Source organism: Parus major, chromosome 10, assembly GCF_001522545.3.
Source record: "Parus major isolate Abel chromosome 10, Parus_major1.1, whole genome shotgun sequence".
NCBI classification, from domain to species: domain Eukaryota; kingdom Metazoa; phylum Chordata; class Aves; order Passeriformes; family Paridae; genus Parus; species Parus major.
The window spans coordinates 10,173,400-10,308,521 of NC_031779.1; the positions used below are offsets into that span (position 1 = coordinate 10,173,400).

The following is a 135,122-nucleotide window of genomic DNA, read 5'->3' on the forward strand; positions in this document are numbered from 1 at the left end:
TTTGATTTTTTTTTTTCCATTTGGAATAATTTACTTATACTAAACTGTCAGATTGAAATATATTTAAAAGTTGTCTTTGGATTTCTAATGCTTTCAGAAGCTAAAGCCCTGATTTATTTTCAAGTAGCCCATACAGCACATTTTCTGGGTGAATGCTTTATCTCTACAGTTTTTGAGGAAAGAAGGGCAACTCAGACTGTTATCCTTTTTGTCAGTGGTGAGCAATCAAAGTTCAAGGTTTTGTGTTCTTGAGAGAGGTTGATGGTGGAGGCTCAGGTATCTCTGGAATTCCTCTTATTGATAAGGAATGTGCAAGATCCTGTTTCCCTGAATACTGAGGACATCAAATAGCTGAGAATAGGTTTTTGCTTGCAGCTCAAAGACCTTTTAACCAAGAAGGTGCTTAGATGAAGGAGCTTTCAGCTTTTTGTTAGGGGTGTGCTCCTGGGTATTCTGCTGTCTGGTTTCTGCTCTCTCTCCTTCCTCATGACCTCCTTTCTTTCCTCCTCTTTTCTGTTGGGAGCATTACCAGCATGATTTGAAGTGTCTTTGCACATTTCTTTATCTTGCACAATATGTTCCTCTGTTCCAGTATGGAGACCATTAATGATGAGGTTCAATCTTTTGGACTCCGTGAAATAAACAAACATGACCATCGTGCCCACCAGCTCAAGCCACCAGTAACAGGAGCTGAAAACAAGCCGATCTTCTGCATGTCCTTGTCTGTGTTACGGTCCCACTGACTTTCTGGGGTTGCATTAATGGTGGTGAACCTGCCAGGCTTAGATTTGGAAACATAAAAAGTAAGGGTTTTTGCAGTTTCATCAGAGGCTGAAATGTTCTCATGCTGGTTCTCTCCATATTTTGCAGAAAGGCATGAACTCGGGTATTGTACACACTTTGGAATATAAGGAAGTTCGACAGGATTGGTACATTTAAAAGTTCAACATTAGTTCAGTTAATTTAATTTCCACTTTGTTGTGACATGTACCTTCAGCTGCTGTCGCTTTCCCTGCTGGTTCAAGAAGCACAGTCCTGGAAGGATCCAGGTGCAACCTCTGTTGCTTGCACCTGGATCATCTCTGTGCTAAGGCCAACTCATCTGCCTGACCATCTGCTTAGCTGCCAACACACGAAAACACAAGAATTTGTGGGCTCAAAGATTGCAGCAGAAACAATTTTCATAGGGAAGCTTTAGAAATTCTACAAAGTTAACGGGAGTCGAAAGTTCAGGAGGAACGAAACTGAGATAAAGTCATTTTAGTTATATTTTTAAAGACAGGCACTGATAAAATCTTGCAAAGGGTCACCATTATGTTGTAAATGCACCCATACAGTTCCTGGCAGCTAGTGATTTTACACATCTAAATAGAGATGTGTGGAGGCACACCCTTGGCAGTTTTGTGCAAGACTGTGGCCTATGTTGGTTAAGCTCTCAAACTTCTTTTCTGAGCAGGAAGTAACATATCATATTCTCAAATACAGGATATGCTTACATTCTACTTTAGATGATGGGTTGGGTAGTGTATCTCTTTTTTTGTGCACTCATGGAGCATATTAAAGAACATTCTGAATTTCATGTGCTCAATTACCTCATTAACTTTAAATCCCTTCCTATTACTGTGGAATAACTTTAATGCAGATTTTAGAACTGGAAAACCCACACTGTTGCCTAATTTGGATGTGACAAGTCCTAGCACAAAGCTGAACTGGAGTTACTGGTTTTGCACTCTGAGCTTGCTGTGTTTGGTCATAGGGCCCTTTGTGCTGCCATCAGAAAGTCACCCTCCAGTCCTTTCCCGGTGTTAGCAGGGATTTGCCATTCCCACCAAAGCACCCAACCACTGAAAAGCCGAGCCGCCTCACCGAGAAAGGTGTGAACGGCACCAGGAATGCCGTTCCTCCCATCTGTTGCAAAATTCAGTGGCTGACTTTGCCTTAGGTTCTGACCCTTAGCTAACACCTAAATGCAGTTGTTAGAGAGGAGCAGAACAGCACTGGTGGCCTTCAGTTAATAGCAGATCAGTTCTCTTACCTCCAAAGCCAGTGCTACCTCCATCTTCCCTCTCTTGGGCTCTGTGGCACACTGAGAGCCAATGTTACTTCATCGATTTTAATACCTGAGCAGTTTTGCTCTTTGAATTTAAAAACATCCAATGTCTATGAGATTGGAGTCTAAATCAGTCACAGGATAATTTATTTAATGGCTGTTAAATATGCAGAATTAACCTTTTGTATGTTATTCTTCTCTTGGTGTATTCTTGAATTTACTTTGGATTTTATGACCTATTTATTTATGCTTGTTTCTTTTTGAGGGAATACATCTCAGCTGTTAAAGCTAACACATTGCTTAGCCTAACTACTTTTTGCCTTTAAGAAACCTTGATATAATACAAAAGGATTACTAAAACTTTGGGACCTCTTCAGAAGGTGTGTGACTCTGGGGTGTACCACAAACCAGTACCAAAAAGTAACCAAATTACTAAACAATTAATTAAAAGTAACCAAAATTACTAAACAATTCAAAAACTGCAAAGTTACACATTTTCTAAGTTTTAATTCCCCTAGTTTCAATGGCCTGTTTCTACTTCATCCCATTACAAAACAGTATATTTTGAATTTTTGCCAGTTACGTGATTGTAACGTTATTTAGTATATTATAGGAAAGGTATTGGACAAATGTTGTCACAAAAAATCAGCAACATCAGCACTAGAAAATCTTCCACAAATAATGGAGGGGACTTACAGATTCCATTAACCTGTGTCATTGCATGTTTTTTGCCTTACCTGACAAATTTTAAACTTCCATGTGGCTAAAAAAAAGCTATCTTTAGTTTTTAGGAGTAGCAGTCCGAATGTAAACTGCTGAGTTGCCACTACAGCTGTAGCTGGAGAAATTATTTACCTGGGCAAATCAGAAAAGAAGAAACCTGTGGCCAAAGAAAAAATAAGGCATTTGGGAGAATTCACCCTGTTACAAAAATATGAAAAGTGAACAAATAATAACTCTTTTCTGCTACAGATTACTTCACTGTGGAACAAAAAATGTTTTCTACACAGAATCTGTTTGGCCTTGAGTGGGACATTAACTAGATCTCTTTATCAGTTAGCATTTGCAACTTACTTAACTACTTGAACTCTAGCACTTATTTTGAGCAACTGCAGAACAACAGCACATATCTGGTAAAACTTTTTATAGTGTCAAACAAAGCCAAAACCAGGTCACTTTCATTTAATGGTAACTCATTTAGTTTCTCAAAAGGAATGCTGTGGGATTTTTTTCTATGCATGAGTCAGTGTTTAATCCATGTGAGGATGAGCAATCAAACAGCAGCATCTTGGCTACTGGATATTGCAATAATGAGGTAAGAGCTTCCTAAGAGACGTTTCTTATCCTTTAGCACCTACACTGACATCCTGTTAAAGTTGGATTAATGGAATGTAAAACCTATTGGGGTTGACATCACAAACTTTACTAGTTCTAGTGATGATTACATAATAAACTCAGCGTGTCAAGGGCAAACTGATAGCTTGATTTGAGATATAAAAATGAGATACGAGAACCACGTAACAAAAGGAGTTATGTTTAAACCAGTTATATTCAATTTGAGATAGCAGAAGCTTGCTTCAGGTTAGAGGTCCTTAAATGCTGCAACTATAAAATAATGCTTCATTATTTCCTTGTCATTCACAGCTGACAGATGTTGATTTGGAAGGAGATAGCAGAGGAATTTTGAGTTGACTTTGCTGTGAATGAAAGGTAACACTTAGCATGACAAATAGCAAATATTTATCCTACTGTGCACTGATTTACAAGATTTAACATCTGAATGTACAAGAATTCACCTTTTGGATGACTAGCTCTGCTAGTTTAGGGTCAAATCATGCCATGTTTTGTAAGGCTGATCGGCTGATGAAGGTAGTAAGAGAATATAAGGTGACTTCCTTAGGCCATGTGCTATCACTGCATGGTCACAGGGTTGCATTTCAATGTGGTGCTGTGTCCTGCCTCCACAATACTGAAGGCTCATGCTCTCTCAGACAGTACAAGGCAGAGAGGATGTTGATGACTCATTTTCCTTTCATTTTCATCCCAAGCTCCAATCCAAGTTCCTGAAACAATGTGTTCTCTCCAACTAAGCTTATCACAGCTGGACTTTCAAATAGTTTGATGTTGATCTCTACAGTTTTGCAGGATCAACAGGAAAACAAGGCATTGTGAGATTCCTCACCTTACACATGTTCTCCTAAACTAATAGCTTGTACCAGAGAAGACTCATGCCCAGGATGGCCTTCAGCTACTTCTTCCTAATTTCCTTGCTTCTTCTAGCTCTTCAATTTATAAATATGCTATCCATAAGGAAGTGTATTTACACTTAGAGGCCAGTATGATAATCATGAAAATCAAGTCACTATAGCCCAACTATTGCTGTGAGATGAGGTGAAGGATCTAGTCATAGAAGAACTGACTCATTAGCTTAATGTGGGATGTGAGCTTTATTTCAATTAATTAGAAAGGGAAGAAGAGGGAGAGAGGAAGAAGGAATGAGGTGATTTCTCAGAAATTCTTTATGGTGTCAACCATAAAGAATTCAAAAATCCCCCATTTTCTCTACTTGGGAAGATTCTTGAACCATTTCCCAAAAAATCTATTGGGCTTCCACTGCTCCTTCTGTTTCTGTTCCCTAAGCCAAGAACTAGCACATGGGAATCTGGGCAGGAACAAATAGTGGCAGATCTGCAGGCTTGGGACCTCTACACAGTAAGAGTGTGAATGGAGTCTCTTTGTTGTGTGATCTTGTACTCAGAACTCATTTAAGTTTTTCCTGCAAAAGCCTTATTTTCCCTTTCTATGGAAGTTGAGAGTCCTGACAGCCTAATTTTAATATCTATGTAAGATAACATGAATTCTTCTGAAGTTAACTTAAAACAAGCATTAGGAGCTCCCCTGCAGCTGAGGAACTCTCTGCTACACCCTAATTCCAGCTGGCCCCAGTTTCTGGGTCTTCCCAAATTTGCACCTATTGTCTGCAGCAAAGGTGTTCTGACACCAGAATTTACAACCGGGCTTACCAGTTTAGCCTTGCTAAACGGCTGATAATGCAAAAACGTTTTTGTTTTTTGTTATCTAATGCTGGCATTTTGCAGCAAGGGGAGACAGATGATAACTCAGGATAGCTGACAAATGATCAGGACTGACAATGAAAAATTAAAAGTTTTTAATTACTTTGAATGTTTGGATTCAGTTTATATGTAATTACTGTTCTTGTATGGCCATGGTATTTTAGAAAGAGATGAGAGATTTTTCTAGAATGTCTTTAATTTTTTTTTTTAAGGAGCACAAATAATTTAAGCTAAACCAAATCTGTCTTCCCTTACAAGTGCTGTTTACTCTAGCACAGAGGTTGTTGCAAAAGCTATATAATGACATATATAGTAGAAATTATTGTATAAGGCTTTTCATTTGTGGTGCCAATTCTCCAAGTTTGCAGATTGCATACAGGGAAAAAAGAAGACAAGGTTCCACCCCATGGCAGTTCCTAATCTAAACTGGACACCGAGTTGACTGAAGTGGAACAAATGCATCCTCCTTTTTCCCTCCAAAACGGAATTTCCTCCAGTTTGGCTCAGGCCTGTTAGAAGATGCCTCCAACGCGGTGCTAATGGCGGCACGACCACGTGCGAGCAGGGCTGGCAAGAACAGCGTGAACTAATGTGAACTAGCGCTGTTCCCTGCGCTGCGGCTCTAACAAAGAGCAAGGCCGGCTTCCTCTCCGCGGCAGGAGCCGGCTCGGAGGGCCCGGGCTGAGGCGACCCCTCGCTGCCGGGTCCGTGCCCTCGGGACGCCGTGCAGCCCGATGCGAAGCCGCTGCCTTTGCGGAGCTGCGGGGCCGCTCTCTGAACCTCGCCTTCCCAGCCAGGCGGGTTTCTCTCCCGGGAAGCTCCATTTTTAACATCTCTGCCTTCACCTCACCAGCTGCACACGGCGGCACGGCCGCCTGCCCACCACTGACACCTCCTCAGGGTATCTCGGCGCCCGCCGCTCGTGTGGAGAGACTGGGACCCCCTCAGGTCTCCGGCCAGCCCACCCCGAGGGCACCCTGCCGGCAGCACCGCCCCGACAGCCCCCACCTCCTCCCGGGGGCGGTGCGCTGACGCGGCAGCGCCGCGGCTCCTCCGCCGGCCGAGTCGCACAATTATGAGAAAGAGGCGCCGGGCCGAGACCGCTGCCAGCTCTGGGTCCCGGTGCGGAGCCGAACCAGCGCCGTCCTCCGCGTCCCACGCCTCCCTTCGTCCCCGGAGCGTCGTCTTCGCCCGGCCTCTCCCCACCCAGCCCTCCGCTACCGCCGAGCCCAGCCCCGATAGATGGAGACAGGCCCCGCCACCGCCGACGCCGAACCACGAGCAGGAGCTGCCCGGCGAGAGGAGAACCAGAGTCGGCGCCGAGACCCAGCCCGGCCCTGAGGAGAATGGTGAGAGCCGCGGGGATGCCGCGGCGGCGGGGCCGGGCGCGCCCTGCGGGGAGGGGGCAGGGACGGGGCCGCCGGATCAGACCTGTCCCCGCCGGCTGCCGCGGCTCCCGGCCGCTCCGAGCCGCCCCGGGGCCGGAGGGGCCGCTGGGGCTCCGCGCTGCCGGCTCCCGCTCATCTCCCGTCCGCGGGCCCGGCCCTCCCGGAGCTGCCGGCCGGGAATGCCGCGCGGGGCCCGGGGCACCGCCGGGTCCCGAGCACCCGCCGGGTCCCGAGCACCCGCCGGGTCCCGCCGCGGAGGCAGCGCACCGCTTAGAAACGCGAGCTCCCCGTTAGCGCTCCCGGTGCTGCCTCCGACCGTCATGGTGGTTTGGTCTAAAACCAGAATTCGCACGGTGCGGTTCTCCGGGCTGCAGCAGTCCTTCCCTTCTGATCTTTACACCTATTTGATTTTTGCAGTTTCAACATGTTATGCATAAGGGAGCGTATATACACTTAGAGATGTATGAGTGCAAAGAAAACACAGTTTAAAATCTAGCTCTATATTCTGGCTGCTAAACGGTTCTTTATACCTATAAGTTTATTCCTTAATAGTGAAAGAATTTAGAGTGACTTATCGCATCAAGTGTTTTCAAGTAATTTTGAAAATACAAAATGTGAAGTCTAAATATATGGATTTCTATAGTCTGCTTAAACTTCTAGTAAGATGCTTGGTTTCATTTTAAATAAAGGTATTTCATTTCACGATGTTTTCTTAAAAACCATGGGGATTCGTGCTCATGAATCTTCTATTTCTGAGTATATCTGTGAACTGTGTGGAAATGTGGGCTGTGTTTTTCTAGAAACTGCTAATCCAGCATTCTTCTAGGAAGAAGCTGAAAATGCAACCTTCTGTTCTGACTTAAATCTGCCACTTGCATGGTACTTCTTTTCTCAGCTGAAGTGGTTTGATGTTGGGTTTAGTTTTGAGGAGTGGGACATTTGATTTTTGGGTTTATTTCATTTTTATTTAGTTTAGCTCTGGTGTGTTTTTTTGGTGCTGACATAGCCTAGAAATGGACAGATTGATTTTTACCATCATAGTTTTGTAAATTCGAGACTCTGCAGCCTTTCTGGCACTGTAGTGTGCTTGCAGTATTTTATATTTGCTGTGTGTTTACCAAATGTTTTAAAACCTCTGTTAAACAGGTGTTTTGGTTGAGTTGAATGTAGGATATTTTATGCAAGCTCATTTTGCTAAAAATTTCCCTGCTGCTCCATGACTATTTAGCAACTTTGAATAATTGCTGGATGGTGTCCAGCATTAAATCAGGAATTATTCTAAGGAGTGAGTTGTTCACTGTGGCAATTCTGGCTGTTCAGTGTTTTTTTTAAATGTGTCTGTGTGGGTGAGATAAGTGTCTGCTAGATCATCCTTCATACCTTCTGGTATGAGGCCATTCTTGACTTTGCTATTTCAAGGCAGGAGGGGGAAAAACCTTTGTGCATGTGGAACTGTTTAGGCTGAGTTTGGACTGTACTTTGGTTTCCTGATGTACTGTGATACTGGTTTTGCTTACTTGAGCTCAGCAGTGGAAGGGTCATATTCACTTGTCATACAAAGGCACCTTGAAACATCCCCTTGAATTTGACAGTTATCTCACACTTTTAAAGGTACTGTATCAGATCATCTATCTCCCCACGTGGATTATCTTGGAGAGAGTGACTCCATTGTGTTTTAAACTTTCATTTATTTTCTTGTCCCTTGAGGCTCTGCCTAACTAGTCCTGCTGCATTACCATTTTGTCTTACCACATCAGCTCAGCTTTCTCTGCTCTGCTGGTGATAGACTGCAGCATCCAAAGTCCTCTCTTTTTCTCATTGTTATCTTTGCCACTTGCTGTGCTTCCCTTTCCTGGAAGCTTTGGACCAACACCCAAAATTTTCATGCTTCTCTTTCATGGCCCGTTCATGAGGTGCATTCCTGTTAACTGTTCAATACTCATGGATGGTCGTGGCAGATGAGCGTTTTCTAAACAGAACAATTTTATTTCGAACTTAAATAGCTGACACAATAAGGTTTGGCTATATTGGTTTGCGCTTTGACTCCAGTAATGTTGCAAATAAATATCCAAGAGGACTTGTCAGAAATTGTGTGTGAAGAAAGGTGCTTGGTAGAATTTTGAAGTCTTTAAAGACTTTGAGAATGGATTTCTATATTGTAAAGCTTTGAAATACCAAGACAATATGAAATTATACTTCTCATGCCAAAGTATTTAACCTGAAAAAGTGTTTTTGTAATTTTCTTTTTTTTAGCTGATGTTTATTTCTTTTGGAATTCCAAATTTCTTTCATCACTGTCTACGTGTGCTGTGATATTTACATGCCCTGTTTATTTTCTGAAACAAGCAACATGAGTTCTGAGTGGTTTTTTCCCACTTTTTTAAGGGCAGACCGATAGTAAAATCAATGTGTGTGTTTTTCAGAATTGAAGTTTTGGTTTTGAGGTGACATTTCTTGTATATGAGTAATTCTGTCTTAGTGCATTTTACCTTTGGTAGTTGAAATTTCAGCAGCTGACTTTTCATCAGATAAATTACTGAATAATCTCAATCTCTGTGTGTATTTGGATAAAATACTTATATAATTATTAGAGCTATGTCACTTTTTTACCTCTGATACTGAGAAACGAGTCTGTGTGCTTCATTGGTTCTACAAGAAATAGTCCACTTCGCCTGTGGTAGAACTTGAACTTTTGTTGCACACTTTCTTTGTATTCTCTGGCCTGAAGCCCTCTTTTTCCTCTGCAGTTTTATTATTGTCTTTTTTTTTTAATTTAAGCCCTTTGCTTTTGGTCACATAATGATAATGTAGAGGTGATGGTGTCATATATCTTGATACAGCCAGTATCACTGAAAGTGATCTACTTAATCCTTGGTTTCTGTTATTTTTATTATAAGAAGCTTTTCTTATGCTTAAATTATAGGTGTTTTTGTTTTTAACAGAAGTACAGAAAAAGTAAAGCCCCAAAACCTTAGTGTTGGCTGGCTTTGCTCCCTGTCCTGGCTCAGCACAGGATTAGCTGGGCATCCGTGAGGATGTGCAGGAGGGGACTTGGTTTTTTCGGTAGCATCCAGTCATTAATCAGCCAACCAGCTGCATCTCAGCTGGGTAGGACCACAGTCCTGAGCAGCAGTGGGGATCCCAAAAACAGTGTTCATCACAGCTGTTCCACTGATGGAAGGAACATTAGTTTTCTTGAAGAGCGGTGAGGTTTTTTTTTCAGCCTTTACTCCTATATTTTGCTTAGTATGTAGAATGTGAGCCACTTTCTTTAACTGCTGGGTGTGCTGGACCCACAGAACAACACAAGTTTTTCTCCTCAGCCATTATGATTTTTGCACAGAAGAAGGGATGCTGTTAGGTGAGCAGAGGACAGTTCTTACTCCTGTGTTCTTTCCAATAAGAAAAGGCCAGTGAACTTCTGATGGGATAATGAAATGTAAAAAAACAGGAGAGAAACTGTATATGACTCTTTCCTTCCCAAAAGTTGGCTGAAAAGTGTCCTGAACATATGTGGAATACAGGAAGGAAAATAACTGTAATGCTAATAGTGGTTCTGGTAGTTCTGAAAAGCTGCTATATGGAAGGACAGAATATTTAACTGTAGCAAGTGGTTTAACAGCACATGGTATAAGGAGGTTGCAGGATTAGTCTGTAAGGTAAATGTGGTTGATTGCCAAGGAGATCTTAAAGTATGGTACCAAACTGACAGCACATTAAAGCTTGGTTTACAAGTTATGCATTTTGTGCCCCTTAGCTAAAGCAAAATTCAGATGCTACTGAAATGGTAGGCTTAGATTGAACCTTAATTATGGGAATCCTGAGTTGCATCTCAGTTACAGTTTATTTAATCTTTATATTAACAAGAGCAGTACAAGTTTTTTTTCCTGAAGATTTGTACAGACTCATTCTAGCTTGAGCTGGTTCATGCATTTTGTTGCCACATTTTCTGAAATGTTTGAATACTCTGTGTGTGTGTCAAATGTGCAATTGCTGACTTAATGTATGTCAACCCATCTTTGTTTCATTTGTTCTCAGCTCAAGGAGGCTGGAATAAGATTTGTGTGAATAGCATATCTCGTGATTTTTTTACAGCTGCAAAATGAGAATTTTAGAGGCTGATTCAGTCAGTAATTAAGTTAGTACGCTGCTGTATGTAGCTGGACAACTGATGTTTTTAGATCATCCAGCTTCAGAAAACAGTGATGGTAAACCCTCTGTGAAGCTTTAATGGGACTTCATTTATAGCCTGTCCTAATTTACATCATATACAGTTCAACACCAAATGCTTGTTTTGTTTAAATACACATCGTGTTTTGCAATGAGCATGCACCAGACCAATACACAGTTTCAATGAGTGTAGTTGTGTGCTTATAGTTTGTGAAAATTATGCACATATGAGTCTTACCAATGTCTAGACTTACTTGTGATAATTTAATAGCAAGAATTTGAGGCCTCCTTTTGATTTGGAGAGCACTGGACCTCTTTTTCAAGATTTGTAATAGCCTGGTCAAGCTTCTTGTTTCCTTGTTCCCAAAGCCTGCTCTGAATGACTCCCAGTGCTATTGGATTCTGCCTTTAGATTGTTTACTGCTAAACTGAGCAGATGTAAAAAGAAAAAAGGAAAGAAGTTGTAGTTTTGAGAATTGGCATATTGCGATTAAGTTCTGGTTTGCTGATTTTATTTTTTTTGTTTGATTTTTTACTGGCAACCTTTTGGGTGATTAATGAAGTATATTTTTGCTGTGTTACACTAAATCATTCTTGTTTGAGAATGCTTTCTCAGTTACATCTCTAAATGAGTTTAATCGAAGTATTCAACCTTTCACCATAACTGTAATCCTCAAAGCTTGGGAAAGTGTCTGTTACAGCTCAGCCTGTGGTAGCACAATGGATTTTGTAATTGAATCTCAGTTTTTGTTCCATGCTTTGTTCACACTTAGCTCTACCCAAAGTGCTACTTACTTTCTTTATCTACTTGATTCTTGTCACCTCTGCTAAGAATTTTCACTTTGTAGTCCCCTGATTTATGCTGGGTCAGATTTTGCAAGATGTTCCTGGCTGATGGTTCTTATCCAAATATCTGCTAATTTTTTCTCTAATGCTGCAGTTTTTGTGAGATGTGGTCTTGAAAAACTTGGCTCAAAAAGTTTAAGTTTAATAAATAAATCTACATTTATGCCTTCTGCAAATGAATTTCCAGATGCTTTGTTAGGAAAACTTAATTTCACAAGAACTTATGACTTAAAAATTTCTGGAGTTGGGGCTCTCCTAGAGTTAGTATTATTTAGCAGCATAGTCCTTCCCACTCTTACTCATATTATTGACAATATCTTTTCTGACTGATCTGGAGTGCTTGAGATGTGTTGCAGGAAAATAACCTCAGGTTAACGGTTGTTGCTCAAGCCCTTTGCTAGCTGTTCCCATGTGTGCCAAAGCTCTTCTTAAAGGTGTGTTGTAATCCAGTCAAAACTCCTCTAAACACTGCCTGTCTCCCTTTCACCTGTCCCTTTGTGCTTCCTTGTGTGCTCAGTCACTGGGGATCTAAATTGAATAAACTTCTTGTCACCTCCTTTCCTTTTTTTTTTGTGGATTATTTTGCTGGTCATTTCCCTGAACCAGCTTCCATGTGACTGCATAAATGCTGGTGCTGGTATGAGATAGGTTGGGATCATGTGCAGAGGCTTAGGAAAATGGGATTGTGGCTCCCCAGACTTGACAGGAGCTGTGAAGCTGGATTGGAAGTGTGAAGTTGGATTGCTCTAAGGGGCCTGAGATTTGGTTTGTGCTATTGCATTAGGAAGTGTTCAGTTACTCTGTGCATCACCCATGGCACATGAATGTTTTCTGGGTCTTGCAGCCGTGTGCACAGGCAGGGATGGAGCTGTGCCAACACAAGTCAGGTTCCATGGCCTCCTCAAAGTGTAAACCAAATTGCTTTGTAGCCTTGTCTAATTGTACTGCAAGCACATGGGTGGCTATTCTTCAATACTCCTGTATCTAAATTCTTGTTCACGGAGGATGTTTTTCTTGACCTGCTTTTCTGAATGTGTGCTAACAGATTCAAGATCACTTGTTATTGCCAGATGTGCTGTGCTCCAGTCTGTCTCTGAACTGAGCTGCACCAAGATGAGTTTGATCCCTCCCATCAGGTTATTTCTGTTGGCAAATGATTCACTGCTGGTGACTTGTCCTCGTGTAACAGAATATTTCTGGATTTGTCTCAGTGTTCTTAGCATGCAGCTTTTCAGTGCTGTTCCCATTCTTGTTTAACTTTCTCAGGGAGCTGAACCTGTTTCTTTGAGTTAGGAGAAACCAAAGCTGCATTCTGATAATGTATCTGCCAGAGCTTAGCACAGCAGCCATGTGGACAGGTTCAAAGACAGTCATGTTGCTCTACAACATTGTTAAAATTGCATGTAGATTGGCTTTGTGTTGTGAGTGTAATGCAGTATTCTAATTTGTGGCTAGAGCCAGTCTGAAAAAGCTGTTTCCTTTCAAAGCCTGTCCCTGGTGCTGCTGCAGGTCATGCAAGTCTCCAGGCATAACTTCAGTCACCTGGATAGGTTAAATTATGCATGTGCTTAAGTGACACATGATTAGAGCCTAAAAATACCAGTTGTGTAATTACAGAACTGTTAATCAACTTTCTCTTCAATTATAAAAATCAGTTAATCTACACGAATAGGTGCAGTTAATGATGTTTTAAATGTCAAAGTCTTACCAGTTTCTCCTGTGCTCGCTGGCTGCATTATTGTCTGTACTTTGCAGAATCCTGTTAAACAGCAAGTTTAATAAAACTTCAGCTGAAGGCATTAGAAGAGTACATAGCCAAGGGTGATCTGGACAAAGAGTTTGAGAGAGATTCATCTTGAAGGAACTCCTGCTCGTGGTAGTAACCTTGCACTAGTAAAGGATAATAAATCACTGGTACCTTAGCTGATAAATATCCTAGAGAACTGTCCAGGAACGTAGCTTTGTCTGGTGTGGCAATGCTTCTGGCTGCAAAACTGGTTAGAAGAGGCTCGGTCCTCCTGATTTCACAGGCTCTTCTTTGCTGACCTCGTTAATGCTGCTGAAGGCATTCATGATATTGCTGCTGGCTGGCCTTGGGGACAGACAGCCCTGTGAGCACTCACTGGCCTCAGCCAGGGGCACGAAGCACCGATGTGGAGGTTGGGATGGACTTTTACCTCTTAAACTGGCATCAACTGGCTTTGCAGCCAGAGGCATTGAAAAACAGAAATATCTACTTAAATAACCTTTGCCCTTCTAATTTGTGCAACTTCAAAAATGCTCTTGATGAGGATTTATACTTTTGCCTCATTAAGTAATTGGTCTGTCTTAGTCTTGGTTTCTTTTATGCAGAAAAAGAATTTTTAAATTTTTAGCTGTAGAAAACCCACGTTTTGTGTGCATGCAGTTTTCAATATAAATCTTACTGCTCCATGTGCAACACCAGGACTCCTTGTTGTTAAATTCTCTGCAATTGTTTCAAGTGCTTTAGTGAAACAATGTGGCCTTTTTATGTTGCTTATATAGGGAAAGAGGGCAGAAACCACTCATCACCCTTGTCCTGGTTCGGGCTGCCAGCTTGTGTTACAGGTGAACATTCTGCGTGCTGAAGGCTGCTAACAAACGAGTCATTGTGTGAATGTGTCCTCTGGTTGTGCTCGGTGTTTCCTGGCCCACAGGAGAAATATTTGGTACTGGGATAATCCCTCTGTGGGACAGCACAATGCAGCAAACCTTGGGCTGTGCTTTCCAAACAAAGCTTTTCTCCCTTCAGAAAAATCCTGTTTCCAGGTTGTAGAAGGATGTTTTCTTGTCACCTGCAATATGCAGAATACAGGTAGACTTTGCAGGGAGAGGGAGGATTGTTCATAAGAGCTAATTAGGCAGTGAGTCCCCAGGCTTGCTCAGTGGAGACCAAGGGGGATTCAGAGCAGCTTTTTTTCTCTCTGCAAAGAGGATGTAGAAAAATTAGCACAACTGAGATAAGATTAGTCATTTTGACTATCCTCTTGGGCATCTTTACTGGGTTTTGGGGGGTTTTCTGACAAATATAAAGATCTTACATGTAGGACAAGAAAAATCTTTAGTAATTAAGTATTAGGAGTTGAATGTTAATTATACCATGAATTAGAACAAATCTTCAGTACCAGATGAAAATGGTATTCTTAAACACAGGGTATGTGCCCCTCCAAAATGTGACCTTAGGCAATATGTTCTTGCTTCATTGGCAGCTCTCTGAGAAATAAAGCAATACAGTCTTAACTTCATTTCCTTCCTGAGTATCAGGACGCATGTGCATTAAAAAAAATAAACCTTTTTGTGTGATAGATCTGTAGTCTTTCCCTGGGTGGCTGGAGCCTGTGTGCTTTTGGGGATTATTTGGATGTACCTTAGCAATATGGTTAGATCAGCTCAGCTCTTCTGCCATCCCAGTATCTTTCTCCTACCAAAGGGGATGTCCTCCTTCCCTTGTTCCCACCCTGGCCTTGTGATTCTTTCTTGTGTCTTAGTAGTTTTCTGTCCAGTTTGCATCTGAATGTGTTTATTCTGACATTAAAGCTACCTATCTGCTTTTTTTTTTCTTTTTTCCCCCTGAGAGTAGGGATCTCAATCAGTTCCCCAAAGGGCAAGTGCACAACTGCAGGAGGGGGAGAAGTAGCAGAGGGATGGGTGGGAGAGCAGAGTAGAAACTTCCTCAGCTTGCCTTCTCTGACTGCACCCTCACTTTATAATTTGAAGAATTGCATCTGTAAAAGCAAATATTTCTCCTGTGTTTCTTGGCTTTGCCAGGATCTCCACCTCCCTACTGGTGTCTTTTGTTTCTCTAGAATGACTGTCTTCACTCTTCTTCCATCTGGCAGGAAGGAGCCTGTCCCAGGTATTAGTTCAGTACAGCTTAGACAGGTCTTTGTGCCACACACCACTCAGCATTGGTGAGTTTTACTGGAATTTAGCATGCTGGAAGAAATAGAAAACATTTTCCATGTGAAGTTGTGTCGTGGTCTCTCAATATCATTTAATTAGTTGTTTCCCCTATCCTGGGGGAAAAAAAATCCCAAATAAAAAAAACTTAACATACCAAACAAAAAAAAGCCCCCCCCAAAAAAGAGGGTACCGTATTTCTAAAAATAATATATTTAGTTTCTGAGTAATTATTTAGATTTGTGGTATTTAACAAAGAAAAGCCTCTGAAAGCATCAAAAGTTCAAATAACCCTCAAAAAGAGAGGGTGGAAATTTTTAAAAGTGCCTCAATGAACATTGTATATTATTTCAGACAGTAATTAGCTGCTTTCACATTTCCTTAACAAACCTGCTTACGTTTCTTCTTTGCACTTTCTAGAGTAGAAAACAGAAACTACTTGAATAGTTTTAGTGGGGAACTTTATCTTCTGATAAGAGTTTAGGTACATGGATGTCTCTCCAAAGCTGTCAGAGTTCTTGTGCCCTGAGGTGGGGCTGTAGTCAGTGCTCACTGAGCAGCTGCAGGCTGAGCTGGCTGTGAGAGGAGAGCTGCTGCTTTACCTTGACTGGAAGTGTAACTGAATCCAGTAGCTCTTTGTTATAAGCTGTATTTAAAAATGCTAAAGTCTTTGTAATTCGACAGTAGGTGATCTATAGCAAATTCTTGTTTTGCCTTGCTTTTATGCAGGTCATCCTACTTTCTCCAGCCTGTTCTAATCTCCCAAGAAGTCTGATGACTTTAAAGAGTTGACCAAAACATTTGCTTCCCCTACTGTGCCTAACAAGTACTGGCACATTGGTATGCACGTATATACAGGCAGGGAGAACCCAAAATTCCAGATCTGTTTCAGGTGGGTCTTTGGTTGGTTGTTTGCAGATGGGGCTCTTCCCTAGTTTCAGCAGTTTTGATTATAACAATAAAGTTGTTTTCCCAGATACTGTGTCTAAACAAGTTCTGTGAAATGTCATCATCCTTAGCAGTGGTCTGGTGCTGTCTCCTATTTCATGTGCCCACTCGTATGTTCTGTTGCTCTTCCTTCTCACTCATGCTATTCAGAGAAATATTATTGATCTGCCATAATTAATATGGGTATAGGCTTCCTTTTTAAAAAAATATATATTCAAAGAGTTGTCTGAGGCCAGCTATGTTAAAAATCTCTTAGTGATAACAAGTTTCCATTGCTTAGTGAGTTAATAATAGCCTACTTAAGTCAGGAGGCACCAGAATCTTTGCTGTGATGATAGAGAAGTGTCTTTCTTTGTATGACATGAAAAATAAGTCAGATCTGTAAATTGAACAGGCTAAGAAAGTGGTAGAGCAGGACAAACAGCATCCACCCTGCCAGTTTGCTTTTGTAGTTGTAATGTGCTTCAGCACATTCTGAATTAATCAGATGTTCATGCACTTCATGAACTAGAAGGGGAGGACTTTCCTTAAATCTGCAGCTCAGATATTGCTGGAGTACATCCTTTGCATGAGGTGAGGGGGTTTGCAGCCTGTAAAGCTGTCTAGGAACAGCGGCTGCCAGAGCTGAGGTTTCTCATCAGGGAACAAAGCGGAAGCAAATTGAGGGCAGGATTAATTATTTGGCTGGTCACACAAGCCCTTTCCCACTGCTTTATTTCCAGAGGTGGCCACCACTGCCTCCTTTCTTGCATCTGTGACTAGTGTTCCCTGTGTGAATGAGGGAGGTTGCTTCAGGAGACAGCCACCAGATCCAGACAATGTGAGCTGCTTTACTGCTGAAACCATGCCGCAAGCCTCGTTCCTTCCAAAAATAAATCCAGAGTTTATAGGATTGTCTGTTGGTACATCCTCTGTGGCATGTGCAAGGTAAGCCCAGCACTTGCCAGAAATGTGAGGTATGAACCAAACTAATACTTCCATGCAGAGTAGATCTGGTGAGGCAGGAAGCGCAGGGCTCTCAGCAGCCAGCACAGCGTGTCCCATCCGTCCCTGCGGAAGGGACCAGGGAGAGGCACCAGCCTTCATACCCACAGAAATGTTTTGACCGACTGAAAAAGACTTGGCATCGTTCTCTGTGTGTGTTGGTGAGTAGGAATGCTGACTCTATCTTCCTGCTGCTCCTATTTAAGAGAGTGTGTAGGCTTGCAGTCTGCATCTGGTAGGGCGAGAATGATCACAGACTGCAGCTGAATCTTTGGAGCTGCGAGAGGTGAGGAGGATGCAGACTGTACAGTTGGATCATTGTGGATAAGGAAGGGAAAGGAGGCTGGATGTTTCAAAATGTGAGAGATTTGAGGTTGGTTTATATGGGTTGTTCAACATAATTAAAAGTGGATTTTAAGTGAGGGACCCTATCAAGAAGAAGCAGGCACCGTATGACAGGCTTGAAGACATTCCTATGTACTTTGCCATGACTTTTTTTGTTTGGCTTTTGTTTTAATATCATTTGAACAAAGTGAATATTGAGAGTGAAAATATTGGCTGAAAAGCTGTAGCTCTTGTAGTTACAACCACACACACAACTTTCTCTATCCTATTCTTTCATCCGTGGTGTTAAGTTTTAGGGAGTGAAGAATTATTTTCATCTCCTTTGAAAACTCAGTTGTTTGTTGCTTTTAGTTCATAACTTCAGTATATGCTTTGAAATACATTATGGAATGCATCAAAATGCAATTGGTCTGTGAACTCAGAAAAAATAATTTATAGATTCTTTAGCAGGGCTAAAAATTTTAAGCTTTGTATTTCATTAGTTAGGAAGACTGCAAATGTAAACTATTTAGAAATCAATTTACTTCAGCTCACAGTAATGAAACTGGTTTACCTTCTGCTGTATTTTCTTTTTCCTACCAAATTCTGTCAATGAAAGTTGTTGGAAAATAAAATTTAAAATGCATTTCTCTCCTTGCTTCCCCTCGGGTTTTCTGAAGGCGTGTTCAGGAACAGTTTGCCATCTGCTGTGCTGACACAGTCTCAGGGAGCCTCTGGTTTTGGCAAGTTTAGTTACTGTATCTGGTATAATTGGGCACTTAACTCTGAAGGTGTTTATTGTTATATCAGCTGAGAAAAAGCCAGTTTGAAATTACACCAGTGGGTGATCGTCTTCTGAAATCAACGGATGGTCCATTCCATAGTGACCTGAGCTATCTGTAGAATCAGTCGAGAAATATTTTCTAGGTGTATATTAATATTTATTTAATGCCTTGTCTGGATGGTGTATGCATTTTTTAATTTAATACTTTCTGAAAAACAGGAGTAATTTTATGGCTGGTCTAACTGCAGAACAGCACAGACCTTAACATGTTAAGCAAATAATTTATTTTAAAATATGCTGGATTTACTCTGAATTTTCCACTGAAAAACCTGTATTGCAGTTAGAAGATAACTTTCCCAACAATATGAGTAAAGTGGATTGAGTTTGAATGTAATAAAAATATACCAAAATATACCAAAAATATTCTAGATCATCAGGGTTAAAAGTCACCACTTAATAATGCTAAATTCTGTATATGAATTTGGAGTATTCTTAGTTAATCTGCAGAAAAAAAAATCCATAAACAACTGAATTATGTGCTTTGTAATCATACAGTGAAATAATTATCTCAAAACCAGACTTCAGATGGGAATAATTTTCATCGAGATTGAGAGAGCTGTAAAAATCCCTTTTGACAAATCCCGATTACCGTTTGCATCCAAAACTTCACGTGGATTCAGGGAGTTCTGTGGTGGCTTCATTACGTCAGAGAAGAACTTGATGAAACAATAGCTACTCTGTTAGAGACCTGGATTGCTGTGAAATCTGTTCAGAGCAAATCTCCTGAACTGTTTAATAAAAAATAGGATTGCTGAAGGTTTGTTTTCAGCACTAAGGGAGCCATTGAGATGAAGATTCTTATCTTTACTCTCTGGCTCACTTGAGATCTGCTTCCCATGTGCAGAATTGACAGAAGGCTTTCTCTGACTGCCCTCTTTCCTTGCTTGCTTCAACAGTTTTTATTTATCATAAACTCAGTAGTTTTTTTGCTGTCAAACAATCTATTTTCAGGACTGTAGCAATATTTTCACTAGAGAAGTTTTTCAATCCAGAAAACTGGAGCTGTTTGTTTTTTTAGGAGTGCAGTGAAGCCTGGTGAGCTGTCCTGTTCAGAACAGGATCTTCAGCATAGCAGAGACACCTTTGGTGCATGATGGGTCTGTCTGAGCTGGTCACATTCTGTGACAAGAGATGCCCCAATGCATTTGGGGAAAAACAAAAACCAAACAACTTCTTGTAGATGAAGCTGGTAGTTGTTTTAGAGTAAGAAGTAATCCTGATGCAGCAGGTAAAATATCCTTGCAAAAATTTTCATTTGTAGTGAATTAAACAACAATTAAGGTTAAAGCACGGTTCTTGTCATTTAGAGTGACATTCTTCACAGGGATACATTAAAGCACTGCATAAATATCTTTTGGCATTGGGATGATGTCTGACCCTCTGTCTTTTGAGTATTGCACATATACATATTTCTATGGAATTGAGTACAAAAAATTGAGGTTGACTGATATTGTAGATACTGATTTAGGAAAAAGTTTTGTAGGTGCTGTGTGTGTGTTGTGCATTTTCTGGACAGACAGCACTGTTATTCTGTGTCAAAGAGTTTTAAATGTAGCTCATAATACTAGCTGGCCTAAATGCTTTGTTTTCTTCCCCCTCTTTTAAAAAAGCAAACAAGAACCCTCAAACTAAGATTATAGAAGTATGTAACTTTAAATTGAAGGGGAAGCTAGTAAATTAAATGCCTGGGGTTTGACGGAGCCAAGAGTTTAAAACAAATGGTAGCAAATATATGGCATTAAACTATCTAACTTCGTTTTTTTTCCCTTCCATCTGCTTATTTGCTTAGTTAGCTGAAGTTTTGAAGTTTTCTCAAATGATAAGTGTTTCATTAAGAAACTCAGATGTGCTCTGACAGTATTTTTAATACAAAATTTTAACTATTTTCTTTGGTAGATAGACATAAGTGTCTTTCAACTAGCTCTCCACCCCATACACAATGGTTTAGTTACTCAGCTCATCCTGGGGTGAACATTTGCAGTATCGTTCAGTTGACTTGTCCTAAAAGCAAGTCCAGGTGCTTTGCCTGGAGTGTGCTTCTTACCACCTTAAGGATTTGAAGCAACTACAAGAAATCTTTTCAGTGAGCTAATGATGTAGAGGAGGCTCTGTAAGATTATTAAAACCTACCTGAAATCTTTCATTTGGAGCATTTTATTTATGGCTCCTTTTCCCACTAGGAGCTTGGTGAATTCTAAACTACTTGATATGCATTAACCTAATTGGATATTGTATTTATCACAGTTGTTTGGCTTTGTTTGGCTTTATTCAATGTATCTAGCATAAAAGCAGTAAGAAGGAGGTTTGTCTGGAATTTCTGCCTTTCAGCTATAGCTGCAGAAGCATGGTTCATGGCTAGGGTTGGTTGTCTGGGCAGGGATCACAGGTCAGTCCCATGGTGTAACACGTGTTTGGATAATGGAGTGGATTTCTGAGATAAGAGATCCTCTGGTAAGTCACAAAGAGTGTGTGTGGTATGCATAGTTATATAAGAAGCAGTAACTTCAAGTTGGAACATTGTCAGTGGACAATTCCTTGAATAGACAAGCTAAAGGACATTCTTAGTACAGTATGTCTCTTAGAAATGTTTTGAAATTTATCTTGTTGGCTGTAAGTGACCTAGACAGATAGGACTCCTCTGTGGCAGTGCTAGCACGACTGGTCCTGCTGCACATAGTTTCCACTGTGTCTTCTTGTTTTCAGGCTTGCTGAAACTTTCCTGTATTTTCTTCTGTCCAGATGGAAAATAAATGCTTTGGAAAATTTGAGGCAGTGGAGAAAGAATATAGAGTCTATACTAATTTTTAAATAAAGGACAAATAGAATTGGCAGATCTTTTCCTTGAGAAAGTATTGCATGTATTGAACTGCCTTATGGTGTAAGCAGAGATTTGAAAGATGAAATATGAGATGGTGTAGAAAGTGATATGATTTCTAAATTCAAAGCTCAGTCTATGCAATCAGTAACTCAAGTCCCCGTTACTGGCCGTCCACAAAGGTCACAGTTTGGCAAATTATTTATTAGTTCAGGTCAGTTTCCTGATTCAGTGGGGAGCTTTATTGAAAAGTTGTCAGGATTACTGCTGAGTTGGTGTGCACTGTTGCAGGCTCCAGGGCAATGTAGTTGGGAAAAGTTAAATTTTAGTTTTGTAACAAATATTGTTACAATATTGTAACTTATGATCTTACAACAGTATACAGTATCACAAAAGAGTAGAAAAAAATAAACTGGGACCTCTTTGTGCATGGAGTTCAGAATTGCCAGCTACAAATATTATTTATACCTGCCATGTTTGTGTTACTTGAAAATCATGCAAGTCATTTTGAGATTTTGCCAAGCAGGCAGGCTTACTTTCTGTAGAGAGAATAATTCAGACCAAGTCTGTTGAATAAACTTTGAGAATTTCACAATAGCTTGATAAGGCTTTGCCATATTGCCATGCATCAATTGCTAGAAATTAATTGTCTTCTTATTTTAATATACTGAATCAGAGGCTCTTAAAAACACGTGAGCCAAAGTGGGGGAGAGTGGTAGGTGGTTGATTTTTATTTCCGAGACCTGATCTCATCTCTTTGGTGATGTCTTTGTTTTTTGGGGTTTTTTTTAAAATTTAATTTTTTCACCTGCTATATGCAAAACCTGAAATTATAGTTTGTGGTAAAAAAATTCATTCTACAAAGAGGCTTGCTAAAGTTATCCAGTGGGAATTTCAATAAAGATAACAAATTTTGAGCAGGTACATTTAAATAATCTCTGTTATTGGAGCTTTGGAGTGCTAATGCTATTGCTGAATCGAACATAGCTAATATTAAAATGGCCATGGTAAAACTTCCATCTGTTATAAAAGGCCATGGATTATCTTGGCATTTAGATACTTCCAGAAGTGGAAACAATTGGGCACATTCTCTTGAATTTGTAATTCAGCAAGTACTTGTGTAAGTTTTGTTTTGAATAGCAATTAAAATTATTTCAGCATTGGTGAAACTGTTGGGAGAAGATGTATTAATTTAAAATGGTGTGAAGTATTTCTTTAAATCATGATCCCAGAGTGAGTATATCTCTTCTAGATGATTGAATCAAATTGTGTGCTTTCTGCTTCTTGATTTTCATTCAGAAGTACTGAAAGACACAGTGAACTTTGCTCAGAAATCAGTACAACCAGGATGATGAGGTATCTTGTGAAAGAAACCTACAGCTTAAATTCTGTGCAAAAGCCTTGTCCCTCTGTTGGCAGCTTTGGGATGAGGAGTTAGTAGTTACTGTAGTACCTCTTCCAAAAATGTAAAAATGAAGAATTTTTATGTGTATAGACAAGGTCCTGCCAGCATTGTTTGCTGAGAGGTCTTATTGTGGTGAAATTTTCATTGACTCACCTGAAAAGTGAAGATAGCTCTGGAACACTATAAACTGTATTAAAATTTTTCTTGTAAGTCTTAAATTTTATTTAGCCTGAGAGATTGAGAATGCACAGGAAAGAATATGGGAAGTTAAGTTTTTTTTCCCACAAGAGGCAATTTTGAAAGGAAAGAAAGTAAATAGTTGAAAAATAGCTCTCTATATGTTGATGCTTGTGCTTTTTGCTAAAAGGCTCCTGACCCATGTTACCCATAACCATGGTGTAAAGTGCATATTCTAAAAATACACTGGGAAAACAGAGCACTTGGAGCAGCAGGAGCTGTTACTGGAAACAGAGTTTGGGGGTGGGGGGTGGAGCTGTGTGTCCTGTTCAGATGATGAAAAAGCTTTAATAAGAGTACACAAATTTTCTTAAACAGTCTGAGAACTTGCATATTGATTTTTGACTTCTGACTTGATCTCCTATTTAACTTAATCTTTAGCTGATGAGGAAATATTTCTTAGAGGTAACTGCTGCAACTAATTTATACTTAACAGTGTCCTCATATCATCTTCCTTTTTCTGGTCATTGCAGGAACATTATGTAATAACAGTTCTTATTTACATGGAAGGCAATACTTCCTACATTTTTAATGTGATTTTTACTCATTTATGGGAAGTGTCCTTTCCCCCCCCCCAAAGAAAACAAGGCTCTGGAATTAAGCAAATTCTGTATAAAATCTTCTTCAATAAAGATTAATGACTATACAGGCATGCCTCTAGAGAGAGTCTTAATTTTACCAAAAAGTTCAAAGTATGTTTTAACAACATTACAGAGCTACTTCTACATAAATAACTGACTTGAGATGACTGATAGATGTAGTGATGCTGTGCTGAAAATGTTTGCACTGCAGAAGAATTTGAGAGAAATCCTTGAAGAGTGGTTAGAACTACATTCATTAAGAGAAAAATTGATGAATGGTTAGTTGTTTTGTTTTGGGGGCTTTTTTTTTTTTTCCTCCTTTTTTGGGGAAGTGTTTATTTTGAAAGGTGGTGTTGGACATTGTGAGCCAGCATTCCTTGTCCCCAGCTTTGATCACCTCTTAATAATAAAACAATATTACGTGGAGCAATTGACGCAATTTCTTGTGGTTTATATTCTTTGGATTTTAACATCTAGTGTGTTATTCCTGTGATCTCTTGCTTCAAGGTGTGGTTTTAGCCAGCTGGCTGAAACATCTAAGTATTAAATTACTCTTCTGTATCTTTTTATATTCTAGAGGATCTGCAGAATAAAGCTTAAATTACTGCAGTGCTAAAGTAATGCTCAATTTAAAAAAATTAAATACAAAAATTCCCATGTAAATAATGGGGACTCAGGCAGGAGAAAGTAGCTTCCAGAACAGCAACAAATTATGACCTTGGCTATTTAATTTATTCCTGGTGTTTAAAGGATTAGTTTAAGTGTAAAATGCACTGTGTGAGTGCTCATTCTGTTCTCTTGCTTTTCCTTCCACGATTCTTTGCTGTGGATTGTGCATCTTTCTGTCAGGAGAAGTGCCTTTACTCTTCAACTTTTCCTACTCTTTGGAAGAGGCTGCTGGCCTTCTTAATGTGAAGACAGGATCTGGAGCAGCAGTTTGTTGCTGTCTTGATAAATCCATCATCAAAGTTCACTGAAGCAAAATATTGGAAGGTGATCATGATGAATAATGTAGGAAAGATCTGCTGAGTCTGGGAAATATTTTGAAAGAGGGTGGGCAGTTCAGGAGCAGTTTTCTGGGGGTCCTTATAAAAATTAACTGGTACATTCTTACTTGTAATAATGTCTCTGTATTATCTTCAACTGATGCTGAAGTTGCAGTGAGTGAAAAATGCATCCATCTTTGCTTAAACTTCTCTTATAATCTTAAATAAAAAAATAAATCTTAATTTCTTCATCACTTCTGCAGATCTCTGATTAGATACCTGTAATATCCATCAGTCTTTTTCCCCTTCTTGTAAAATAAAGCAGTGTGAAATTTATCAAATCTTTCAAAAGGTAAAATGTAAATGTAGTACATTGCTCTTAGCAATTAATACAATTAATGAAGTAATTTTGATGTCATCTCAGTAAGGATTTAAAGTAATATTGCATAAAATGCAAATTAGCCTTCCAAGGTTTTTTCATGGTTTTAATTTCCCAAAGTCCTGTGTGAAGCTTTTCCCCAGTGTATTGCTGAAACATGACATAGACATTATGCATTATGAAGTTGTTTAGCAACTAACTTAAGATTATTATGTAAGATAATGTTGATGTGGTTATTTAAAGCAACTGAAATTAAATTATGTCCAGTGATTAGAATTGTAAGCAACCTTAATTTCATGTTTCAGAACATGTTTCAAGTTTAACCTTAGAACACAGTTCAGAGGTATCAATTAATTTTATTTACTGAAATGAAAAGTTTTTTGATGAAGAACAAAGGTTATGACCTATTTATTGCTAGTTGAAAAGATTGCCAGTGCTGTTAGAATGTTTCCTTACCCACAATTTCAAGATGAAAATTTCTAGATGAAACTTCACTAAGGAGGAAAATAGATGAAATTAGTATTATCTCAATTTAGTGCAGGTAATTTTTAAAAATTTTACCTGTTTATTTTTCTTAGCAAGATAGGATAACAGTGTATCTTAAAATTGTCTGGTGGTTTGTTTTTTTTTTTGTTATACGTTTATTTGCATATTAAAATTTTTGCTATTTGTATGTTAGCTTTAAAAAATATTACTTCTGATTTTAAGTGATTTGTATATACATACAATAGAAATTACATAATTAATGATTCTGGTTATCTCAACTTTTGGAGAGATGTGTGAGATGCTTTTATCAGGTCATACATGGTTTTGTTGGTTTTTGAGAGAGCAAACCTCATATTCTAACTCTTGTTTCCTCAAAAAGCATTTTTCATTGCAAAGATATGTGATTTGTATTTTATAATACTGTCAAATTTTTTGTTTTTCAGTCCCAGAAATCCTGGATAGAAAATACTTTCACAAAGAGGGAGTGTGTGTATATTATACCAAGTTCGAAAGACCCCCACAGGTAAATGAGAAATGGTGCAAGAATTCATTGCTGCTCTTTAATATTAAAAAAGTCAGTATTCTTATGAGTGTTGGACTGTTTTTTCTGTATGAAATACTGTCTTGGGTTTGTGCTTTCATGACTGGACATTGTTGCTCTGTGAATTGGATTTTCTGTTTCTGAAAGTACTTTGGCATTGCAGAAATTTCCAAAAAATGTTCCCCTGTTCCCTTTGCTGCTTCTTTCCCTCCTCCTACTGATGTCTGTGATCTGTTTACAGTGAGGGGGTGTGAAAAAGGAATTTCTGAAGTCAGAAAGTCTCATAGAGATATGTTCTACTGGAATTTAAAAGACATCATTGTAAGTGTAGGGTGAAGTGTGAAAACCAACCTGACAGTGTAGGAAAAAGGGTGAAGAACTCGTAGAAGAATAAAGAAAATCAAGAATTGAGGAGGGGAAAAGATTTACAAAAAAAAAAAAAGGCTGAAGAAATACTTGCTTGTAGGGAAAATATAAGTAAGAACTTTTCAGATTTCATATGATATGTAATAATTTTTCATCCTTAAGTTCTTAAAGGGAAAAAAAAAAAACCCTAGGCTGAAAAATGGGGAAAGATGTTTCTAGAGGGGAGGTTGAGGCTAAGAAATTTTGCATATCTCACATGCTGTTTTTATCTTATCTTAAATTAGAGGTGTGAAATCAAGCAAGTTAGTGATAACTGTAATGTATATCTAGCTGACTTTCACCATGTGTTACAGGTATAATTTAAGAGCTCCTATGATGATTGAGTTTGACGTGCATAGTCATGACATTTGTGTCACAGATAAAGTCAAATTGAAAATAGATTTAAGGCTGTTTTGTCTCCCCATATAGTTTACTATTGTAATTACTAATTTCACATCACCTTTTTTTTTCCATAAGCTTCATATATATGAGAGCAGCTGAGAAACTTTTTCTTCTGAGGTTGAGAAAACTTCTATTTCACTCTTGTTAAGAAACACTTACTAATCTCTTTTGTTATAGCGGGGCAGGTTACTATTTTTCATTTAAGTACTTTGTTTTTAAACAGAAAAACAACTAAATGCTGTAGAATTTTCAAATTATTGTAAATAATTCACCACATTCCTTGAAATCATGTGACATGAGAAGCTTTTAGAATTTATAGCCACAATTGCAGCACATGGAAAATTTGCAAATGCAAACAAAGTAATTAGGAAGCTGTTAAAATTTCCAGAGCATTTAACAAGGAACAAATTTCCAGAGCATTTAACAAGGTCTTCAACACTTGCCCTTTCAGTTGAACCTATTTGTAGCTTACAGTGGACTTTACAACTTTCCCACCACATTTTGTCCTTCAGTTTCTAAGAATGGCCTATGGTTGTTGAATTGCTTACTGTTGTGTGTGAATTATGTGAGAAGCGTAGTCATATCTTTAAATATTCCTTACAGATGCCTTCCAGGATGTCAGATTTGTCAGCAACTTGTCAGGTAAAAAAAGTCTGTATAATTACAATATTTATGAATGTTTTCTCATTAAATAAGTGCTTTCATAATAGGGTTTTCAAAAGTTTTGATCAATATTATGAGTGACAAGTTGGTGAAAGGTTACATATGAAAAAAAATATGAATAATGTTTAAAGCACTGTCTGCAATAAGTAGGTCATGGATTTATAAATGTTATATAAATTTCTTTGCTTCAAAGAAGCAATTTCTCCTGGCCTCCAGCTTGCTACTTTAGTGAGCTTAGTGAGCTTTTGCATAGTAATATGTATTGTAATTGACTTGCTGTAAATATTTACGGCAACAAGGCTCACTCTGGAAATGAGGTTTATCTAATATCTAGAATCTTTGCTTTCTAAATCTGTTCTATTCCTGTTATTGATAAAGGAAGTTCTTTTGTCTTACAATGGTAATATTTACCAAAGCATTCTCGATGTCTGGCTGGGGGCAGGTGCTGCTGTGGCCGCTTGGTCAGACAACACGCTTGTTTCACTGCCAGTCTGGCTATGAAATACTCCGATGTGAAGCTGGGTGAAAACTGCAACCAGGAAATAGAAGAATGGTCAGTGGAAAAACACACAGAACAGACCTCTACTGATGCTTATGGTGTCATCAACTTTCAAGGTGGCTCTCATTCTTACAGGGCTAAGGCATGTATGATGTTCTGTTGTTTCTCTTTTTTCTTTCTCTAACCATGTTGTGCTGAATGCTTCATTTAAATTCTGAAATTGAAGGCTGAAAATATTAACACCTCTGTTGTAACAAACCAGTGCCCTCTTCTATTCTAGCATTTTTGTTGTGATTTGAATTCTTTCTGATTTCTATTTGTAAAAGATTTTTAGTTGTGGTAGAAGTTATTTAAAGCTTGTGCAGTTACAGGCTACAGGGCGTTCTTGTACAGTGTGACTCCTGTGGTCAAACCAAAGTGCTTGAGTGAGGGAGCTGTGTTCTGTGTGCAGCTGGCAGAAGCCCCAAGGACAGTCCAGTGCTCCAGGTCAGATCATCTCTGTGAGAGAAGGGCCCATGGCATGGTTCTTTCATGTTCTTAAAGGCAGTGTATGGGTTCTTTTGTACTTAGTGTAGCTTAAAATTGCTGTAAAACCTTTTCTAGGAGCACAGAAACAGCAGGCAGCCCACACTAATTTCTGCTTCCTTCTGCAGAGTGCAAGTGGGGTTGCTCAAACCAGTTTAATGGAGTGGTGTTGTTTTTTTGCTTAGAACTTTATTCAGGAAAGGTTCAATTTCTGCCTGCTGTCCCCTCCTCTGTTCAATAGCTTATACTGAAGATGTGGCAGCATTGTAGTTGATCAACCATCTACTTAATCTTATGCTGTTAAACACAGAGTGTTAAAAAGCTGCCAGTTTTGAAATTTTCTGTTGAAAAATGTAGGTTTCCTTCCCACCAGGAGCAGGGAGGGAAAACCAAGCAATTGTAAAACTCTTTGCAGGGGACATAAAAGCCTCTCCCAGCAGATGGCAGAGCTTTTATAGCTACTCCTGAATTTCATCTTATTTATAGATCATCCAGGGCTTTCTTAGAGTCATTTTCTAGGTCACTGTGCCAGTAGGATGGAATACCATGATCTTTCAATAGTTGTTTCCTTTCCAAAACTTGATTTCAAAGCTGTCTCATCTGGACCACAGAGGATATAAAGGAAGCTTGTTCATTTATTGCAACTGCTGTGTTTTGAGAAAGTGAATTACAGTTTCCATAGCTAGGAGTAGGATAATATGTTCTGAACATATAATCCTGGTTCTTCTTTTTTCACATTTGAACCTTTTAACTCTGTTCTTGTGCCTGCAGTATGTGCGATTGTCATATGACACTAAGCCTGAAGCTATTCTGCAACTTATGCTTAAAGAATGGCAGATGGAATTGCCAAAGCTTGTCATATCTGTCCATGGGGGCATGCAGAAATTTGAACTTCACCCACGCATCAAACAGTTGCTTGGCAAAGGTCTTATCAAAGCTGCAGTAACCACAGGAGCCTGGATTATAACTGGAGGAGTGAACACAGGTAAGGAACTAGCAAAGAATGTGCATGATTAACTGGATTGCAGTTTTATAAAAGCTGAAAGATTTAATGTATGGATGCATTGCTTCATCTTAAAACAAAGTATATTTGAATGAGTTTGATCAAGTGAAATTAAAATAACTTGTTTTGAACGTGTCTTTGAAAGTGGAATAGCGTTTCATATTCAAAAGAGAAATAACATATAGAGGGACTGGGTTTTGAGCTTTGTTTTGTTTGGTTGATTGTTTTCTGGGTTTTGTTTTGCTTTGACTAAAGGAAGAGCTTAATGTGATTTTAAAAAAAGTACAGTAATGTGCTGGAAACTATTTAGTTCTTGCTAGGCTGATATTTGTTTTGTTGAATGACTTTGTTTCCTCCTAGTAGATGTAGCATGATGCCTTTTCTTTGGTCAGTAAGTTTCCAGATCCTTAAAGGCCTGGTTATGTAAATAAAAGAGTTAAAGGTCCAATAAATATTTGTATTCTTAGTAAGATGTGGCATTCAATGCACTGGAATCTTTTTATGCACGAACAGGTGTTGCAAAACATGTTGGTGATGCTCTAAGAGAACACGCTTCCAGATCATCTCGAAAGATTTGCACTATTGGGATTGCTCCGTGGGGAGTGATTGAAAACAGAAACGACCTTGTTGGAAGAGATGTAAGGATGAATTACCTAACTGAAATAATGATTTACCTCATTTACTTTTGACACATCTGCTCAAGCATGTTTTCCCTTGCTTTGCATCATTGGAATACTTGCTTTACTATGAGGATACACTGACATCTGTGACTTATGCAAGATCGTTACTGTAAACAAGTTGCAAAATGCAAATGCAACAAGGAGGAGCTTGTTCTTAAGTACTTAGTCTTTCCTCCCCCGCCCCCCTGATACTATTGAATCAAATAACAAAAATGTAAAAGTATTACAGAGAATTCATATTTAGAGAGGATAATAAGTTGAAAAATTTTGATGTGGAGTCTTCAGAGCTACTGTTTACCAGAGAAGTTACAAATTTTCCCCAAAGACACCTTTTCAAAGGTTCTTTTCTCTGTTACCCTTCAGAACAGCATCCTTTAACAATACAATTATCTGCTTCCCTGCACAAAGTTCAGAGCTGCAGCTGTTGGTGTGTCCTGATCCAAGATGTGCTTACATGTGTCAGTGCTTCCTTATATGTGTCAGTGCTTGTTGAGCCACCGGTTCTTGTATCTAGTTGAGTTTCACAGAAACAAGTGTGAATCTTTGCAAGTAAAACACATTGTTGTGTGCTTACACTTAGGTGGTTGCTCCATATCAGACCTTGTTAAATCCATTAAGTAAACTAAACGTCCTAAATAACCTCCATTCCCATTTCATTCTGGTGGATGATGGAACAGTTGGAAAGTATGGAGCAGAAGTGAAACTGAGAAGAGAACTGGAAAAAACTATTAATTTGCAGCGGATCCATGCAAGTAAGTAATTCTGGTGCCTGAGGGCTGTTACTGTGGCTTAGTGAAAAAGGTGTTTGCACCAGACATCTGAATGACAAAATAAAAAAATTAAAGCTTTTGTTTATACTTAAGTCAAAAATTGCAAATTTCAGCAGCTGCTCTGGACCCTAATAATTGCTGGTAGAGTTATGATTTCTCTAGGACCACAGAGGAATCCTTTTTGAATAAAGTTGTCTATTTACTTTGTGAAAACAAATTTATGTCACTACTGGGGCTGGTGTGTTGTCAGACCTTATTGTTCTGATTAATTAATGGTTTTGACACTGATCACTTGCAGTTTCACAGTTTGGTGTTTTCCCAGTTGTGGAGCAACACATGTGTTTTGACCCTTATAGGAATGCTTTTGCAATAATTCCCATCAGTAGAGGGTTTCCATGTACCTGTGTTCAAACTGTGTATGCATTGTCACCTTTGAAAACTATTGGGGAAAATGAAAAGAGGAGTTCCATAAAGAAAAATTCTTCAGTTTGTTTGCATTAGCTCATGAATTCTATGATTCTATGAGGAATCTCTTCTGTTTTGTAGACTGTACCCTGTTGTATTGACCAGCTTGTCAGTGCTTGTGTCCCAGCTCAGAACATAAAATGCTTGAAATTGTACATTGCCAACAGTTAATATCTGGCAGGCAGCATTTTAATGCTGATTCAATAGAAAGGACAAACCTGATTTATTAAATATGTAAAACTGGCCTTAGCATTCACTGTACACTTGTGACATTTTTTGAGCTTTATTATTTTTTGCCATTTTCCAGGAATTGGCCAAGGTGTGCCTGTGGTGGCACTTGTGTTTGAAGGTGGCCCCAATGTCATCCTCACAGTTCTAGACTTCCTTCAGGAGAGCCCTCCGGTGCCTGTGGTGGTGTGTGAAGGAACTGGCAGAGCTGCAGATATCCTGGCCTATGTTCACAAGCAAACAGAGGAGGGGGGGTAAGTGCCAGCAGTGCCAAACTGTCACATAACTGCTGAATGGGTCGGGTTGGAGGTGACCACAGTGCACATCCCGGAGCACACGGCACAGGATTGTGTCCAGACAGTTCTTGTCATACACAGATAAATGACAAGATGTACACATGCATGGCATCTATGTATGTCTGTCATCCACAGATGAGTTTTGAGACCATTTCTTTGTGAATCTGTACAAAAGCTTTCTCTGTTTAGTGCAGAAAACACTTGCCTATTTTGAGTGTACCTTCAAATAATAAAATGGACGTGCTTGGGCTCCACAGTACTTGGTGATTTCTAGTTAGTTGTCAGGCTTGCATAAATCCTTAAACACACTGGGTCCTTGTTGCAGGGGCTGCCTCAGAACCTTGGGAGGCAGGGAACGAATGTAGCTGTAAACCAAACAGCTTTGACCGGGGTAGGATCAAAAATGGATCTTATTCAGAGGAGTCACTGCTTATTATTTTGTGTCAAAATCTTTTGGTTGAGAATATCTCAGAACTCAATATGGGAAGGAAAGGGAGAGAGAGTTGAGTTGAGTTTCCTTTTATGAGGCAGTAGTATAGAATTGCAGATTAAGTAACGAAGTTCTTTCTAAAGGTTACCCAAGGTTTTGCCACAGCAACAGTAATAAGCTTATAGATAGCAGGACTTTGAATGGACACGTTGAAACTAATTAAATGCATTGTTGTTATTACTGTTCATCTAAAACAATTGTTTTCCTGCTTGTTTGTTTCAATCTCAGGAATGTTCCTGAGGGTGCTGAGCCTGAAATCATTTCAACCATCAAAAAGACATTTAACTTTGGTCAAAGTGAAGCCGTTCATTTGTTTCAGACACTGCTGGAATGCATGAAAAAAAAAGAGCTTGTAAGTAGATCTTGCCATACAATTTTCTATGCAAGGTAAATGCATTTGTGGACCAATAAAGGTATACTATCAATGCATGCTTAAAGCAAAACCACTTTAAAGAGGTTGTATGTACCCTGAATTCAGGGACTGGTGTCTCATTTGGACATCACATTGTGCTGTTCTGAGATATAATATTATACCTTATTCAGCTGATCATGGTTGCTGGCAGGTTAATCTCTTAATCTGTAATGGGCTGGAGGGGTAAATAGATACTGTGTTATAGACAGCAGTGAATTGTAATCATAGGAGGAAAAAAAGTTAAATTCATTTAACATTCCCACTTAGGAAAACAAAGCAAAATGCATACTAAAGGTTTAAATTGAGCATAGACAGGCTTCAAGGTCCATTGAAGACAAGGTGTCTTTTATGTCAGGAGTTGAAAAAGATTTAAAAGACTGAAGCCAATCACCTTTGCCTGAAAATAACTTTCAAATATGTTTTCCCCATTTTGGACAGATTACAGTTTTTCATATTGGGTCAGATGAACATCAGGACATTGATGTTGCAATACTTACAGCATTGTTGAAAGGTAAGACTTAATTTTTTAAGATCATTTGGAACCTCCAGCTATTATTGATTAGTGTTTATGTGATAGATTATTTATAAAATACCAATAAGAATTGTAAGTCTTTAAACAAAGAAGTATCTGTGTTTTCATTGTGTAATGCTATAACGAGCATAATTTTGTGGTGAATTGCTTGATTTAGCCTTTTTAGAAGGCAAGAATGTTTATCTTACATTATAATTAATTTTAAATTTTCTTCATTGTGTTTGCTTTTTAAGGCACAAACGCATCTGCATTTGACCAGCTCGTTCTTACACTTGCATGGGACAGAGTTGACATAGCCAAAAATCACGTTTTTGTTTATGGGCAGCAATGGCTGGTATGTAATGATCTGGATTAAGCAGAATGATAATTCCTAATATAGAGAAGCACAATTTACTCTAAAGGACGAATCTTGACTTTTGTAGAAAAAGGCTTTGGACTACTGACACATTTATTTTGAGACAGTAATTTGGGTGTACTGCACAGCTTTAAAGCTGTTTTGCTATTATGTATTTGAAAATGCTTCAGAAATTTTAGAAATGTGTCAACTGTTCTGAATAACTAGCAGAGAAAATATATTACAAAAGGTGGAAGCTGAATTCACGTTAGTCAGGTGCTCTTTATTCATTACAGTTGCATTGCCCTAGAAAGTTTTTAAGAAGCATCTAGTAAAATGCACTGTTGGCAGTGCTGCAGTGTCTTTTGAGGGAGAGACAAAGATGTCTGGTTTTTGTAGTTAGAGTTTGAGAGCTACCTGGTGACTCTTGCCTTTTCTCCCTATCACTGTAAAAATAAAACATGAGCTTATTGAGTCTGCAGTCAGAAGTACATACTGTGTAAGGCTTACTGATTGCCATGATGGTTCTGACATCTTTGAAGCAAATTGTGCTTTATATATTTTATGTTTTTATATTTTATGTTTTTATATTTTTTGGTTTTATCCTGTATCAGCCTATGAGAACACCTCAGTTATGTTAAACCAAATGTCTCCTTAGTCCCACTGTCTCAGTAGGCAGTATGTATAGAACAGTCCAGGTCTTCAGGGTATTCTCCCATCCTGTAATTGTTCAGGGGATATTCTGAACCTAGGGTGACATCTTCATAGACATGTAAAGTTTTTCCAGCCCTGTAAATGAAGGAGGTTGATACAGTATCTAAGCTCACTTTTTTACTGCCTCTCTCTAGGCTCTACCTTTTCACTTATTTGTTGTAGGTTGGCTCCCTGGAACAGGCTATGCTGGATGCCCTGGTGATGGACAGAGTTGCATTTGTGAAACTTCTGATTGAAAACGGAGTAAGCATGCACAAATTTCTTACAATTCCCAGGCTGGAAGAACTTTATAACACAGTAAGTAAATGATTGCTTTTTAAGCTTTTTTTAGAGCAGTTTTTTAGTTGCTCAGCCTGTTGTGTCCTGGCTCATGTACAGCAGTGTGGAGGTTGTGGGATGTTGGTAGGGAAGGCTCCTGTGCATGAGGTTGGAGTTGGGAAGTGGATGCACAGCCCCAGCAGCACCAGAATTTCCTGTCAGCAGGGTGTTTATCTGTGTTTGGTGGTGGGGATAGACAGTAAAGGGAAAATTGCAGCTCTGCTGTGGACACACAGAGTGTGCAAACCACAGTGGGGAAGAGAATGTGAGAAGGTCCTGTGGGTGAAACTTGTGCCCAGAATCTGAGATCTGTAGGGCTTCACAGGATGGATTCTGTCTGTAGCAGTTAACATCATAATAATTCTAGAAAGAGTTTAATTTTTCAACCTGCATAGTTATAATTATTACGCAGAAAAATTTTGTTGCTGTAGGTGTTGATCTAAGAATTCCAAGGTAATTTTGATAATGGTATCCAAAGACAGAACAAAGAACCTTCCACCAAAAATTAGCTGATGTGAGTAGTACACAAATATGGCTTAGGTTTGTGTTAAGTCTCACTCTGTGCTTTTGACCAAAAAAAAAAAAAGAATTCTTTAGCTAATGAAGTGCTGTAGAGAAGCCTCATTGATAAGTTTATTTATTTATTATATTTATTTATATTATATTATATTTTTATATTTTAAATTAGTTTTTAAAATTAACCTCTTATGGTGTTGCACGTGAATTGCTCATTCCAAAATTTCCCCTCTCTTTTGTTATAAAGAAACAAGGGCCAACAAATCCAACACTCTTTCATCTTGTTCGGGATGTCAAACAGGTATGCTGTCCATGTAAAAAAATCTGTCAAACTAGCAGTTATTTTTTGTTAATTTCTTGTATTTGATTATCAATTTGATCTGCAATTTATTAGTTGAATTTTATTTTAAGTATTAAGCTACCTCTGCAGACATTTTGGTAGTTTACAATACTTCTGTCTGTTGTATGCTTGGTTCCCTGTTGCCTAAAAGATGTTACACTTAAAGAGTGTTATCTTTCATCTTACTTTTGATTATTTTCCTTCTTGGAGGGATTGAAAGCTGATGCTCCCAGCATGGAGAAATTTTGCCTGTTAAAACAGTAGACAAAAGATTCCCAGTGCCTCCCCTACCAATACATGAGTATCTATTCTGTTAGGGGAGTTCATGTAGAAAAGAAGGTATAACCTGGTCTTTCTTTAAAAATAATAACTGTTGAGCCATGTAAATGCTTTTTGGATTTTATGTTGGAGGTTTTTTAATCATGAAAAGATTTTTTTAAAAAATTATTATTTAGAGCTGTGATAAAGTAGAAACACTCTAAGCAAGTTTAATATTATATCTTCAAAAAGCAAAAATACCTTTTGTATTCCTAGGGAAATCTTCCTCCAGGATATAAAATCAACCTGATTGATGTGGGACTGGTTATTGAATATCTGATGGGAGGAACCTACAGATGCACCTATACAAGGAAACGCTTTAGAGCAATATACAACAGTCTCAGCGGGAACAATCGGGTACGTGCACTTGGGTAACAGCCCATTTGTTCTCAATTGAAAAAACCCAAACCCTTGTGTTTTGTAGAATGATTGAATCCATGTTGGTTTGTTCTTCTTGTCAATGGACTGGCTCTTTTAAATGCAATAGTAAGGGCTATGAGGGCAGCTGAGAACCATCTTGGGATTAAGGACAAACAACTGGGTTTGTTCTCCTCAACCTTATTCTAGCATATCCTAATTCCTTGTCTGTGATTCCCTCTTTTCCTCCTCACAGGGGAAGAATGGATGCTGCACATTCACCAGGACACACAGATTCACCAGGGCTTGGGATACAGATATTTTAGCTTTTTGTGCAAGCTACACTAACCAACAAGTGTAACTGCCCATTTAGTGACTTCTTAAAAATAATGAAAACAAACAAGAAACCATGTTAAATATCCAGTGAGAATTCTCTTTGTGCTGTTGTGTAAGTTCATCAATGTTTCAGTAACCAAACAACTTCTTGTTGCAGAGATCTGGACGAAATCCTTCAAGTACTACTCCTCAGATGTGTAAAAGCCATGAGTCTTTTGGTAACAGGGCAGACAAGAAAGAAAAAATGCGCCACAATCATTTCATCAAAACCGCGCAGCCGTACAAACCAAAGGTAAGGGTTGTGATGGGAGCATGGTGGGGTTTATTTCAAGTGCTGAGAGTGGGGAGCCTGCTGGAAATCCAAGTGCCACTGGAGTGTGAGTAGCAGCAATTGCATTGACTTTGGTAAAGCTGGAATTTCAACCTTGCTTTTGTCTTTGTTTCTAAACTGCAGCTCTTTTACAGGATTCTGTAAAGGGTGTTTCTCTTTCTGTATAGTAGTCTTGTGGATATGCTTTGATAGGTTAGGGACCAAAAAGCTTATCTTTGACAGAGTTCTAGTAATGAGGATGAGATTCACATGGCTTAATAAATGGAGCAAGATTTGGCTATGTGTTACTACTACAAGCAGTTTCCATGAGTTTTTTTATTTGTATGTAGGTATATTAGTTATGGCTTTTCTTTGATCTATAATTCAAATTAATTCAGTCTCACAGTTATTAAAATGAATTGTACTTAACTGAAGTTTTTGAACAAAAGTTCCAGCTGCTTTTCAAGTCTTCAAAAATTCTTTTTTCTTTTTTTAATTATTTATAATTTGGTATTGGATCTCTCAGCATTTTATTTCAAGTTACATAAAGACCAAGTATAGCGACTTAAAATGTGACTTTGTGGTTTTATTTAAAGATTGACACTGGTGCAGAAGAGGGAAAAAAGAAAAGAACCAAAGATGAAATAGTTGACATAGATGATCCTGAAACAAGACGTTTTGCTTATCCCCTGAATGAGCTGTTGCTGTGGGCAGTGCTGATGAAGAGGCAGAAGATGGCTCTTTTCTTCTGGCAGCACGGCGAGGAGTCCATGGCCAAAGCTTTGGTGGCTTGCAAAGTCTATCGGTCCATGGCATATGAGGCAAAACAAAGTGACCTTGTTGATGATACTTCGGAAGAACTGAAGCAGTATTCCAAGTAAATTACATTCCTATTCAAAGTATTTTCTTGACATCTGCAATAAAGGTAGTGGGCTACTTATGGACAAAACACAAATTGTTCCGTGAGCACACTTGAAAACAATTATGTTTTGCAAAAGATTTAAGCTTTAGATTAGATATTGCTCTTTCTTGAGGGCTGTTAAAAGTCTTGTTTTATAGTCAAATTAAAAGGAGACTCAATGTGCCATTTTCTTCTGTGTAATTTCTGTGCGTGTTTAATAGCTGTTTTAGCATGTGTATGTTTTTAACAGAAATCACAGATTGATGTATTGTGGTTAAAAATTACGGTGTCTCTGTACAGAAGAGACAAATAATAGTCCCTTCAAGCTGTGCAGGTTGGGAATTTGTGCAAGAAAATTCATGCTAAACTCACGGTCATTTCTATAGATACTATATTTTGTTTTGTTGGTTTTTTTCTTTATTTTAGTGAGTTTGGTCAGCTGGCAGTTGAGCTGTTAGAGCAGTCCTTCCGACAAGATGAAACTATGGCAATGAAACTACTGACTTATGAGCTTAAAAACTGGAGCAACTCCACTTGTCTGAAGCTGGCAGTGTCCTCGAGGCTCCGTCCGTTTGTAGCACACACTTGCACACAGATGTTGTTATCAGATATGTGGATGGGAAGGCTGAACATGAGGAAGAATTCATGGTACAAAGTAAGCACTCTTGCAGTTTATTCATGTAAAAAGGGCCAGTGGAGTTTATGTTTAAAGGGAAGGAAAGTGTGTGTTTAAATGCTGTTAGTGTAAAGCTTTCACCACTATAGCTTTTATTAATAAATCCTGTAAACCAGTCTCCTATAACATAATCAAAACTGGAATATTTGTTGTAAACGCTTCTTTTGACACTCTATTATCTTTTCAAATAAGGTACAGAAATATAGAAGGCAAAAACCAGGCAAGTAGCCTTTAATCAGAGGCTTAAAGAGATCATGTGAATACTAATCCACTACTAAAAACATAGTAGTAACAACCCTTAACAGATGGAAAACCTGTTGTAAGACTGTAGTTTCATGCATTTTGGCTTTTTACAGGGGGCACATAAGACTTGATGTAAAAAAGCTTTGTGAATATCCTATTTTGGAGGAACTGAGCAAAAGCAGGGCACAGAATGAAACAAGGGTAGCCAAACTGGGGACAGGTTTTCCAGTGATGCCCTTTTTGTAATAGAGATCAATTATGATATAGACAGAGATAATTGATATAGATCAGTTGAACCAAAATGGGAGTGATAATTCTTTGAGAAATTAGGTATCAAAACCTAATTGTTGCTAGAAATAAAATGAAATAAAACTTTCTTACAAAATACCCACAAGCATTGTTTAACTTGTGACCTACTAAAATCCTCTTTGATAACTGATTAACTGTTTTCTTGCTTGCTTTGTAACAGGCTAATGACAGTAAATAGCTTTCACTTACTCTCTTCATCTCTACCTTAGCTCATATTTTTACTGTAAATTGAAAAAAACCAACCAAACAAACCCCAAACAAAACATACACGACTCCCCTCTCCCTCCACAAACCACAACCTTGTATATCCTTTTAAAATACACTTTAGCAATACACCATTCCACAGAGTGTGAACAAAATGTCTCTATCTTCAGGCTTGGAGTACATTCTTTCTAGTAGTTTTGAATTTTGGCATTTGTTGGTTTTTCCCATTTCCTATGTCTTCAAGTCAAGAAACACTCTGTATGTGTGATCTTAAGCTCTTAAGTGTATATACAAGTAATAACAACTAATTATTTTCTGTATTTTTCCCCTCGTAGCAAGAGAAATTTAGATAATATATGTTCAGAAGCTATTCTGTGTGTTGGTATATTCTGATACTTTAATGTAGCTGTGAACTATTTACACTGTCTTCATCTTTTCCAGGTGATACTGAGTATTCTACTCCCTCCTGCTATACTGCTGTTGGAATATAAGACCAAGGCTGAAATGTCACATATTCCTCAGTCTCAAGATGCACATCAAATGGCAATGGATGACAGTGAGAACAACTTCCAGACTGCAGCAGATGAAATACCTATGGTAATATGGGGCAGAGGGAGATATTAAAAACAATATTCTTCACTTAAATATTTTTAAGTCAAAGAAGTGAAATTTAATGCCAGAAAGTATGTATTTTTGTGTGGGAAATTAACAGTCCTTTTATTTTAGGAGGTTTTTAAAGAAGTGAGGATCTTGGACAGTACTTTTGAAAAGCATGACATGGAAACTCCAGCAAAACCTAAAAGACTCCCAATTACACAGAAGTTTTATGCATTTTATCATGCTCCTATTGTGAAGTTTTGGTTTAATACGGTGAGTTTTTTTCTGTGCAGTGTGTCTTTTATTTGGAAATGTAGCAGAAATTTTTGTGTTAGTTTCCCAACATGTAGCTCTGATTGAATCAATGTCAAGCACTTTCCAAAAAGCAGACAGAAAACCTGTTACCTTGCTGAGCTGGAAAGGAGAAACACTTGTTTTTATAAAATTGTGTAAGCACATGCTATGCCCTGTGGTTTGGGTTTTTTAAATTCTGTTCTGAGTAATTACTTTCATCAGTTGCTAGCAGGAGTTCTATAACCATTTATTAGTCTCAAGTGCACACACAGCTTCGTTTCAGTTGCTGTAACAGAAGTGCTAGAATTTGTACTAAAGGAAAATAGCTGTAATAAGAGTGAAGTTTTGCTAGCAATAAATAGCTTATGACAGCTATTTTTCCTTTTCGAAAATGAAAATGCTTGTATCCCCTTATAAATAATTTAAAGGGGTAAATATAGTCCTGTAATCCTACTTGAAGCTTCTATTGTATACCACATCAAAAGATTCCATGTACGTATATAAAGGATCCTTCAGTAATTATATGTATATATTTTATTTGTTTTTTTAGTTGGCATACTTAGGATTCCTCATGCTCTACACATTCGTGGTTCTTGTAAAAATGGAAGAATTACCATCTGTTCAGGAGTGGATTGTTATTGCTTACATTTTCACATCAGCAATTGAGAAAATTCGTGAGGTATGCCTGTAACAATCTAGGATTTTAGCTTTTTTTTTTTTTTTGTCAGTTAAAACAGTATGCTTTAAAATATTATTCTGTAAACAAGAAAACTGAAGCAACTTCAAGCATCAGAGTACATGATGTAATACCTTTATCTTAAAGCTTGGTATAGGCTGCTAGATGGAGGCCTTGTAACTCAAGGTGGGTAAAATGTGTATTTATTTGTCAGGCAGGTTCTACCACTGTGCTGAGATCAGATATCAAAACAAAAAAAAATAGCTTTAGTGACACAGGAGAGCCATCATAACTACAGAGTTCCTGGGCAGCAAGAGACTTTACATAAATTTTGTAATAAATTTTAAATGGGAGAGATAAGTTAGTCCCTTAACCTGGTACCTCAGGCTTAACTGAATGCAGGTGAACTGAAGGTTCATTTTTGTCACAGTAACTGCCTCAAAAGAAATAAAAACATCACCAAAACCCACTGAATCCAAAATTCCTTGATAAATTAGTTAGACAGAGCAAAACGCTCCTCTCCTTGTTGTGAAGCTGTCCCAGTAAACACTGGTTTTGATTGCTCAGCATTTAAGAGTTATCCATTTGAATAACTATTACAGCTTTTAAATTTATTTTACAGATTTTTATGTCAGAGGCTGGGAAGATTAATCAGAAGATCAAAGTGTGGTTCAGTGATTACTTCAATATCAGTGACACAGTTGCCATTGTCACTTTCTTCATCGGGTTTGCGTTAAGATTTGGAGCCAAGGGGAATTTTGGAGAAAACACTTACAGAGAAAATTACATCTTTGTTGCTGGAAGAATAACATATTGTCTCAATATAATTTTTTGGTATGTGCGATTACTGGATTTTCTAGCTGTAAATCAACAGGCTGGCCCTTATGTTATGATGATTGGGAAAATGGTAAGTACTATGTTTGTTACTGATTTTTTTTTCCCCAACTGCATCCATTTACAACTTCTCTCAATAGTTTTATTTAGTTAGAAGTCTCTTATCCTGCTGTAATAGGATAACAATGTGGTGTGTAGAATTAGCTAGCTGGAATATCACTTAAAGGGTTTCAAAAGAAGCACTGATTAGAAGGCTTCCTTATGCAGCTGTCCTTGTTACATAAATGTAAAAAAATGGCAAATCTTCCTTCTCTGGCCTGTTCTGTTCTCAGATGTCAGAGACTTAAATGAATATGATGAAGCCTTTGTCTTGATTCACCTTCCTATTGAGGTCTGAAGTTTATAGCCTTTGTGTTCTTTAGGTCAAAACTTTTAACTTGCTTAGTGTCCTAAAGCACCTTCGTGGTTTGTGCTGTGGAAAACTGGGAACAGATTATGCTTCTTGTCATCTCACACAAATAATATTAAAATTGTTTGAATGTTAAATTAAATAACTTGAGGTCTTCTGCCATTAGCTATTCTAAGTGTTAAAAACCATTTTAAGGCTTGAGAGCTGTATATATGAATGTGGAAGGGGCTTTTGTGTTTCTTCCCTCCATAAAATGGTTCTTAGAAAATTGAACCCTGTCATTCCTTAAAAAAGAGGGCATCAAGTTGCTCATTTCTCACTTTGATTTCTTGCAAGAGGCACAGGTTCTGTCTTCCTGTCCTTCGGAAACTACCTCTGTTTTTTGTGCAGCTGGTGAATACTTTTAGGAAGGAATGTTTCTCTTTGTCAGCTGCTCCTTGTGTACCTACCTAATCATATTTAAGTTGAAAGGGAAATATGCTCAGTTGCCTTTGGCCAAGGGTACTAAATACATTATAAGAAAGGACAGGAAAAAACCTCAGTAGTTTTGGGGTTTTTTAACAGGGCTTAGTATTTAACAAAATTTTCTGAGTGAAATACTTGTGTCCTGGACTCTTTTCTTTATATAATACATAGACTTTCTAAAGTGTATGCTGTCACTGTAGAAGTTTAAAAGTTGTGAGATCGTATTTATGACCTCATGGATTAACTGACTTTTTTGTGTTAATAGGTGGCTAACATGTTTTACATTGTGGTGATCATGGCACTTGTACTACTTAGTTTTGGTGTTCCCAGGAAGGCAATACTGTATCCTGATGAGGCACCCTCTTGGACTCTTGCTAGAGATATTGTGTTTCATCCATACTGGATGATTTTTGGTGAAGTCTATGCCTATGAAATTGATGGTAAGATACTGCAATTATGAAGCAAGTAAAGAAAAAACTTACTCTGATAAAGTCTTCTCAAAATGTTATGAAATTCCAATTTTATGGAAGTCCCAGTACTGTTTGCTTTGATTCCACTCATTGGAATATCTCCTTTTTGTGGGTTGCAGCTGTATAACTATGTGACCTGGTTTTTCGTTTTCTTTTCTAAAACTTGATTGGCTTAGAATGAAAACTACATAGTTGCAGTTTCTCTCAAGGATATTCCTAGCAAGATTTTGCAATTCTGTCCCACAGCTATCATGACAAAATTTTGACTGTGGTGATGTACTATGCTTTTTTAAAAAAGCCAATAATATGATTACAGCATAGTATCAGCCAGAAACATTGTCTCTGGTATTTTTCTACCATGTTCCTAAATGCATGGAGACATTTTGAGTTGCAGAACCCCAGTGCATGATAGTTGGTTTTTGCAAACTGGAAGTGACCTCTTTTTTTTTTTTTGTGTCTTTACTTGCTGGGAGTTCTAAAAGATGTACATGTCTTCTCTGTATCTTTTTTTTCCCAACACAGTATGTGCAAATAATTCAGATGAAAAAGTTGCTCATCTCTGTGGCCCAGGAACATGGTTGACCCCGTTTCTTCAAGCTGTCTACCTCTTTGTACAGTACATAATCATGGTTAATCTCCTGATTGCATTTTTCAAGTAAGTATGTAGATAATAGTTAATTTTGCTAATAATTGGACAAGTCTATCTCATTGCAGTAAGATAACAAGATAACCACTGATGCCAGATCAAAGCAATCCCATTTCCTGGAAGTTTTTTTCAGGTTCTGAGGCTGGTCTTTGTCTCTTCCTCACTGCAAGCCCATGGCTAAGTTAGTGAAGTGTGTGATGTTACTGGTTTACATTGCATCTATGAGGTCAGGGGAATCAGAGTGCAAGGAAATTTGAAGGCATTTTGTAACTTCTTTGTCAGAAAACAAACAATTGTTTCTTTGTCTTTATTGACTGCTGTTTCTAAATATTTAATGTTCTCCAGTTGATTTGGTTCAATTGTAGTAAGCTGTCATTTAGAATTCTCTGCAAGTGTTTGATTTATGGGCATAAGCAGCTCACAAACAGTGAAGGCAGACTGGAGAATTAACATGATGTGATATAAAATTTGAGTTTAGTTAGAAATAATTAATTTTTTTGTTCAACAAACTTGAAATTTAATCTCAGAGTAATTTATTTCTGATAATTTATTCTATTTATTGCTCTAGATCATAGTGTTCTCTTGAATGTCCTTCCAATTTCCACAAAAATAATTTTACAGCAAAAAAAAGTTTATGCTTTTGTCTCTTACTTTACTGGCTTCAGAATTCAAGATTGCTATCAAAGTGTTAAAAAAATAAATGATCCAGCAACCACTAAACAAATACCATCAACTCCCCACCACCCCAAAAAGCATCTTGATGTGTTAATATTGTTCTGTTCCCTTTCAGCAACGTGTATTTACAAGTCAAGGCAATTTCAAATATTGTGTGGAAGTATCAGCGCTATCATTTCATTATGGCCTACCATGAAAAACCTGTTCTGCCTCCACCACTGATCATTCTTAGCCATATGGCTTCCCTGTTCTGCTGTATATGTAAAAGAAGAAAGACAGACAAGACTTCAGATGGGCCAAGTATGAACAGTTATCCAAAAAAATTGCAGTAATATTTTTGATATGGTTAAAGCAAACTGTCAGAAAAGCGCCATGTTTGTGGTTACAATGTGTATTGTGAAGAAAGTCAAAGTGGGTCTTAATTTTATATGCTTTCAGTATTGATAATTCTTTTGAAAATCACCATGCTTTTCTCACAAGTTTCATGCCAGCCCCTAGAAATCTCCAGTAAAATTCACCTAGCACACAAACAAAGAGATTAAATTTCTTGTTATTGCTAATGGAGATGATTTTTTCCTTCTTGTAAAACTTCTTTGAAACTTTCAAAAAAATAAAATCCAGCTAAGGAATGTAACTTCTGCCTCAAAGATAAAGGGATTAAAGGGTAGGAGTGTAAGGAATGATAATATTGTGCACAGATCCTCTCAGAATTACTATTTTCATTTTATTTCATTGTCAATCTTTGACCTTGGAACTTTTTTTGCAATGAGAGAGGAAAGGTCCTAGGTGGCCCTCTGGTAGTGTGTTGTTTGGGGTTTTTTCTGGGTTTGTTTGTTTTTGGTTTTATTGTGGCTTTTCATTGTTAACATCCTTTGTAGAGTTGTGACTGTTAGTTTTAAACACCTGTACAACTTCACTACATATATGTCATTGGAACTGTTGGTCTCTCTTTAGAACTCTTCCTCACAGAAGAAGATCAGAAGAAACTTCATGATTTTGAAGAGCTGTGTGTTGAGATGTATTTCAATGAAAAGGATGATAAATTTCATTCTGGAAGTGAGGAGAGGATTCGAGTCACATTCGAACGGTAGAGTATTTACAAGTAAAATTCCTGAATAGAGAATTAGAACTTTTACAGGTTTTTTAAATGTACTTGAAAGGGGGAGAAATGCAGCTCAAGAATAGAAAGTGTTTATGCAAATTTTACATGGTAACTTTCCATTGTTATGCAGAAACTTATAATGTCATTGATGCTTCTTGGTCTACAGAAGCAGTCAGTAAACTGAGGCAATCATATTATTTAATTTCCCATGATGTTTTAAGAAACTGGTGCTGTAGGCCCTCTATTGATAGCTGTTTTAATTCTGTGATTCAGAAGTATGTACAAATGTTGTATTACAAAACAATCCAATGCTATCGTATTATTGTGACATTTCAAAGTTGTTTTTCCCCCTGATTAAATGGACAGAAAGGGTTATGATGTTTCTTTTGTGTGTTGAGAAAAATACCTTTCATATCTACTTCATAATTTGATTTTTCTTAGGGTGGAACAAATGTGCATTCAGATAAAGGAAGTTGGTGATCGTGTCAACTACATTAAAAGGTCATTACAGTCTTTAGATTCACAGATTGGCCACCTCCAGGATCTGTCTGCTCTAACTGTGGATACTCTGAAAACACTGACAGCGCAGAAAGCCTCAGAAGCCAGCAAGGTTCATAATGAAATCACCCGGGAACTGAGCATTTCAAAACATTTGGCACAAAATCTCATTGAGGATGGCTCTCTCAGATCATCTGTGTGGAAAAAGCACAGCATTGGAAATGTCTTTGGTTCTTTCCCGCAAGGAGGCCTTGAGAGCAATAATGCTTTACTCTGTAACATTTCTATCCGGGATGACAAAGAAGTCCACCATAAGACAATTGGTCAGGAGTTGGCTCTGGTTTCCCGAAGAGAAGAAAAAAACTTCCAAGAGGCAGGTTCCTCAGGCAGTGCCTTATTTTCAAATGCTATTTCTCCTCCAGAACTTCGCCAACGAATACAGGCTGCAGAGATCTCAAAATCCACTAGTAAAAGTAAAAAATTAGGCAACTCATCCAACAGCATGCCACATGTAACATCCCCAACAACGAAGTGTTTTGTTAGCACTCCATCTCGACCCAGTTGCAAAAGTCAGCTGGATTCTGCAGTAAAGCATGAAGAGACTGTTTTCTCTAAGGCTACAGAAGGAGATAATAATGTAGAATTTGGTGCATTTGTGGGTAAGTATAACAAAATAGATTCTGAATGTCCTGAAGTCATTATTAGCTGCTCTTATCCTCTTGCTTCTGGCTCTGCTTGCCTTGCTTTCACCCAAGCTTGTGTTGAAAATGGAGGATACGTTAATTGTGGTTTTATTCATGATGAGAATGACACTAATGATAACTACAGCTGCAGAGTTGACAAATGTGCTCACCAGTCCCCTGTCAAGTTAGCGAAGAACAAGCCCCAAACGAAGTTCTCTTTGTCAACGGGCGACTTGACGTCAACAGTCAACTGTGGCGGCTCACATGGAAAATTGAATATTAAAGATGAACTTTCCAAAAGTCAGCATGTCCATGCAATGGAACTGCAAACCCGAGATTTATGTTCTAACATCCTTATGGGACTACTTCATAAACTGTGGACCAAATCTAAGCCACAAGGTTTGACTTATCAAGAATTGTATGGTATTTTGGGTGTATTCCGGTTGCAGGTGACTTTATTCTACCATTTTGCTCTGCTTTTTTTGCATTTAACATCTCTAATTTCCCTATGTTGCTTGAATGTTTTTTTTTAACTGAAATTATAATTTCTCCATAATTCTGTCACATAGACAATATTTTTCTGAAAAACATTATCCAGTTGTTTAGTATAGCAGTTTTGGGCAATTAGCAGCTGTACAACTTGGTATGGGCACTGTAGACAAACCTTTTGTGACTCATTATAAAGCTCCTACCTTCTGATTGCATAAATCAAAAATATTGTCTATTTCTTGACGTAATTACAGAACACTACTCAGGCTGATGGAGTCCTGGACAAATATCTTTGTGGTATCTGTGTCAAGCTGAGGGTTCCTCCTATACTGTATTTCTAAACACTGTTACAGCTGGGATCTTCCACTGTTGCCAAGGCTTATCTATGTTGGGGCTGTAGTTTTGGAAGCTTCCAAAGTCCTTCAGTTCAATACAGCATTTTGCCTTCCCTCAAGTTCTGTTTAACAGTAAAAGGGTGGATAGTTTTGGTTCGTTACCTACATATTTGAATGGTAAAACAGTGGCAGATCCATTGCAAAACACAGGTGTGGGTTTACTAACTGATCCCTGTAAAGAAGATAATGCTTTAAGTATGCTTAGAGTTTAGTAGAAGATTGTAATCTGGCATTGTCAGGTTGCCTGCAGAGGTGTTGTCTTGCTCTAGTTGTTTAGGGATGTCTCAGTGTTTTCCAGAGATTTGCTGAGGTTGTATAAATTTAAATCTCTAGACAAGAGTTTATTCCACCGCCGTGAAGCTTGGATTTCTAAGTTACCTACATTAGCTATTTGTGGTGCCTCATGGTTGAAAAAGGAAAGCAAGGCTAAACAGGAATTATGGACAGTGATTGTACAACTCTTATCTAATCTTTAAATGTACTTCACCACTAATAACTTTGAATACTAACTATACTTATTTACTGGAGCCAGATTTTTTGTATATGGTCCTATGACATCTCTAGCATTTAGAACATACCCTTCATTTTTACTGTCCACAATTTATAACACTTGTGATACCATGCAGGTTTCAATTGTGAAGCCAAGTAGATTTAAATTATTATAAAGCCACATGCTTGGGAAAATTCTGAAAAGTATTTCTTGCAATTGGGAAGATGAAGGGTATATTGTAAAAGCTACCTCCAGGAAACTGTCTACTTTCCCTTCAATTGTCAAGCATTCGTAAAAGTACTGTAATCCAGGCCTTGTTCCTTTCCTGTGAGGAGCATACGCTTGAGTAAAAATTTAAAATATTAGCTTTACTTTTTGAATTGTGCTGCTCCACACCTCAGTGCGGGAAAGGCAGTAGTTTGATATTGTTACACTGATCTTTACTTTAGTGTGTTTGTAAAGTCTTCCCTGGTACAAACAGGCACACAGACCTTAGGTGGTTTGTAACCCTTTGCTATGGTGATGCAGACTGTTGGCATGGTCAGAACATTGGAGGTTGCCTTTGATTTTGAATACTCTTTTTGAATTCACTGTGTCAAAGGTCACAGAGACAGCATGGACCTACAGCGGTTCAAAGAGGCAGCCAGCAAAATGAAGGAAAGAAGTGCTGATATTGAGGTGAGCACAAAAGGCTTTGTCAATTACATTAATGGAGATCATTTTCTTTTAAACTGTAACGTCACAGTATGTTTGGAAAAAGTCTAAGACCAAATACAATCAAAAAACTTACACATTCCTTGCAAACTGCGCTTTGCATCTGTTTCATGATTAAAAAAAAAATCCTGTGAAAACTCATGCAACCCTAACTGCCATCATGTATTGTTACTTCATAATAGGATACCAGTGAAAGAATAAACAAGCTCTGAGGTTATGAAAGCTAAGATGACTACAACTGAGAATCAAGATAAAATTAAGTATCCCATAATTAGTGTTTAACTAAATGTTTTACACTCATAAATTCCAAGATCAGCCTTTAGGAAGACCAGAGTGATGTGCATTATAATTTATAGAGCAAGATGACTGTATATAGTTTTCAAAAGTGAAAAAAATGGTTCATTATGCTTCCATGAAAACTTGTCATAAACTAAAATGACTAATTTCAGTTTCCCTAAAGAATAATAAAAATTACTAACATGGAAAAGTGATTCATCATAAACCTGCCTTCCAAGTACTACAGTGTGCGTGTGTGTATATATATATACATGTATATGAAAACTGATTTTCACCATGTAGCTGTTGTGCATTCAGGGGAGAATACGCCTGAGAATTGCATTATGACATGTACAGTGCTTCTTCTGAACCTTTTCATGAGTATAATGTGTGACCAGAAAGCTTTTTGTGTGTATTCTTAGCACAGATTTTTTGGTGTTATTATTAACAATTTACTTTTTTTCTTGATAGGAGCAACAGGAAGACTTCAAAAAAGCCATACTGGAGGGTATAGAGACAACCAGACTTCAAGTAAGTAAAGTTAGTTTCCATTTATATGGGATATTTTTTTTCAACAGATACTAAAAGTATTCTTTCCAGTAAAGACATGGGTCTCTGTTCTTACCTCATTATCTGTAAACTGGATGTCTCCTTGACATGGGTCTAAATGGTTCTAGTGTTTAGGGATGTAAAGAAATAGTTGTTATGCACATAACCACACATAACAGACTCATTTTGGACACGTGCACACAGAGAGGCCTGTGTATGTGTTTATGTGTGTGGGGTGTATTCTGTAGGAATACAGAAGGGTGTAATAATAAGGGAAGGGTGAAAAAGGGTGCTAACAACTTCCTAACTGTTATAATTTTGGGCTCAAAAGCAGGGCACAATGAACGTTTACTTTTTATTCAGGTAACCACTGGAGGTAATAGATGACTAAGCCCTATGCCACTGCATACAGTCCTAGTTTGTGATGAAACCACCTTTCTCCTTTTTTTGCAAAAAAAAAAAAAAAATTAATTTTGTTGTCAGAAGTTGACCACCTCAGTACATATTCCAAGAATGTGTAATTGCAGTGAAGGAGTATGTCCATGAGGAAATTGCATTCATAACCCATAGGTTTTTATGTGGCAGGGGTTCACTACATTTTGTTGCTATTTTAAGTGGGTGCAAATTGAAATTTAGTTTCTGCCAGAGCCACATTCTTACATAAGAGTTGATCGGCAACAAAGGCATGAAGCCCATGGTGCTTGTAGTGATACAGTGTGATCAATGTTTATGTAGTTGTGTCCTATTGTAACATTCCCTTGCAAAGAACTCTTCTGGTGTGGGTCAGGAGTTTTAATGTGTGCTTGAAAGTGTTACAGCTGGTGGCTACTGTGAGAAGAGCATTTTAGCTGAATTAATGCACTCAACTTGTGCATTTCTGTGCAGTAAGGTATTTGAAATACATCCAGAAATTTTGAAGAATCCTGGCCAGTCCTATAAAGAAAAGCTGGCCACACAGATTGTGTTCCAAGAGTAGTAGTTGAAAGCAATAATGGTAATGATGACTGATGGTAAATGTAGTTTTATTTTTTTTTTTTTTTTGGTAGGGTCTTCAAACTGACAGTGGTCTACAACAGTCCAGTTCTTGTGGTGGGTTCACTGACCCTCTGACAGCCCACTCAGAGCAGTGTAAGTCTGGTCTCTGTTCAGGTCCCCTAATGTCTCTAACTTGCCTTGCTAATGGGTATCCTAAGAGGATGCAAAGTAAACACAAATGGTTAAATCATCTTGAAATATTTTTATGTAGTACTTGAATTTTCTGCTTCTTCTAGCCATGCCAGCTCAGTTCTGTTACCTTGTATTTGCCACAGCCAGCCAGAGTTGTAAAAGGCAAAGTGATCTAGTTAGGACTGCAAACTTCTTTTAAAGTTGTGGGTCAGGCTTGTTTCATGAGAGCTATGTTAAGCTGTCTGTTTGCTCCCTGTTAGGAAACAGAGGACAGTGACAGCTGCCATTCTTTGTCCAGTTACAAATCTCTTTCATTTGTAGTGTACAGCAAGAGCAGGAGAGCATCGAGTGAGGACACTCAGCAAGTCGACTCTAAAGCAGCCTTACTGACGGTTTGTATCAACCTTTTGTGACATTGTTGAGCAGAACTAGAAGCTGAACAAATAAAGGAGAAGAAACAGATAAAGAAATAATACTGATTTGTGGACTTGCTTGTTCTAGGAAGCAACAGGAGACCTGTTTTCACTAAGGGAAGAAGTTGTGTATGTTCTCACTATGAAAAACTGTGCTGTTTTCTGTTTGTAGAAAAAAAACCAACAAAATTCTTTTCTTTTAAGGAAAAGAATTACTTATATAATCCATAAACAGTAGTGAATATAGAGCCTTATTTATTCTTTTAATTGTAGTTACCATTGCTCGGTTGTATTTGGGTCTCTCCATTCAACTGCAGTTCAGTACAGCCTGGTTTATTTCCAATAAACAGGCTGTACTCCAACAGCTTAAAACACATTACCACCCCACCTCCAACTGAATATACTGTGATTTCTTACAAAACTAGAGCCCTCTTTGTTTTTCCTCTCCTTTGTTTTAAAGGATTGGCTACAAGGCAGACCTTCAAATAGCAGTCAAATGTAAGTAACCTTTCTACTAATGGAGCAATTTTTTTGCTGTATTTTGATCTGTTTTTCTTTTTGGTTTTCTTTGGCTATAGTGGTATTTAGTTGCATTTAATGAGAATAAAACCCACATCCAAAGTTTGGATTTTTTCTTCTAATAAATAACCAAATGTATTCACTGGAATCACAGGATTTGTCATAGAATGGTTTGGGTTGAAAGGCTCTCACAGCCTGTCTCTGGAGCAGAGGGACTCCAGCCCTCAGTGTATCTTTGTGGTCTCCTCTGTGCTCTCTCTAACGGGTCCTTCTTACCTTGGGGGCCCCAGAGATGGAAACAGTGCTCCAGCTGGAGCAGAGGGGCAGAATCACCCCCATCAACCTGCTGGTCACTCTTTTTGGGATACAACCCAGGACTGGGTTGGCTCCCTGGGCTGCAGGTGCTCATGGGTGGGTCAGGTTGAGCTCTCATCATGCTTTAACAGGTTCTGTTTAGATTTATGGTGTCACATGTTGGAGGGCAAAACATGAAAATGACTGTGTTGACACGTAGTGAGCAGCTCGCTTCCTGGCAAAGGTCTTTACCCAACCTTTCAAACTGTAACCACCTCTGAAATTATGCAGACATTGCTCTCGTTAACAATTACCCCCTAAGTTAACTGTTAAAGCCATTACCTTATTTATCTGATAACAGAAGGGTAAGCTGTTGTGAACAAGTTTTAATTAAAGCACCTCTGTGGGAATAAGCTCTTGTGATGCAAACTTTACATAATGTTGTGCATGACTTGGAGGTATTTAAAGTGTAGCTCTAAAAACATGAGATTACTTAACAGCTTTCCATTACTATTTTGTAATTAAGAAACCTGTACTGCCCTTGAAAAATAGGATAACAGGATAAAAGTGGTACTGTGAGGTTAACAAGGTGATCTAGGATGATATGTCACAAAATCAGGGAATACAGAATAAGTTTTGAAGATTACTTGTTTTTGTGGAATTTCACAGGCCATCAGAAGAAGATGCATTGAATGGTAAGTTTTCTTTCTGCTCTAAAGGTGAGAGATTTTTTATATATAACCAACCTCTTTGGTCATGTATGGGAATGTATTTAATTGATGGTAATTTGGAATTTATTGGACACACAAGACTGTGATTTATTTTATTTTATTTTTTTGTAAACAAACAGCCTAGCATTAAGCACTACAATTTGTATTTTTTTTCCTCTGAGGTACTAAAGACTTAAGTGCAATATTTAATTTTCTTCACAGCAGATCCTTTTCAAACTGTAGTTACTTGGCAGTTGATCTTTGTGTGTGGTATATTACTACACAAATTAGTAGCAAGAGTATCTCTTTTTTTCTTTTTCTCCTTAATCTCTTTTCAGGCATTGCTTCTCCTTTCAAGCCTATCATGGATATCAATTACTATTACTCAGGTCAGTCCCTCTTATGAACTAATGTTTGTCTTTTTAATGAGATTTATAAGATCCTTCAACAACTGCTGTAATTTTCCTCTAGCTGTAGAAAGAAATAACCTGATGAGGTTATCACAGAGCATTCCATTCACTCCTGTGCCTCCAAGAGGTAAGAACTGTATTTCTTGTTGCTGGTTCCCTGTGGTCTTTTGGGGAAGAAAAGCAAACCTTATATGGATTCTAATCTGGTTTGATCTTCTAACATAGAAGGATCAAGGCAAAGTTCACAGTTTCTCACAGCAAGTGTGAAACTGAAATCTTAATAAACTAAAAGAAGTCTAATCTCTGTCTTAGAATGCTCAGAAATATATGTGAGTATGACACCTTTTCTAGGGCAACTCACTTGATTATGAAATGTAGATTTAATTATAGTTGTCCTCAGAAATGGTGTTACAGTGATGGTAGTATTGTACTAACAGTTTTATAACAAGCTATTCTGGAAGGATTCCTTTAAGTTGTCTTTTGTTTAAACTGTAAACATTTATTCAGTGTTCTTAGTGCTGTTTGAGCAGTGTCATTAATAGGTCTAAATAGGAGGACAAATTTTGCAGCTCTGAAAAAAGCTGTGAAAGTGAAAAAAGCTGCACAGGGGTCATTCCACTGGACAGTTTAAATTTTAAAAATTTAAAACAGTTTAAAAACATTAATTCAAGATGTCTGCAGTGACTTAATACTGCAGTTTGTTGTAAGAAATGGTGGGTTTTCAGCACTTTTAATTTCAAACTTGGAAAATTCAATTCAGTGATTGCTTTGTGTGCTGCGCCGCAGGTGAACCAGTCACTGTGTATCGCCTTGAAGAAAGTTCTCCCAGTATCCTGAACAACAGCATGTCCTCCTGGTCACAGCTGGGGCTCTGTGCTAAAATTGAATTTTTAAGTAAAGAGGAGATGGGAGGAGGTTTACGTCGAGCTCTCAAAGTTGTATGCACATGGTCAGAATATGATATCCTGAAATCAGGACATCTTTATATCATCAAGTCTTTTCTTCCTGAAGTTGTGAATACTTGGTCAAGCATTTATAAGGAGGACACTGTGTTGCACTTGTGCTTGAGAGTAAGTTCTATCTTTATCAATTATTAAATATGAACAGGCATTATATGTTAAACATAGTGTAAACTAGCATATACTTACTAGAATAAGAAAAAAGTTAGTCTGGGGTTCTGTATGAGCAGAAGGGTTAAAAACTCTGCTCCAGCACGGCTTCTTTAATCAAAGAGCTTAAATTCTTACAATACAGATATAATTTAAAAAGCAAGTAATCTGTTGCCCTGTCTTGGGGAGATAGATACTGTTCCCACTGACTGCTTGACTGTTTGCTGAGAGCAGGAACAGGCTGTTTCCTGTTCTGTAATGCAGCTAATAATTACATAATGAAGTGTGGATTTGACTCACAGGAAATTCAGCAGCAGAGAGCAGCACAGAAGCTGACCTTTGCATTCAACCAGATGAAGCCCAAATCCATCCCATACTCTCCAAGGTGAGTGTATTTAAACTGCCATTACATTGCTTGTCTTTGGCTCAGGGGAATGCCTACAACGTTATTAACAGGTGCATCAAATATATTAAGATACTCAGATGTGGATATGACTTGGATTATTGCTGTGAATGTGGCAAACAGAATTGTCCTCAGCAGTATTTTCCATTGATATTTTCTGCACTGATTCTGATCTAGTGTGATCATCTAAATGGCTTTGTATAATAGTTTGAAAGTATTTAAATTGTTAGTAAATCAAAAATCTAATAGTAAGGATAGATCTCTATTTTGCAACTATATTCATTAAGTGTACTTTTTACTAGGTTCTTGGAAGTTTTCCTCTTATATTGCCACTCTGCTGGCCAGTGGTTTGCAGTTGAAGAGTGCATGACCGGAGAGTTTAGAAAATATAATAACAATAATGGTGATGAAATAATCCCAACTAACATGCTGGAGGAGGTTATGCTGGCTTTCAGCCACTGGACATACGAGTATACAAGAGGAGAACTGTTGGTATTAGATCTGCAAGGTAATGCCCTGACTTAGAAACTTGAACTGGCACCAAGGTGTATGTGGGTTTTTCTTTTGATAGCATTTTGCTAAGAATCTGTATGTTTGTAATAAACAACAAACATTATTTAGTTCTTCTTCTACTTAGTTTGGATCTGTGATTTTCTAATCTAAACATATAATGATAACGATTGGAAAGAACTTCTAAGATCAGAGTCCAACTTTACCCAGCACTGCCAAGTCCAGCACACACCATGTGCCAGGGGGCCATCCCTAAACAGCTTTTAAATCCCTGCAGGGATGGTGACTGCAACACCTCCCTGGGCAGCTGTTCCAGTGCTTGGCACCCTTTTCAGTGAATGTATTTCACCTTATATCCAACCTAAACCTCCCCTAGTGCAACTTCAGGCTGTTTTCTTGTCCTGTTGCTGGGAACTGACCCTCACCCAGCTACAGTGTCCTTTCAGATAGTTCTAGACTGTGATGAGGTCTCCCCTGAGCCTCTTCTTCTCCAGGATAAACACACCCAGCTCGCTCAGCTGCTCCTCACAGGACCTGTGCTCCAGACCCTTCACCAGCTTTGTTGTTCTAATATGGTATTAAATCTTACAGCAACACAGAGAATTTAAATATATACATATTTTCCTAAAGAAATGTGCCATAAAAAATGGCTATTTTTTGGCACATTTGTATAGTGCCAATATGGTGAGCTGGTTTTATCCTGAACGGTGTGCCAGGTATTCTGGCAGTGAGAACTGTATAGGTTTTTCTCATGGGTGAAAACTCAAGCTAGGAAATGCAAAAAAAAAATAGATGGAAGAAATCTGAGAAGTACCAAGTGCTTGTTTAGGAGCAATTTTCTAAAGACAGAGAATCAGGTATAGTTTGGGTTGGGTTTGTTGTGGGTTTTTTTCTGTTTTTATTCTTGGAGAAGCTGAGAAGTCATAGCTAAGGATTCCAAGGCTTTTTAATATTAATATATTTATGTAATCAGAAGTGTATCAGATTTAACTTTTTCTTCATGTGCTGTCTGAAGGTGTTGGTGAAAATTTGACAGATCCCTCTGTGATAAAAGCTGGGGAAAAAAGGTAAGGGTAAAGCAAGACTTAAAGTATTGTGAACTTTTCACTGGAAAGAGAACCACATGCAAGTGATGTTTATGTGCACTTTGTTTCTAAGGTCATATGATATGGTGTTTGGTCCAGCCAATTTGGGAGAGGATGCAATAAAAAACTTCAGAGCAAAGCACCACTGTAATTCCTGCTGCAGGAAACTGAAACTTCCTGGTAAGAGCTGCAGTACCCTCCTGAGACACTTATGTCATGAGATGTTGTATGATATGTAATGAAATAGTCAAGGCATGCTGTGAAAGTGGAACAAGTAATAAACAGCAGTTTTGTAATTTGACTTTAGGCTTCTGATTGCACCTCTGATAAAAACCTACAAAAACCAACTTTTTTGACAGGGCATATCCTGGAATTCCTCTTTATAAGTGCATTTGCATATTCAATTCTTTTGCTAGACATTTATGCCCATTCTACTAGCTCAAGAAATAGTAATAGTTACGACTTTCTTCTGTTTGTACAGATCTGAAGAGGAATGATTACACACCTGACAAGATCATATTTCCTCAGGATGATGCCCCTGAATTGACAATTCAGCCTGGAAGCTGCACCAAAGATTCTGATCCGGCCAATTCTATTCGTCTGATGCTCTGATGATGTGACCAACTCAGTGGCTTTGTTCAAACTTCATGGAACCTCACAAAGTTGTCACTTATCTTTGCCTCACTATAATGAAAAGAAAGGCTTGTCAAAACAAGGATTATTGTCTTACAAGTGGAATTTTGGCTGGTCCATAATCTTAAGGATTTTACGACTTGTGAGAACCATCTACAGAGCAGTGTGGCAGCTGATCATTCTAAAGGTGGAATAATGACAAGTATTTAAGATGTGTTTTTAAAGGGGCTTTTTAAGCAGAAAGTTTTATTTTTTATTTTAATTTGGTTTAGTGGAGGATTTTCTTCCTGTAGTCCTGGGATGGGAAATATGCTCTCCACCAAAAGGATTTTGGTAGTTGATGTTTTAAGGTAAAGCATTTGCCTTTCTGGCATTTGTCTTGCTGTCAATCAGCAAAACCAGGAGAAAGCACCTACCTCTGTAATGCCAGAGTATTTTCAGAGTGTTTTTGGAAGTGTTCCACGAATATTTTCTCACCAGGTGTCTTTTAATCTGGCCTTTTGAAGAGGACAGAGCCAAATGAGGCATATATAGGATGCCAATAGACTGAAGTTGAAGGTAGGAACTTGGTCTGTTCCAAAAGAGAGAGAGTGAGTCTCCTGAATCAGGATTCTTTCAGCTTCTTTAACTGTAAAATTGGGCTTGGTTGTTTTTGTTTCGTGAAATAGAGCCTGAATTGTGCATAATGAAATTTCTTGTTTTACACATTTCAATTTTATCAAGTCACTGTCAAATAGTAACAAAGCCATGATAGACTGGTATAATCATATTTAATAGAAGAATTAGTTTGTGCTGGTCCAAATAAGTTGCCTTGTAAGAACACAAGTTGGAAGTGCTTTCCCTTGTACGTATGTAGTGACTGCTTCAGAAGTTCTGCCTTCCAAAGATCTCCTAAAACCAGTATATCGAAACCGAATGTACACATAACTTGTAAATGTATTTAAAATTGTGTAGAAAACATCTTTAATGTTATGTTATTTGTGGTACTTACTTAAGAGAGATTAGGATTGGATTAGCATTGTGTAAACTACGGGAGATTGCAATGCACCTTCATGCCAATAAAATGTAATTTAACTGTCCCAAATATTGTTGAGCATTCAGCAAGAACCTGTTGTCCAACTGAAGTTTCATGCTGCGATTTTTTTTGTTACATAGGTACTAATTTGTAATTTTTAATTAAAAGGGCAGTATATAGCTCTATAAATTTTTTATTCAGTAGTGTATCTTATAGATACAGACCTAAGGCACGAACACAATAGTTGTTTAAATGGTGTTTTATGTTTGATGGGGAAAGGTAAAATGTTATAAGGATATAATACTGTATACATTTTGTATATCATTAAATCTTTAAAGAATCTAAAATAAATTTATTCTTGTTTACAGACTTTTGCTCTCTGTCTCAGTCTGAAAGGTTATTTTGGTGTATTTAAGTAACTCTTTATGCAGAAAAGTAGAAATTGCTGTGCTGGATCAAAGCAGTTGGTTGCCTTTGAGGTATCACAACTTTGGCCAAGACCAGAAACTAGGGAGGTAAAAAAGTGAAAACAGTCATAGTTGTCAAACACATGTGAGGGGATTAATGAGTAAATGAGTCAAAAATAGCCATTCACAATGTTTAATTAGGAGTTGCTTCTTAGAGATGCCTGACTGCATTACCTCCTGTTGCTGGGAGGGAATGGGGAGATATTCAAGATGTATTTGCACCTTTCTAATGCCAAGTAACAGCAGCATTGAGTCTGTAAGCATGACTGGCTCTGCAAAGTGAGAGAGATTTCTAGAGGAGTCTCTGGTGTTTTCAAAATGTGACCAAATTTCAGAGTATGAAAGAAGAAAAACATTTTGAGAAAATTGTAAGTAAAAGCTGGGAAACTTTCTGTGTCTTGACACATACTTAACTACGCACAGTTCTTTCTTAGTTATTTTTGATGTACTGGTCTTCAGTAGTTCTGCTTGTGACTCATTTCTTAGCAAAATAAACAGATGTGACCACCTTGTGATGGGTGTGAGTGATCATGGGGAGTGCTCCTTCTGCTCAGTCTTGCAGTGACTCAGGCCTGAAGCTTTTTCAAGACCAAAAGGGAAAAATGTGGTTGGGAAATGCCTGTAAGACTTGGTTACCACTGTTCATATTTCTGTACATCTGCCTGGCATGAGCAGTAGCTTACTCTGTGTGACTTAGCTTGAATGACATGAGAAGTGTATGTCTAAACTGAGGGGGGAGAAATGTGTAATGTTCAGTAGTGATCTGCCTCATACTTGCAGGAAAAAATAATAAATGTCAAGTACCCTTTAGGGAAGGAATTGGGAAAGTAGCCTCTCCTCTGGTAGCAAAGGAAGAAAACAAGTTGGTTTGAAAAAGCAGCCTGACTCTGTTTGGACAGTGCCACATCCTGCTGATGTTGGGCAGTAGCAACATGGAAACTATTCCATGAAATTCAATTTGCTTGAGAACATCAAGTGTCACTCCTCTGCTGAAACCTCATCAGTCTTGAAATGCTCTATAATAAACAAGGAGGAGTTGTGATCCTTTTGCTTATAAACTTCCTTTAGATTACCAAAAAGGAGGAAAGTGATGGAACTGGAACTTCTGGTAACTATCCAAGAATAAAGAATTGGCATATCTTCTTAGAACCTAACTTTTAAATACAGGACTATAATACAAACTAATCATTTTTAGTGAAAATCTGAAATTCAGTGAATTTCCTACTAGGAGGATATTTAAAAGAGTATTTCTCATATAGGGAAATTAATAAACTGCATAATTTAGACTTTTAATTAATCCACCAAAGTCATTGTGGCTTTCTTGCAGTATTTAAGGTGGTGAAACATTTCAGAGAAAACCAATCCCAAATGCATTGTGGCAAAATACAGAGCTCCTGGGCAGCTCTTTTTCTAGCTGCTGCTCAGCAGCTTTGTGATTTGGAAAAGGAAAGCTTTGGTTTCTAAGCCTGTGACAGTGACTTCCTACACTTGAATTCCTTGTGGTTGCATCTCACTTAATGCCATAACTCTTAACACTGCAGGAATTTTGGAGGGGAAAGAGATTACAGCTGGAGACTTGGTAGTAGCAGTTCATGTTAAATATTTCTAAAAGACCAGTTAGGAATAAAATAGGATCTTTTAACATGTAACAAAGCCTCTGAAAAAAGTTCTGATGGTTTAATCCTTCTTTTCACAATTAACACTTTTCCTTGCAGTAATCCACTTTGTAGTGAGAGTAATGGGAAGTTAATTGTCAGCCTCAGAGCTTGCAGTAGGTAGCACCCGTGTGGATTTGTGTATCATAATACATTAAAAAAGTAAGTCAAAGTCTTGATTCAGATTCCACAAAAAGTGGGAATAAACATATCCAGTTCCATTTACGAAACTAAATCAGATTTTGAAGGGTCAATAGCAGTGACAGCTGTGTCAGGAGTGCTGGAGACGTCCTTTGCTTCAAGTTTAACAAGTAAGATGATTAGGTTTTTTAAATCACTTCATAGGCCTCTTCTGTGGATACTTGTTACTTCCCAAGTTGTCTGTTAAATAGGGAAAAACTGCTGCTCTTCAGTGGCATATGGAATTCAGAGATGAACTGCATTAATGTAACTAATTAAAAGGCATCTGCCATACCTTTTTTTTTTCCCTCTCAGGAAAATCTTCAGAACACCAAGAAACGAATTCAGTATGATGTTTTGAGATAGCTCCATCCTTTTATGGTCAACACCCTCAGTCATCACTTCCAGCAGGGCACGGCAATAATAAGTCCTAATACAAGCATGAGCGAATATGGATAAAGGTGTGTTGGGCCAAAGCTCCCTGCTCAGTGGAATGGGTGGGTGCTCCTCTCTTCCCAAGGTTTTCTGTTCTGGCTGGCACGTGGAGGGAGATGGAGGCAGGTCTGACCAGGTGTGCTCCCTGCCCAGAGTAACCAAGTGACATCACAAGGGGCTGGGGCAGGAATAGCCAGGGCGACAGCATGGAACACAGGGGGCACCACTCATCTTTGCTCTATGGAGATTGCTGTGGTTTTAGAGTTCTCTGTCCTGCCTCAAATTAGAACATCAGCCTCTAAAAAAGAGCAACATCAGTGAGCACATGGGTGGTGTAGGGTCTGTGTTCAGCCTCTTGACTGCCTGACTGGGGAAGGGGTCAGTTTGGTCCAGGACAGACTTGTACAGCCAGAAACCTACTCAAATTTTCCTAACATGAATTAAGCAACACTTTATAGCACAAATCTGAAGAACAACCTGTTTGTAGTAGCATCTGGATTGCATCCTATGGTTTTAGAAAATAATGAGTACTGTACCCCTGAGGCAATGAAATATAATGTAATATGCACTGCTAAGCATTTTGCCGTAAAGATGGCTATTCACAAGTGGTTGTAGTCTTTGAGTAACTGTGTATGGAGTAAAAGACTGAATGGAATTTCAGGAAAAAATCTTAAAACCTCTGGTGTTTAAATAATACCTCATAATGATGTATCTTGCCATACTGGAAAGAGCTTAGTGGGGAAGATGAAGAGCCTTCACCACTATAAACCTCATGAAAATAAATGAGAATGTAATTTTTAAAGAAGAAACTGTAGCATTTTTGATTTCCACTGCTGTGGATTTTTCTCATAGTAGGTGGAAGGATGGCATGGAAATGGAAGTATTCCCCCAAGGAACAGCTGGAAGATATAAGCAGCCTGCACCCAGGGCTCACAGGGCTGCAGAACCTGGAGAACACGTGCTACATGAACGCGGTGCTGCAGTGCCTCTGCAGCCTGACCCCGCTCGTGCAGCATTTCCTTTCAGGAACGTGGAACACAGCCCTGCACGAGTGAGTTGGTTTGTTCACAGTACTGAAAGCTTTCTGCTTGGCACTATTTTCCTTCCAAAGGATACCTGTTGCCATGGGAATGTCCAAGGCACCTGCCAGCTCCCCACAGGCAGTTCCAGTCAGATTTGCCACCAGCTGGTTTCTTTCTCCTTTGAGAGCCCAGCTTGATTCCTTGCTGGGTCCTTGATCATGATAGCTTTTCTTGCCATATTGATGGCAATACCCATTACTGCTGTCATGATGATGATTCCTACCACTTTGGGATCTGCAGATTCCCTCAAGTCAAGCAACAGGTGCCAAAGCTCTCCTGTACCTTTATCTGTTTTCTGAGTTTCTGTCTTGTGCTCCCACTTAAAGGCAGACACTATTTTTTCATACATCATCTGAAACTCTCCCCTTTTTTCCAAGGGAGATTGGCGAGTCTGCGACTGCCTTTGGCTGTTTGGTGTCCGACATGTGGCTTGGAGAGTTTGATTATATTTCCCCTGAGGCTTTTCATTCCATCTTTGGGAAGCGGTACCCAGCTTTTAGCAGGAGGACTCAGCATGATGCACAGGAGTTCCTCATCTGTGTGCTGGATGACCTCCACGAGGCTTTCAAGGAGGTGAGCCCAGCTGTGGTGTTTTGGGAACTACAGCTGTTTCCTCCGCCATTTCACGACTTAGGCAATTATTACATGGAATGCTGTTCTCCTCTTCTGAACTTTTCTGAAAAGGAAAACTTTCTTTTTCTTCCTTTATTTCATACCCATGTACACACAATTAATAATTTGCTTCTTGTCTAATGCTCCATCAAATTGCAGCCCCAATTTAAATGACAATGCTGGTGTAGCTTCACTGTTCTAACTTCTCCTTCTCCTTGCTCCTTCCACATTTAATGTTCTTCCACTTTCTCATCTGCCTGGAAACTTCTGCCACGCATTCACTATGCCCCCATGACTTTCTCCCCTCCAAAGCCACTGATAAAGAGCTTTTCAAGCAATTAATGCTATCTAATGTCTGAATTGTTGTATTTTTGTTACTTTTCTCTCAGAAAATGGATCAATCTTCCTCTGCATGTATGAACCACCAAGTAAAACAGCATTTTAGAGCCAAGTTCTGTGGCAAGACTTAACAACTGAGCAACCCAGGCAGTGGGCAGCACCTATTAAAACCCAGTGAAGGCACTTCTCAATTTCTTACCTATATTTTGTTTGTTTGTTTGTTTTTTCCTTCTGTATAGCCAAGCCAAGAAAGACAGAGCCCTGCTGCAGAAGCAAGCACAAGGAGTAGCAGTGGCACATCTATTATAACAGAGTTATTTGAAGGACAGCTCAGCTATGGTATCAGGTGTCTGACATGCAAAGCCCTCAGTCACAGACCCGAGAGCTTCACCATCCTCTCCCTGCCCATTCCTTCCACCAGAGTGTGCTCTCTGCAGGTACAACAGCCAACACATTCCTGCTGCTTCCTGCTTCATCTGGGAGCAGAGGCTTAGACTAATAGGTGTGACTGGAAAGATGCAGGCCTTTAGTCATGTTGGTCTCCTGGGCACTAATGGACAGTCTTGGATCTGGTCCCTAGAGAAGTGGAGTCTCTTAACTGGTGTCAGAACCACAGAGGCTGGTAAGGTTACAGGCACAATGCTCACAAGTTTCCAGGGCCTGAGGGATATTAAGATCATTCAATAGCAGCCATGAAGGTTTCTTCCAGTCATCCAAGTATTTCCCACCTTGATAGGGAGAATGGAAGCCAATGTTAGCTGCTTTGTCGTGCAAATTTGTAATGTCAGCCTTGCTGCATCACACTTCAGTTAGGAGGAGCAAATCCATCTCTTACATTGCTTAGCACCTTCAGGGTGGAGTGAGATCTGTTCGATCAAGTGATGTTTGTTGTTTTTTTCTCCTTTTACAGGACTGCCTGGAATGCTTTTTCCAGCCAGACACACTAACTCAGAACAACCAAATCCACTGCTACTGGTGTGGAGGCAACCAAGATGCAACAGTAAAGGCCTCCATAACCAAGGCACCACAGATCATTATCTTCCACTTAAAGAGGTATAGTCTAAGTGGGGTAGGACACAGCCAGTTCCTGGGTAATGTGAGACATGAAGGACTGTCGCTTGTGTTTGCCTGAAAGGAAGCAAATCACTTGTTTCCAAGTGCAAATAAGTGGGTTTAGTACTTTTGATACCTGAAAACTAAAAGACCATTTAGAGAAATACAGCTGTCAAACATGCAAGTTGCATTCCTGAATTCTCATGCATGGTGTTCTGCCTGTGTACTGCAGCCCACCAAATCTCTCCCTGTACATGGGATCTGCTCTTCAGAGGGAAGAAAAACTCCACCACGCAGTGACTGACTAAAGCCCAGTGCAGTGGCTCATTCAGTCCCTGTGTGATCCCTGTGAATCAGTTCCTGTGGTGACTGAGAGGGCTTGTGGCTTGGTTTCCAAGAGCAGGACTGACAGTGTTTTGCTTGCTGCTACTGCAGTTAAGGCACTCTGGTTTTGTTTATCTCTTTACTAAATCAGGCCTAAACAGAGTGGTGCACCAGCAAAGGAGCACCTGGGTTAGCAGACTTCACTAGCCACACACAGCCAGATGCTGAATTTATTCTAAAGAATTCTTTTCTTAACAACTTTCCGCCTATAAAGAAAACTAATCTGGGATGATTTAGCTTCCCAGAACTGTGTTATTTTAAGTTCTAATTTAATTTTCCATTCAGCATCTGCTTTTCTCAACATTCTCAAAGGACGTGATCTCCAGATGCAGCTCTTAGCCACACCATAAATGTTTAAAAGTGCAGTGATGTACTCAAAGTTACAGAGGGAAGAGGGATGGAGTCTGGCATGAGAGAAGAGCTGACAGTGGCACTGCAGTTTAGTCCAAAATGTTTAGGGTGCAGAAAGAGTAATGCAAAGATATGACTTCAGGCTTTGACTGAAGGATCAGGAAGCAAGAGCTTTGTTTTTCTTGCAGGAAATCTCATGTGGGTTTAGTGCATTTTCTGTCAGTTTACTGCAATACACAACATTATTAGAGATCTTTCTTTCAAATGCTGGGTAGTCAGTTGTTGGTTTTCCCTCCTCTTAGGAAATTCAGTTAAGCAATGACCACAATGCAAATAGAAGTTGAGGGTCATTTAAAATCATTCAAAATTTAATTTCAGGTTTGCCTGGCAGGACAAGCACAGAAGGAAACTATCAACCACCGTCTGCTACCCGTTCAGTGACCTGGATCTCTCTCCCTACATCTCTGCATCATGTTGCAACAATACAGAGTACAGCTTGTGTGCTGTAGTGGTAAGCTTTGCCCTGCTTTTACTGGGAATGCCCTGCCTCATGGAGCAGATGAAGCTTGTGGTGGTTTGGACTTCACATCTAATAATTTATAATTTAATGTATGTTTTGTTGTACGCTTTTTTTACCTGCCATGGACATAATCCACTAACAGTACATAACTAAAGCACAGAGATGTTATTTCTCCTTCCCCAACATCCAAATTTTAAAAGAATGCACTCCTGGCACATAATGCCTCCTCAGAATACAGGCGCAGGCTGATCCTGCATGAATCCTGTTTTTAAATAAGGACATGGCTCACAACAAGTGGGGCTCTCTTATAGTGACCTGTATCAGGGCTAATAGTTGGGTTGCAAATGCAGTTTCAAAATAAATGAGCATGATCATGATCCATTTACTCTGTTTCAAAGAATTTATTTGAATTAACATTCCCTGCTCTAGGCCAAAAGGGACCCTCTGTCCCGTCTTTTCCAAGTGCATACATAAAACAATTGCCAGTTCCTAGCTTTGCCTGTAAGTAGACAGGACAGGACTCTGGTTTTAACAGACTGTGTGTTGTTTGTTACAGAACCATGCTGGAGATCTGGATTATGGCCACTACACCGCCTTCTGCAAGCACGCAGTCACCAAACACTGGTACAGCTTTGACGATGCCCAGGTCACTGAGATCCCAGACTCTGAAGTGCAGGCTGACACAGCTTATCTCCTCTTCTACACCTCCAAAGGCTACTGAGACCCTGTTAGTCCTCGAAAATCAGCACTGGGTAGGGCAGCACCTAGAACTCACCAGCAGCAATAGCCAACTCCTGTTTCACCAATAAAATAGAGCATGTGCACTACTGACCAGCTGTGGTGGTCTTTCAGGAATTGATTCCTAGAAAGGACAGTTACAGCCTCTAAGCCTCGAAGGAACGTGCATCTGCTCCATGTGCACAAGGGCCAAGGGTTGTTTTCCATGACAACCTTCTGGCACCCCTCGAAACAACACAGATGTTGAGCACACAGACGCACTTACCTGGAAATTCTTGTTTTTCTGCTGGTTATGTACAGTAGGTTGGTCTAAGCTGCCTTTCAGGAACTAACAGAAGGATACCGAAGCAAAAGCACACAACCAGACCAGACTGTGTGCTACAGAAGAGAGGATGGAGTGACCATTAATATATAAGAAAAAAAAAGGCATTGTTCTACTGATGTCATTTTTGTTCCTCCAGCACCTCAAACTTGTTTGCAGCTTGTAAGCTTCTGGAAAACAACCAATATTCGTCTTTATTCCATCAGCAAGACAGACACAGACAGGTAAAAGCTCAGAATGTAAGACTTTTGAATGCCAGCCAAATCAGAGAAGGAAAAGTAACCCAAATCCAGAGCAGGGAAATACGTAAGATGAAACTAAAAGTTTTTTAACTAATCATCTCTATGCAAAACAATGTATTTTTTTAATCTGGGGAACCTTCAAACTGTGTGAATATGATTCAGACTGTTACTCTGTACAATCTTGATCATTACATAACAGGTTGAGAATGAAAAACCAAACCCAAACTTACATTTAACAGGATATATTTTTAAATAATTTCTTCATTAAGGTTTTTAATGCATGTGTACATGAAAATTTATATTAAAAAATTAAAAAGGAAAATCTTGTTTGTTTAGAGTAACTCTGAAGTGCACAAATATTGACAAAAGCTAACAGAAAAAATAATACAGCTCTGCTTTTTTATTAAGTAGTGTTGCAATTACTTAGAGCTGGCAAATAAATGCAATCCTCTGAGTTTTAGAGATTCTCACAAAAAGGACAACATTTTATTATATACATAACTCTGATGTGCAAGTATGCAATCAATATGTACACTTACATTCCTAACTGTTTACATCGTTCTAGAGTATTCACAGTAGAATCAAGCTTAAGGTTAGAAATGTGAAAAGGCCATTAACAGTGAAAGAAAAAAATAAACCAAGATATGCCTTGGGATTTTAAGACGTTTTTAAACTACTTGGTAATAGATTTCAGATGACTAAGCTAGAATTTAATTTTGGAGCAGACTAAAAATATAGTTCTTTTTTAAATGAACAGTAATGCAAATATGCTTGTAAATGGTTTCACAGATGGCAGTATGACCATAAGCGTTACCCATCAGTCTCTGATTGTTAAGCACTGCTACGGGCCTGAGCAAACTCTGCTGGCACACACCCTGCTGCAGCCCTCCCACTCCTCCAGTGACTATGTCTGCTGTAGTTTTGCATATTTATATGCATTCCCAGGCCTGCTTTGCTCTTGAAGAAAGAAAACCAGTTTCCATAACCCATATTTCTTTACGTGGCCATATCTACCGCTCGCTGTTCATAGGAAGTATAAAAGAGAATGTAAGCAGCTGAGGACTTCACCGAGGATGCCGAGATCTCAGACACTTCATGGTCATCAAACTTAAACCAGCGCTGTTTTGAAGCATTTTTGCAGTAAGCTGTGTAGTGCCCCCCGTCCAGCCCACCGTAATGATTCTGTGAATGTAAGGCAAGGATTAGTGGCCTTCAAAGCTCCCATTTCTTACCTGGTTAGGGAAATAATCTAGAACATGAAATTTTTACTAAATCCCAATTGTTCTTTTTAAAATGCAACTTAGTCTGCAACTCCAATGCAGCCTGGGAAGCTGGCTGAATCACACAGGCTGCCCTGAGTCCTGGCATAAAGTGCAGCTGGATTTTGAAATGTGACATGGTTACTCACCGATACTGAGAACAGATTGTATCTCTTCAAGGAAGTCTTTGGACCAATAACATACTGTGAGAGGTCAAGAGTTTCCAGTGGAAAATCTACTGAAGTTTGAAGCTTTTGTTTCCATCTTCCATCATAGGAAAATCTAGAGAATTAAAGAGCATCATGAAAAGCTACAGGCTGTTCACAAGCCATTTAAGTGTATTAAGTATGTTTGTTTTCTGTGTTTTTAACAAGGATGTGGTCTCAGGTAAAACCCCCAGCTCTGTTAATACTTGCCCATGTGTTTCTTAGCAGAAATAACAAGAGATCACTTGTAAAAGTGCCTTGGGAATTACAGCCTTAGAAAAGAAGCATCAGATGAAAATAAAATTCTTGCAACATTACAACTGGTAATGTATCTGAGACCTTCTCTAAGTAAAAATGCTCAGCTACTGCCCTGGAACAATTCAGTTCCATCAAAGCCTGGTCTTTTGATACTAATTAATATTCACCAATCACCATTTCCTTACCGTTTCAAGTGCACAAGAAGAACAGGTGGTAATTTCCAAATTTCTATTTTTTTTGAAGAATCCCTTCGAGTTTTGCAATGGCTACAGTAAAATCTATTGTTATCAGTGAGCTTTTCTTCTTTGGAGAACAATCTAAGGCATTCCTAAAACAAAATACAGAGATTGTTTGTATGGCAGGCAGTTATGGAAGTATAACAAAAATGTTTGTTTCCCACTTGATTGTTAACATGCATCTGTTACCTGCATCCTACATTCACTGAAGAAAAGTGACTTAAATCTATGTGTGGAAGCAAATTTTACTGCAGATATTAATTAGCATCCTTCAAAATATACAGGCAATATTTTGTTTAAAACCACAGAATACTTACATTGTGACCAATCAAAGCAAGTAATATACATGCTGCTATTGCAGCTTCAGTATTTCTGAATACTTTTAAAGTAAAACTTTTAAGGGAAGACCTATTACTTTAAGCTTTAAAAGAATTAAAAAATAATGTAGATTCAGATCTGTTCATCTGTTCATGTTCATCAGGTCAGTGCAAATTAAGCAGAATGCTGACCAACCCCTTCAGCCAGAGGGTGGAGCAGGAGCAGCATCATAATGAAGTGCCAGAGGAATGTGTGCACTCCAGGAGCTGTTTCTCTCCAGTTCCCCATACCTGCAGAGTGCATTTGCTGGAGGATGCGAGTGGTAACGACAGATACATGAAAGCCTCGAAGGTTCGGGACCTCTTGTGACACGTCAGACACTGCACGGTGGATTTGAACTGCCCTTGGAAGAGTGCCACAATGATGGACTCGTTGAGCTGTTTGTGTTTGTGCCAGGCTATTTCTGCTGCACTTGAGTCATCAAGGTGATCATTATTTTCTTCCTTGTACCTTTTCCTGTTGTCAGCCTGGATAGCAGAAGTTTAAAGATCACAGCAATATATTAACGTACATGAAAGTAAGAAGTCTCATCTATAGGCAAGCATAGGATTGAATATTCACAAGACTATTTAAACATGTCAGTGTAGCCATCCAGTTCTTGTCTAGTGAGCATTCTTCTGACTCCCTCCACTACATTTTACCATTTCATACTGAATTCCTACTTTAATTCTGAATATTCATATTTTTTTTCTATACAAGGTTGCAGTAACATAATCTTCTTTTGGAATAACAAGGTATTTTAAAAAATTATTTCTCTTGATCATGTGTCAGATAATTTGTTTTAAGTTATACATGGTTTATGTGTATTGCTTACTTTATTTAGGTCTTCATGCAAGCCATCCATTAGAAAGAGAAGTAATTCTTGGGAGTCCTGTTGGCTATATCCTGCAAATTGATCATTAATCTTCCCAATTGTAATTTTGAAGTCTTTTGGACTGATATATTTATACTGTCCTGCCCATAAAGCTTTCATTATTACACCAAACTCTTCAGCCACTTCACCTTTATGCCCCAGGAAATTTGACCTATAAAATAAGAGACGAAAAAATTCTGAGCCATTCAAATAACTGGGTTTTAATATTTATGTTTTTAATTCAAGACATGATCCCAATTTTAAAATAATTTCTTTAGACTAAAGAAAACTGGCTGTTAGATGGAGATAAATTTTCATCTGTGTCAGCACTGCAATTTGGTTTCATATTCCAGCTGAAAGGTACAGCTGTTTTCAGCATGTTTTGTGAACTATTTAAATATTCAGCTTGGTATTAGGAGACTCTAGTACACGTATATTTTTTGAACATGGTGATCATAATTTAATTACCAGGTAATTCTTGTAATTAATTATTATTATGTAATAGTAAAACCTATTTAGTGACACACATGAATTTTGAAAATGTCAAGGTGCTTAAAAGTTAACATTTGTCTCCTACTTAAAAAAACAAACAGCCCCACTAAGTGATCTTCTTGAATTGGCAAGTATGAAGGTAGACGAGAGAGACTGTTACCTGTTAATATCAGCTTGATACAAGTTTCTGTTGAAATACTCAGCCAGGTGAGGTGCATTGCACAGACACTGTAATATGGAATTCATGTAGCAAGTGTTCCCTAGATTACGAAGTCCTGTCAGAGCTGGTCCCGATCCCCCAAACACAGGATTAAGATTCCGAATCTGCGATGCAGAGAGCCTGGAAATTTCTGCTTTAGTGTAACAGGCAGGTCTATAAGCAAGAAATTATTTTTTAGGAGTCTCAGAGTTGACAAAGTTGTGCACATAAACCAAGAGACATCACACCTCACCTCACCACCCACAGAGACTGGACCATCCTGGCACCAAATACCATCATTTACAGTATTCAAAACCAGCCAATGCAACAGTGAGAAATCCATACACACTGGCCTATAACAAGGCTGAGTTTTAGGCACCATCAGTTGCAAGATTTATGGGGTTTTTTTCCTTTATTTCTTTAATCCACAGATGAAAAATTAGCTGTGTAATACAGTTTAAAATCTGAAAACTTGCATTTCACAAACTGTCAGAATATAGTCTTTTAGTATGTTAATACAAATAACAGAACTTAAAAAGCAATTGTCATCTAATAAATAGACTGTAAGCTCTGAAATTCCTCCTAATACGTAACTATTGTATTGATTTCTCGAAGATAACTGCTCTGTACATTGAACTTCTAGCAAATAAAATTTCAAGCTACTACTCTTGCATCCTTTCAAACCCACTTAGAAAATAGTAATGAATTTCAGTTGCTTAAACACAAAGAAAGTCCTTTGTGCTGTCATACTGCCCGACTTGTGATCTAACTTATCAAACAAACATACTTATTGTCACGATTGACTGCAGGAGTTACAGGAATTCTTTTCTTGTCTTCCTCCTGAATGGCTTGGGTTATGTCTGGGGATGAGTAGGAGCGCTTCAGTTTGGAGTGTTCCCTCTCCCGTTCAACAGTCACCTTTGGCTTGGCTTTCCGAGTTGGAGGAGTTGATGGAGGAGTGGCTGGAGGAGCCATTTCTGGGGGGTACATCTGAACAGTATTTGTTGGCGAGTGATAGTAACGATAGGTTCCAGTGATGTCATCTAGGAACTTGGGGAAAAAAACCCAAATAGTTTCAAACCCAAGTGAAAATCCATCATTAACTTACCTAGCAATAAATTACTATAAGAAGAGCGGTAGTTTTTCAGGCATTGGGATATTAAGTTGTGACTGGCTTCAACATTCAATGGATTAAATTTAGTAGAAGGGAGCACTTTCACCAAAACACCTATTTAACAGCAAATACCAGGAACAGCAGATAAACTGTCCTAGTTTCATTACAAATAATATTAAAATTCAGAAAGCAACTGTGTGGAAGTTAAAGGGGAATAAACAAGATCTTATTAGAAATAAGACATAACTGAAATACAGGACAAAACTACACAAGACAGTTTGAGTTTCATATCAGAAGGAGTTACCTTTACCCAACCTGCAGGCAGCCCTGGGACTATCCTTCCCATTTCCTCACTTCGTGCTCTCATTAATGGCTCCCGCAGGGACTAATAAACAAAGAGAAAAGTAAGGTATGTACACAGTTACCTATGCAGAGCAACAAGCTGCCTGTGACTTCTCTATGGAGTTACATGATTCAGTGCAAACACTACAATAAATCCTTGACTACAGACTGAAATACAATGTATTGTAATGGTAATTTAGTATTTTCTATTGCTTAATCTAAACAAAACCCATTTGTTGACACGTTCCAAAAAACGAAAAAACAAACCTACCATTCAGTCTCACAAAAGTCTCAAAACTCATTTTTTTTTTCCCCGAAGAATCAGGAAATAGTAGGAGTATGTGCTTCTGTTAAACACATAAGGCTGAGCTTTTTTCTCTCTTAAAGTAGCACTTGAAGGTGTATGCATGAGATGATGAATGCGTGGAGAATGCTTATTAATGCCACCAGAAATACATCAAGACTTCTAATGAAAATTTCATTTTCATATGAATATGACAAATGAAAAAAAGCAACCAAACACTGTGAACATGGCATAGTCTTTTGTTAAGATGACGACTTAAAAAACTGAAATGAGGAATTTAACATAATATAACAATCATAAAGCATCATGTGCTTGATTATTTTGGCTACATACAATACATTTGTATTTACTTTAAGTCTTTCAGTATCTTGTTCAGAATCCTCTCTAAGGGGTCCTGGCTTTTGAGTTCCACTGTCTGGTTGTCCTTTTTGCTGCAAAAGATTTTGAGAGAAGGCTTCAATTTTCATCTGGCATGTCAGTAAAGAATGTTGATAAAGCAGAGTTATAATTTCTTTTTTGGCTGTTAAATGTATGTACCACAACAAAGTGGTTAAAGCAGGTAATTTTTATTTTTTCTATATAGTATAGGCAGTTCACTGGACTAATTTTTGAAACTGAATGTTGTATTACAGCTTGTTCTGTAGTTTCAACAGCTCAGAAATAAAGTGCAGAAGTTCCACCTACACTACTTTCCACCCTAAAAGTTGTAGGGTTTACAGTTTATTGTTAAATTTCGGCCTTTTTTCCCTTTCACCCCTCACTGGTCAAACCTCTCCATGGAAAAGGCACACTGTGAAGCCAACATGAATTTGATCATAGGCCATCATTTTGGGGTTACATGAAGTTGCTCTGTCAGTCAAAAGCTCATGAATGACTGTGCTAAATTTGCACAGGGAGATTTATTTTGACTTTCTTGTGCATCAGTATCTGATCAAATCACAAATGCAATTGCAAAAGCAGAGAAAAATATCCTAATGCACATTTGTGAGAAGTGGTTTTAAAGACGTCTGTTCCATTGTTAGCTTCGCGAGTGGCTCCTGTTTTATGATCAGATTTCTACATTGAGAAATGTTGCAATTTTTTTCAAGAATGAAGAAAGAAAGAACTGTGACATTCCCTTCCTTTCCCCTCAAGATTTGGAACTGGACCATTTTCAGCAAAACTTCTAGATGAGTGTGTTGCTTTGCTTCCTGTGCTAGGCAACACAATCCTGTTCTGCCAGTGTCTCTACAGCTGGGGGCATTAAAGGGTTCCTTTATGACACCTCTGTGTCCCTAACATCACATAACAATACCAAGCTGGTACAAGAGATAAAATACCACCAGGCTTCTATTTTTGAAATAGAGGGTTGCAGTCTATGAACCACCATCCCTTCTAGCTCCATGTGAAAAACTTTATTATCCTGTGGGGATTTCATGCTGCCCACGTACAAGAAAGAAACAAGCTTGTCTTGGGCAAAAAAACCAAAATCTATTTGTGTCTTGGTTTTAACTCTCTCCTCTACTTTCATGTAAAAAGTGGTCTAAATAAACATGCAATTATGTATTTCAAACTGCTAGATTAAAACTAGACTATCCAGCATGATTTAAGTGAATAATTACTTAATATTTGGTGATGACTTTCTTTTTCACTGACCTTGCCTGGAATCTGAGATGCATCACCCAGTGCCCGTTTCTGTGTTTCTGGTGTTCGAGTTCCCTTTTCTCTTTCTTCCATGGATATTTTGTCAATCTCAATCCTTTTTGCACCAATGTTTTCTGGTTCATTTTTAATTTGCTTTTTTGCTTCTACTGCTTCTCTGTGGGCTCTTTCTTGTTCCTTTTCCTCCTGTTCTCTTCTTACTTGTTCATCCTTCTCCTTCTGCTCTCTGTCCTCTTTTGATTGCTGTAGCTTTTCTTTGTGTTCCTTTTCCTTCTGTTCTTCTTTTGCCTTTTGTTCTTGTTCTTTTTCTTTTTGTTCTTGTTCTTCTTTTTCTCTCTTGAGCCTCTCTTTCTGTTCCTGTTGTTGCCTCTCTCGCAGTTCCTTTTCCCGCCTGTTTTTCTCTAATAAAGCAACAGTTTCTGCATGGACCCGACTTTTTTCTTCTTCTGTCAGAGTGCTCCTTGCATCACACACGGGTTTTGTGGAGCGGTCTGGAACTATTCTTCCATTCTCACCAGACTGGATGTCACTGACTGTACTTGGAGGTTTTGCTCTGTTATCATCAAGCATTTTTAGTGAAGGCTTTTTAGAACGATCCACCTGTAACACAGGTGCAGAACACAGAGTGCAGAACAATTCTCTCCAGCTATTACTACTCTCTTAGCTAAGCTCTTCCTAAGTGAGATTTATAAGATAATAAAAATGATAAAAAGTTGACTTCTATCAGACACAGTGGTCTCTCAATTTCATTAATTCTGCTCATTCAAACTGCTTGTTAGTAAAATTAGGTATTCATTCCAGGTGTGAACTAATAAACAAGCCCTAAAGAACCATAAGGACAGCATTATGCACTATGCAGCCCTCTATTTTTGAGCTTTCAAGGTGAACATTTTAGGGCAATCAGGCAGCCTAATTAGGGCTTGGCTCTCTCAATCATGTGACAAAGCACATGTTTAAGGCAGATCTGCATGGTGGGAAGGGGTATTTAAGAATGGCTCATGCTCAGATGTAGGCTAGTAGGTTGTTTTTGATGCTGAAGTGAGCATTCTGAAGAAATAAAAGCTGATCTGGTTCAGGGACAAACAGAAATAAAGTCTTTAAATTTTACAGTTTAGGGTCTCTTGAATGAAATCTATATTAAAGGCTGTAAGTGAAGAGCTTTTAGCCTTGTCTCCTAAGGAAAGTATTATTTTAGTGTAAAAAATATACAAAGATGTTTTTAGAAAGTTTTATTCACATGAAAGGAAGAAACAAATTCCTGTACTTTCACTACTGGGCTGAGAGTGACAAAAACCCTAAATGTTTTATTATTTGAAGGAAGATACAGTGGCTGGAAATCAGACCGTGGAATAGCCAAGGTAAGCCATGGCTTAACTGTGCTCTCTGTATTTCATCCTATGTTCTTTAAGATGAAAGGTTACTTATAAACTTTCTGAATTAGTGATCAATTGCTATCAAGGTCAAGAGACCTTGATTTCTCATGTGCTCTTGTAAAAACATTTATGAAAAGTTCTGCTATTCTGTTAAGTGTATTTAGTTTCATAGAATTCTGTAGATCGGTTACCACAGCTTCACAGACCATCAAGAGTGTGCACAAAGCTTAAACAAATGTATTGAGTATGTGGATTTAGAGTTCTGGGTGTGGTGGGTCTCTATCAGATTAACCATATGCTAACTGAAGAAAAGAACAGGTCAAAGAACTTACCTCAGGGATACTCCTTGTAACTGACACTGGATTAACTACAAAGGAACTGTTGGATTTTGGAACAGCAGCATCCTGTATGCTTGGTCTGTTAAGTGATTTTAGTCTCTCTTCCAAATTATCTCCCATTTCTTCATTTTCAGCAACAACAGGTGGCAAAGGAGCTGGCTCTTCCAGAGATGGATATGTAAAATCCACTGCAGGAGTAGGGACAGGAAGGAACTGTAAGACAACTCTCAAAGCAAAATAAACCCCCCATTCCAACCCAAAATTTAGTTTTTAGCCAGAACAAGACTTTCCTAAAACACATGAATGAATGAAAGACTCATCCAGTAACTACAAATGCTTGGTGGGGTGTCATCCTTTATACTTACAAGAAACAGTCACTGCTTCAGTCTTGCCATGCTGGGGTGGAGTTACTCTAGCATTTGTTGTATACTGGGGAAAACAAAGGAGCCAGTTTTCATAACCTCCCTCTAGAATTAGAGGTTCATTCTGCAGGATGGTTTTGCTTTCCCACTGTATAGAAAAAAAGTTTAAAGTTAATTGATTTAAAAATAGAAAGGAAACTTTCACAGCTTACTAGTGCTGTTGAAATTTCTGAGCCTAGATGTCAAATTAAGAGATTGTTTTCAAGATTTTTAAATAAGAATTAAAGAGGTTGCAAAAACAGGGATCCTCTCTGTGTTTGGAGAATGCCAAGCACAGTTTAGTTCTTGGCTCTGCCTACAAAAGAATTTCTAGTACAGAAAGAACCACTTACTGCTACTTCACATAACAATCCTCCATGCAGAAAAGTGTATTTGCCTCAGTTTCTTATCTGGTATGTTTGCTGAGGGATTAATAATTTAGACAGCTTTTTTTTTTAAATTTTCTGAAACCCCTTGAGAGTTCAGGCTTCAGACTGCCCTCCTCCTGATGTCCTCAGTACATGAACAAGACACAGAGAGTTTAGAGAATATTCTGTAAAGCAATAAAGAGAACTGCCTGAACTATTTCTGAATCCCAGTCCTGAATGTCAAGGTAACAGAAAGATTTGCAGTCTTCCACAAGAGCCACCACTATAGAGAGAAGGGACAACACAGCCATAGCAGGAGTTTGACTCAAAAATGTTGGGCATCTACTCACTGTAGAGTCTCTAAAAGTTATATTCAATAATGCAGAAAAGTTAACCTTGCTCAAAGTATTTCTGGAGCCTCCTTCATTGAAATCCCTCCATTGTAGGAAGCACCTGGATTGTACAGCAGCTGCCCTTCTCTGGCCTGCCTGAGCAGATGGCCAGCCAGTTCCCATGGATGAGGAATTACTGTTCTAGTACAGGAGAGAGGGTGACTGTTCCTGCGAAACAGGACTGTAAGTGCTTTCCTAAATAATTCTGTCAGCAAAGAACTTTAAGTTGATGAGCTGCTTGTTGAAGAGGTGAGTTGAATCATTCTGCTGTTTACCTGTTTAATAAATTATACTGTCCTCTACTAGAGTACAGTGTGAAACTTCAAACTACACTTTTGCTATCAAAACAAGCAGGCTGTGAAAACTCAACCAACTGAAGTGTCATTAAGGCCTCCATATATTTTGTAAATACAAGTGCTTCTAGACCTTATTTACTAAGATGAATAAATTAATTAATTAAAAGATGGAATTTGCCAACCTTAAAAAGTGCATCTTTCAGGCTCTGAAGAGTTGTTCCCAGCTTTAAGTCTTCAGCAGAACTAAACCAGTCTAGCAGTATAACATAATGGAATTGTCCTCTCCTCTTCCATGGATCTCTAGAATCCTCTGGGAGTCTAGCTTCAATTAGATAAGCAGTATCTCTGAAATGTATTAACAGGCATTTAAAGATTCATGTACAAGTAACATTTTGTCCAACAATATATAATCCATAAATGTTTATGTGCTTGGATAAAATAAATATGCATTGTCTTGAAGTCAGCACATGCAAGAACAGAGCTGTGCGCAGATACATCTCACCCAGTGCTACACAGCAGGGATTTTGACATTAGGTATACAAGCTTTAAAAGCATGTAATGTTTTTGAAAATGAAGTATTTCACTATCATTTAACATCATGAATTACCCAGGACGGATAGCTTCTTCTGGGACACTGATGGATTTTGGAATACAGGATTCCTGATAATCCTTTGATTTTCGAGCATCCATTATAAGCAATTCAGTATTTTTGTCTGACATCATTGCAAACAGTTTCTCAGGTGTGACTGCTCCTTGAAAGAGAGAAGCAATTACATGTAAGAAGCTACATTATAAATGAAAATAGCTATGGTGTCTGACTGGTGCAGTCAAGACTGCAAACAGATGAAACATAACTAAAAAGTCCCACAAAGTCATGGAGGTGACTCATTACAGTGTGGACCTTTTGCTCCCACTGCTGTAGTGATCAGCATCTGACCTGATTAGATTAGACAATATGATATACTGATATCCTATAATATACTGAGTATTTCAGTGATAAACAAGTTTAACTTACTGTGGTCTCATTTAAATCAAGCTATATAGGCAAGCATTTGTGTACTACATGCTGCAGACGTTCCTCTTAAGAACTCTAGAGAATATTTTCACATACTCATTACATGAACAAAAAGCAGAAGGTTTGAGGGGAAAGGAAAAAATTTGTATTTAACTCAGTAAGCTATCATATTTCAGCCTTGCCTATCAGCCATAGAGCTGTTTTTCTTTATAACCTGACCACTGCAGGACTAGTTCAACTTTTATTACTGAACAGTTGTAAAACTAACTACAGCTTTTTAAGTTTATGAGAGGTAATGAAGGCTATAATACAGAGCTAAATTAATTACTAATTTGTTATAACTGAAATGCAGGATACTATAATTTCATCAAAATATTTTAACTGCAGTAACTCCTGAGAAGAACTGAAGCTATGAGGTGATTAGTGGAGTCATACAGAAACCTTTTTCACATTTGTGTGAGCAATGCATGTCTTACCACTCAGGCTATCAGACTGATCCTTTCTTTCCAGTGAATGCTTCGTCTCACCATTAATCTGTATTATAAGGGGGGGGGAAAAAAAAAATTCAGTATGCAATTCTCAGAACTAAGGCAGCCAACAGACAATGACTCTCACGAAGCCTGAAGGAAACTGAAGGTCAGACAGTTAAGCCACAGGAAGAAACACACCACAAGGGAGCTGCTTCTGAAGATGTGCTGACAAATTAACTCAAGAGATACTAAGGTTGCTGCACTGCCTAGACAGAAAACAGTTACAAAGGTAACACAGCCTAGGACACCATCATCTTCCAGAAGAAATTCTTGAAGTATTTGTCGAGATATAAGTGTTTCCACACTAAAAAGTCAACCTTCTCCTAAAATGGAGACATATTATTCTTAACATCAGTTTGTCACCATTAGCTTGGGTTTCTTGCACGTGATTCTTGCACTAATTCTAGCATAAACAGAATCTGACTTTAATGTAAAACTCAGTCTATCTTATACAAGACTTGGAGGCTGCTAGGACTTCATGTATTCCAAAAATTAACTTACTTTGATTCTGAACTGGAAAGAGCTACTAGTAGAGACCAAATTCTAGATTGAAACTATACATTCAGAGTGAATTAGAGTTTGTAAACATCTTCACTTACCCTTTGGCTTTTTCCTTTGGAATCCACAGCACTTTCTGAGGAGTTTTTGCCTGAGCTCTTTCCATCATCTTTTGGTTCTTGCTTTTTCTGCAGCTCTTGTCTGTCCCTCTCTTCAAGTTTTTTCCGAACTTCAGCTTCCTCGTATCTATTGGAGGGAAAAAATGCCTTTTTTTTCAATATTGTGGTTTTGGCTAACCTTGGATTATTAATATAAAAATCACAAAGTCTTCAGGCAAAAATTTTAAAAAAAGTATTTAGAGTTAAAAAGTTAAAGTATTTTGTATTCCAATGAATTCCATTTTTCTTCCTAACTATGTGGTCCTATTTCTCACACTTTTGGGCTGGTTTTCTTATTGTTGAATCTTGGTTTGAGTCCTATTACATAGCCACTGATTGTGAAGTTCTTTTTTTCTTTAAACCTGGGGTCATGCTGAGCTATGGTATCTCTGAATGTATTTTACTTTCCACAGAAAAGGGTAGGCACTAGTGACTGACAAGTAAACTCCAGTATATTACAACAGTCATCCCAGGTTATTTTATTTTGTTTTGCAATGGAGCCAGTGAGGAGTTAAGTTAGCTTAGTTATCTAAATTTGCTTTTTCTCAGAAGCTGTATCAGAACTACTCATACAGTAATCACCTTCAGAATCTAAGTTGACTCCATGATCTGCTCACCTGTGTGCCTGGTGCTTGTTTCAAACACTGGGCCTACAGGGAAGCCAATGCAAGAACCATGTTCACTCAGGAGTTCTGGGGGATGAGGTCTTGCATACAGCTGTCCTTTTTATAAAGCCTTAAGACTTGAAAATTACCCTCCCAGCCTTTCACCACTGGAAGGACAATCATAGTATTGTAAGCCAGTGACCTCCAAACTGCAGTTTTCACATCACCCACTGGAGGTTTGTACAGTCACATCATTGTTCAATAGCATTACATTTAATACAGCTGAGAAGTTTAAGCGTTACTGGTATCATAAAACAAAAAAAGTTTGACCTAACAATTTTGATGACTGAACCAAGAAGTAAAACATGAACACCGAACTGTGTTAGTAAGTGCTCACTTTAACCAGATGTTGCGTAATGAGGGTTAAAATAACAATGACAATACAGCTGTATTTGAGTCCAAAAGTACTGTGTTAATAACCCAGATGATTCAGCCAAATTCCACCTCCAAGTCTACTGCACTAATTGCCCACTAAGAGGAAGGAGGCAGCATTTTATTTTTTAAACAGGCTTCTTGATTTGGTATAGGCATTTTAAATCAGAACTGAGCATTTTGTTCCCACTTGGAGTTAATGACACTAAAGCATATTTCAGATTTTAGTTTAATTTGGTCAGTATGAAATATTTACCTATCAATTTCTCATTTACACTTCTGAAACACACAGTCAGTCATTCACATAGTGCACATAGTAAGCATTCCTGCCCCTACACAAGTTTCAAGCAGCTCCACTTTTAGTTAACAATTAACATTAAAACTATTTGCTGGCCTACGGCCTGGGGAAGAAATCATACAAATAATTTTCTTGAAACTACTTCTGTAGTTACACAGGAGTCATGTTTCATTTCTGTTACCTTTAAATATTTACACATTTTGCCAGAATAGTTAAGTTACTCTGTCAACTTCAAAACTCTGTTCCTTTCATAAAAAGACATAAGTTATTTAAACAACAAGTCCCTACTTTTGAGCTTCTCTGATTCTATCAACATTTACTCTTAAAGTGAGTTTGTAGTTCTGTTGAATTGTAAGACTCACCAAGCATCTAAAGATTGCTTCATACACAGCATCATGAGACATCTTTGTGAAGTCCCTCTTCACATACGTGTAACTACACTCACAGTTCACCTGAACTAACTTTATAGATTTAGCATAAAAATCTATGAAGGGCACAAAATTACACTTTCACAGAAATACTTGGGAGGATGAGGGTAGGACATGACACTTGTGAAGGGAAATGTGCCCAGCTGCAGAGAGAGTTAAAAGAGTGAGAAAGTCTTGCTAAGGATGCAAGAAGCAGAGAAGGCTGGAAGTAACAACTACTGTGCTAAATACCACCTAAAGATAGACCCTACCTTACAACTTCTTACTAACACAATTTTGTGGCTTATGGCATAAAGATGTAATTTGACAGCTGTCAATCAGGTACCCAAAAGCCCAATAGCATCTGTTCATTTGCATACTGACAGAACTGTGCATTCCATATAAATGGCTGCAGGTGGCAGAGGAAAGGTGTGGCTAAAGAATCAAAAGCTGGCATTTCTTAGTGTAAACTACATCCAGACAAGGAGGACTTTTTAACATTTCTGATTATTAGGAACATTCATTAATATAATTGGGTTCACATGACCTTATGATTAAAAGGTTGTGGAGGAAATTGCTCTTGATCATTTCTACTGCATATGTACTTCAGACCTTGCGGTTTCTTTTTATTAGTCAATAAACAAAACTAGGAGACACTGACAACAAACCAAAGTTACCAGGAATTATCAGACAAGTGTATAAAATGACAAGTTATTGGAGCATGTGGCAGTGAAAATTATTTCTAGTAAAAGACTTCTGGGAATAAATTTAAGTTTTCAAGAATTTCAGGTACCTATGGTTAACTCAAGTGCAATTGCTTACTACTAAATAGCATGAAAACCTGCACTTGGTACAGGTACAGGCTCAAGGTATAAACAATGTCTTAGCCATCAGTTATATTACATACCTGAGTTTAAGGCTGTCTGACAGTATTTCAGCTTCATCGAGAGCTTTTTTTAAATTTGTAGGTCCAAGAATTGAATGAAAATAATCCTAAAATGACAAGAATCACATCACATAAATATACAGTTTAATAATGACTACTTCTATGCATGTCAACAGTCACTATTGTATGGACAATTGATATTCTAATGATATTAATGTCAACAAAAGGAACTGCTTTGAATCAAAGTATTTTCCATTTAAATATGAGTTTGTAAGTAAAATTGTTTTAAAACACTAAAAAAGGCTAGACAAAGCAACTTCACCAAAAAAGTCTGACTGGTGTAAATTACTGGAATACCTTTCCATGTAAAAATATTCACAGATCTGACAATTTATATAGTTCATACATTAAAAGAAAACTGTAAAAAAATTAACACCAGACTTGTCAAAAAACAGGAAAGAAAAAATAGCACCATAAGTGAGTCAGTTTACTTAATATCAATGTGGTCCTTTGAATGTGCATGAGTGTAATTCTCTGTACTTGTCATACTTTGACCAACACCGAAGAGATTAGTCAGAAACCTTTTATACCTGTTGCTGCTTAAAATCAGGTCTCTTTCTAATAAGATTATAAACAGCCACATATTTCATATATAGGATGTAAGCTTTTTCTTCATCTCCATCCAGTCTGCTTTCCTCTGCTGCCTTGAAAATCTTAAGGGCACTCTGTACATAACTGAAAGCAAAAGAAGAGTAAAGCACATCACTGTTGACTTGTCCCCAAACATCTTTTCATTACAAGATGCCATCTTAAGTGTTTACAGACTTCACCCATATATTAAGCATTTGATTTTACGACTTTAATATAAAACTTTAATTAAATGTGAACTGCAATCATTCCTCCAAATAATGTTTATCTTTGCTAGTTTGTTTACCAGCCTTATTTAAAGTCTTCCATAATTAAATACCACAGTGAGATATGGAAAAAGGAACTCTTCCATTCTAAGAAAAGCTTTTTTTTTTTTTTCTAGGGTAAACTAATTCATAGTAAGACAAAATTAAATCATTGATTGTCTAAAAATGTTAGAGGCAAAGCATTCAGACACTATCTAAAGGTTTTATCATTTTTACAGATTTGCATTTATATAGCCTTTCCTCTAAGTACACAGATTTTCATGGGCATTGTGCTTTGTCCAAGTCATGTTTTGGCACTATGTCAAGTGACCTTCTGAAGGCAATAAGCATATTCAATGTCACAGTTGAAAGCCATATATAAGACTATTGAAGATTTCTTTATCTAGCAGAAATAATGAAGGAAATTTAGATCCACAACAAATTTGTTCTGGAAAAAATATTAAGTATTCATTTAAAATAAATTATAACATATATACCTTTTTGTACTGGTCTTTTCAGGTTTTACTTCTGTCTTCTTGTTGAGATCTTTCAATGAAGTAGAGAGGTATAGCTCCTTAGGTACAGATGCCACAGCAGGCATGTTAATATTGTTACTTATGTCCCTTCTAGGTTGTTACAGCTTCTTATAAGTCTCTATCAATATTTTTCTGGAGGAAGAAAAAAGGGTAGGAAGAGCCAAATTATATTCCAATTACTTTTAATACAGTAGTCATAAGTTACCTGTGTAGGTTTATTACCTAATTCATCTCACCTTATGTGAGCTAGCAAACAGTGTCCGAACAATTAACAGTGTAATTTAATCCTCCCAAAGTGAGATAATTATTTGAAATCACTGCAGGTAATTTATCAAGAATGTCCAGCAATATGGTGCTAACAGAAAAATAAAAAAATAATAAAAAATGCTGACTCATGAATGTTCAAAATCATCATATCCAGCAAATCTATTCTACTGAAATGCCATTAAGTATACTATCAAAAATTAGCTGACTCCTCTGTACTCTGCAAATACACACTATCTCCTTTGAAAAATGACTTCTAATGTCTTGCTAAGAGATAAGCTGAGAACAGGAAGGCTGCTACCATTAAAGTCAACTGAAATGTCTTGGACATTCTGTAGTGTTCTACTCCTTGGTGCCATTGACTTTGTGCTTTCATTTGAAAGTGCTCTCTGGGTAGCTATGAAATAGTTAAGCAGAGTTTGATCACAAGGGACTGTTACACCATGTTATCTGAGATAGGGAAGTCCATGAAGTTTCCTGCACCTAACTAAAACTCTGCATCTAGTACACAGTGAGCTGTTTTAGCCTTGGGGGTGACAGAGCAGGAACTGAGCTCCCTCACAAGCAAGTGGTGAGACATTAAGATGTGTGTGATACTGAAGGAATTAAAGGGGGACTCATTAGAAGAAAGACACTCAAATTCTATGTGCATGTTATTTCCTAGTAAAGAAAAGAAAGCCACATGGCTTTTGACATGATGAAGGTAGAGCATTTCCCTTTCAATGTGATGATCAGCATGACAAGTGTGACCAAAAAAACCAGCCAGTGACCTCAGAAGGAAGTTTCACCTGACCAAATTGATCAGTAGCTGACTGCCACTGAATGAGGTAGTCTCAGTTTCCCTCCCTCTTTCTCATGCTGCTTTGGTACTTCTCCAACCTCTTATTGAGCTAATTCAGCCTGCTAAAGAAGCAGAAAGGCTACACAGCTTGTGCAAGGGCAGCAGTCGACATGTGCAGTCAAGAATGAAAAGCTATGGTGGGAATGGGATCCCTTCCCAAGGCTCATAGCCGTTGTACTCCTTGAAGTATTACTGAACAGAGTATGGTCTAGGAACTGGTTATCAAACAAAGACGCTAAGTTAACACAAACCTTTGGTGTAAGGTCTGGTATGCCAAGGTCAGACCAAACAATATCTACAAAATAACTTACTGCTTGAACACAGATGCTGTATTTGCTCATTTCCAACTATGTATCAGCTTTCTAAAACTGAAAAATTAGTTAAACTTCCCCTCTTAGGAGACTAAGTTCCAGATAATTCTATAAAGTAAGTAATAAGGTCCTCAAATACTATCTTTAATACATAAAATTAAAAATATATCCCATACCTCACTCATCTTAAAACATTGTCTTTTCTGTATTGTGTCATACATTCAATTGTAATTTTCAGGGAGACACTTAGGAGCCAAAAACAAGGCAGGTAATTCATTAGACCTGCATGCAGTACAAACAAAACACAGACACCCCCTGCCCCAAAGAAGACATTCCCAGTATAAAAGCCTTTTATCCTAAAACAAAGACATACTTTTTGCAACCTCATAAAGAGAGGCTTCAAATTCACTCTTATTAAGATTTTAGTATTGCTCATCTCATTCTACCTTCAGAGCATGCCTTTACCTGGCTGGTTTTTTCTCCATGGAACCGTAAATAGACTTTTCCTTTGAAGCTTTAAGTCCTTTCCAAATATATCTTCAATGTTTGCTCTGTTATGTAACCAGTATTTTCTTAATCTTAAGTGGCAGCATTTGGTTGTGTTCTGACAGAATATTGTATCTAAATACGCAGTCTGAATAAGATATGCACATAGCATTAGAGTGCTGTGTGCATATGAGCAAAAAAAGCTCAAGATTATGTGGAAGATGAACCATTTAATGATGTCACTAAATTCTCAAGTGTTACTGACACACCTTGAAAAGGGCAGATATTCTGGAACATCATCTATACAAATGCAGAACAAGTAAATAAAAGCCAGCTCGGAGCTTTGACCTGAAACAAAAATTGTCTTTCTACATTTTCTTGTGGTCACTAAGTTATAACTGCAGGTCTTTAAACTGCCATGCAAGCTCACTGCTGAACTTTTATTTTCTGATTAAAATAAATTTCTATACCTTTTTTAAAAAAATTAAATCACAATTAAACTTCTAACCACAGTATCTGATGAATGAGGTATTACTCTGACCTCCTGCGGTACCACAATTCACACATTTTGCTGCAGTGAAATGAGAAAGAATGGATAAAGAACAACACTTTCTACACTTTTAAAAAAATCAAATTCTCAACCACACAATCGACATACACAAAGCATATGTCATTAGTGAGATTTCAGTTACAGTTTCTAAGTAATTTTTCTATACAGAATCTTAATTTTGGATCCGTAACTAACATTTTCAGGTTTATGCATTACAAATCCCTTAACTGGATTTTCGTTACTACAGACTGACCACTGTTGTCTGACTACTCAGTCTTGGCTCTTAAGGACCCTTAAAACCTCTTAAGCTTCTACTAAATTTTAAGATATGCTTTACCTCAATTTTTCCTCATATTCAAATGAACATGACTTATTTCCTTCATTTTTGAGCAAGCTTTGGGAAGACTATGGCTTCAGAGTCCAAATCAGCTCTTTCACTGATAAATACTGCCACCTGAATTTGAACACGTTTTTTTTTGCAGATACCAGATTCCTTCTGGCCTAGTCTCAGGGGAGGAATCCAGCAAAATCCAGCTGCACAAATACAGTTTGGAACTAGTCAACATAAAAGAAAACCACATCATAAAACTATGAATACAAGGGACGGAAGAAGCTGAATAGCTAAACCTACTATTAGTCAACACTGTGAGGAAGGAGAAACAACCTATTTCACCTTTGTCAACTTTTTTCTTAAAAACTAAGATCAAGCTCAAAACCTGGGACCTTTGCTACCCCTGGCTGAAGTATTATCTCTGGCTCCTTTTTCATACCTATGAGTGCTGAAAACCAGGCCAATATCCCAAAAGTATAAGTGAAGTCATGCTTGTATGTTTATGGGCATTTAACATACTTAGAATGGATAGTTTTACCCTGACAGGGAAACATACCTGTTGGTAACAGGTTTTTCAACATCTAATTATCAGGCCAGTTTTACTAAGGATATGAGTAAGCTTTAAGTGGAATGACTACAGAAAGAACAATGCATAGAAGCAGTTACACTGCAAGCAGTGCACACACTAACACATTGTGAAATACAGGTACAAGTACTGTGCATTACCAATTCAGGTATGTAATAAAGTATTATCCATTTACTTTTGTCTCTAGCATTTGAAAGATTAAGAAATTGATTTGTCATGAGCATTAAGTTACTCAGTTTTCTCAGAATTTTTACTGTCTACACTTAGCACACAAGAGCTGGTTTTGTTAAGATTATCATTGTAAGTCTTAGAGACTGAGAATTTTACTATGATTGAACTACACAATCAGCATATTTAGTTCTGTGAGTCCTCTAGCTCTCTTCCAGGCTCTAGTATTGTTAGTACTACAGGCCTCGGTCCTGTAATTTAAAGTACATAGGACGATTATAACCACTGAGTCGTCTTATGGCAAGCTCATGATGCTCACAGAGTACCCAAACTCTCCCCATTCTTCTGGTTGCCACCAGTCACCAGAGCAGCAACACATCACGGGTCTCTCCCCGGCCTCGCACCCTGCTGAAACCTGCCAAGCCTCGCAACGACTCTCTCCACACAGAGAACCCTTTGACAGACAACCATCCAACAGTTTCACTGACACCGAGAGGAACGAAAGACACTATAAAGTTTTTTTAAAATAAATACACTAGAATTTCTGCAGGAAGTTTGAAAGTTATTCTAAATAAAACCACAAATAGTTCCACTTCTAATTTAAATAAACGAACTTTTGCAAGGTACGCCTTGCAGAGGTGATAAGAAGCCGAGGAGGTGACACAGAGGCAGAAAACTCCTTCAAGTTTCTAACCGGGCGGTCAATAGCGCTGCGGCGGCCCGGCCGGGCTGTGGCAATCTCCATGACACCGCAGCTCGCCGGCCGCAGGAGTGCGGCACTCTGGGAAGCGCCGCTTCCCTGCCATCTTCCTCCGGCCGCTCTCGGCCTCGGCGGCGGCTCCCCGGCCCCGCTCGCTCCGCACCCTGGCCGGGCTGGGGGACTGCGGGCTGCCCAAGGTCACATCGCCGGCTCTCCGCCGGGCCAGGCCCGATTCTCCCCGCGCGGCCCGGATCGGCTCCCCCGTCGTCCGCAGCCCCTCGAGGGCCGCTCCCCCGCACGGCGGGGCTGGGCCCGGGGATCCCTCCAAGGGCGCCCGCCCCTCCCGTCACTGCCGGAGTCCCCCTGCCCCGCAGGCCTCGCTCCCCGCCGGCCCAGAGCCGCCCCGGCCGCGCACTCACCGCCGCGGGGACTCGCTGCCTCCGCCCGCCGGCCCGGGGCAGGCCCATGTCCGAGCGCGGCTGCCGAGAAGACGCTACGCGGCCATGGCTGCTAGGGCGGAACTCAGCGGCGTTCCTCCTTCCCTGCTTCCCTCCCTCCTGCCGGGCCTCCGCTCCCCGCGGGGGCGGGGACTGTCACGGCCCTATCCGTGCCGCGGGGCCGGCTCGGGCCGCGGGGTGTGCGGGCAGGTTCTGGCTCTGACGGTGTCTTGTGGGCCCTGTGGGGCGCGGAGCGCTGGGTCGGGCGGGGAACGCAGACCCACACCCGCCGCGGAGCTGCCTCGAAGCAGGGGTGGCTCTGGGGACGGTGTGAGGGGAGGGAGACGCGGGTGACCTCGGCCCGAGAGCAGCCGCCGGCCCTGCGTGTGAGCCCGAGGTTACCTGCCGTGCCCTGCCAGCCTCCGTGGGCTGCTGCCCCGCCGCGCCTGGCTCCTCGTCTCTGGACCAGATTTGTTACCTTGGCCAAGCCACTAAGATCGGGCTCTGGGGTCTGTCACATTTTGTAGGGTATCCCAGCGTTTGTATGGAGTGTTAAACTGCTTCACTGCAGTGTGCAACCTGGTGTGGGAAGGCGAGACGCCTCTCTTTATAAAATATCCTATTTTTAGTCTGGAAAAAACTGGATTGAGGGCACACTCCAAGTTTTTCTGTTAATGACAGTGTTTTCTGTGCACCTTGTGTTACTACAAGCATCGTACCTCAGGGATGGCAGGTATGTGTGGTATGGTCATGCTGGGAGAAGGGGAGAGGCTGGTGGTGTCACGGAGATCTTACACAAATGGAGATACTCTGTGCTGCCACAATCCTAGACTGTCCCCTAACTCTGTTGACGGGTGAGGGGATTCAACAACTGCATTTCAACCTGGTGCTCAGTTTTGCCAGTGGAAATGTCTTGTGAACTGCAGCAGTTTCTGTCAGTGACTTTAGAAAACAGGGAGGTGTTGGAGCCTAAATAGGGAAGTTTAGGTAACATGGAGATGCCTGTCTTCATGTAGTCTTCCAAAATACTTGATTCCTTGCCCAGGAAGCTGAACTGTATCACAGCATCTAGTGGTACAGTAACGTTGGTTGGTACTGGGCACGTGAAAGGCTCAGACAATTTCTCCATCTGTAGTTCTCAGTGTGCTTGAGTGATCAGGCATGTGAAAGGTTCTACTAGAAATGAGAAGAGTTCTTTGACTTCTATATTGCGCAGAAAGGTTAATACTAAAGTAAGTTGATAGATTCCAACAACTCCAAGCTGAACTGAACATTAATAACACCACACTCATGAAAGTGCCTTTTTCAGACCTGCTCTATGTGTTTTAGCCAGGGTGGGTGATAGCAGAAAGTTATGACAAGATGGAAGGGTAAGTCCACTGATGTCAGAGCTTGGGATGTGTACAAATTAATGTTGACTCTCATACTCACCGCTGTCAAAACTGGACTCAGAGAACCCCTTTTATTGTTTCTCTTATATGAAAAAACTGTGTGATACAATCTTTGGTCTTACTTGTATGGACTAACCCCAGCCATGTATAGAAAAGTGTTGGGGAGGAGCTGCCTGTGCAATTAGCTTTACCCCACTCTAGAGCTTGTTAAAACATGCTAATAATGTTGATTACATTATAACGTGCTGTGGTTGCCTCGGGTTAGAACACATTTTCCTATCAGCACGTATGTTCGTGTGCAGCAGTATTATATAAATTTTAAACAGTAAAAATTGGTGTGCTTTTTAGTGGAATGTATTAGATTATTTAGCTGAAAAAAATATTACATTTTCTAAAGTGGGGTAAAATATAAACCAGGTACTTCATAGATGTGAAATGTGCTCTGAGTTGCCTACATCAGACTTCCAATGTCTATCTCTTACATGTAGTTTTGGTGAATCCTGTAAAAAAACCAGACTGATTAGTTTGTGATAATAATGTTGTGATAATAATGAAAACTGATATACAGTGCTAATGGACTAAATGCAGATGGCATTCTTCACCTCTATGAAAGATTGTCGTTAATATGGAAAGTTTGGCTTTTCTGTAGCACTGCTGCTAATACCACAAAGTCTTCCTGTTTATTGGCATATGCCTTTGAGGACACTGTAACATTTTCTGTGTTTACTGCTACTGTGTAAATGAAAAGCCGTAACGTGACATGCTAAATCCTTGTTGAGAGACACAGACACTTGCCAACAACGAAAGAGAAATGTGCTGATGGTTGGATTAAAGGTTTCTATGCCCTGGGTGACCAGTGGCAGCCTCGAGGTGTTTGGATTTGTTCTCTAGTGCCGCCTTCTGGCTGAGCACGCCCACAAAAACCAGTCCACAGGTGACAGCATAGGAAGAAACGGTTTCTCCTTGGAATATTGTTTATTTGTATTTTGTAGAAAGCTGCACTAGGTAGGTCAAAGGCAAATAATAATGGCTCTGTAAACAATGTTATTACCGGTATTCCTTTTATTATCTAGTCAATATTATAATCTCCAAAATTATAGACTGGAATTTTGTCATTGGTATGTTTTCCTGAAGGATGACAATTATGAGATCCAAGCTTCATAGTAGCAGATGTATGACTTGGGACAGCTTTGGAGAGAATGTGAGCACAACCATTTTACATAGTTGAAACAAAACTGGGAGAGAAATGTTTTGGGGCCTGGACTGTCAGGTTCAGCACCAGCCTGGGGATGAAGGTTAGAGCCCTCTGAAAGAGCAGCAATGATTGAAGATTATTTTGGAGCTATCATCCTATCAAATCCTATCACTATGATCCCAAAGCGTAGCTTCCCCCGTATTTGCAACTAGTGAGGTCACACCTTGAGTACTGAATCCAGTTCTCAGACTCTTAATTCAAGGACATTTTGGGGCTGGAGCAGGTCCAGAGAAGGGCAATGAAGCTGGTGAAGGGCCTGGAACGCAAGTCCTGTGAGAAGCAGCTGAGGGAGCTGGGGGTTCAGCCTGGAGGAGGCCTAGGGGTGGCTTTATTGCTTTTACAACTCCCAGATACTGACATTGTGGCCACGTGGGAGGGAGTTGGTCTCTCCCAGGTAACCAAGAACAAGAGGACATAGCTTTGAGTTGCGCCAGGAAAGGTTTAGGTGGGACACTAAGAATTCCTTCACAGAAAGAGTGATTAGGCATTGGAATGGGCTGTCCAGGGAGGCGGTGGAGTCACTGTCCCTGGGGGTGTTGAAGGAGACCGGACCTGGCACTCAGTGCCATGCTCTAAACTGACACCGTGGCGTTGGGTCACACGTTGGAGTCTCATGAGCTCTGAGGCTTTCTTCAAATGATTCCGTGATTATCACTAAAGCCTCGCCTCAGACAAGCAAGGCAGCGAAGTCCATGCTCAAACAGTGCTCCTTCACCTGGGAATACAAGCAGAGCCCCAGCAGCCAAGAGGCGGGAAACGCAAGCCCTGCCACCCTGTGGCACAGAGTAACCCGGGATAGCGACCCCTGTTCTTATTCCATTAGCTGCCTCTAGGGAGGCCACGGGGGCCCGCCGAGAGCGCGGGGCCGGCCCTGCCCCCGCCGGGCGGGCAGCGGGACGGAACATGGCGGGGCCCCTCCAGCCCGCGCTTCCCCGCCTTTCCCCGCGGCGGCGCGCATGCGCGCTGTGCGGCGGCGAGGCCGTATCCCTCCGCGCGCCCCTTTTCCCTCGATGTCTGTGTTAATAAGGTAATTCCCGCGCCCATGGTAAGTGCCGGGCGCCCCTCCGCGCCCGCCCGGGGCGCCCCGCGCCGCCTCGCGCCCGCCCGCGCGCCCGCGGCGGGGCAGAGCCGCGCGGAGCCGCGCCACTCCCCTCCGCCCGCCGTGTCCCTCCGCCGGGCGCGGCGCGGACTCTCGTGTGGGGCTCTCGGCCTGCGGAGCCCCGGGTCGGTGCGGCGGCGGCGGCCGGGCCGGCAGCACGGTAAGGGCCCGTCCCCGCGCCCCGTCTCTCCCTCACCCCCCCCGGGCCGGCCAAGCTTTTCCAGGTCAGTCTGCGCCTTTGTATAGGGCCCTGTTACCGGATGTGGAAGTTGATCTCTTCGCTGGTAAAAAATAATTCCACTTCCCCCGGAACCCGGCGCCGCGGCTCCCTCCGCAGCGCCCAGCCCAGCCAGGATTTCCTGTCGGGGAGAGCGGGCGGCCGGCCGGCCTTCCGGGGACCCCGCCGCGCGGGGGGCGCGGGCAGCGCGCTGGGCCTCGGCGGCGGCCTGGGCGGCCCGCGGGGCGCGGGCGAGCGCGACGCGCCCGGCGAGGGACCCGGGAGCTGAGGGGCAGAGCTGGGCTCGACTCGTCCCGCGGGTTTCTCTGCCGGGCAGCGCGGTGTGGGCCGAGTGGGCACGGTCCCGAGCCCCGCGTGGGCCGGGGGGCTGGTGGGGCCGCGGCCCGGGCCCCTGAGGCGGCGGGGCTGCGTGCGCGAGCTTGGCGCCAAAGGTGCCCTGGGGAGAGGCTGCTCGGGCGGGAAGGGAGCGGTTTCCCCTCCGCAGTGCCCCTCACCCGGAGTCTGTAACTCTTGCTTTGGACTCTTAATAAAGCGTATGATAGGAGCACAAAAGTGCGATACGATATGTTAGTGCGGATTGTCGTCTTTTTGTTTCTCGGCTTTCCCCAAATAGTCGAAGTAGTTTCCGTTGATGGGACACTGGTGGCAGGGCGGTGAAATCCCCTGTAGGAAGTCGTCTGTGGTAGTTCTTAAGGCATTTGTGCATTTTCCTGTATCCTGCTTACTAAGGTGGCTTTGATTTAACGGCAAATGCTTCACAATGAAGTGTTCTCAGAGTTGTGAATGCACACTCTGTAATTTTTCAGCCTATTTTAAGTTATTCATTACATGTGAGCTATTAGTAAGACTGTGCAGTTAGCTGAGTTTTGTATGCACACAGATATTTGTAAGAGAACCTAAGTGTGCCATGTGAGTAAGGTTAAGGGTATATTTGGCAGATCAGCATACACTAGAGCCTCTTGTTCGTGACCCACTTTCTTTGCTGAAAACACTTTGTTTTCTAGTTGGATTTTTTTTTTAGGCCTGTTTGCAAGACAGAAATTGTCGAGGAAGATTCCTCATGATAAAACGGATGTTGTAGGTAGGAGGTGGATGATTTTTATTTGATGGTATTTTCAAGCTTAATCAACCTGAGAGCCTCCAAAGGCTGTGGTACAGTTCAAAGGCTACATCACAAGCCCTTGGATTCTTCATGCCAATCACAGCTGCTGCAAATTAACCGTTTTTGGTATCTAATGCCAAATTTATTTGTGAAAACTCTGAAGTTTGTTGGCAGTGCCAGTCTAAATCTTGGTGCCATCACCCTTGTTGCATAATAACACTCTTTAGATGTTACAGATCATGGCCAAATCTGTGCTCTCCTTTGTAAGAAAAGACTTTTCTGCAGTTTCTGTTATTTGAGTTCATTTTTGATTGGTGCTTATTTAAGTTAATGTGTGAGCCTTATAGGAGGACATACCTGCATTAATAACAGGCCTGGCTGTCTTTGCTCTAAGCTATTCAACAATGTTTGCTTTTCTCAGATCAGGTATTTTTCATCTGATGCCTGTCTGACATGAAGGTCATGTTGCTGTTCAAGCAATCTATAGAGAACGTAGTTGCAACAGTCAGAGGAAAGCTGAAAGCACTGGAATTAAAGCTGACTGCAATTAACGTATTAGTGTAATTTTCACTATCAGTAGAAATGTGGATAGTCTAAGCCTATGATATTTGTATTAAGATTTGAAGCATCGCTTGTGAAATCGTTGTCGAAAGATGTTTGGTTCACGTAGGAAACCAAACGGGGACTTTCTGAGTTTATCCCATGTAAGTTGCTATAATCACTGCTAATTGATATGTACGTTAAAATGATGCCAAAGTGTTCAAGTGATGCTAACTACTCTGTGCTGTACTTCAGAATGTTATTGATCTTGGTATGGACAGGCACGTAAAATTTGCTAGAAATGGCTATTCTGAATTTCTCGCAATGCTGTGAGATGTTGAAATCAGTAGGATGGTAGCATTTGTGAAGGTCAGGTCTGGTGAAGTAGGTTAAATTGTTTTTTTCTTAAGTAGTGGAAAGAAAAAGATATTCTGAAAGGACATTCTTTTTCCAGATGTTATGAATGAGATATGATAAGTCTCCAGCCATCTTCTAAGTACAACTCTGCCATCTGTCATTTGAGCAGAGAAAAGTGTTAAATGAGCCTTTAATGGAACTTTGTGATTGCAAATCCTTATCAGAGATATGGTGTGTACTGATTTAGGTACCTTTGATAAGTTGCACTGCTGCAGTCCATGCTCCTCTAGAGTAAGGATGTCCCTTTTGGGAATGCACCTTGAGACAAATGCTGGGCTGGGAGCTCTCCATGCTGGCAGATGTTCTGCATCAGCTGTTTTGTGCCTGTTGATCTTGACTGGCTGATGCTCAGCGTTGCAGTGATAGAAAAGGAATGGAACAGATCTGGGTTCTGGGGGCAGGATACCAGTCTGAGAGATGCTGCAATATTTTAAGCCAAAATTAATTTTAATTTGGACGGCAGACTCTGCTGCTCTGTTGTCTGTAGGCTGTCGTGTGGCAGCCCAGGCGTCCCAAGTGGCCGGGCTTTTTAGCTCCACTTGCTTCCCACAGAGCCTATTTCACACACAGTTCCACCTAAACTCCTGTTGAGTGCTATTCTATACCCTTCTGGTGTGGTCTTCAGAGTATTTTAGAGTGTATAAAAACCTAAATCTAAGATGGATGTGAAAAGTAGTATAATTTTCTTTTGAACATAAGTACAATAGAAATAATGATTTGACGTTATTTTAAATTACCAGTTAATTGTGGCATCTGGCTAATGATACTGCGCAGAATACATTGCAGTAATGTGGAAGTTCAGGAGTTGATTAATCCAGAGAAGTCTAAACCCAGCAGAAGCTCTTCCCTATTTACTCAGTTGTAGACAAAACCCTCTCTTCACACAATTGTGTAGGAGCTCTTAGAAGTCTGAAAACATTATCACATTGCCATAAGAATAATTCCAACAGTCTCAAGTCTTTATTTCAGAGCCAGTGATGTTTTTATTCTCCGAAAAGGTCCTCATGCAAAGAGTTACACAGCTGTCATGCTAGCAGAGCTTGATGGAAATGACACAGTGAGGGGAACCCTCTAACACTGTTCAGCAGAGTTGATTTTAACACTGTGGAGTAGCAGCAGAGTGCTCTTTGAAATAGCAATCTCATTTCAGTTTTAAATATATTATTGTATCTTGCTTGTGATAGTATCACTGCACTACTGTAGTGTTACTGAGTGATTTCGAGAGAGCAGCTGGAAAGGTTTTCTGGAATGGGAGGCTGTGACTCTGCAGACCCCTCTCACTATGTCCCAGTGCTGTGGATGAGTATAGGAGAAGTTTGGTATGTTGTTACTTGGGGGTTTCTCACAGTACTGGTCCTTGGAATGGACTGCCAAGTGGAAATCAGCTCTTCAGAAATTTTGTGAGTGCTAGTATTATTATAATTATTATTGGTTTAAAGTGACTAAATGTGTATTAGTTTTGGTGGAAATGCCTCTTCATTTGCTGCTGTTAGTGCATTAGTGACATATAATGGGATTTTTGTTATTTTAGTAGAACAGTGGAATTTTGCTTGTTTTTTTTCTTTTTTCCACTAGATGGCCCAAGCATGCCTCCAAGTACCCCATGAGACTGGAAACTTAATTTATTTCTCTTTTAACTGAAATTAAAGTTCTATATTATGTAGTATGTACCAACCTGTGTGATGCTTTATGCTTGTTTAAAATACAAACACTTTATATCAACCAAGAGAGTATTGATTTTTTGGGGGGGGATGGCTTGACTTTTGCTGCCTAGGGTTTTCATAACAACTTTACAGTTAATTTCAGTCGTGTATAGATGTGGGCAGTGGGTTCTGAATAGGTTGTTAAATGTACAGACTAATTTGCCTGTTTCAGTTTAAAAGGCATCAAATATAAGCTTGTTATGAGTGTCTTTTTGGTTAGTGGGGGAAGATGGGTATGCACTGAAGACAGCTCTTCCGTGAGGGTAGTTAGGCACTGGAATGAGGCTGAAGAAGTGGCAGGACGTTCATCCATCCAGAGTGACATTCAAAACTTAACAGGACTGAGCCCTGGGCCAGCTCTGACTGGAATATTGAACTAGGTGACCTTGAGAGGTCCCCTTCAGCCTTAATTATTCTGCAATTCCAAAATGAAATTTTATTAATTCTTTTGCTCTACTGCTGTTTAAACCAAAAATAAATATAAGGATAATGGATAGTTGTCTTTCTGAGCTAGTTGTAACACAAGTATTTTGAATTAAGTTCCAGCTTTCCTTTGCTTCTGAGGGCCTTGATGTGGAGGTGTTAGACCACCAGAAAAAGGAAGTCCGTCTGTGAGTGCTCTGAGCGTACTTTTCCTCCTTAACTTGCAATCCTCACTGGGGGAAAGAAAGCCATGCAAAGGGAATGCTCTATCCCTTCATTTCACTGCTGTACTTGCCAAGTGCCATCTCTTGCCTTATGTTTGGTATTGTTACTTCTAATGTCTCTCTTTAACAGGTGTGACAGATTTTCTCTTACTCCATTCCTTAGGATCTTTCCTAGATTTTCTCTTTTGCTCTTTATAGAACAGAGGCAGCAGTTGTTCCTTCCTCTGCATCTGTGTTCCTTTTTTCCTTCCTTTTCCCATTGTCAGTATTTGTTCTGTCCTGCCATCTTCCTGCTTCTCTTCCCTTTTCTGGCTGGAAACAAATGAATGTGTTCACATGTACCAGAAGGATGGACATAAATGGAGTGTTTTGGTGACAGGGATATTGCTGCCTGCAGTCAGTTCTGCAGACAGAGGTAATCTGCTCTAGTTCACAGCCCTACCAATATGTGTTCATTATGCATTTGCAGTATTTTGGTCTCCTAGTTTCTTCCTAAGTCAACAGCTTTTAGTTTATTGAGCAATGTGCCAGTGGAGCCAGGTACAGAGAAATTTCTAAAGATACTGTTTTTGTGATAGATTTGTGTGTTTACTAGGATTTCTTTCCTGGACTGGTACACTCTTCACTTTGTGTAGGACATTGGCTGCATGGCCTCATAACTGCTGTTATTAGCAATACAGGCTTAACTTTGTGACTGGAAACTAAACTGATGAAAGCAATTCCATTTTCAGTGTCCTGGTAGTGGAAAACATAACTATAGGTATACTAAAATGTTAGTAGTAGTATATTTTGGTTAGTATCATAAGTTATGGTTTAGTTCTAATTTTTTTACCAAACAAATTTGATAGCAATTGTGAAATGGGATGAGTTTAAAAATTGTGTTTCTAGCAAATCTTTGATGCAACAGAAACAGGTGTAATTTGTCTACATATATTATTGCAAGTATTATATGGAACCTTGGTGTAAAAAGCATTCCAATCATGATGTGATGGTTTTTCAGCTAATATCTCAGTCAGGTCTCAAAATTTTGCACTTCACATGTTTTTAGTAACTGTGGACAGTTAAAGCAGGTAGTAATAATTGTTTTCAGGCAAAGATTTCATGTATCTGTTGTACGTAGTACAATAATGTGCTTTTTGTATCTAGGGGTACAGAATGACATTTTGCATCTAGGGGTACAGAAATTATATTTTAGGGTGAACAAAAATAGTGATGGACATGATATCAGAAAGGTGTTGTGTTTCATACTTAGTGCAGGTACATAGTAGTACCTCCTAAATACATGTGGGCATTTTGGATAAGTGGATGTAGTGCCTTTGGGTGCATGGCATAGCAACCATGATGTGGTACCATTTGAAAACTGGATAAAGCTGCAGAAGGTTACAGTGTCAGGTGAGAGCTTTGAAACCACCTTCTGCTATAAGAAATGTGTATCAGTTTAAATTTTGTTTAAATTTTGTTTAAATTTTGTTTAAATTTTTGTTTTAAATTTTCAGTTTAAATTTTGTTTAACTTGACAGCTACAGTGGTTACAGCATTGTAATACTGAAATCTTTGCATCAGTATCAGTTCTGTTTAGCTGGCAAAAGTAATTCTAAATCAAACTGCTTATTGCAATCAATAAAGCTTGTTCTCATGGCTAAAATACCAGCTCTAGTTTCTGAACTTTTCAGAGTACTTCAAAAATAATAATTTAAAAAAAAGAAAGGCAATATGTATGTATTTAAAATAGTGTTAACGTTATTATTTTCTCTTTATATTCCTGTATGTTCTTCACTAGATGTCACTAGTAGATTTGGGAAAGAAACTTTTAGAAGCTGCACGAGCAGGTCAAGATGATGAAGTTCGCATTTTGATGGCAAATGGAGCACCTTTTACCACAGACTGGGTAATGAAAACTTTTGCAGTGGAGAAAGTAAATCATCTTAGCTTTTCTTCCTTGAAAAAAGAAATACTATTCATACAATTTAGCATTTATACTACAGTTCTTCTTGTAATTCTGCATTCACATCATCTAATAGCTAATTCAAAATTAAAATTCTCTGTTTCTTCATATGACCTCCTACTGATTTTAGTAACAGACTGTGAATGAGCTCATTCTGGTGAATTTCAAGATGAACTTTGGAATGGTTAATGGGAAAAAGCAGCAATCATCCTCCTTACAACAATCCTAATTATTGTATTTATGCCTTTAGTATAGTAAGACGTCTGAAAAATGGAAACAGTCCTAACTACCTAATATGTGCAGGTGAGAGTTCCCTGATATAGGGGTACTGAGTTGTCTTTTGGAGATGCTGATTTTTAATAGGCTGTGGAGAGACGTCAGGTACCCAAAATTCCTACGGCATTTAAAAGCTCTTAAGGGCTTTAATCTGCTTAGTGACCTAACTTTCCAATTAACTCTGTTTTGAACAGGAGATTGGACTTAATTGACTTCCAGAGGTCCCTGTTGACCAACACTAAAAATGGGGTTAGGCCCCTTGAAATGTTACACATCAAAAATGCAGAAAAAACAGTAAAAAGAAAGCGACAACAGGTTTCCCTCCCCCTTTCATATTCTGTAACAGCCTCAACAGCTTCTCTGCTTGGGACTGCAAGGGAAAATTGTTTAGAAGTGGTGGCTTGACATCAAAAAAGAAATATATGTAGTGACATCTGTTAGATCTGGATATTTTGTGTTCCATTACAGTTGGGAACGTCTCCACTTCATCTAGCAGCACAGTACGGACACTACTCCACCACAGAGGTGTTGCTGCGAGCAGGTGTGAGTCGGGATGCCAGAACCAAAGTGGACAGAACTCCATTACATATGGCAGCATCAGAAGGCCATGCCAGCATAGTAGAAGTCTTACTTAAGGTAGGAACCACTGAAACAAGTCTGAAGTGGGGTTATTGCAATGGTTTATGATCATATATATATATATGTATATATATATATATATATTTTTGCAATTCACTTTTAGTCATGAAACCAGCATTGAAATTACACAAATAGTTAAACTGTGTGCATTGGGAGCTTTGTTTTCCAATTGAACTGTAATTTATTTTACGTTCAAATCATCATGATTTCAGATGAATTATTTACTGCTGTTTCAAAATAAGAATACTCTCTAATTTGATACTGTGTTTAGTAATAGATTTTAGAAGTAAGATATGCTTTAGGTAAATAATGTACTTGGTAGACAGATTGGATAACTTAATAAATATGTAAATATGAGATAACAGGGCCATGGAGAAAGACAATTTTGGGATTCATTCTGTGACTAGCATTATTTAATTCAAATATTTCTGTTGAAGTAATTTATGCAATGATCTTGTTTGCAGCATGGTGCTGATGTCAATGCAAAGGACATGCTCAAAATGACTGCACTTCACTGGGCTACTGAACATCACCACCAAGAAGTTGTAGAACTCTTGATAAAGTATGGAGCGGATGTTCACGCTCAGAGTAAATTTTGCAAAACGGCATTAGATATTGCAGTAGACAATGGAAATGAAGACATTGCAGAAATATTACAGGTAACTTTAATTTCATCATGTTGAGGGAACTTAGAGCAAAGTACTTGATTACATATCATAAACTAAGCTTTTACTGTACCAGCTGTGACACCATATATTGATAATGCCAGACTCCAGTCTAGTTCATTAGACGAAATGAGATTATTGTTAGGAAACATTACTTGGTTAAAAATATTTTCACCACCTACAAAGTCAAGGATAAGTTTTTTATTTTCTTAAATTTGAGGGATGTAATACACAGAGGTAGATGGACTCTTTACAATAGAGGTGTAAAAAAATAACTCCCTTCTCTGACAGTATATTTTGACTATCTGCTAGTGTTCAGTTGGCTTCATATACAGATATTAATTTCCTAACAATTGGAATGCAGACAGGAGGGAAGAGATGCCAAGTTTTCCAGCATTAGAAAAGCTAAGATTGAATTGTTGGAGAATTGATCATAATAGATAATTCCATGGAAATATGTGCTCACTGTTCAATAGTGTTGTTAAAGGTAAATCAAGTGATAAGGCTTACTGAAAGAACAATGTAAAGCAAATGAAAAATATTATGCCACTGTATAAATCTGTAGCCTCCCTATGTCATTAAATGTCTGAACTTGTGGTGTGTGCCTTTAGGCTTGTCCTGATTACAGAAAGGGTGTAGTAAACAGAAGTTAGTAATAATTCATAGAAAGACAAAAGGACTGCCACATACATTTCATGGCAATTGCAAAGCTGTCAGAACAGCTTTTCATGACATGTATCTGCCCCAGCAGTCTTGATTCTTCTGACTTCTCTTTTAGGTAAGTGAGCTTGCATATCTGCAAAAGGGCCTTGTCTTCCTTGTTTACAATAACTGATAGGGCAAAGTAGTGGTGTGCTTTAAACTCTTTCACTCTAACAGACTTTGTCTTAAGATTTCAACCAAAAAAAAGTTTCTTATGTACTTGGAGATAAGACACGATGTATGTGTATTGCATAAGTGTAATGAGGGAGATGCTCCTTGTTTGTGTGAAGCATGCAAGAAATCTAGCTCTTACACAAGGTCAGTAACTCCTTTATACCTGCAGTGGGAATGATGTTGTTACCTTTGTGTCCCAGATTGCAATGCAGAACCAAATCAATACAAATCCCGAGAGCCCGGACACTGTGACGATACACGCAGCCACACCGCAGTTCATCATTGGACCTGGAGGGGTGGTGAACCTAACAGGTCTGGTATCTTCTGCAAATACATCCAGTAGAACAGGTGTTTAGGTGCCTAAGGGATAGCTACTGGGATTTTATACTTTCACTGATTTTCACCATTTAGTGAAAAGATTTGAGGAAAAACAGCGGTAAGAATAGTTACCATATTCCTCATCAGTATTTTTTGTGTGTTTTAAGTATGTACATACCTAAAACAGCAATCTTCACAGACATAAATTATCAGAAGTTCTATTTGCTTAACAAACTTCACTTCAGAATAGCACTTCAGTTCAGCAGAATGCTGCTGAAAATGGAGTGTGTGCTAGAAGTTTCAGTGCAATAAAAATAGAAAAAGGAACTTCGCTGGTTTTAAATTTATCAGCTAATTTTTCTTCATCCTTCTAGATGAAACAGGAGTGTCTGCTGTACAGTTTGGAAATTCATCAACATCAGTATTAGCTACGTTGGCAGCTTTAGCAGAAGCATCAGCTCCACTGTCTAATTCTTCAGAAACACCAGGTTAGAAAGCTAAGTAATTTAAACTAATTTAATAAATTTCAAGTACATCAGGTTTCCTTCAGTGCATGAAGTAGTCTGCTAAATAATGATTCTATGGGTATAGACACAGAAGGAGAACAAGGAAGCAATAATGACTGTATTTATGGGGCTATTTTTCTTTTTATATAGAATAGCTTCTGTTTAGACCAAATCTTCCATTTTCTTTCAAGGTTTGAAGAAGTTCTAGCAAAAACTCGAACTAAAACCCAACACTGAATTTGATGCTGAAAGATCAGAGCTGTTTGCCACATCACCTAGTATTGGCACTTGCAATTTGACTTTTTTATGACAGTGGTCTTTCTTATTGCTGAGCCTGTACTTGGAAGCCAGATCAAGTTCAGTACACCACCACTTAGTCATGTGGGAGTCACTGTTTTGGTTTCCTGAATAAACACTCTCTGAATATTTAAGCAGTGTTATAGGACAGGAATCACTAAACATAAAGATCTTCAGAAGATGATGTCTTCAGTCATTATTTCAACTACAGGATGATTTTTCTGTGTATGTTATATTTTAATTAACTTAAAAGATGAAAGCTTCAGAGTTTTATGTACCTTCTGTCATCTTGAACATCACAACACAGTCTATAGGGTTTTAATTTCATCTCTGTAGATAGAGAGCACTCTATTGTCTGTTATTTAAATCAAAGGCTTTGCTTTTACCCTGACAAATTGAAAATAAAATACAGAGCTAGTGTTCTTGAATTTCCTTGATTGTGCTACCAGTGATCTAGCTCTTTGTCTCAGCATCTTGTTGTTTTAAAAAAGGAAGGATGGTAGCACAATACCCAATTTGCAGCATACACTGCACACTGGGGTATGTGCTGCAGTTCTGAACTCAGGCTTTCCTTGTCCTACCTTCATTTGTAGAAGTGATACAGAACTGTGAGAGTTCACTGCTTTATACTCATTATTGAATCATGAATTTGAAATGGGTAGTTGAACTGGAATTTTTCACTTTTACCTATAAAATTATATACAAGGTTTGTTTTACTGCTTAAACTTTATCTTTCTTCTCCAAAGGTGTAAAAATGTCAGCTGTGCAGAACTTTTCCTTTAGTCATGTTTCATACTTTGTATAAGAAATAAAGTTGTTGTGTTTGAGGTATTCATGGAGTATTCATGGAGTACAGACGAAACTTTTAAGATTTTCTAGGGGTCCTTTAGTCTGTTACCATCTTGAAGACCATTATATTAAGTAGAGAAATCTGGGCTGGGTTCTGAGGTACAGTGGCAAGGCATTGGTAGAGAAGTAGCTTCAAGGTAGTATTTCAAGTTTAATTTTGTTTTATTCTGCTATTAGTGTAACTTAGTCCAGTTTGTTTGCAATGCAAAAGTTCTTTTTGTTCTTAAAAGCAGCTCCTGTTCTTGCTGACTTGTAAGCACTGAACCCAAAGCATCAGTTTTGAGTGGGGTATATCAATATTGTTATTGAGAGAGGATAGTGTTGCTTGTATATGTCAAAATGTGAGTGCTTTATGTTGGCCTGATGAAAAACTCTCTTTAAAATATAATACATAGTAAAGTATCCATCAGAGGGGTCAGGTTTTGAAAGCCATGGAAGAAATTTTTTCTCAGCTCTACCAAAATGCATTTGAAATCATAAAAGCTTCATTTATAAATTGACTCAATTCCCTTACTAATCTGTTGCTAGTTGTGGCCACAGAAGAAGTTGTGACTGCAGAATCTGTGGATGGGGCCATTCAGCAAGTGGTCAGTTCTGGAGGTCAGCAGGTTATTACCATAGTTACGGACGGCATTCAGCTGGGTAACCTGCATTCCATTCCGACCAGTGGGATAGGGCAACCCATCATTGTGACCATGCCAGATGGGCAGCAAGGTGAGTGCACACTTGTATGATTCCAGCCTGAGGAACTGTTTCAGTACAGTAATGACTTCTTAGGTGCAAATAGCTTGGATCATTTTGTGTGCCTCTGTGAATTCTTACATTAGAGAAGGCTCAGACACAAGCCAGTGAAGTTCAGTGGGTTAATACATCAGCTGAGCCTCTGCTTTAGGAGAGAGAATAGAAGAGATAATAAACTATGGAGAAGATGTGGAACACTGAAGAGAAAAGTGATAACTACTTGCTTTGCCTTCAGTAAGTTTGATTTTTGCAAACTCGTTGCAAAAAATAGAAGATGGAGAAAAACAAGAACCTTCTTCTAATTCTTATACTGTTGCCTTGCTGGAAGTATTGTGGGGAGGTGAGGCTTGGGTTTTGAAATCTGATGTATGAAGCAATGTGTGAAAGTCCCACTGAGTGTCAATACACTGACACACTGACCTGATGAATGTCAGGTCTTATATGCCTGAAGTTTTAGAGCAGCACTAGACAGAACAAGTGAAACTAGAGTGGCACACCATTTTTTGGTTTTTTTTTTTGGTTTTTTTTGGCTATATGTACTTTGTAGAAGCTGCTAGTGTGATAAATTGTACTTTGTGATGTGTATGCTATGGGTGGTTTCTTTCAAAGATGCTCTGCCACTATTTATATAAAAATGATCCCTTCTCTGGTTTCTTAGTGAGGACTCCCAGTGTGAAGCTTGAAGAATTGTACACAGGAGGCAAATTATTTGGTCTGCCTGAACTAGTACACCTTGTTATCATTATGAGTGATGGGTGTAGATAGTAACTGAGGTGACAGGTTTATTTGTCAGATGTTGAATTAGAGTATGACGTTACTGAGAACCCTACTTTTCTTATTCATGGCTCATAACTACTGGATTTTTAGATTACTTAAGGTGTATTAATCAAAACAAAAGCAAGATTTGTATTTAGTATTTAAGAAACACTATATAAATGATCTGCTACAGAAGTTAGAGTTGACTTTGCTGCAGTTCTCTGCCATGTCTGTGTACTCTGTGAAAAATGGCAGTGATATTCCAGAGCTTAATTACTGTGGACCTCAATAATGAGGAATTTTAAGGTTCTTTAGTAGCATACAATCAATTAAAGTTTTTGGTAGATTTTCACTGAGCTTATTGTGCACTTTATTATATAGATGTGTTTCCACAAGCAAAAGTATCTCCATTTTTTGCTGTTAATAAAATTACTTAAATAATACAAGTTCTATATAGTGCAAACATTGTTTGAAGTAAATGTATTTACATGTACAAATATGTTTTCAGTGTTAACAGTTCCAGCAACAGACATTGCTGAAGAAACTGTAATAAGTGAAGAACCTCCAGTGAAGAGACAGTGCATTGAGATTGTTGAAAATCGCGTGGAGTCTGCAGAAATAGAAGTAAGGAGTATATTACATGATCTGTGTTGAACAGTGTTCAGGACTGAGTATCTGGTTGTGGTTTTTGTATTGTTCAGGAGGTTAATTTCTGTGTTACCACAGAATGAGGTGTGTGAAACATTGAACTTGTTCAGTCTCTCCTGTAACTGAAATTCATCTTTTACAAAGTTGTAAAAAGAAAATAGGAGGGCTGTTTGCTTGATCCTGTGGTCATGCATGTAAAAGTGACATGAATAAGTATATGAGAACATTTTTTTGTTTTTTTTCTTGAAGATCACTAGCTGGTTTTTAAAACTGGGTGCTGATACATTATCAAGTGACCTGACCCTTTCCAGTAGGAGTGAATGAGAGCGCTGTACCCTCATCTTTCTGTTACAGCCACATGCTTCTGATTGTGAGATCATTTTTAGCAATGTTTCCTTTCCATTCATGGTATCTAGATAACAGCTGATGGAAGTGTGAAACAGTAAGATTCTGTGTTTGTTAATTTTTATCTATGTGGCATCCCCCACATTTTTTTTTTAATTCTGAAGCAGTTTATTATTACACAACTTTGCACCATTCGGTTTTTTTAAAACTATACTGCAAAAGACCTAAAAATGTTGAGAGCGGTTTCCTTTTTATATGACAAATGGATGTAGCTGTTCAGTTTAAAATTGTAGCTTTTTTTATACTAGCCACAAAAGGTCAACCATCTCATTCCTTTTGCTGTTACTTCTAACTGTGCTGACCAGTTTTGGTCAAAAGTTTATGAAAATTGCTATCTGTTTTGTCTAGACTGTAAGTTCTCATTTTGTCAACCCCATGATACTTCATTTATCAAAGGTTGTATTCTCCAACTTCTGTTCATATTATCAAATTGTGCCTAATTGAATACTTTGTGTTGTACAGTATGTGCTATATGTTATCCATGTCTAATAACAGTAATTATCACCTCTCATCATTTGCCTTCCATGTCCCTAAGTTGTTGCATCAAATACTTCTGGCCTTTGCAGCTTTGTGGTCATTACAGATTATCCTGACAGTTGAAATTTTCTTGCTGCATTTTTAAAAATGTATGACTGTTACAATAAAAGCATTTCTTTTGTTCACACTTTAAAAAATCTGCCTGAATTATTCATAAAGGAAATTATATTTCCTTAAGTATTTTAGTAATTCTGTTAAATGAATTTTTAAAAAATCCAGATTGGTTAAGGGATAAATTGACCTGTTTCTAATTACAGATAATTGGTATAACAATACCAGTAATTCTTTTAAGGGGCTTACCAGATTTATTTATATATCTTAAACCTATTTCTCAAATATTGAGAGATGGTTTAGATGAGCTACCTGGTCTGTTACTTTTAAGTGGGAGTTTTGATGACTTTCTTGTCCCTGCCTGTCCAGCTGGAAATGCACATGCAGACCTCTGCCTCTGTGTGAAGGCCAGTTGATTGTAGGGGCCTTGTTGTGGTTCACAGGGGAATGGTGCTACCTTACTTTAGTAGCAGTGGCATTAAAGAAGTGCACACAGAGTTGGTTCACTTCAAATTTCTTCATCACAGACAACAGTAAATACTTAAATTTGGAGAGAGTGGAACCCCTCTCCTCATCAAAATATTTTAAAAATATTTTAGAATGTGGAAATACTTAGAATATTTTACTAATATTCTGATAATAATAAAGGAAATACTTTAGAATGAAGAAAACACTTATTGTTTGTTTTCTTTGCCTCATGCTAATTCATTCCTTTATTTTATTATATAGTTGATTCAAGGCTGAATACTTTTTTCAGCTGTTTTAAGTTCATAGTGTGTGAATATTTTACTGTAGTTTGAGAGTTTTTGTAGTTGAAAATCCTCCCATCCATCTGAGGTGACAAACTTCCCTGTTGAAAGGATTGTTGAAAGTATTGTGGAACAACTGAAGCTGTACTGGTGTTTTTAAATTTTCTATTTTGGATCTGTAAAGTTTAAACATTTCAGCTCATTTTCCTAAGCAGCTTGATATTTTAAACATGGCAAGGCAGCAAAAAAACCCTGTCACACAGATACTCTGTTTTTCATTTTCATGCATAGTTCATTAACATATAGTGATCTTTATTTTCATTCTTTAATTTGACTGTTTCTCCCATGTTGCATGTTTGAAAGGTGACATGCATTAGAACCAGGACAATCATTTGGTTAAACTAAATAATCATAATTGTAAACTAATTATATTCATGGATTCATATCCTGTGTCTTTGTGTTGTTTAAAAGAGTGGTTGCTTATTTAAGTTTCTGGTTGTTCCTATTGTCAATGGAAAATTACATGTAATGAAGAAAATTCCCTGGTAAAATGGAAGATTTCTTTAGAGCACTGAGCATCCTCTAATTTGATTTTTATCTGGGTAGGGGATATGAAAGGACTGCAGATCTCTAGAGCACTTCTGGTTGTGTTCTAAAGAATGTCCCAAGAGCACTTTCTGGGTTTGATTAAATTGGTAGATGAGATAGTCCTCCCTATTCTAGATGTCAGAGTTAGAGAACCAGTTTTGACCATTGAGTCCACAGAAGATATGCGTTGCTCCTCCAGAAGCATTGGGATCTTTCCACTGCCTAGTCACACAGAATAATTGGTTTCATCTCCTTAACTCATTCTGCTTGTTGGGGCTGTGACAGTGTGAAAACTACACCTGTTAGCAGCAGGACTAATCTATGTGCTTTGAATTGCTAGTCTGCCTACTAGATCCTGGTTTTAGCTTCTGGCCATGCCATGGAGACTTGGGTTTTTTCCCTTTTTTTCTTGCCCTTTCCTTAATGTGCTGTACTACTTTTGGGTACTCAGCTCCAGTTCTCTCTTCTGCAGGAAATACTCTTAAAATGTTGTTCAAGAACCTCCCCACCTCCAAATGTTTGCAGTGTGCGCACACTCCACATTCCATCCCCAAATGTTTGTACACATTCCAGAGCAGTGATAGCCCCTTGCTGTTTGTAATGCACCACAGGACTTCTTGCCAGTGAACTGCCATTGGTTCTTATTTCTCTGCAGGCCAGTAGAGCGAGCAGCTTTACTTCTCAGTGGTACTAGGTTTTTATGAGATGACCAATTCATGGGACAGATAATACCTAGCTCAGTACATCCCTGCCATCAAAAAGGAAGGGCTGCTTTCTACATGTGGAAGGATCAACTATTTTGACTAATTCCCTGGGAATTGTCTTGTGGCTCTGTTCATCAATCCATGAGGCTGTTTTACATAAGCTGTTTGTCCCCTCATACTACAAAGATAACTTTTGGAACTAGCAGTACATTTTGGCTGGGCTGGTGCTGGAAGATTGTTGGTGTGGTTCAGATGCTCTGAGCTGTAGGCTCTGCTGTTCATTTGGCATCTGTCAGTCTAGTTGCTACATGGGCTGACCATCCATAATGTTGCTTTAAAAGCAAAATCCAAATTTTCAGAGGTGGAAGCTGAACTTCCTTTTCAAATAAATAAGCAAAATAAGATGAGTTCTCCTTTTATCAGCATATGCTCCAAATGAGGCGAACCCTAGGCTGCTGCCTTCAGCTCTTAAAGCCCCTTGGAAAATCAAGTTGCACTTACTGGAGTTTGTTCTGTGTTCTGCCTAGTCTCTTTATAACCTGTTAATAACATGTCCTTCACCTGTTGCTTTTGCTGTTCAGGTGCTGCTGTTAGCAATGATCTGACCACCTCTGTCATTGTTCTTCAGCACATTCAGCTGACACGTGACTGCTAAATGTGACTGTGACAAGTACTGAGAGCAGTAGCAAGTAGAAGGGAGGCAGAGTATTTTGTATTTTTCTGACCATGAAGAATATGTGAGTGTATCAAAGATGAAGAATAGGGATGCTCTTATGGGAGTGTGGGGGGCTGAAACTTCTAACAGCTGTTAGAGGTATTAAATGAGAATGTGATACTGAACTGCTGGGATGGGAATATGATGAAAAGACAACTTGTTTTCACTGGACCTCAGTTTTCGTTTTTCTGGGGGATGGTTTGTTTCTCTGGCAACCTTCCTTACTGTTCCTACTTAACAGCTACAGTGGAAAGGATGGTTTTAAATCCAATACTACCTTACTCATAAAAGTATGACGCACTTCAATGAAATGGTATTTGATTGAATATGTGATCAAAACAAAACTATTTCCCAAAGCAAATTGCTTTTTCAGATGGGCTCAGAGCAACATCAGACAAAATGACAGTACCTACATCACTGGAGATAGAAGTGTGTTCTCCTTAGTTCCTAAGGCAGCTTCAGAGGAAGTGGCATTTCCCATATCATCTTGCTTGGAAACCATTTTATATCCATCCCCAACAAGCTTGTATGCAGGATTTATGCAGTTACTTAAGGATTTCTGTACTAGCTGCTTTTAAAAGGAAAAAAGTTTATCTGGCTAATTGCCTGTTAATTCATAGAGATATGATGTCCTTGGGGATATGAATTGACCTCTGGATTTCAGTGTTAATCCCTGTTTAGAAACAGTTAGGTTTATGCTTTAGTCCATGGGCAGCTGACACTCTCCAGTGCAGATGGCTCATAGGTAACAGTTTGTCATTTTTACTGTCTTGATTAGAAATACAAAAGCAAGGGACAAGCCTGATAGATTGAATGACTGGAGAAATGTTAACATATTCTCTTAGTATTTAATCACTGCACTTCCACTTTTTTCATATAGCTCTTTTTTGGTGAAGTTCCTTTGCAGCTCAGTAGACTTGGGTTTACTGTCTCCACTCTTGCAGCCCTGTGTGGGGAGCTGCCTTGTTGATAATTGGGCTCTAATTTGCACAGCAGCATTCATACATAGGGTTTGCCCGAGTAAGAACTGAACAGCTTCTCCATGATACCCTAACACTTGAACTGCATGTAAAGGAAAAGTGTTTGCCATTTTAGCTTGTATTTGGTACTTATTTGACAAAATATTGCTGGTTCTGTTTCTAATAGGAAAGAGAAACTCTTCAGAAACAGCTGGATGAAGCAAACAGAGAAGCACAAAAATATCGTCAGCAGCTTCTAAAGAAGGAACAAGAAGCAGAGGCTTATCGGCAGAAGTTGGAGGCAATGAACCGCCTCCAGACTAATAAAGAAGCTGTTTAATAAAAAATGAACACACTGCAAAGCCTGTTACTTTCAAAAACCTGCAGTACAATCTTGAACTGTACACTATATAGGTACAGCCATGGGATTTCATGATAGAGAAGATGCTACAAGTTGATAACTGGACTTAAGCCGTGAGCTCTGATTAATTTCTTGTAACATAAAAACTCTGAATTTAGAAATTGTGAAAAGTATTTAAAATTAAATACTGTAAATAGTTGGTTTTTTTACAGTTTCAAAATGAGTTGATAAATCTTTTTGAAGGGATCCAGAAACATGAAAAGCCAATGTTTTTGTGAAATTTTTGATTTTAGTATGAATCTAACTTCTGAAAAACAGAACAGTTTTAAGGGTGATGTTGATTTAAGCTGACAATTTGAAATTTGATTATGTGACAAAATTAATTAACAGTTATTTCTACATGATAACAACTCAACTTCTCTGAATAAGACATTTCCAGGTGGAAATCTTTGTACAGCTTTAAGTAGTTGTCTCGGATTCTCTGAAAACCATTTTTGGTTGTTTTTTTTTATTTTAGGTGGTGAAATTTTTATATTTAATTTCAGATATATCCAAGTAGATTTACATGTATATGAAGCTAATATTTTTTAAACTTTTCAGTTTGTACATATGCTGCATGTTTTTATAATTTCTACACATACATCTTGCATAGGTATTTTTCAGCAAAGATGAGAAAAATTATGAGAAAAATGTTTAGCCTATAGGTCATTTGAAGTAAGCTAGCAGCCAGTTTTATTGTGGATGGTATATTTCTTGGAAGAATGTAATTTGTAATTAAGAAGAACAAAAAAGTATCTTAATTTACATATTAAGAGGCAAAATTTGGTAGTGGAGGTGTTAAAACTTCCCTTTGTTTGTCTTACAATTTTCCTGTACAAATATTTTAAAGTTCAGAAATAAATAGAAAAGAACATCTCCACTGGAACACAAATAGTAGCTATTTTAGAATAACCCTGTTGATCTCTTCCCCAATAGCCTTGAAATTACTTCAGTGATACATTTTTTTTAACGGACTTTTGCATTTTAATTACGCAATTGGACAAGTAATTTTTTATGTAAGAGTGATGCTCTTCCTACCCGGCATCATTGTTCCTCACTGTGATACTGTGTTTGTGTGTGTCTGTGCAGTGATCTATTATGCTTAAAATTTATATGGCACGTTACATCTTCAGAGCATTGTAAAATCTTTTAAACAGCCCTTACTGCACTGCCTGAGGCAGGTAAATGAGAGTTATTGTCTCGGTTTTATAACTGGTTCAAGTGCAACATGAGGGAGTGTTAAATGACTGGCTTAACACCGCGTGCACCTGTGGTCACCTGGGAGTGGATCTCAGGAGTTCCTGGCTTCTAGTCCTGTGCTTAGACTGAGCTGCCTTAAGATTGTTCAGTGCTGTGTTACATTAAATTTTGAACTACTGTGCAGATCCGTTTTTTGTAAGATAAAACTATTTGTGCTTTGCTTTGTCGTTCCATGTTCACTGCTTTTATGGAATTGTTTATATAAACTTAAGCAAAAAGTCTGGTTTATCTATACTGTACACGGAAAAATTACCCTTAAAACTGTACTCTGGCCTACTTTTTCTATTTTACAATTAAATATCTTTTCCACATATATATAGTGTAGAATCAATTCAATTGGTTTGTGTGTGAATGAGAAGGTCAAAGCTGTTCTGTGTTAGGCATCTGGAAAAACATGAAAAAACAGTTTTGGGTATAGAATGGCCTTAAATGGTAGGAGGGAGGAATGGGGAAAAAATTGCATTGTACTGTACAAAAACTTTGTCAAGCTGGTCAAAATTTGACATGGGTTTATAGATTTGGTGGTTAGGAAAAATTCTAAATATCTTTGTATTATTGTACATTTGGTAAATTTAATTTTGATTCGCAAATTCCATCTAAAAATAATCAAAATATAAAATCAGGAAATCTATGGTGGTGGGTTTTAGAAGAAGCATCATGTTAGTACTGGGACTTGAAGCAAACCTTGTGCAATGGTTAACTGGAAATTGCTCTATTTTAGAGATTTTTTTTCAGGAACTATCCATTATGTCAGTAGCAGATTGAGGAACCAGTTAGCCAAGGGAAATGTGCTTCTTAGGCGTTGCTCCAATTAATTATTTTTCGATCAAAATAATGTTTGTGTCTTCACATCCCACAAATTTAACAACAGTGTAATCTCTGATTTCTTAATAATGATAAGAGTGGCAGTGTTTGAGTAGTGATAGTGGCAACGTTCACATCCAAGTGGAGAGTTTCCCACGGTTGTGACAGCAGATGTTGGCAGCAAACAATGAAATGAACCTTTTCTATTCATTCTGTTTCCTGTGAGCAAATATTCTATTCCTCATTGTCCGTAACAAAACCCTTCTGAGTGCAGTGTAGCTGTTACAAAACCGTATTTATCACCAGCAATATTTACCCTACCTGTAATCTGTTATCAGCTATTTTATTTTAGTTCCGAATGGGACCTGCTGTTTGTTCTCTTCTGCACAGAACAAAAGATGAACCCAATGAATCCATCACCTTTGAGCTAAAATGTAGGGTATATATTACATGAAATATTTATTATATAGTTTAGCTCTGAAAACATTGTTAAAAATATTGTTCCTTATTTGCTGTTCCAAATTAAAAGCATAAGTGTAGTTAGCTATCATCTGTTTCCTTGAACAGATGTCTATATATATTAGCATATTAATCGCTTGTAATGAGCTCAAATCAGAGTTTTTGAGAACTTTGGGCTCATTTTGAGTTGGTCCTGTGCTTGATGCCTGTTCTTTCTTACCTTGTTCCCCTTTATGGGATCATTTACAGTAGAGCCAAGAGATGTTAGTAAGTTCCTATTAAACATGTGGGCAGCTTGTTACTTTTTTCTTAATGTTTCCAGAACAATGTGGGATAAAACCGATGAATATGCATATAGTAGTTTTTTGCACTTCTCTCAGTGCTTTTTTATCAATTTGGATTTTTTAATTTCAGTACATTAATCTCTGATGTGTGTGTGTGAGAGAGAGCATCTTTCTCATATCTATAAAAGTTTCTTCTCAAGTACCTAATTGCAGCAGAGATGAGGAAAAGTTTCGCTGTTCTGTAGGTGGAGCAAGAGTAGAACAGTGTAGAGCAAGTGAAGATGGATATAAGGATTCAACATTGAGTAGTGTCAATGTTGAATCCTTATCCATCTGTGCTTCCAAAGAGAGGAAGGATGTGTTTTCAGGTCCTAAAACTGGAACAGGAGGCAGTCTGTGAGGTTGTTCTTTCAAAATGAGAACAATCCAGGTGGATTGGAGAAATTCTGGAGAGACAAGACTAAATCCCAGTGCTTATGCATATCATATGGAGAAAAGAAAGCACAGTGAGGGAAAAGGTGCATTTTCCCAGCTCAGTGGTCTAGGGTGATACTCATGGAGGAACAGCCCTGCTTAGTGTAACCTGCTCTGATCTGAAGGGCAGGAAATCCACAGTGTACTGCTTCACAGTTCTGGAACTGGAAATAGCTGTGAAGCCTTTCCTCCCAGCAGCATGGGACTGACAGCATAAGGACTAAAGACTTGTGGGGATGTAGGTGTACTCTTTTTTGGGGAAAAAAAGAGTTCTCTAAACAATTCTTAGGAAAAGTCTCAGCCTCCCATGTCAAATTTGTTCTGTGCTGGTACTGGTTTTAATGGCTACTGCTAGCACTGTAGCTGGTTGTGCTGGTGTAACATCTGCTACATTTTATTTGGTTTTGAAAGCTCTTGAGCTTTTTGTCTCCCACAAGTCTCATGTTAATGTGCCTTATATTCAAGGCATGGATTACTGTGAGACTTCTGAAAGACTGATTGAAAATGGGAAAGTGCAGAGGCAGCTCCTCTTAGTGATACGCTATCTTACACATCAAAAGAGCACAGATGAGAACATGAGAGATTGCAAAAACCCTCAGTTGGGAGGAGTTAGATAAACACTCACCAATAACCTGCCTGTTAAACCTTTGCCAGAATGTGTGAGTCTGAGAGATAAAGGGAGCTATAAAGGGGGAAGCAGCTGGCAGGACACCAGACCAAGCTGACCACAGCTCCCAAAAGGTTGTGGCCCAGGTTTGAAGAAAAGCACTCCTAAGGAATCGGTATGGAGCCCGAGGAGTACAGACAGAGAGGTGAGTGATCTGTGGCTCTTGCAAACAGGCAGCATTTGCTCGTGGAGATCAACTGTTGTAGGGCTGTGAGTGAAACCCAAAATTAGGATGGGCTATATATATTGCCCATATATATATTTGTGCACTTCTCCTTGAGACTTGGAACTGCTGATGCTGACACAAAAATGTGTCCCAGGGTTGAGTTTAAATTAATGGATTTAGAGTCTGTGGGTAACATCTTTTTTGGTCTTATATCAAAGCTGCTGTGGTAAAGCTGCAAAACTGTAACTCAGAATAAACTTGTGCTGAGGGGTTATGCACAGTATCTCTTCAGTGGCTGACACCGCAGTGGTATTTGGACAGTTCTGGAGATGGAGAGCCACTTTTGGTTCCAGGGCTGCAGGAGATTGCCTTAAAAAGTGGAGAAAAGGTGTGGACCTATGCAGCTGATTTCAGAGGATGCAAAAGGAGGTTTGCTATAATGACAAAGAAGCGTAGGACATTATAAAAATTTAATTCCTGTAAAATGCAGTTTCAATAAATTTGTAGGCAAGAAAATCTAAACTTTCAGTAACCAAACTGTACTTTTACCATGATTGTGTTTTAAAGGTACATTTGAACTAGTCAGTGATGACAAAACCCTGAAAAAACCTCTTTTAGAACATTATTAGATGGGACAAGTAGGGTGTAGGAGGGAGGAGCTGGGAGCAGTATTCCAATGCTATTGGAACCTCTGTCCAATGCTAAGGATAGCTTGTGTGGAGTGCTGGTACTGCTATTTAGTGTTTCCATTAATTGAAACTGAAAACACTGGTTTGCCTCTTCTAGGGAAAGAGATGGTGGATTATATTTGCCAGTACCTGAGCAATGTGAGAGAGAGACGGGTGACTCCTGATGTACAGCCAGGTTACATGAGAGCCCAGCTGCCAGACTCTGCCCCAATGGACCCAGACAGCTGGGACAGCATCTTTGGAGATATAGAGAAGATTATTATGCCAGGGGTAAGAAAGTATAATAATGACAGGAAAAAGCTGTTTCTACCTGGGATGAGCACCAAATCCTGGGAATGCATAAGTTCTGCAGAACATTGTTCTAAATAAGTAATGTACACAAAAATGTAGCATAAATCTTGTAGATGTTATGTCCACAGTTGTGTTCCTAACTATAATTTTAGGGGTTAGATTGTGAGTGTATTTTTTAACTACTTTGTATATAACTCATATTTGCTTATAGGGAAACAAATGCACCAGTATGAGAAAATCATTAGCTTCACAATGTCTCAACCTGCTGAACTATATAATCTTAATTTCAGGGATATGGAAATTCAGCACAGTGAGGTGAAACAACTCTTGCCCAACTTCATGTACATATAAGACTTGTCTTCTGTGCTTTGAATGTAAAAGTGTTCCTCTTGAACATAAATACTGCAGATTCTGCTAAGGGAATTCATATTACCAAATGGCATGCTTTATGTAAGAAACTTCTTCAAAGTCTATTGTCAAATTTTTTTATATGCTTGCAGAAACTTGATCTGATGTAGGAGAGGCAAGGAGATTACATGTACTTCCACTGGTGTCCCACAGACAAGCTCCTTCAGGTGTATGGAAGGGTTTATATAGTTGTAAATTGCTGTGTGTAGCTGAAGGCAAGTTGTTGTTTGACAAAATGAGCAACTTTGTTGCAAGGATCCCCTTCATAAAGATAAATATTTTGATAAATCTTTCTGATTCTGGTCTTTCAAACATGTCACAACATTCTTTCCTGTTCAGAATCTTTGTCTGTCTGTTTAATTCAGATAAATACTTTTGCTGTTACTTGCAATTTATCTGTTAATAGTGCAGTGTTATCATCTGCTAGTGCTGCTCTCCTGTTGATATTATCTCTGCAGCTCTCTGCTGGCAGATGTATAGTTATAGCACATATTATTTTGCTGTAATCTTTTTCTCTCACTTTAAACAGATACTAACCACTACATCTCATGCAAAGTTTTGTTACATTTTCAGACTTAACTTCTGCATGATTCTTTTCCTAGGTAGTCCATTGGCAAAGTCCACACATGCATGCCTACTTTCCAGCTCTAACTTCCTGGCCTTCACTCCTTGGAGATATGTTGGCTGACGCAATTAACTGCTTGGGATTCACATGGGTAAATTTTTTGGGGCTATTTTAGACATTTCTCTCCTATGTGTAATATGGAAGAGCAGGTCATAGTCATTCTTTCTTGCTCTCTGAGTCAGTATAATTATTTACTTTAACCAACTGTGTGTTGTTGCACAAATGAAAATTGTCACTTAGAAAAACCAAAACCAAACGAACATATAAGAACAGGCATTACCTGGTAGTAAGAGGTGAATGAAGAAAATATACTAGAAATATCTGTTTTCAAATTCTTTGCATATCCCACTGTGAGCATTGTTTCTTGTCATCTAGTCTTAGTGCCAAGACTGTTACACAAACAGTGTAAGCAATAGAGCAGCCACATCTATGACTGCAGGCTAAATTGGGCTCCATTCCAGTTCTCCTGCTCCTTTGAGAGACCATATTTTTCCTCTTCTGAAAATAATTGTTTGGTGGCCTGGGCCAAAATATCAGCGCATTGTGTATCCTCCTACAGCGGCAGCTACAGAGCACTACTTGCTTATGATTGTGCCCACCGCAGTAGTTTCTGAGGCCAGTGTTTTCCCCAATGCCAAAGTTGCCCAGATTTTAAGATGTGTGTCTCTGTGTAAGAAAGTAAAAGTTCACAAACCTAGAAGAAATTGGTGGGTGTGGTCTCCATGTAGCTCTATCAGATTAGCTCGTTGTCTCTCTTAGCTCTCAGTTGGACAAGGGAACAGTGTCCAGGGTGAATTACAGCCTGATTTTCCTTCTCAAATTTTTTCTAGGCCTCCAGCCCAGCCTGTACAGAACTGGAAATGAATGTGATGGATTGGTTGGCTAAAATGCTGGGCCTTCCAGATAAGTTCCTGCACCACCATCCCAACAGTGTGGGTGGAGGAGTATTACAGGTGGGGGAGATTAGAGATGGCCTCATCAACTTTTTGTTTTCAAGAGAATTTCTTCCTGGGCGATAGTTTTCCTAGAGACAAAACTAACAAAGTTTTTTATATGGGTCCGAATCCAAATTTGACATTATTTTCCCAAATTTTAGTATTTAATGTGGAAGATTATAGAATAGCAACTGCTATTGCTTTTAATGCTGACAAACAGCAGGTATTCTTTTGGTCTTTTTAAGGATGAGTATGATTTCATGTCTTCAATCTGTTTCATACCACCAGATTTTGCACTAAAGTGATTCTTACATAATTAGAGAAGGAATCTTTGTCACTGTCTTTCTGCCACAATGCTTAGCCACACAAAAAAATTATTTTTCATTTTTCTCATGTGTACTTTTTGTCTCTGAGAGGTGCAAGATCAAGGCCTGAACTGTTACTTCCTTCTGGAAGGCGTAAGCAAGAGTTCTCTGGAATCACTGCTGCGTCTTTGTTGTTATAAGAGGCTTTGATCATGTTTGTAATTTTATGGGAAATACTATGTTTTATTGGTAGAACAAAAGGAAAATGTGGTTTGTTTACTCCCCAGAACTTGGTGCTGCATGTTAAAATATACAGCAATTAAAAAGCTTTGTTTTGTGTTGCTGGCTCAGAGAGCTGCTCATCAGCTAATGACTCTCCACTGCGTCAGAGAAAAGCAGGAGTAGGAATAAAAGAGGGGATGGACAGCTGGGCTCTTCACTGATTTCAGCAGATCCCTGGCTAAATAGCAATAAAGTAGCAGTTGCAGTAAATGAGCAATGTCTTTGCAGAGCACCGTGAGTGAATCAACCTTGGTTGCACTGCTGGCAGCAAGGAAGAACAAAATTCTGGAGATGAAGGTTTCTGAGCCAGACACTGATGAGTCCTTGCTCAATTCTCGCCTCGTTGCTTATGCATCTGATCAAGTAGGTTCTTATGATTCCAAGGAAAACAAATTGCTTCTGTTGTCTCACTCAGCCTTTGCCATGTGAAGTCACATTTCTGTGTAACAACACAGAAATGCCTCACAAGCATGGACTGGTTCCCCTAGTGCTGCTTTCTGCACATGGGGAAGCTAAATCAGTTTGAGGCGAGGTTTTTAGGGTTTTGGCAGTCCTCAAGAGATTGTTTCACGTGACTGATTTCTGCACTTCCTTCCTGTTTTTCAAAAAGCCTCACTCCAGAAACTAGATGCTGATCTCATGCTACTTCATCTTGTATTTCTTCCCAGCCTCCTTCCCCTCAGAGACAGGCATGCTCAAGGCATTGTTACCTAAACGCTGCTCCTGGTTGTGGGCTCCACTGTTGGCTTTTTCCAGCAAACTTGTTCTGTCCTTGGCCTCCTGAACTGAGCAATTATATTCCCCAGGGAAAACTGCCACAGGAGAGACACTCATACTCATTCTCTCTTAGTATAACTAAAAGGACTTGTAAGGTGTTTTGCTCTATCAAGAAGTAAACACACTTGAGGGGATGTATCTTCTTATGGCAGGGAGGAGAGAATAAATGGAGGTTGATTAATTTCTATAGGCTCCTTTAAGAGCTGAGTTTTGATAAATGGTCCTCCAAACACAAGATGAGGATGCCTATTATTATATTTCAGAAACCAGTACCCAAGTAAATGAAGCATTCTTTGGAATTACTGTATACTATTTCTTATAATTACTCACAAAGAAGATGCTTTCAGACTTGTATTAATATGGATTACAATAAGGTCATTATCTCTCTATTTCTTTCCACTACTGTCTTTCATAAAGCCATAACTTACCACAGCTGTTCAGCCTCAGAGCTTGTTCTTACTGCTTTTCTTATTTTAAAGGCACATTCCTCTGTAGAAAAGGCTGGCTTGATTTCTCTTGTGAAGATAAAATTTCTGCCTGTGGATGAGAACTTTTCCCTCAGAGGTGAAACTTTGAAGAAAGCCATTGCAGAAGACAGAAAGAAAGGCTTGGTGCCAGTCTTTGTATGTTCAACTTTCTGGTTGGGGGTATTGACATTGTGTTATATTCATAATGTCAACGTGAAATTACATATAAATTTTTTTCTTGTTGTGTTAAAATACATTAGCTGAAGGTTCAAATATATACAAGAATTTCTATTTTATTAAATAAAAAATTTTAATGTTTTGACTATCTGCAATAAACTGCCCACTTTTCAAGTGCTTGCATCCATGTATTAAAAGAAACCAAATTCATTATAACAGGTTTCTTTTTTTCTAGGTTTGTGCAACTTTGGGTACAACTGGTGTCTGTGCTTTTGACAATCTCTCAGAACTGGGTCCAGTCTGTAAGTGTCTTTTTTTTCCCTGATTTTGATCTATAAAAGTATCTAGAAGATCCTCTTAGACTTTCTCATGCCAAAACCAAGGAGAGCGGAGGTTTTCAGACATGTCTCAGAGGTGGCTAAAATCAGTACAAGACTGCAGTGATTTCTGTAAAATTTAGATTAGGATGCTAAAATACTTTCTATTCAAGATGGATGAAATTTGCCAACTGATAAATCTTTAATGTGGTTATTCAGGAAATACAGACTGTGTGGTACTGTTGTAGGATGGATATATTAATATTTAATCTAGCAAAGGAGTGTTGAAGGTAGATTCTGGTAGGACATCCTCTGGATCAACCAATTTCATAGGTAAAATTGACAAGGTTGCAAATTCTATTCCAGCATAAATTCTGACCAGTACCTGCTGAGGACCTGAGGAGCTTTCTCTTATGGGTCAGATTGTGGCTTCTGATTCTGGGTCCTTTTTCACTTGCCACTATGTTTTTATTTTGGCTTTGCAACTGAGGGGTACTGGGGAAAGGGCAGGTGAAAGGAATCAAATGTTAAAAAGACTCACTCACATGAAATATAGAATAGTGAATTTTGTTACAGACTCCACCTTTATCCTATATTTTGGCATTATGGTTCAATGCCTTTAGAATAAAACTAAGTTGTCAATTGTTTGCCTCCTCCAAAACACTGCACCTGGTTTACAGAGAGGAGAGATTGCATGCACTTTGATTCCCTGTATCCCTTACATAACAACAATCTCAATTCCAACAGGTGATGCTGAGGGACTCTGGCTTCATATTGATGCTGCATATGCAGGAACAGCATTTGTATGTCCTGAATTTCGATATTTTTTGGATGGAATTGAATATGCAGATTCCTTTACATTTAATCCTTCTAAATGGATGATGGTCCACTTTGACTGCACTGGATTTTGGTGAGTATACTCAAAGCACAAACACCACCAAAAGGATAACATGCAGATTGCAAAGACTTTCTGTGCACTTATTTTGCTTAATCTATTTCCTTCTGCAATCGATAGGGTTAAAGATAAATACAAGTTACATCAAACCTTCAGCGTTAACCCTGTCTACCTCAGACATTCCAATTCAGGAGCTGCAATTGACTTCATGGTAAGTTATTAAGTTGATATTTTATATTGCCTATAAAATTTTCAGGCTGTGAAATTTGTATCGCATTCTGGAGTATGCTTATCTTATAGCTGGTCTTACTACATAAACCAAGTTATGCTGTGATCCTACTGCAGAGAAAATAGCAAAGTAATTGTAAGCCCTGGTTATGAAGGTTAATTATAAAATTGATTTCAGATTGAAGTACTTAAGATTTTTAAACAGATGGAGATCCAGCCTTGTCTTTCTCATGCAAAGGGTCATTTCTGTGTATTGTGTTGCTGAAATAATTCCTGCTTGATGCCATTTTGTCTTGATTTCTTGTATCTCTGATATGTAACAAATGAGAGAAAGGAGTAAGCAATGGAAAAGCCATGCTCTTAAACAGCAGGAGAATGAATTACATTTTTTCTTCAGATTAAGGTATTCATAGGAGAGCTAAGAGGCATTTCACTGCAGATACATTTTACAGCAGATTTCAGTACAGTAATACAAAGAAATATTCACTGCCAATTATTTCTGCTATGATCTCACCCTAGGCCTGAAAAGATAATTGTTTTCTTGAAATCAATAGTGCTTTTCACTCAAGTGGAGAGAGGGAGGGATGGAAAAAAAGACATTGAGTCCCTCTTGTGGTTAAATTGGATCCTGCACATGATTGTGCAGCCTCCCTGAAATATTCCTTTACACGTTTTCTCATTCTTTTCCTTGGAGCAGGTGTTACTTTGTCTGGAACTGTCTGCCCCAGTATAAAATCTTGCTGTTTATAGTTGATTTGGGAAAATGTTCAGGAAATTACATGAGCTGAAGTGAGCACTAGTCAGTCCTAAAGTGTAAATGGCCACATCTTAAATACAAAAAATTGTTGTTATAAGCTGGTACTTAATTTAAAATTCTAAACATATCTAAGCCATAAATTAAGGGGAATAACCAAAATCTTATTTTTGAAAATAGTTGGAAAATATGGGGACACATTGTTTCTTTGATGGCTGTACCCTAGGCTCAGCAGATTTTCAGGTATATGACACTATTCATCTCAAGAGAGGTTTCTGACCTGAGTCTGAAGCAAGAGATGTGGCAGTGGAAGGAGAACTCTCCTTTCTGTTGTTTCTGCACTCACTGATGCACTGTTGTGTTTTCACAGCACTGGCAAATTCCACTGAGTCGTCGATTTCGTTCTTTGAAGCTGTGGTTTGTGCTTCGCTCATTTGGGGTGAAAAAGCTTCAAGCTCATGTCCGACAGGTGTGTGAATTACCAATGTGTTATGTTCAGCTCTTGGCAGCTGAGATTAGTGAGCTCAGAGATGCAGAGATGAGTAAGAGGAATCCTCTCACACACAAATCTTGTATGTGAATTCTAAATGTGTGCTGGTTTTATTCTAAAATAATCTGTGAAGAGTGACTGTGCAGACAAAACATTTCCAGCCCCCTTCTTGACAGCACTGGACAATAGAAAGGGACTTGGTCAGTCACTGCCTTGTGCTGAGCCATAATCTGGAGAAGCTTTCTCTGAGGTCAAGTGGGAAGCAGGCTGTGATGAATAGCTGAACCCAGCACTATGAAAATGTACAGACTTAAGTCCCTGATGGAGTGTAAATACGAGGGGTCACATTGTGGATTAATGGTTGCTGCAAAATGGCTCTAATGTGAGAAGTCACATTCTGTTTGCAAACCTCCTTCTAGAAAATCCCTATGTACAGGCCAGTTACTCATGTTCATTGTCAAGGGTTTGGGTAAACAGAGACAGACTTTAAAATTCCTAGCTTTGATGTAATTTTTCTGTTTGCTCTTATTCATGCATTGGAATGATGTGTTTTAGTAAGGAAAGGAATTCCTTTTAACTACCCAGTTCAGCATCTTATAGTGGGTTTGTGACATAACTTTTTTTTTTTATCCTTAATTACAGGGTACTGAAACAGCCAAATTCTTTGAATCCTTGGTTAAAAGTGACCCACTCTTTGAAATTCCTGCCAAGAGACATCTTGGACTGGTTGTATTTCGCCTGAAGGTAAAGATTGGTCCTTTTGCATGTCTCTTTGGAATGAACTGACCACAGCTGATCTCTCTCCAGACATTAATAACTGTGACTATACTTCCATGTAAGAATTTGTGATTTCAATTCTTAGATATGTTTGGATGTCACTGGAAATTCTAACTATAATATTTTTTTTTATTATTCATATTTAAAACAGGGTCCCAATTGGCTGACAGAAAAACTCCTGAAAGAGCTAAGCAGTTCTGGCAGGCTCTTCCTCATTCCAGCAACCATCCATGACAAGTTCATCATTCGCTTTACTGTGACATCTCAGTTCACAACCAGGGAAGATATTCTGCAGGACTGGAACATCATTCAACACACTGCAGCCCAAATCATTAGCCAGAATTATGAGTCACACTACATCAATTCTGGTGATGGGGCTTCTTCTGATGCCATTAGTAATGCTCCTCAGCTTTATTTAGATGGAGGGAAGTACAAAATACCTTCCAGAAAAACAGTAGTTCAGCCTAAGACATTATCAGTAAGTCCCAGTACATGTGTGATTAGTCAGCAGGTAAAAGGTCAAGAGGATCCTCTGGATGACTGTTTTCCAGAAGATGTCCAAGATGTTACCAAACATAAGTTAACCTCTTTTTTATTCAGTTATTTATCTGTTCAAGGCAAGAAAAAGACAGCACGTTCCCTTAGCTGCACCAGTGTGCCAATGACTGGTAATCTGGAGCAATGCAACCCCAAAGCAGCAGCCACTGACAAGAAGGAGTCTTGTGCAAATGCCAGAGTTCTTTCCAGGCTGCCTGAAGACATGATGATGTTCAAGAAAGGTGCCTTCAAAAAACTAATTAAATTCTACAGTGTCCCAAGCTTTCCAGAGTGTAGCATTCAGTGTGGCCTTCAGCTGCCTTGCTGTCCTCTGCAAGCCATTGTTTAACAAGTAAGAGAGCTTGGTCCTTAGGAAGAGAAACAAAGTTTGCCTATTCACATGCAATACTACATGTTCTTTTGTTCAAAATGTAAGCTGTGGCAATGACCACTGAAAAAATGCCTGTGCTTTTACTGGTGAAAACCTCATGTATTTATAGGTTAAAATGTCAAATAAATCTTGTAGGCCTATAACATGAAACTCTGTTTTGTAGACTGTGGTAAAGAAAATGCTGATTTCTTCCTTACCAGTCCTGGTAATGGACAGTTTCCAGCTGGTAGGCTGGAACCACTTTGACAAAGTATGCTGGTCCCAGGACGGGATGAACAATTTAAGTCTCTATTTACACCACTAGTTGGTTTGTTTTTTGTTTTTTAATACCTTGACTTGAACTCTCTAGACTGATGTGAGGATCTGTGTGTGCAGACAATGCCAACATCAGTTTTGAACTGTGCAAAGAGAAGGATGTAACTTCTCTAAGAGATTTTGCTGCAGTAGGGCAATTTTCCCAGAGTTAAACACAGCAGCCCTGCCAGTCCATCTGTTCTAATCAGCTAAGGGAGGCTTTGTGCAGCCATGTTGCAAAACAGTTGCCCTTGCAAAGCACCTGTGGCCTTTCTCAGCGTTACCTAAGGTCTGTACATCACAAATGCATGAGAAAAAAGAGGAGGAATGATATCTCCCTCTCTCTCACAACAGAGAACTAAAGGGGCATTATGGAAGGCAGGGTCTCTATACAGCAAACAAATGTTTTGCTGCAAGAGACCAGTGATTTATGTATATAAGAAACTGGGCGGGAGAGAAAAATCTATTAAGGACAAATTTCAATTTAGGGATACTACAGTTGAGTCAGGAAGCATGGTGATTGCTAGGACTTTATTCTGGGAAAGCACTGCTTGATGCTCGCTGCTTTCCTTGCAGTTGTTTCCAGACACCTACAGTCACCCTGTCTGAAGGCAGAGCACTCAGATGGATCTTCCCTCTGATCCAGAACACCAATTCCTGGGTTATATCAACAATGAGCCTAGTTCATATCTAGACCCTTATACAACATCAGCTAAGCTCATCAGCTAAGATGCAGGTAGAGTTGGAGTAGTTCTGTTTCATTAAGACAATCTCATATTCACACTTTATTTCTGCTAAAAAATCGATAACCACGTTTCATATCACTTTTAATAGTGCTATTAAATCTTTCTGTTTACACAATAAAGCAATAAACACACAGCAAGGATGGCAGTCCCTTTGTGCTTAGTCTTAGATGTTTAAATTTATATTCAGCAATAGGAAGTACTGCCCTGAGTCAGACACTTGTAATTTATAAACATATAGAATGTGCTGGTGAGTAACAAAAGTGTTGATAGAAATTTAGAAAATTATGGAAAGGCTCTTTTCCCCACTTCCTGCCCCTTCCTTGTAGAAGTCAAAGATGAGCATGGAATTCAGGAATTGCAAAACACTGTTTCAAGCAGTGATTCAAGAAAAAAATTTGAACCACTAAGCAAAGAAAAATAATGTGCATGAATTGCAAGGAAACTGTGGACCTGATTCTCTGTCCTGGCTTATGGTTATCGTAAAGTGCTACAAAGACTGATAGATCCCTTTTTCCTTACTAAATTCTAACTGCAGTTCTAGCCCTGTGACATTGATTTTCTACAAAAATATTTTTGAAACTGACATAATTGTAGTGATCCAAACTATCCATGAAGCACCTATGAGTAGGTACCCCATGCAGACAATAGCTCAAGTGCATCTTCAAAGGGGGCACTCTTTAAACACTCACATTAACTCTTTCACCTGGGGATCACCTGGCTTGGGTTAGGATAATTTGGCTACAAAACCCCCAAAACTCACACCACCCAAAACACAGGTCCATGGGTTTCTAGAGATCTCCTTTTTGGTGTGCAGCTGAAGTGCTCACATAAGGGAAATGTTTTCTCTATCCATTTTAATAGAATGTCTGTTAATGGATTGCCATTGTTCCCCGATGCAAAAGAATCATTAATTCAAGCCAAATCTCCTTTGTTTTCATTGAAAAAAGTTAATTTTAGTATGCAGTGAGATTTCAGACCTCATTAGGAGAGGTTTTTGTTGGGCTTCCCTCTTTCCATTTACAGTTAGATTTTCAGCAAAATGTAACAAATATTCCCTGTTTTTTAATTAGCAAAGAACAAACAAAGGTGTTTAATAGTGCCTGTGGCACACTGCATAGCTTCTGCAAATATCTAGACCTGGTACCTCAGAGGTAAATAACCCCCAATAAACTTTCACTGAGACAGATAATCCTTCAATAAACTTTGAAACACATATTTTATCATAGAGATAAGTTACTTTAATGACATAAAAATGTATTACTGAATTCAGCATAGTTATTTCCTGAGTTACTCAGGCAATCTTGTAGCACTCTTCTGATTTGACCTAGTGACCAGGGTTCAGTTTTTTCTTGCTTTCTTGCTTTCTTTCTTGCTGTCTTTCTTTCTTTCTTGCTGTCTTTCCATCCGTCCGTCTGTCTTATTCCTTCCCTCTTGTTCAGCCTTCTACTGAGCTCCCACACTGCTCCCAAACCCAGCCTCAGAACACATGGGACTGAGTGAGGAGCTGGTAGGGGTGAAAATTTACTGATTTATGTCTCAGGTAAATTTGGACTATCGCTAGACTTTAGCATTTGGATAAATTAAGGGTTTTTACACTTCTCCTGTAACAGAGCTACTGTTATAACTGGTGCCTCAGGATTTTTTTAGAAGTTGCTTCACAGCTGTAAACACTATAGAACATTTTTGGGAGCTTTGTATGTGAGGGCAGCTGCCTGGGAAAAGCAGGAGAAATGAGTAGACCCTCTTAGTGAGGGTTACAGCCAGTATTTCCAAAGCATTGCTGAACTTCCATAACTAATTCCAGCTTCCTGCTCAGTGTGTAGCAGTTTTCTGCTATGGCACTTCAATGGGCTTTCTGAAGAAGTTCTTCTGTGTAACCTTTTCTTCTTCAGTTACATCTCTTGACTTCCTCATGTGGGATGTGGCATTAGTTCTGTAACTTCAGTAGAGAATTGTAATCAGCAGCCTGGAGAGCTGAAACCCTCAGGTGTATTGATTGTGAATGAAACATTTTGAAGGACCTTTTTATTCAGGCCTTATTATTCAGGGCTAATTTGTTTTAAAACTTGTACATCTTCTCACAGTAAACACGTGTTTTGCTCACCAGCTTTTGCACAATATATATTTTTTTTCTAAGCTACTCCTTGAGATAAACGTTTTCCACTGTTGTTCAGCTACATATTTCTCACAAAGGTTTTCAGCTCAAGGCTTTGCAGGGTTTGCTAAAAGGCAGGTATCTTGCTGTGATCCACGAGATGTCACCAGAGGGCAACAAGTAACTGGAAGTTTGTGTTAAATTTGGATTCAGACTCAAAATACAGTTAATTAAGAGAAAGGTATATAGAAAGAAAGCATGGGAAAGCCCCAGCACTCCTCATGCTGGCTGACATAGGGTGCTCTAGGCTGCAGCATTTTCTGTGCAGACAGCCTCTTCTCTTTCTTCTGTTTTGTTATTGTTTTACAGGACTCTTCACTGCTATACTACTGCTTCAAGTTAGAATGCAGCATTCCAGCCAGCTCCAGGGACAATAATTGTACCACAAAACAACACTTACCTAATTACTGATGAATGGCAGAGAGAAGGAACTCAGACTGGATGACTGGTGGCTTCAGTGAACCTGTGTAACAGGTCACCTGGGTTTGTTCTTTCTTTGTTTCACCTGACCATTCCCACGGAAAATCCCAGCTGGGTATTTTTCAGGATATCTAAATTGAAGCCTTCAAGCTTCATTTTTCTGTTTCAAATATCCTTCTGTGACATTTCAAATTAATAGCTGCTACAGTTTCTACTAAAGGTTTACTTACAGATTTACCACGGTTTTTCTCTAAGGTTTCAATCAGATGAGACAGTTTGACCTGATCTAATTAATTGGTGCTGCCAAAAGGGGTCATTCTGTTTCTCTGACCTCATGTGACCTAGTTCCACTGCCTCCCTTGCTCCAGCTCTGATGTTCTTCTGACGGTTCAGTGATGGATTCAGCTCACTAAGCCAGCAAAAAACTGTATTTGACTGCATGGGGGTCAATTCTCCATTGAATCACTGAGTAGAACTGGCTTATTGAGGAGTCATATCAGTACCAATACTAGGATTAATACAAAGGAAGGAATAAGGAAATAATAAGCAACAGTGTCATCTCCCTTCCCTACGTGCCTACATCTCAAATTCTTCTTCTTTTCCCTTCCCACTTGAGAAGGAGTGTAAAGTATCCATTAACCAAAACAATTTTTGTAAATGTGAGAACCAGGTTCATAGTCTGTGCAGAGATAAATCACCAAACGTACTCACAGCAGAGTTTGAGCCATTCCATTTTCACCCTCTGCCTGGCAGAGGTTCAGGAGATGAAGGTCAGTGCATACATGCTCTGGCACTACTGAAACTGTGCTTACATCAGCAGTTTATTGGGTTTTTTCCATATCTTTCCCCGCTTCTGAGGGATGATGCTCACAAATCTGTAATGCATCAGCATTTCTAGTAGGTCAGCCAGGTGAGTTGACTTGCTGGTCCAGTTGCAGCTGATTTGACACCACTGGAATACTTTACAATCACCAACCTCAAAAAAAGTCTCCTTCAAAAGGACTGAGCCACTTCCTGTGACTAGAATTTCCAAGGAAGTCTTGTCTAGTGGATTATCCAGGTCCCTCCTAAAATCTAGAAATTTAGATGTTACAGGGTGCCTTTGCTTTGCTGCATTCTGTTACAAGCTCTTTTATATTCATTTATGTCAATGACATTGCTTTTGAAAGATAAAACAGTGCAACGTGGCTGGGAATAAACACGTCATGACTCATTAGACAAAGCCATATAGACAGTCCAGATTTGTGTGTTAAAAGTTTTGACATACAGGAGATCTGCTACACTCCACAGAAGATGAGAGGATAAAATGACAATACTATTACTATGTATGCATTTACTAACTACTCAGCTACTCCATATCATGAGCTGTCTTTAGCCCACTGGTCAGAGGATGGTATTTTTCTACTGTGGTGGCTTCTAGGCTATTGAAGCTGAAATTCTTCAACTATTATTGATTGAGTGGTGAGCTTAGATTTAGCTCTCTGCTCTTTTATGACTGGCTAAAGAAATTCTAGTGAAGCTGTCTGAGTCACAGTGAAACTCATCTTTCTGTTGCAGAGATGTTAGAAACAACTGCTATGAAATTCTAGGAACAAAATTTTAATATTCTGCAGTGACATGTGAGAGATTCCTTGTGCTGGATGGTAACTAAATTCTTGGCACTGAGCCCATCCTCATCTTTCTTGGATAGACATGGTTGGGATTCATCAGAACAGATGTGCTCTCCAGGATCAGAGGAGGGAGCTGTCAAAGCTCAGAAATTATCTCTTTTTCTCATAGAGAACCTCCTAAAGGAGCCTTTCTCAATTCTCTTTCATGAAGTTGAGAAAATGTTTCCATCCCAGGAATGGATTTGGAATTCTGTTAGTTCATTACAGACACACAGTGAAGCTCATTCCAGAGCTACGCCGGCAGAGTTAGCTCAGAGTTCAGGTAGCTGAGTTAGTGCAGGTACCCCAGTCACAGCAATCTCTTTGCTCTCTCCTCTGCTGAGAACTTATCTGTCAAGAGCTGGAGTGACCATGGGGACATGAAAGGGTAAGGATTAAGCAGAAAGCTTAGGTGGGAATTTAAAAGTATTGATTTCCACCAAATTTTGACTTTGCCATTTTTTTTTATTCATGATGGAAGAGTAATTGACATCCATGTGTCCAAATCCAGTGTTGTTTTTTTTAACCACTAACTTAAGCTTGACTCAGATTCAGCATAAAACTCCCCATGAACTTATTAAATCCTCTGAAGGAGGATTCAAATCAAATCCTCTTTGTATAATTTGTTGCTATCCTACCATGAAGGCAAACTTTTCAAGGCAGTACAGTATGAGCAATGTTCACAGGTGCTGCCAGCAACAGCATCAAATGACAGGGTGTGCTTATCAAAGAACAGTGTTTTCTTAGAAAGAGGGGTGGGGGAAGAGGCTTTGCTCTCACAGCCTTATTGCCTGGGCAGCAGCAAACTGAATAGATGAGCTCTGCCATCAGGTTCAGTTTAAGGGTACTTCAAGCCTCTTTCACATGAGAAAACCCTTTCAAATCACAAGGTCAGTAGCTTGCTTGCAGTTGCCACTCACACAATGGTGAAAGGAGCCAGAATTTGTATAATGTGATATGGCTGCAATTCTAACTCTAGTGTGAGTGAGCAGAAAATTGAATGCAGTTGTTATTTCAGAGGCATAGCAAAGCTATATTAACAATTGGTATAACTATTCTTCAAGAAAGATGTGAAGCAGATTTTAAATGTTTATTTGCAATGGACTGTGTCGCAAGACCATAAATTTGAGATTAAAAAAATTTCAAATGTCCTAGAGCCATGAAGTCCACTTGGCAGCCCTAAGAGAAAGTATTGTCACAGTACTGACCCTAAAAAATGCTGGCAGATCATGTTACTGTATACATGGAAATACTGGGCTGAATGAAATCTATCCCACTGAGTGATGTGCCTCTTGCTGCATGAACCTCCAGCATTTTTCAGTAGTCAGCACTGCACTGCCTCTGGACATGACAGAGTGTAAAGTGTCAGGGATTATGGCCACCAGATCCTTTGCCTTCGTAGAACTTCATTCAGCTCTGTCATTTTTCTATAATAGAAATGTGACATCTAAAATTGAAACAGGTATTTATATGTATGCTGAAACTCATCTTTATATGCACATACAGTGCAGCTAATCAGAATGTCAATTTCTGCAAACTCAGGGAGGAAGAGAAATTAATTATTAAGTCAGTCATTTCTTTGATGTGACATAGTTTATGATTGGCCAGGACAGTGGAAACTCTTATCTTCCTGAAATCAGGTGAATTCGGTCAACAAGGACTATTTTATTTGCTCAAAGTTCCAAACTTTTTTTACTACTTTTAAGCCAAAAATTTAGTCTAGCAATTATCTCACCATAACTCTGTCATTGTGTTTTCTATTTCATTGCAACTTGTATCTCCTCACTGGGCAGTGTCCTGCCCTTCATGTTTATGCACCTCTACTACCTGTACTGTTTCCTTGGCTCAGTTACTGAGCCTTACTTTGGGTGGAGCTACATAACTGTATTCCTCTATATCCTTTTAGAATTCCAGCCACCTGATTGCCAAAAAAGGAGTTAAATTATTTCCTAAGTTATCAGACATACTTGAAATTCAGTGCAATGTATATTAATATTGATATATTATTTTGAATTATATATATTGAAATGAATTTTTGATTGCATTTTGCAGTGAATTTTTAAAGACATTTAAACAAATAGATATGAAGAGCAATGTTTGATTAAATAAAATAAAATAATTCACTAAGAATTGCCTCATACCAACAGACTTACAATCTTACAAAAGTTTGGTCTATTGCTACCTAAGTTTCCTGTAGAAAATACGTGCAGAAGTCATCCACTTTCACCAAAGGATGTTTGATTTCTTAAAGGCAGGGGAGGATTTGGCCTCACTTCCAAGAACACGAGGTTATGTGGCCATGGGTTGGGCAGGTGCATCTATATATGTGTCTGTTCTCTCCTTCATCTCCCTGCAACTTGAACCTGCTGGCTGCTTTCAGGCCCATCTGGGACAGGGTCAGAGGTCTCAATGGTATTAGGTTTCTATGAGTTTCATGATAATAGCTAGCTGCATGGGAATAAAGAGACCCTGTAAAGGTCCCAGCAAAAAGGGCCAGAGCTATTAAATATCAGTGTACCCACATGATGGAGATGCATTATAAATTCTCATCTGTGATTGTAGTCAATGTGAATGCAGCAAATGAAAGTTTAGGTTATTATTTAGCATTTACCACATGAATTGTAAGAAAATATAGGAGATCAGTTTCATCCTAGTTCTTGTGCTCATAGGAGTGTTTCATTCTGTAGCCAAAACTCCATTGCAGCAGACTGTGTCCAGTCTGATGGGCAATTTAGCATTAGGATGTCACACAGGGAAAATGTCCTGACAAGGAGGAGCAGAAAATCTTCCAAGAAGTATCCAGACCTGACATTTGGGGAAAACTACAGGAGCCTTCAATGACTGTAAAAGATAAATAGGCAGAAGCCATGTGGAGTTTGTTAGGAGGTTTAAAGATTAAATGGGGTTTGGTGAAGCTGGGATTAAGGAGAAAGAATTTCCTGTCATTTTATATATGTAGCTTAGTTATATATGTAGTTTAGTTGGACACATTTAATTATATCTTTTGAGTGGGAAGCATGATAAAACAAGATTTCTATTATTAAATGAAAATAGAAATATCTTTAAAACTTATTTGAAAATAATACACTGTTTTAGCTCTATAAAAAGTCACAGGTTAAAGTAACATATTTTAAACTAGAGAAATTGTTTTAATTGTAACAATATTTTGATGTTTTTTAAGAGTTCAGAGTTAATGTTTTGAGGTGCATTTATTCTTTCCATTTGGAGCAGGTCAGACTTTTGAACTTCAGAAAGTTTGAAACTTGCTTTCTAAGAAGCATACTGGATTCTTCTGGGTTGTTTCTGGTAGCTAACAGATAAGATTTTCTGGGCCAAATTCTCTTCCTGGGGGTGACAGTCTGTTGGAATTTAGCAAGCAGTATCCTTGACAAGGCAGTAGAAAGAAGGAACTGAAGTTTCTTATGTTTGTATTTATGAGCAGATTATGTTTCTGTAAGTAATGTAAAAACTGTTGAGTATATATAAATGTTAAGATCAACTCACATTAGATTTACCATTTTTAAAAAAAAATCAGTAATATAACAGAAATACTGGTAAGAAAGGGTAAGCTGTTTCTTATCCTTAAATATCATATCTCCCAAGTCACATGTGTTGCTGTACCACACTAAAATCTAAACAGCATTTGAGGACCTCAGTTACTGGGCAGGTAGAAATTCACATCTAAGCAGCAGTAAAATCCATTGAGACTTCTGTTTCTCTAACAGAGATGTGTTAGAGATAGGTGAAGCTAAGGCAAGAGACTGTCCTAAAACATAGATGAGTTTATACTTTGAACTTCAGCAGCTCTGGTTTTGTTGCCAAGGATGATTTCTCTCTGTCTCCTGTTGCTTTTTCTTGTTCTGTAGTTTTAAACTAGATTTTTACTACTTAGTGTCTTATTCTCTCATGATGTTGGGCCAGAAAGTTGCTTTTCAGTAGCTGGAACTACACTGTTGTAAATGTATTACCTAGTTGTCAGAATGAGGTGGTTTTATATAAGCCATTCAAGGCACCTTGTGTCATTAAAAATGATGGATAGACTATTACAAAACATGCATAGAACCCCATAAAAAAAAAAAAAATCATCACAACATGCTAGTTAATATTCATGGGCCAAATCTCAGCAACAGCAATGTGAAGCTCTTTTTTATGTTTCAAGTTAAAATGCCATACTAAGGTGAGGTTTAGAGAGGAAGAAAGTATCTTTACTAGATCAGCACATTATTTAAAAATAATTGGCAAGCTTTTGGTTAGTGAGGTGAGCTTTCAAGGTGTTACAATAATTCTAGCAATTTTGTGTAATAAAACTAACCACGTGATCTTTATAAAACAATTTTTGATCTGAAAAGCTCCATGGCTGCTTAGACAGCCACATGTTTACATAAACTTCTTGTATTTGAGTGACTGGACTTGGCTTTCTCTAAATTTGAATAATCACTGCTGGTGTAGTGTTCATTGATTTATATCTCTATTAAAATGTACACTACTAGATCAAGTCCTTCTTGTAGAGGAATAAAGAGCTGCCTACTATACAAAAAGCAAGAGGACTCTTGTTCTGATGCCAGAGGGAATTGTAAGGAATCACAGTTTCACACACCACAAATGCAAACTGACGATGCCTGTATTGGATGTTAAGGAATAAAAAGATGTAAGCAAAGAAACAATAAGTAACTGCTTAAGGACTAATGAGGTTTTTTCCCAGTGATCCAGAAGATGGTCAAGTGAGGACAGAAGGGTAGTGATACCTCTAGAGTGCATTGTAGATGGTTTTGACAGTCTGGTATAAAGGCTGGGAGAAAAATGCTGTTTACCATGACTAAAGGATTCATGGTCAGACTGCAAATGTGCCAGTTAGTAAAAGGAAAAAAAAATTCTGCTTTGATTGTACTTAGAAGATTGGCTTGTGTCCATGAGGAGGTACCACTGAAAAAGGAAGAAAGAGACCTATGAGATATGAGAAAGAATTTTTTCACTTTTTTATTTTTTTTTATTACAGTAACTCAGAAAAAAAAATTTAAAAAGTTGGAGCATTCAGCAAAAATTTGTTTCAGTGATGAGGAGGACTCTGTAAAGCATGAGACCTATGTAGTAAGTGGGGAAAGAAGTGCTGTGCAGAGTCAGAAAAGCTATGTAAACTGAGTTGATAAAGAATGATTCAAAGGTCCAAAACTAGCTGATAAGTTGAAAAGGACAGAAAAGGAAGCAAGACCTTTGGATTTAGCCTCAAGCCAATCATTAATTTTTTTAGAAGGTCAATGTGAGTAGAGTGACCTCAGCAAAATCAAATGAATCAAAAAGCAAGAATTTGAGCAGAACTAGGATAAACTTCATGGGAATTTTTTTTTGTTTGTTGGTTTTTTCTTTTAATTAGATGACAAAAATTGGTAACTAGGAATTAAATAACATCAAGAATACTTCTTTTTGAAACTTGAAAAAATAATCCTGATATATTTTTTGGTACAAGAATAGTGTTTGATGCAATCATGTTACAAATGACTCCTAGCAAGCTGAATGAGTTATGAGAAAGTTCTGCAGTTGTATGAAACTGGGTAATGCATACTTCATATTATGCCAATTAAAAATAATTAATAACTTTTCTCTGAGAACTGTGTAAATTCATGGAGAACTCACACTGTGTTATTTGTCCTGGGAAGGTCAAGTGTTTACCTGTACCAAAAAGACAAACATCTGTATGAATAATTACTAGTAGAATAAAGCATGGTTACTTGTATATCTAAGGCATGTTAAAACTGTGGCTGATTTGCTGTATTCTAAGACCATAGCATATGTTTTAATATATGTAACCACTTGTGATGTTTATCTTCTCCTGCTATAGATATGTGTGCTGAATTCACCAGAAATGTATGTAGAAATAATGTTAAATATTGTGTCTGATCAAGCTGTACCCCACTGTAGCAACTCTGGAGAGCAGAGCATAGGCTGGAGGAGTATTGAGCAAGGCACTGCATGGATGATAAAGGCAGAACCAAAAATCATGTTGGAAGAACGACAGATTTTTTACAACTTTAAACAGAATAATTTGGACAAGAGTGATTTTTGCTATGTCTGTTTTTTACTTGGCAAAGCAAAATTATTTAAAAGTGAACTTATGTCCAAAGCAAAGAAAATGCAGGATAAGCTAAGTGGGATATACTAAATATGAGTAGAGCTGGCTGTAAACACATTTCTTGTTGTAGACTCTTTCTGTTGAGATAGAGGTAGTTTTGAAGATAAGTCTGTTGATTTTTTCATGGAGAGGTTCTGCAGGGAAACTTAAGTACAGGTCTATTAGGAGCTAACCAGTTTAGGTTTTAATTTTAGGATGACTTTTCATCATATCACAATATGGATTTTGAGAAGCCAGAATTCAAAATTGTTTGGGATATTCTTGAAACACACCTTTTGTAATTAAAGAATTCAAATATTTTTTAGCTGAATCACAAAATCTTTAGGTTGTAGTCTGAAGATCTGAATTCTTGACGTATGAAATGTTGGAATTTTTGGTTAAGTTGAATTTGTCAGCTACAGGCTTCATGAAGAATATGTATTCTTGATGACTAAAAACAACCATATGATGCACTTCAGTACACTTTTTAGAGAAAAATTTTAAAACGTGACTTTTTCCAAGCCAGGTTGCTGCTGAAGAGCCCTTCGTGGAAAAGAAATCCAGGTGTGTTGAAGTCGATCAGCTCTGAGGCTGTGTCTCCCGGGGCTGCCTCCGAGCCCTGCCGCTGCAGCTGCTGCTCCCACGGGTGCAGAACAGGGCGGGGAGCCGGGGAGCCGTGAGGGGAGCGGGGCCAGGAGCCGGGCAGCGCCGGGGAGCCGTGAGGGGAGCGGGGCCAGGAGCCGGGCAGCGCCGGGGGAGC

General features: G+C 38.8%; 5 protein-coding genes across 14 annotated transcripts; 4 read left to right on the top strand and 1 right to left on the bottom strand.

Moving 5' to 3' along the window:
* Window positions 1–6,179: 6,179 nt before the first annotated feature.
* Window positions 6,180–58,125, top strand: TRPM7 (transient receptor potential cation channel subfamily M member 7). Of its 2 annotated transcripts, XM_015638623.3 has the most exons (40): window positions 6,180–6,473; window positions 25,882–25,961; window positions 27,390–27,428; window positions 27,892–28,090; window positions 29,245–29,458; window positions 29,990–30,114; window positions 30,737–30,908; window positions 31,699–31,873; window positions 32,634–32,757; window positions 33,256–33,328; window positions 33,583–33,683; window positions 34,560–34,694; window positions 35,479–35,532; window positions 36,106–36,246; window positions 36,740–36,874; window positions 37,489–37,769; window positions 38,220–38,448; window positions 39,667–39,822; window positions 39,952–40,095; window positions 40,667–40,795; window positions 41,415–41,699; window positions 42,766–42,940; window positions 43,493–43,625; window positions 44,407–44,591; window positions 45,246–45,378; window positions 45,835–46,550; window positions 48,550–48,626; window positions 49,410–49,469; window positions 50,534–50,615; window positions 50,976–51,046; window positions 51,528–51,565; window positions 52,550–52,575; window positions 52,929–52,979; window positions 53,062–53,127; window positions 53,787–54,070; window positions 54,412–54,494; window positions 54,815–55,020; window positions 56,038–56,089; window positions 56,181–56,287; window positions 56,589–58,125. In XM_015638623.3, exons 1-40 carry the CDS (start codon window positions 6,471–6,473, stop codon window positions 56,717–56,719), a joined length of 5,670 nt encoding a protein of 1,889 aa, XP_015494109.1. In that variant the 5' UTR covers window positions 6,180–6,470; the 3' UTR covers window positions 56,720–58,125. The 2 variants fall into 2 exon arrangements, with proteins under 2 accessions (XP_015494109.1, XP_033372898.1); XM_033517007.1 differs by lacking the exons at window positions 48,550–48,626; window positions 49,410–49,469; window positions 50,534–50,615; ... (9 more) ...; window positions 56,181–56,287; window positions 56,589–58,125 and adding an exon at window positions 46,720–46,891 and having other exon boundaries at window positions 6,224–6,473.
* Window positions 58,126–59,556: 1,431 nt separating this feature from the next.
* On the bottom strand, window positions 59,557–87,635 carry USP8 (ubiquitin specific peptidase 8). 6 transcript variants are annotated; one of them, XR_004498900.1, is made up of 21 exons: window positions 87,500–87,635; window positions 82,805–82,975; window positions 82,005–82,149; window positions 81,436–81,521; window positions 78,730–78,874; window positions 78,077–78,134; window positions 77,193–77,337; window positions 76,768–76,930; window positions 75,494–75,638; window positions 75,123–75,316; window positions 73,412–74,017; window positions 72,127–72,207; window positions 71,435–71,515; window positions 70,804–71,066; window positions 69,978–70,190; window positions 69,287–69,497; window positions 68,703–68,939; window positions 68,044–68,186; window positions 67,544–67,676; window positions 65,837–65,949; window positions 59,557–62,250 (listed from the first exon to the last, which is right to left on the bottom strand). XR_004498900.1 is itself a non-coding variant. In XM_015638627.3 (20 exons), exons 2-20 carry the CDS (start codon window positions 82,906–82,908, stop codon window positions 65,893–65,895), a joined length of 3,210 nt encoding a protein of 1,069 aa, XP_015494113.1. In that variant the 5' UTR covers window positions 82,909–82,975; window positions 87,500–87,635; the 3' UTR covers window positions 65,215–65,892. The 6 variants fall into 6 exon arrangements, 3 of the variants coding, with proteins under 3 accessions (XP_015494113.1, XP_015494111.1, XP_015494112.1); XR_004498899.1 differs by lacking the exon at window positions 59,557–62,250 and adding an exon at window positions 65,215–65,695; XM_015638627.3 differs by lacking the exon at window positions 59,557–62,250 and having other exon boundaries at window positions 65,215–65,949.
* Window positions 60,446–65,578, top strand: USP50 (ubiquitin specific peptidase 50). The gene is made up of 7 exons (XM_015638635.3): window positions 60,446–60,518; window positions 61,345–61,543; window positions 61,952–62,147; window positions 62,765–62,962; window positions 63,436–63,578; window positions 64,692–64,824; window positions 65,390–65,578. The coding sequence occupies exons 1-7, from the start codon at window positions 60,509–60,511 to the stop codon at window positions 65,552–65,554; spliced, it is 1,044 nt and encodes a 347-aa protein (XP_015494121.1). The 5' UTR covers window positions 60,446–60,508; the 3' UTR covers window positions 65,555–65,578.
* A 3,321-nt stretch (window positions 87,636–90,956) lies between the features above and the next one.
* GABPB1 (GA binding protein transcription factor subunit beta 1) lies at window positions 90,957–111,108 on the top strand. 4 transcript variants are annotated; one of them, XM_015638631.3, is made up of 9 exons: window positions 90,957–91,190; window positions 97,690–97,797; window positions 98,599–98,766; window positions 99,234–99,428; window positions 100,511–100,622; window positions 101,003–101,116; window positions 102,809–102,994; window positions 104,286–104,401; window positions 109,321–111,108. In XM_015638631.3, exons 2-9 carry the CDS (start codon window positions 97,690–97,692, stop codon window positions 109,471–109,473), a joined length of 1,152 nt encoding a protein of 383 aa, XP_015494117.1. In that variant the 5' UTR covers window positions 90,957–91,190; the 3' UTR covers window positions 109,474–111,108. The 4 variants fall into 4 exon arrangements, with proteins under 4 accessions (XP_015494117.1, XP_015494115.1, XP_015494118.1 ...); XM_015638629.3 differs by lacking the exon at window positions 90,957–91,190 and adding an exon at window positions 91,316–91,422; XM_015638632.3 differs by lacking the exon at window positions 90,957–91,190 and adding an exon at window positions 91,465–91,486.
* A 2,379-nt stretch (window positions 111,109–113,487) lies between these two features.
* On the top strand, window positions 113,488–124,165 carry HDC (histidine decarboxylase). Its single transcript, XM_015638636.3, has 12 exons — window positions 113,488–113,626; window positions 114,434–114,606; window positions 115,638–115,751; window positions 116,491–116,613; window positions 117,411–117,545; window positions 118,439–118,582; window positions 118,839–118,905; window positions 119,668–119,830; window positions 119,936–120,026; window positions 121,168–121,266; window positions 121,930–122,031; window positions 122,216–124,165. Exons 1-12 carry the CDS (start codon window positions 113,599–113,601, stop codon window positions 122,948–122,950), a joined length of 1,974 nt encoding a protein of 657 aa, XP_015494122.1. The 5' UTR covers window positions 113,488–113,598; the 3' UTR covers window positions 122,951–124,165.
* Window positions 124,166–135,122: the final 10,957 nt, after the last annotated feature.

Coding starts and splice junctions, on each gene's coding strand:
- TRPM7 (XM_015638623.3), top strand. Junction 31,874..32,633: donor AAGCAAACAGAGGAGGGGGG/GTAAGTGCCAGC, acceptor TTTCAATCTCAG/GAATGTTCCTGAGGGTGCTG. Junction 56,090..56,180: donor ATAAAAGCTGGGGAAAAAAG/GTAAGGGTAAAG, acceptor TTTGTTTCTAAG/GTCATATGATATGGTGTTTG.
- USP50 (XM_015638635.3), top strand. Junction 61,544..61,951: donor TGGAACACAGCCCTGCACGA/GTGAGTTGGTTT, acceptor CTTTTTTCCAAG/GGAGATTGGCGAGTCTGCGA. Junction 62,963..63,435: donor CCAGAGTGTGCTCTCTGCAG/GTACAACAGCCA, acceptor CTCCTTTTACAG/GACTGCCTGGAATGCTTTTT.
- USP8 (XM_015638625.3), bottom strand. CDS start 82,908: ATGCCTGCTGTGGCATCTGTACCTAAGGAGCTATACCTCTCTACTTCA. Junction 82,150..82,804: donor GAAAAGACCAGTACAAAAAG/GTATATATGTTA, acceptor TTTTGCTTTCAG/TTATGTACAGAGTGCCCTTA. Junction 70,191..70,803: donor GCAGTCAATCGTGACAATAA/GTATGTTTGTTT, acceptor TCTTGCTTATAG/ACCTGCCTGTTACACTAAAG.
- GABPB1 (XM_015638631.3), top strand. CDS start 97,690: ATGTCACTAGTAGATTTGGGAAAGAAACTTTTAGAAGCTGCACGAGCA. Junction 97,798..98,598: donor CACCTTTTACCACAGACTGG/GTAATGAAAACT, acceptor GTTCCATTACAG/TTGGGAACGTCTCCACTTCA. Junction 101,117..102,808: donor TAATTCTTCAGAAACACCAG/GTTAGAAAGCTA, acceptor ATCTGTTGCTAG/TTGTGGCCACAGAAGAAGTT.
- HDC (XM_015638636.3), top strand. CDS start 113,599: ATGGAGCCCGAGGAGTACAGACAGAGAG. Junction 113,627..114,433: donor CGAGGAGTACAGACAGAGAG/GTGAGTGATCTG, acceptor TGCCTCTTCTAG/GGAAAGAGATGGTGGATTAT. Junction 120,027..121,167: donor GAGCTGCAATTGACTTCATG/GTAAGTTATTAA, acceptor GTGTTTTCACAG/CACTGGCAAATTCCACTGAG.